Raw genomic sequence first — 113,622 nt, forward strand, 5'->3', positions numbered from 1 at the left:
TTATTTGCCTAAGAGACAGACAAAACATTCAACATTCAAACATAAAGTTAATATTATATTTTAAAAAGGAAAAAAGTGGTTACTCTGGGCACACTGCCTATGGTGTAGCCCTGCTCCACAAGGAGCGGTAAAAAAAAATAAAATAAAACAAATAAATAAAAAGGAAAAAAGTACTGGTAAAGTTATCAGGTACCAATTTTTAAAATGAATTGTTAATAGTTTTACTAGGTCTCTTCAAAGGAATCCAAAAGTCAAGAAGCAAAACAAAATTTGAAAATGATGGAGTCTTCCTAATACTAAGACCAAGATTCTTCCTTTCTTCAAATCCTCTAAACCCAAATTATGAGAAATAATGCACTCTGGTCACTGAGAACATTTCTACACAGTGACGTAATCAGAAATTATACTTCTTCCATTATTTAACTTATTCATTCTCATTCTCCGCATACCAGGAACACAGGAGTAAGCAAGAGGATATAATTTTCCCCTGTGACTGAAGCATTACTACATTTACAACATGAGAAAACTGGGCACTGTGGAAAGCCCTGATGGCAAAGGAAATAAGCCATCTGCATGGCCTTAAGAACAAACTGCCCATCTCTAGGGCAGATTTAGAAAAGGACTTATCCAGGAATCGATCTTCTCCAAGGCTGGACAGGGAGGGAGTGTGGAAACCACAGCCTTTCTGATAGGATAAAAAGTGTCACTTGGAGACACTCTGGTTTCCTGAGGAAAGGAAGACATTGAAATAGCCTGTTTTGTGCATTTTAAATCTTCCTTGTTTTCCACCATCAATAACTGTTCTGTCTCCTCTTTCAAAGATAAACTTGCCTGAAACTCATGTTTGGGCGTCATAAAGTGTTCTTTCTGAGTTATTCTCTGGTCCTCTGACCCCTTTGACTCTGTGCAAATGAGTTTGTTACTGGAATCCTCACTGGTTTCCCCTTCCTCTGTGGGAGGTAGATGTTGAGGATTTGTAGCTTGTTTATTCAGAGATTCTTCTTTCAGTAAATTCACATCCCCGTGAAAGTCTTGAGATGTAAAACTTGGAGCTTTATCTATCCTAAAATTTTTACCAAATAAGAAGCCTTTGACTTTCTCCTCTTTCCCTGCTGTCTCTGTCACTAATTTCTTTGGCTGTAGCACTGTCCTTATCAGGAGTCCCTGTGCATTCACCCTATATTCTCTTGCAGCTTTCTCCCTGCGCTGCTTCTGGAAGTCCTTGAGTTGAAGCAGTTCCTCTGGCAGCTCCATACATGTAGGCTAAGAAGAGAAAGCGAACACAAGTTTATTATAACTAAACTTCTGAATATGGTACTTAAAATCACTTTTTTTTTTTTTTTTTTTGAGACGGAGTCTCGCTCTGTCGCCCAGGCTGAAGTGCAGTGGCACGCTCTCGGCTCACTGCAAGCTCTGCCTCCTGGGTTCAGGCCATTCTCCTGCCTCAGCCTCCCAAGTAGCTGGGACTACAGGCACCTGCCACCACGCCCGGCTAATTTTTTTTCTATTGTTAGTAGAGACAGAGTTTCACTGCGTTAGGCAAGATGGTCTCGATCTCCTGACCTCGTGATCCACCTGCCTCGGCCTCCCAAAGTGCTGGGATTACAGTCGTGAGCCATCGTGCCCGGCCTGAAATCACTTCTGTTGTACCAAATGGTAATTGGTAAATGAGAGTCTATTCAAATGTGTTCATATAGCACCCTCTGGTGTCTTCAATTATAGTAGTATCATTTTTCTAGTAATTTCAATATTTTGAAAAGGCAGTGAATCCATAGGGCTGTGTGTCTGTGTGTGTATGCACGTATGTATAAAGATTATACAGGAAAAGTTAGTCTCCCTTCCAGCCTGGCCTCAGCTGCCTTAGCAGGTACATCTTCTTAGAGCAGTTTCTTGTGTTATCTCCCAAAGATAGTCTACTCATGTATGATCATATACATATTTTTTTCATTGGATTACATTTTTATTTTCCTCCAAATTTTTATTTTGTTATCTCTTTCAGGTTTTGGGAAGTTTTTTGTTTTGTTTTGTTTTTTTTTTTTAGACAGGGTCTTGCTCTGTTGCCTTGGCTGGAGTGCAATGGTGTGATCATGGCTCACTGTAACCTATAACACCTGGCCTTTAGTGATCCTCCTGCCTCAGCCTCCTGAGTACCTGGAAGCACAGGTGCATGCCACCACGCCTTGCTAATTTTTGTGGGGTTTTTTTTGAGACAGGGCCTTGCTCTGTCACCCAGGCTGAAGTACAGTGGTGTGATCATGGCTTACTGCAATCTCTACCTCCTGGGCTCAAGCAATCCTCCCACGTCAGCCTCCCCTACTCAGAGTAGCTGCAACTTCAGGTGTGTGCCACCACGCCTGGCTAATATTTAATTTTTTTGTAGAGACAGGGTTTCACTATGCTGGCCAGGCTGGTCTTGAACCCCTGGGCTCAAGTGATCCTCCCACCTCAGCCTCCCAAAGTGCTGGGATTATAGGCATGAGCCACCACACCCGGCATCCGATTATATTTTTTAGCTGCTTGTATGGATATCAAAAATCTAGTCATTTTTACATTTGTACACAGGCACTTTATAAATTGTCTTTTTGTTTGTGGTAGTCTTTTTCAGTTGTTTCTCTTCAGTTTTTAGTTGTATAACTGGCAAGTCATAATTCTGATTCCTTTTTTCAATTTCCATAGCTCATATTTTATTTTCTAATTTCACTGGCTAATAGCTTCAAAAATGCTAAAATAGTGGTGATAGTCACAATTTTTGTACTGTTCCTGATATTAGTGTTCTCAAACAAATATGCAGTCTTCTCTCTTGAGATACTTTCCATATCCATGGGTTCTGCATCCATGGATTCAACCAACTGTAGATTGCAATAGTCAGGAAAAAGTGGCTCACGCCTGTAATCCCAGCACTTTGGGAGGCTGAGGTGGGTGGATCACTTGAGGTCAGGATTTCCAGACCAGTCTGACCAACATGGCCAAACCCCATCTCTACTAAAAATATAAAAATTAGCTGAGCACGGTAGCACATGCTTTCAATCCCAGCTACTCAGGAGGCTGAGGGAGGAGAATCACTTGAACTCAGGAGGCGGAGGTTGCAATGAGCCAAGATTGCACCACTGCACTCCAGCCTGGGTGACGAGCAAGACTCTGTCTCAAAAAAAAAAAAAAAAAATCAGAAAAAAAAGAATGGTTGCATTTGAAATGATGATGCACAAACTTTTTTTTCCATGTCATTATTCCCTAAACAATGCAATATAACAACTATTTACATAGCATTTACGTTGTATTAGCTATTATAAGTAATCTAAGAATGATTTGAAGTATAGGAGAGGATATGATAGTGAAAAATGAAAAAATGCTGCTGCACATTTCCGTATAACCTATACATATCCTCCCCTATACTTTAAATCATCCTTACATTTCATATAAGGGACATACATTTCATCCATATATTTCTTTTTTTTTTCTTTTAGGAGATGGAGTTTTGCTCTTGTTGCCCAGGCTGGAGTACAATGGTGCACTCTCGGCTCACTGCAACCTCCACCTCCTGGGTTCAAGCGATTCTTTTTTTTTTTTGAGATGGAGTTTCGAGCCCAGGCTGGAGTGCAATGGCGTGATCTCAGCTCACCGCAACCTCTGCCTCCCAGGTTCAAGCGATTCTCCTGCCTCAGCCTCCCGAGTAGCTGGGATTACAGGCATGCGCCACCATGCCTGGCTAATTTTGTATTTTTAGTAGAGATGGGGTTTCTCTATGTTGGTCAGGCTGGCATCAAACTCCTAACCTCAGGTTATCCGCTTGCCTCGGCCTCCCAAAGTGCTGGGATTACAGGCGTGAGCCACCACACCCGGTCTGTTCAAGCAATTCTCCTGCCTCAGCCTCCCAAGTAGCTGGGATTACAGGCATGCACCATCACGCCCAGCTAATTTTTGTATTATTAGTAGAGACAGGGTTTCACCATGTTGGCCAGGCTGGTCTTGAACTCCTGACCTCAGGTGAACCACCCGCCTTGGCCTCCCAAAGTGCTGGGATTACAGGCGTGAGCCACCACACCCGGCTCATCCATACGTTTCATATAATCATCCATATATTTCACATAAGGGACTTGAGCATTATGGGTTTTGGTATCCATGGGGGGATGTTGGAACCAATCCCCCACAGATACTGAGAGATAACTGTATATGTTTTATTATGTTAGAAAAGTTACCATCTATTCCAACTTTGACCAATAATGCATGTAGAATATTATAATTTATTCAGCATTTATAAGATAATCATAAGACTTTCTTGGCTCTACTGAAATGTATGATTTTGTCACACTGAACCATGCTTGCAACTAGAATCCAATGACACATTAAAAATAATAACATATATAGGGTTCATATAAAAAATGCTAGTATTAGGCCGGGCGCAGTGGCTCACGCCTTGTAATCCTAGCACTCTGGGAGGCCGAGGCGGGTGGATCACCTGAGGTCAGGAGTTTGAAACCAGCCTGACCAACATGGAGTAACCCCGTCTCTACTAAAAATACAAAATTATCCAGGCGTGATGGCGCATGCCTGTAATCCCAGCTAATCAGGAGGCTGAGGCAGGAGAATCACTTGAACCCAGGAGGTGGAGGTTGTAGTGAGCCGGTATCACACCACTTCACTCCAGCCTGGGCAACAAGAGCGAAACCCCATCTCAAAAAAAAAAAAAAAAGCTAGTATTTTAAGATTTTATATCAATATTCATAAGTAAAATTGATTTATAACAGCAACTGGCAAACTTTTCCTGTAAAGAACAAAACAGCAAATATTTTAGGCTTTGTGAGCCATAGTCTCATATACTACTTCTACTACTTTTTTTTTTAACAAACCTTTAAAAATGTAAAAATCGTTCTTAGCTCATGAGCTGGAGAAAACAGTCTGCAGGTCAGATTTGGCCAGCGGGCTATAGTTTGCCAAATCCTGATCTATAGTCTCCCTCCCCTGTTTTTCCTCCCTCTCCCTCCTCTTCCCCCTCCCCTTGTCCCCTCCACTCTCCTCCCTTCCCCTCCCCTTCCCTCTCATTTCTTTTCTTTTCTTTTCTTTTCTTTTCTTTTCTTTTTCAGACAGAGTCTCTGCTGGTCACCCAGGCTGGAGTGCAGTGGCAGAATCTCGGCTCACTGCAACCCCTACCTCCTGGGTTCAAACAATTCTCCTGCCTCAGGCTCCCAAGTAGCTGGGACTACAGGTGCCTGCCACCATGCCCAGCTAATTTCTGTATTTTTTTGTAGAGACGGGGTTTCACCATGTTTGCCAGGCAGATCTCAAGCTCTTGACCTCAGGTGATCACCAGCCTCGGCCTCCCAAAGTGCTGGGATTACAGGTATGAGCCACCGTACCTGGCCCTGGCCCTTTTTTTTTGAGACAGTCATTGTTAATATTCATAGTATGCTTGAAAAATAATTGAAATTCTCAGTTTAATAGTTTAAGCTTTTCCTTTTTTTTCTTTTCTTTCTTTCTTTTTTTTTTTTTTTTTTTTTTTTGAGACAGAGTCTTGCTCTGTCACCCAGGCTGGAGTACAGTGGTGTCATCTCAGCTCACTGCAACCTCCACCTCCCGGGTTCAAGCTGTTCTCCTGCCTCAGCATCCTGAGTAGATGGGATTACATGCATGTGCCACCACGCCTGGCTCATTTTTTGTATTTTTAGTAGAGATGGGGTTTCATCATGTTGGCCAGGCTGGTCTCAAACTCCTGACCTCAGGTCTATAGTTTTTTATATCTCTCTGCTGCATAAGAATAAATATGGAGGCCAAGCATGGTGGCTTATGCCTGTAATCCCAGCACTTTGAGAGGCCAAGGCAGGCTCATCACCTAAGGTCAGGAATTCAAGACCAGCCTGGCCAACATGGTAAAATCCCATCTCTACTAAAAATACAAAAATTAACAGGGCATGGTGGCAGGTGCCTGTAATCCCAGCTACTCAGGAGGCTGAGGCAGGAGAATTCCTTGAACCCAGGAGGCGGAGGCTACAGTGAGCTGAGATCATACCACTGCACTCCAGCCTGAGTGACAGAGCGAGACTCCATCTCAAAAAATAAAAATAGGCTGGGCGTGGTGGTTCATGCCTGTAATCCCAGCACTTTGGGAGGCCAAGGTGGGCGGATCACAAGGTCAGGAGTTTGAGACCAGCCTGGCCAACATGGTGAAACCCCATTTCTACTAAAAATACAAAAAATTAGCCAGGCGTGGTGGCACATGCCTGTAATCCCAGTTACTCAGGAGGCTGAGGCAGGAGAATCGCTGGAACCCAGGAGGCGGAGTTTTCAGTGAGCTGAGATCATGTCATTGCACTCCAGCCTGGGCGACAGAGTGAGACTCTGTCTCAAAAAAAAAATAAAATAAAATAAAATAAAATAAAAATATGGAAATATTAAACTTACCCATTCTTAGACAGAAGTATTTCTTGGATACCTAACTTAACATTATGAAAAAGTGAGGGGACGGATCATGCCCAAGCTGTTGCCCCTTCAAGAGTATTTATCCCCAAGTTGACCCCATGAAAACTGTTGCAGCTATGAAGAAAGGGTATCACTGTGTCTGCCTTCCTTGAGAAGGCAGAAAGGAGGTCCTGAAGACAGAGAGCTGCACCTACCTCAGTGCCTCCAAGCCAGTCTGCAGACCCTTCGCGATACGTGTTTAGGTAACCATCCACCAGGGTGGTTAGGTCAGACATCATCTCATCTAGGAGTGCCAAGCGAAGGGGTAACAGGTAGGTAGCTTCCAGGGCCAAAATTTTCAGTAAAGAGGGTGAAACAGGTCGGATGAACCATACTTCTGGATTTTCCTGTAGACAATAAAACAATTTCCTCTGAACAGTAAGCAAGACTTTAAAGAAAATAACTGTTTTAGGCCGGGCACAGTGGCTCACGCCTGTAATCCCAGCACTTTGGGAGGCTGAGGCAGGCGGATCACAAGGTCAGGACATCGAGACCATCCTGGCCAACAAGGTGAAACCCCATCTCTACTAAAAATACAAAAATTAGCTGGGCATGGTGGCATGCGCCTGTAGTCCCAGCTACTCAGGAAGCTGAGGCAGGAGAATCGCTTGAACCCGGGAGGCGGAGCTTGCAGGGTTGCAGTAAGCTGAGATTGCGCCACTGCACTCCAGCCTGGTGACAGAGGGAGACTCCGTCTCAAAAAAAGAAAAAAAAAAAGAAAAGAAAAGAACTGTTTAAAGTGTTGCTTAATTTAAGACACTATCATTTTCTTCTATTATTACCTTCTACTTTCATACTATTGATAGCCTTTGAGCATACACACGCTTGCACACATACTCCTACATTAACAGTGTGTGTGTAACAGAGAAAGAGAGGGGTAGAGGTTGGTCAATCAAGACTTCTCAAAGCTAGAGGCAGCAAACTCGATTATGTGAACAGAATTGCAGCCAATACAATTATGACCTAAGTTTGCATGCAAGGATGTCAGAAGGTAAAGAAAATTTACTTTACTTTGGGAGAAATAACTAGGGTGATTTTGGTTCCATTGCCTTGATCAAAATTCTCACAAAAATTTCCCCCTTGTCCCAGCTAGAAAATTTATTTAAGAGTGCTTATTTGTTTATTTATTTATTTATTTATTTACTTTTTGAGACGGAGTCTCACTCTGTTGCCCAGGCTGGAGTGCAGTGGCACGATCTCAGCTCACCGCAATGTCTGCCGCCCCTGTCCCCAACTCCAAGTTCAAGCGATTCTCCTGCCTCAGCCTCCCGAGTAGCTGAGATTACAGACACCTGCCACCATGCCCAGCTAATTTTTGTATTTTTAGTAGAGGAGATTTCACCATGTTAGTCAGGCTGGTCTTGAACTCCTGACCTCAGGTGATCTGCCTGCCTCAGCCTCCCAAAGTGTTGGGATTATAGGCGTGAGCCACCGAGCCTGGTCTAAGACTGCTTTTTAATTAATAGCCAACAAATCTGGATCCTGGCTTTTATCCACTTGAGACCAGATATAAACCATTCCCATTTGGTACAGTTAAGATTTTGGCAATGTTCATATGATAACATGGCAGCTGTCATTTTTCTACATAACAGGCTGATAATACTGCTCAGAAAACACTTGAAAAAAAATAATGTCATACAGGACATCCTTTAACACTCACCTGAATTAGTTTTTGTCTCTTTTCTAGAAAGGAGAGATATTTAGGGGCTACTTGAAGGTGTTTGATTAAACTCTCCTGCAAAGTAGTGATGCAGTTTGGAAGATAGCCACCCGTTTCCATGGAAAACTGAAGTACATCTGCTACCTGTGGTATTTTAAAAAGACAAACAGACCAGTTGAATATATGCAGAGAGCTATCTCATGCCAGAAATATATTTAGAGAAATGTCTAAATAACATTTTCCCCAAGGACCCACACGATAGACCATGTCATCGGGAAATTTAAAGTTGTTCAGCCAACTTATTCTGAAAAATGAGAAAAAAAAAACGGAATAAAAGCTCAATTTTTTTTTTTTTTTTTTTTTGAGGTGGAGTCTCGCTCTGTCGCTCAGGCTGGAGTGCAGTGGCATGATCTCAGCTCACTGCAATCTCCACTTCCCAGGTTCAAGTAATTCTCCTGCCTCAGCCTCCCGAGTAGCTGGGACTACAGGTGCAGGCTACCACGCCTGGCTAATTTTCAACTTTTTTTTTCTTAAGAGACAGGGTCTTGCTATGTCGTCCAGGCTGGAGTGCAGTGGCTATTCACAGGCAGGATTCCACTACTGATGAGCACGGAGGTTCTGACCTGTTCCATGTCTGACCTGGACTCGTTCACCCTCACTTAGGCAACCTGGTGGTTCTCCCAGCTCCTGGGAGGCCACCACATTGATGCCAATCTCAGTACAGGCACCCAATCAGCACAGCGCCCTACAGTCCAAAACTCCTTAGCTCAAGCAATCCTCCCATTACAGCCTCACAGTAACCATGACTACAGGCACAACCCATCACACCCAGCAACCCAACTTTGCGTTTCCTTAACTACTTTCTTTTTTCTTTTCTTTTCCTGAGACAGTCTTCCTCTGTCGCCCAGAGCTGGAGTGCAATGGTGTGATCTTGGCTCATTGCAACCTCCACCTCCCGGATTCAAGCAATTATCCTGCCTCAGCCTCCCGAGTAGCTGTGATTACAGGTGTGTGCCACCATGCCTGGCTAATTTTCATATTTTTAGTGCAGACAGGGTTTCACCATGTTGGCCAGGATAGTCTTGATCTCTTGACCTTGTGATCCACCCGCCTTGGGCTCCCAAAGTGTTGGGATTACAGGCGTGAACCACTGCGCCAGGCTTTTTTTTTTTTTTTTTTTTTTTTGAGATAGGGTCTTGCTCTATCTCCCAGGTTGGAGTACAACGCCACAATCATGGCTCACTGCAGCCTCAATCTTCCAAGTTCAAGGGATCTTCCCGCCTCAGCCTCGAGTAGCTAGGACTACAGGCACATCCCACTATGCCTGGCTAGTATTCTTAAGATTTTTTTTTGAGACGGAGTCTCGCTCTGTCACCCAGGCTGGAGTGCAGTGGCGCGATCTCGGCTCACTGCAAGCTCCGCCTCCCGGGTTCACGCCATTCTCCTGCCTCAGCCTCCCGAGTAGCTGGGACTACAGGCGCCTGCCACCACCATGCCCGGCTAATTTTTTGTATTTTTAGTAGAGACAGGGTTTCACCGTGTTAGCCAGGATGGTCTCAATCTCCTGACCTCGTGATCCGCCCGCCTTGGCCTCCCAAAGTGTTGGGATTACAGGTGTGAGCCACCGTGTCGGGCCTGAAAAGTGATTTTTTTAACAGCAAGGCAGACGGAGATTTTACTACAGTCAGAGGAGAAGGTGATGTGATGATGGAAGCTAGGATTACAGTGATGCACTTTGAAAATGGAGGAAGGGGCTACAAGCCAAGGAATACAAGTGGCCTCTAGAAGCTGAAAAAGGCAAGGAAACTCTCTCTTCAGAAGAGCCTCTAGAAGAAATCAGCCCTGCAAGACACCTTGACTTTAGCCTAGTGAAAATGATTCAAGACTTCTGACCCTGAAACAATAAAATAATAAATTTGCATTGTTTTAGGCCACTAAATTTGTGGTGATTTGTTACAGCAGCAATAAGAAACTAATACACTGTTATAGAAAAAGAAATTGGTGAAAATTCTGCTTCTTGGACTATGTAACTCTAAAAAGAAAAACATGAACAGATATGCCAAGGTCTTCATTAGACAATACGTGTAAGAGCTAATCAAGAAGCCTAATGGCCTCAAGGAAACAAACAGCAATTATGTTAGATTTTGGAGTAAGCATAAAAGCAATCTCTACAAATGGCAGCAAATACATTATAAGTAGATACATAAACAGAAAAAGTGAACCAAATATAGTAACATAAAATTGAACTTTTAGAGATTGCTGCTCAAAAATAATTGGCCAACTTATTAGTTCAGTTTCTCTCCAAAGGCTCTAAGCTTGTGTAATCAAGATTTCCCTTTACTATCATAAACCTAAAAGACTAGAAGAACCTGAAGAAAACATAATGAAACTAGTGGTTTTACTGCTCTCACAGCCAAACCAGAAACCCAGATCAACTCTAAGAGCTAGTAGAGGTTCATGCCTTTACTTGGGTGGCTGAGGCAGGAGGATGGCTTGAGAGTAAGGGCTTGAGACTAGCCTGGGCAACACAGTAAGACTCCACTTCTAAATAATAATAACAACAACAATAATGCTAGTAGAATCTAGGGATTTCTTATTTCTCTAAGGTCCCCTAGAGGACAGACAAATTATATCACTTCAGGCTATTTGGGCCCACATAGATTTGGGGGGCATATGCAGGACGACCTGTACCCCTAAACTAGATGTCAGTTTGCCTTAATTGTTACATGTGTGGTAGAGGCAGATATGTGATTGTTCATCTCATGCTATGTCTCCCATGTCAGGCTTCTGAATGATCCCTGAATTGCTCAAGTTTCTGAATGCTATGGAGTCTGAATCTTGCTTCTTTGACAAATTCTGGAGCAAAATGAGGAAAACATCTTTATAAATAATTTTAAGCAACTTTACTGCAGTGCTTTTATAGAACACCAAATGTTCTCACATATTGTACAAACATTTTACATGAAAAGTGAGCAGAAATGGAGCACCAAAAAAAAAAAAAAAAAATTTAAAAAGACTTTTACTCATCAGATAACCAGATGAGCCCTTTTATCTACAGGAGCTGTATATAATGGTTTGAATCCAGTGCTTCCCTTCATGTACCTGTGTGTCAAAGACATTATTCAGCAAAATTCCATACTGATGAGAGAGGCAATCAGAAAGCCAACGACAATCATGGATAACCTAAGGAATCAGAAGGAAACAGTCATTAGAACCTGGCTGCTAATCTTAATAGCACAGGAATCAGTTTATATACTTACCTTCAAAATTCTCTTGTCTTCTAGTATCATCTGAAGTCCATTGTGGAAAGCTCGACTTCCCAGAAGGAAAATGTCAAATAAGTAAACTCGGCAATTTGTGGCCACCTACAATAGACCATCCAGACACACACACCATAGGATAAGAAAGAACTGAGGAAGGGAAATTTGAGGATGAAGAGTAAAAGACATGTGATAAAATATCTAACATCTTCACTTTATTTATTTATTTATTTAGAGACAAAGTTTCACTCTGTTGCCCAGGCTGGAGTGCAGTGGCACAATCACGGCTCACTGCAACCTCTGCCTCCTGAGTTCAAGCAATTCTCCTGCTTCGGCCTCCTGATAGCTGTGATTACAGGCATGTGGCACCACACCCAGCTAATTTTTTTTTTTTTTTTTTTTTGAGACAGAGTCTTGCTCTGTCACCTGGGCTGGAGTGCAGTGGCACGATCTTGGCTCACTGCAGCCTCTGCCTCCTGGGTTCAAGCAATTCTCCTGTCTCAGCCTCCCAAGTAGCTGGGATTACAGGTGCACGCCACCATGCCCAGCTAAGTTTTGTTATTTTTAGTAGAGAAGGGGTTTCACCATGTTGGCCAGGATGGTCTCAATCTCTTGACCTCATGATCCACCCGCCTTGGCCTCCCAAAGTGCTGGGATTACATGTGTGAGTGTCCATGTCCAGTGAGAAGGGGTTTCACCATATTGGCCAGGCTGGTCTCGAACTCCTGACCTCAGGTGATCTACACACCTCGGCCTCCCAAAGTGCTGGGATTACAGGCATGAGCCACTGCACCTGGCCAATTTTTTTTATTTTTTGTAGAGATGGGGTTTCACCATGTTGGCCAGGCTGGTCTCAAACTCCTGACCTCAAATGATCCACCCATATCAGCCTCCCAAAACTTTATTTTTTTTTTGAGACAGGGCCTTGCTCTGTCACCCGGGCTGGACAACGTGGCTTGATCTCGGCTCACTGCAAATTCAACCACCCAGGCTCTTGTGATTCTCCCACCTCAGCCTCCCAAGTACCTGGATTACAGGCACCCACCACCACACCCAGCTAATTTTTGTATTTTTTGTAGAGACTGGGCTTTGCCATGTTGCCCAGGCTGGTTTCAAACTCCTAGGCTAAAGCAATCTGCCTGCCTTGGCCTTCCAAAATGCTGGGATTACAGGCGTGAGCCACCAGGCCCCACCACATCTTCACTTTTAAATGATAGGTACTTGATTCTTAGAGAAAACAGGTATAATTTGTTCTTAAGTAAAAAAAGTAAGACACAATCACTGTGATTTCCTTTTTTCTTTTTTTTTTTTTTTTTGAGACGGAGTCTTGCTCTGTCGCCCAGGCTGGAGGGCAGTGGCACGATCTCGGCTCACTGCAACCTCTGCTTCCCGGGTTCTCGCCATTCTCCTGCCTCAGCCTCCTGAGTAGCCGGGACTATAGGCACCTGCCACCATGCCCTGCTAATTTTTTTTCTTTTTGTATTTTTAGTAGACATGAGGTTTCACTATGTTAGCCAGGATGGTCTCGATCTCCTGACCTCCACCCGTCTCGGCCTCCCAAAGTGCTGGGATTACAGGCATGAGCCACCACACCCGGCCAATGATAGGTGCTTGATTCTTGGAGAAAACAGGTAAAATTTGTTCTTAAGTAAAAAACGTAAGACACAATCATTGTGATTTTCAAAAAGAAAGAAAAGGACAAGCTGGTGAAAGAGACTTTCCCTTTTTTTTTTTTTTTTTTTTTTTTGAGACAGTTTCACTCCTGTTGCCCAGACTGGATCTTGGCTCACTGCAACCTCTGCCTCCCAGGTTCAAGTGATTCTCCTGCCTCCTGAGTAGCTGGGATTACAGGGACCCGCCACCACATCTGGCTAATTTTTTGTATATTTTAATAGAGACGGGGTTTCACTATGTTGGCCAGGCTGGTCTTGAACTCCTGACCTCAGGTGATCCACCCATGTTGGCCTCCCAAAGTGCTGGAGCCTGTAATCCCAGCTACTTGGGGGGCCGAGGCAGGAGAATCGCTTGAACCCTGGAGGCAGAGGTTGCAATGAGCCAAGATCGCGCCATCGCACTCCAACCTGGAGGACAAGAGTGAGACTTTGTCTCAAAAAAAATAAAAATAAATAAATAAATAAATTTCACCAGTCTCATCTATGGCATTCTAATTGTGAACTACATATTTGGTCTTCCTTCTGATTTCCTGAAATATAGCTCCTAAAACCCTTGGAATCTTGAAAGTGAGTGATAAGAGTGTTTTTTGTGTATTAATGGGATGACTGGTGCCTGGGGGCTCCTAGATGCTCCCAGGGTTTCAGGACAGGCACTAGTCACAGGAAAGACAAACGCATGATTAGAGGGCTGGGACTTTCATCCCCACTATCCAACCTCCAGGGAGGAGAAAGGGGCTGAAGGTTAAGTTGATCACGAATGGCCAATGACTTAATCATTTATGCCTACATAATGAAGCCTCCATTAAAAACCCCAAAGGGAGGCTGGGCAAGGTGGCTCACGCCTGTAATCGTAAGCACTTTGGGAGGCCAAGGTAGGAGGATCTCTTGAACCCAGGAGTTCAAGACCACCTGGAAAACTTATGGACACCCCATCTGTACAAAAAAAATAAAAATCAGCTGAGCATGGTGGTGCACCTGTGGTCCCAGCTACTCGGGAGGCTGAGGTGGGAGGATCACTTGAGCCTAGGAGCTCCAGGTTGCAGTGAGCCGTGTTTGCACCACTGCACTCTAGCCTAGGTGACAGAAATAGACTCTCTTTTTATTTTTTAATTAAAAAAAAAATTTTTTTTTTGAGACAGAGTTTCGTTCTTGTTGCCCAGGCTGGAGTGCAATGGTACAATCTCGGCTCACCGAAACCTCTGCCTCCCTGGTTCAAGTGGTTCTCCTGCCTCAGCCTCCCAAGTAGCTGGGATTACAGGTGCCTGCCACCACGCCCGGGTAGTTTGTTGCATTTTTAGTAGGGACTAGGTTTGGTGATCCACTCACCTAGGCCTCCCAAAGTACTGGGATTACAGGCGTGAGCCACCACACCTGGCCTTTTTTCTTTTTTGGAGATTGAGTCTTAATCTGTTGCCCAGGCTGGAGTGCAATGGCATGATCTCGGCTCACTGCAACCTCTGCCTCCTGGGAGCAATTCTCCTGCCTCAGCCTCTCAAGTAGCTGGGATTACAGGTGCGCGCCAACACACCCAGCTAATTTTGTATTTTTAGTAGAGACGGGATTTTACCATGTTGACCAGGCTGGTCATGAACTCCTGACCTCAGGTGATCCGCCTGCCTTGGCCTCCTTGGGATTACAGGCATGAGCCACCACACCTGGCCAAAAATTTTTTTTAATATGGAGATGGGGGTCTCCCTATGTTGCCAAGGCTGATCTTGAATTCTTCAACACAAGTGATCCACCCGTCTCAGCCTCCCAAAGTGCTGGGATTACAGGCATGCACCACCATGTTGGGCCCCTTTTTTTTCTTGTATTAATTTTTAAGAGTCTTTCAAAAAAAAAAAACACAAAAGGCCTAAATTCACAGCGCCTCTGGATAGCTGAGCAGGTTCCTGGAGGGGGTGGGTGGTGCACCCCTTGCCCCATACCTTGCCCTATATATCTCTTCCATCTAAGAGTTTATCTGTATCCTTTGTTTCATATACATATATATAATGTTTTATATATATTATATATTATATATATTGTGTTAGGTGTTACATATATATTATATATATCATATATATGATATGTACATTATATATCATATATATGTACATTATATATCATATATATGTACATTATATATCATATATGTACATTATATATCATATATGATATGTACATTATATATCGTGTATATGATATGTACATTATATATCATATATGATATGTACATTATATATCATATATGATATGTACATTATATATCATATATGATATGTACATTATATATCATATATGATATGTACATTATATATCATATATGATATGTACATTATATATCGTGTATATGATATGTACATTATATATCATATATGATATGTACATTATATATCATATATGATATGTACATTATATATCATATATGATATGTACATTATATATCATATATGATATGTACATTATATATCGTGTATATGATATGTACATTATATATCGTGTATATGATATGTACATTATATATCGTGTATATGATATGTACATTATATATCGTGTATATGATATGTACATTATATATCGTGTATATGATATGTACATTATATATCGTGTATATGATATGTACATTATATATCGTGTATATGATATGTACATTATATATCGTGTATATGATATGTACATTATATATCGTGTATATGATATGTACATTATATATCGTGTATATGATATGTACATTATATATCGTGTATATGATATGTACATTATATATCGTGTATATGATATGTACATTATATATCGTGTATATGATATGTACATTATATATCGTGTATATGATATGTACATTATATATCGTGTATATGATATGTACATTATATATCGTGTATATGATATGTACATTATATATCGTGTATATGATATGTACATTATATATACATTTTTTTTTTGAGACAGAGTCTGGCTCTGTCACCCAGGCTGGAGTACAGTGGCACCATATCAGCTCACTGCAACCTCTGCCTTCTGGCTTCAAGTGATTCTCCTGCCTCAGCCTCCCAAGTAGCTGGGACTACAGGCGTGCGACACTACACTTGGCTAATTTTTTTGTATTTTTTTTAGAGATAGGGTTTGTTTCACCATGTTGCCCAGGTTAGTCTCCAACTCCGGAGCTCAAGTGATCTGCCTGTCTCGGCCTCCCAAAGCGCTGGAAGTACATGTGTGAGCCACCACACCTGGACTTGTAATATTCTTTAAAATAATAAATGAGTAGGCCGAGTGCAGTGGCTCATGCCTGTAATCTTAGCACCTTGGGAGGCTGAGGTGGGTGGATCACCTGAGGTCAGCTGTTTGAGACCAGCCTGACCAATATGACAAAACCCTATCTCTACTAAAAATACAAAAATTAGTTGGGCGTGGTGGTGTGCACCTGTAGTCGCAGCTAGTCGGGAGGCTGAGACAGGAGAACTGCTTGAGCCTGGAAGGCAGAGGTTGCAGTGAGCTGAGATACTCGCCACTGCACTCCAGCCTGAGCAAGAAAGAGCAAGACTCTGTCTCAAAATAATGATAATAATAAATGAGTAAATGTAAGTAAAATGTTTCTCTGAGTTCTGTGAGCTGCTCTAGCAAATTAACTGAACCAGAAAAGGGAGGTCATGGGGACCCCAACTTATAGTTGGTTGGTCAGAAGCACAGGTCACAAGCTGTGCTTGTGAATGGCACCTGAAGTTGAGGGCAGTCTTGTGGGACTGAGCCCTCAATCTGTGGGGTCTGACACTATTTTCAGGTAAACAGTCTCAGAATTGAATTGGAGGACACTAAGCTGGTGTATACTGGAGAGTAGCAGCAGAATTGTTTTGCTTCATGTGTGAGGAAACAACCCCCACACATCTGGGGTGACAGAATGTTCTATTTTTTTTTTGAGACGGAGTCTTGCTCTGTCGCCAGGCTGAAGTGCAGTGGTGTGATCTCGGCTTGCTGCGACCTCCATCTCCCAGGTTCCACCAATTCTCCTGCCTTAGCCTCCCAAGTAGTTGGGGTTACAGGTACGTGCCACCACACCCGGCTAATTTTTGTATTTTTAGTAGAGACAGGGTTTCACCATGTTGGCCAGGCTGGTCTCAAGCTCCTAACCTCAGGTGATCTGCCCGCGTCAGACTCCCAAAGGGCTGGGATTACAGGCGTGAGCCACTGTGCCTGGCCAGAATGTTCTGTGTTGAGTAGAAAGTATAGGAAAAAAGAGCACTTTTAGTTTTTTTCCCTATAAGTCTAATACTCCAGGGAACACCATTTTAAGGTGAATGAACAGTATCTCATTATTAACAACTGGAAATGCTATTTCTCTGAGTTTCTTAATATGCATGATTGTTAGGTGTTACATAAAATTATTCATAAGAGAAGATCCCTACCCTCTAGCAATTTAAAACAGGCAACAAATACACTGGCACAAATGGTAAGATGTCAAATATTCAATGCTGCTTACAGATCAATTTTATATAATTTAAGAATTCTAGATTTTTTTTTTTTTTTTTGAGACAGAGTCTTGCTCTGTCACCCAGGCTGGAGTGCAGTGGTGCGATCTCAGCTCACTGCAACCTCCATCTCCTAGGTTCAAGCAATTCTCCTGTCTCAGCCTCCCGAGTAGCTGGGACTACAGGTGCCCACCACCATGCCTGGTTATTTTTCATATTTTTAGTAGAGACGGGGTTTCACCGTATTGGCCAGGCTGGTCTCAAATCCCTGACCTCGTGATCCGCCTGCCTCGGCCTTCCAAAGTGCTTGGATTACAGGCCTGAGTCACCGTGCCCAGCTAAGATTGCTTCTAATCACAAAAATCACAAAAGCAGCATAGCTGGATGATCTACTAAGAGAGTGAAGACAAAAAACATCCAAATGCCAGGCATGGTGTGGCTCATGTCTATATCTCAGGATATTGGGAGGCTGAGGTGGGAGGATCGCTTAAGGCCAGGAGTTCAAGACTAGCTCGGGCAACAAAGCAAGACCCCTGTCTGTACAGAAAACAAAAGAATTTTAAATTTAAAACAAAACATCCAAATGGGTCTAGAAAGCTAGGCATATGACAGTCTGATGCCACTTCTGTCATTTCAGGAGCTGAACTATGTTATAGCTACAATTGCCAGACCTACCTAGCACCCATTCTCAGAACTTTCATTATATATATATATATTTTTTTTTAATTTAATTTTATTTTTTGAGATGGAGTCTCACTCTGTCGCCCAGGCTGGATTGCAGTGGCGTGATCTTGGCTCACTGCAGCCTCTGCCTCCCGGGTTCAAGTAATTCTCGTGCCTCAGCCTCCTGAGTAGCTGGGATTAATAGGCACTTGCCACCAGGTCCAGCTAATTTTTTGTATTTTTAGTAGAAACAGGGTTTTGCCATGTTGCCCAGGCTGGCCTTGAACTCTTGAGCTCAGGTGATCTACCCGCCTCAGCCTCCCAAAGTGCTAGGATTACAGGTGTGAGCCACCGCACCCAGCATATATATATATTTGAGATGGTCTTGCTCTGTCACACAGGCTGAAATGCAGTGGCGCAGCCATAGCTTATTGCAGGCTAAAACTAACTCCTGGGGGCTCAAGAGATCCTCCCTCCTCAGCCTCCTGAGTACCTGGGATTATATTATATGCTCAGCTAATGTTTTTGTTTTTTGTAGAGACAGAGTTTCACTAAGTTGCTCAGGCTGGTCTCCAGCTCCTGGCTTCAAGCAATTCTCCCACTTCAGCCTCCCAAAGTATTGGAATTACAGACATTAGCCACCACACCACAAAAATTAGCCAGGCCCGGTGGTGTGTGCCTGTAGCCCCAGCTACTCAGGAGGCTGAGGTGCAAGAATCGCTGGAACTCAGGAGGCAGAGTTTGCAGTTAGCTGAGATTGTGCCACTGCACTCCAGCCTAGGTGACAGAGCAAGACTCTGTCTCAAAAAAAAAAAAAAAAAAAGCGAACCCCTGATGTTTTCCCCTGCTACTTTAATTATAAAAATTGAATAGACGCAGTATAAAAGTTTGGAAAATAATTATCTGCTGTACTATAAACTGTGGTGAAGATACCTGACCAGAGATAAAGATTAAATATTTAAATAATTTAAAGTTAAGAAATGCTGTGGGAAATACTGACAGAAAGAAAGCAGATTAGGCAAAACAAAACAATAAAAATAAAGGTTTAAGAATTAAAGGTGCCAGATACTAAGAAAAGTGAGGAGATGGAAACAGGGGGATGGGCTGAAGGTTTATATGAGGAGACGTAACCCCGCAAGTAATCCTCCCCCATTCCTCTCCCACTGAGGACAGATCATGTATTCTCTGGATAAATCTAACCAGAGAGGCTCTGGGGTTGACAATGTTTAGACAGAAGAGGGTGGAAGTTCAGTAGTGGCCTGAAAAATGAAAATCTGCACACTGAATTGTGGGCTTCTAGCCCTCTTCCCTTTGTTGAGACTCAGAAAATAATACCCCAAAGCAAAGAAAGACCTCTGAAATAGCCTCAGAAGTAAAAGTTTTTCTCTGACCTTCAGCCCTGCTGTCTCTTGGTCCCATTATTTCCTGAAGCTAGCCATAGAAACTAGAATCATTCTCCCCGAAGGTGATCACGGAAACCAGAACCCAGTTTCCCCAAAGCCAGCCATAAAACCTAAAAATAGGCCAGGTGTGGTGGCTCACACCTGTAATCCTAGCACTTTGAGAGACCGAGGTGGGTGGATCACTTGAGTTCAGGAGTTCGACACCAGCCTGCCCAACATGGTGAAACTCCGTCTCTACCAAAAATATAAACATTAGCCGGGCGTGGCGGCACACTCCTGTAATCCAAGCTACTTGGGAGCCTGAGACAGGAGAATCGCTTGAAACCAGGAGGTGGAGGCTGCAGTGAGCCAAGATCATGCCATTGCACTCCAGCCTGGGCAAAAGAGCAAGACTTCACCTCAGAAAAAAAAAAAAAACCCTAAAAATATTACTCTAGGCCAGGTGCGGTGGCTCACACCTGTAATCCCAGCACTTTGGGAGGCCAAGGAAGGAGGATCACTTGAGCTCAGGAGTTCGAGACCAGCCTGGGCAACACAGTGAAACCCCATCTCTACTAAAATACAAAAAAAATTAGCCAGGCATGGTGGCATGCACTTGTAGTCCCAGCTACTTGGGAGGCTGAGGCAGGAGAATTGCTTGAACCTGGGAGGCGGAGGTTGCAGTGAGCCGAGATCATGCTACTCATGCTACTGCACCCCAGCCTGGGCAACACAGCAAGACTCTGTCTCCAAAAAAAAAAAAAAAAAAAAAAAAAAATCAGCCAGGCACGGCGGCCCACGCCTGTAATCCCAGCACTTTGGGAGGTCAGGGCAGTTGGATCACCTGAGGTTGGGAGTTCAAGACAAGCCTGGCCAACATGGTGAAACCCTGTCTCTACTAACAATGCAAAAATTAGCCGGGCATGGTGGTGGGCACCTATAATCCCAGCTACTGGGGAGGCTGAGGCAGGAGAATCGCTGGAACCCAGGAGATGGAGGCTGCAGTGAGCCAAGATGGTGCCACTGCACTCCAGCCTTGGCGACAGAGCAAGATTCCATCTCAAAAACAAAAAACAAACAAAAATTAGCCAGGTGTGGTAGTATGCACCTATAGTCCCAAGTAGTCCAGCTACTTGGGAGGCTGGGGCAGGAGGATCTCTTGAGCCCGGGAGTTCAAGGCTGAAGTGAGCCATGATGGAGCCACTATACTCCAGCCTGGGCAACAGAGACTCCATCTCAAAAAATGTATGTACTTGTATATATACATACACATATATATATACACATATACACATACACACACATATATATAAAACTTTCCCTCTGCCTCTGTATGTAAAAAAGGGCCATAAAAATGATCTGACCCACCTTATTTGACAGTAGGTCATAGATCCCCATTCTAGAGAGGGTCCTGCTACATACCAGGAAAGAAGAAATACATGCTATGAGAGCCAAGACGAATCTAGACAGACAGGCCTTGCTGGGTTTCCCAGTCAGTCTGTTAATATTAGATCATATCATTTTGTTCAATCATATTTCTCCATAGCTGTCCATACTTTGTTGAACCTAAACATAAAAATGGACAATTACCCCTGTATCTTTGAGTCTTCGTTCTGAAGGTTCTCATGTACGCGTTAAATTTGTTGTGTCTTTTCTCCTGTTAATCTGCCTTTTTGTGAGTTAATTTTTCAGCAAACCTACAGAGGGCAAAGGGAAAATTTTCCCTTGGCCCCTACATCTTGCAGCTTCCAGGCTTGAGAAAATAGCCTGCATTGGAACAGGAGGGTAGAGGGCTCCAGGAGAGATGACTTCAAGACAAAAATGCAACATAGGTTAGCAGAATAGTGTTTTTGTTTGTTTGTTTTTTGAGACAGGGTCTCACTCTCACACGCATGAGAAACCATGCTTGGCCCTAGCCCACGAAATTTAAGCATGTGAAAAAACTGTATGGCATCCTTAAAGATATGGAACAGCTTAGTCATAGGTATAAAGAAAACAAAGTTGGTTGGGTGCAGTGGCTCATGCCTGTAATCCCAGCAATTTGGAAGGCTGAGCTGGGTAGATTGCTTGAGTCTGGGAGTTTGAGACCAGCCTGGGCAACATGGTGAAACCCTGTCTCCACAAAAAATACAAAAAGTTAGCTATCACGGTGGGATGTGCCTGTAGTCCCATTTGGGCAACAGAGTGAGACCCCGTCTCAAAAAAGTAAGGAAGGAGTGAAGGAGGGAAGAGAGGAAGGGAGGGAGGGAGGGAGGAATAAAATGAGGCAATTACTAACTCTATGTAAAACAAAAAGTTGTTCAAGAAGAGAAACGATTCTCCTTGACTCAGCAGAGAGTTATCATTACAGTCTTAATAACATATAGACTAAATTTGGTCTTTTTTTTTTTTTTTTTGAGATGGAGTCTCATTTGTGGCCCAAGCTGGAGTGCAGGGGCATGATCTTGGCTCACTGCAACCTCCACTTCTCAAGTTCAAGCAATTCTCCTGCCTCAGCCTCCCATAAATTCTGAATTCTGTCTTAGTAAAAAATTGTGACATAACTAAGTTGGAAAGACCTAGGGAAGAGTGGGTGCAATAAAGGAGCAAAATCTTTATTTATCACAATAAAATTGAATAGATTATTTGTAAAACTGATAAATCAAGAGAAAGCAATAAGCATGTTATTAGAAACAGGAAAATCTGGGCCAGGGGTGGTGGCTCACGCCTGTAATCCCAGCACTTTGGGAGGCCAAGGCAGGCAGATCACTTGAGGTTAGAAGTTCAAGACCAGCCTGGCCAACATGGTAAAATCCTGTCTCTACTAAAAATACAATAATTAGCCAGGCGTAGAGGTGAGTGCCTGTAATTCCAGCTACTTGGGAGGCTGAGGCAGGAGAATACCTTGAACCTGAGAGGCAGAGATGCAGTACAGTGAGCCAAGAGATTGCACCACTGCACTCCAGCCTGGGCAACAGAGAGATCCTGTCTCGAAAAAAAAAAAAAAAAAAAGAAACAGGAAAATAGCAGAAACTACATTTCAATGTGTTAAAAGTAGTTGACTCCCCTAATGTTTGTCAAAGTATTTTGTAAACTGTAAAGTACTGCACAAATATAACAATCCTGTTATTCAATTCTTTTTTTTTTTTTTTTGAGAAGGAGTCTCGCTTTGTTGCCCAGGTTGGAGTGCAGTGGCACAATCTCGGCTCACTGAAACCTCCTCCTCCCAGGTCCAAGTGATCCGCCTGCCTCAGCACCATTAGTAGCTAGGATTACAGGCATGCGCCACCATGCCTGGCTAATTTTTGTATTTTTAGTAGAGGCGGGGTTTCACCACGTTGGCCAGGCTAGTCTCAAACTCCTGACCTTGTGATCTGCCCACCTTAGCCTCCCAAAGTGCTGGGATTACAGGCATGAGCCACTGTGCCTGGCCTATTCAACTCTTTTTTTTTTTTTTTTTTTTTTAAAGTAGTGCCTCTGGGCCAGGTGTGGTGGCTCACACCCAGCACTTTGGGAGGCCGAGGCGGGCGGATCACGAGGTAAGGAGTTCGAGACCAGCCTGGCCAATGTGGTGAAACCCCATCTCTACTAAAAATACAAAAATTAGCCGAGCGTGGTGGCGGGAGCCTGTAGTCCCAGCTACTCGGGAGGCTGAGGCAGGAGAATCGCTTGAACCTAGGAGGCAGAGGTTGCAGTGAGCTGAGATTGTGCCATTGCACTCTAGCCTGGGCGACAGAGCGAAACTCCGTCTCAAAAAAAAGTAGTGCCTCTGGCAGGGTGTGGTGGCTCATGCCTGTAATCCCAGCACCATGGGAGGCCAAGGCGGGTGGATCACCTGAGGTCGGGAGTTCGAGACCAGCCTGACCAAAATGGAGAAACCCTGTCTCTACTAAAAATACATTAGCTGGGCGTGGTGGCACATGCCTGTAATCTCAGCTACTCGGGAGAGGCTGAGGCAGGAGAATTGCTTGAACCCGGGAGGCGGAGGTTGTGGTGAGCCGAGATAGTGACACTACACTCCAGCCTCCAGGCGACAAGAGCAAAATTCCATCTCAAAAAAAAATAAAAATAAAAAATAAACGTAGTACCTCTGAAGTGGAGTGGAGGTTTTTTTTTTTTTTCTCTTAAATTTGATTTTTTTCTTTTGCTTTTAATACAAGTGCACGTGATGCTTTTAGTTAAAAAATTAAACACACAAGCCCAAGGATCTGGTTGGGGAAAACCTGTCCATTAATTTGCTTCCAGTTGCAGAAAGGACAGCTGTAGTCCAGACACAGTGGCTCACACCTGTAATCCCAGCACTTTGGGAGGTTGAGGTGGGCAGATCACCTGAGGCCAGGAATTCGAGACAAGCCTGGCCAACATGGTGAAACCCCATCTCGACTAAAAAGACAAAAATTAGCCAGGCATGTTGGCTCATGCCTGTAATCCCAGCTACTCAGGAGGCTGAGGCATAAGAATTGCTTGAACCTGGGAGGCGGAGGTTGTAGTGAGCCAAGATTGTGTCACTGCACTCCAGCCCATGCAACAGAGCGAGACCCTGCCTCAAAAAAAAAAAAAAAAAAGAAAGAAAACAAAAAGAAAGGACAGCTGTAGCCAACTGCATGTTCCTCTGATACCCAGAAAACCAAAGGGGACAATTTAGGAAATAACCTAGAACTGCCCAGACCTGTGTTACCAGGAAGTCTACTCTCTTTTGTTTTGGTAGATGGAAGTTTAGGGTTGTTTTAAGTAATTTGTATTTGTGCTGCTAATTCAAACCTAGTCATCTAAAAGCTAAGCTTGGCTAGCTGCAGTGGCTCATGCCTGTAACCCCAGCACTTTGCGGTTAGGCTGACTCAGAAGGATTGCTTGAGACCAGGAGTTTGAGACCAGCCTGGACAATACAGGGAGACCTCATCTCTGAAAAAAAAAAAAAAAAAAAAAAAAGTAAAGAAAGAGGGACCCAAAAGCTATCCATCCTCTAGCTATTCTTCAGGGCTAACTACAAACTTTTAAAAAATATTGGCCAGGGGTGGTGGCTCACGTCTGTAATCCTAGTACTTTGGGAGGCCGAGGTGGGTGGATCACTTGAGATCAGGAGTTTGTGACCAGCCTGGCCAACATGGTGAAACCCCGTCTCTACTAAAAACACAAAATTAGCCAGGTGTGGTGGCACATGCCTATAGTCCCAGCTACCCAGGAGGCTGAGGCAGGAGAATCGCTTGAACCCAGGAGGCGGAGGTTGCAGCGAGCCGAGATGCACCACTGCACCCCAGCCTGGTGACAGAGCAAGACTTTGTCTCAAAATAATAATAATAATAGTAATAATAATAGAGACTCTCATCTAATATCTCCCAGGTACAGGGAAACTAAAATGATGTGGTGAGAAACCTGCTGTGGAAAGCTACCACCCCAGAATGAAAAGAGACGACACTCTTCATAGAACTAAGGTGATAGAACAGAACTGGGAAAGACCTCCAGCAGAGCCCGAGAGACAGCACTAATGGCTTTAACAGTGAACCTATTCTTGCTACTGAGCTTAAAAAAAAAACAAAGTGAATCTATAAGGAGAGAGAAGCTCTCTCCTTTTGAAAAGAATAAAGTGAGTACCAGGAGAAGGAAGAACAGTCCAACAAGTTATGCAACAATGACACTAGGGTGACAGAAAGAAGACAATTAATAAATCTACCAGTGAGCCAGGTGCAGTGGCCTATCCCTGTAATCCCAGTGACTAGGGGGGCTAAGGCAAGAGGATTACATGAGGCCAGGAGTTTGAGATCAGCCTGGGCAACACAGCAAGACCCCATCTCAAAAAAACAAAGCTGGACGTGGTGACACTCATCTGTAGTCCCAGCTACTCAGGAGGCTAAAGTGAGGATAGACAGCATGAGCCCAGGAGTTCAATGCTGCAGTGAGCTATGATCTACACTGTGGCCTCAGTGACAGAGTGAGATCCCATCTCTAAAATACAGTTTTCAAAAAGAAGGAAAGAAAAAATCTACCAGTGGCTCTATAATTACTTCAAAATAAAAAGTTTTCAAAAATCTTTCACCTGCAGCCAGCACAGTTTGCCATGGCGACATACATTCGCTCCTTCTGCTGCCACACTCAGGACATTCTGCTTCTTGATATGGAGTATCTGGTAAGAAAAAGAAGGAAAGGAAAAACTTTCAGGGAATAAATGTTGGCATGATAACATCATGATTGGCACAAGTACAATGGTCAGCAGTAAACAAAGTGCATCATCTTTGTTAAACTTACAAAATTTGATTAATCCAAAACAGTCTGTTTTACACATGCAAATAAATCAGCACTAAATACTTCTGATTCTTTTTTTTTGTTTTAGCAAAAGTGTTCCACAGCTGGAAAATAAATCACTCAGACCCCAAATGACAATAAGAGTTGAGAACTCAGACACCTTTTGTTACCACTGATGCTACAGAGAAATAATCATAATCTGTTTTTATATTTTAAATTGAGACAGAGTTTCACTCTTGTTGCTAGGCTGGAGTGCAATGGCACGATCTTGACTTGCAACCTCCACCTCTCAATGGATCAAGAGAATCAAGTAATGGCACGATCTTGACTTGCAACCTCCACCTTTCAATGGATCAAGAGAATCAAGTGATTCTCTTCCCTCAACCCCCCAAGTAGCTGGGATTACAGGCATGCACCACCACGCCCAGCTAATTTTGTATTTTTAGTAATGACAGGGTGTCACTATGTTGGTCAGGCTGGTCTCAAACTCCTGACCTCAAGTGATCTACCTGCCTTGGCCTCCCAAAGTGCTGGGATTACAGGTGTGAGCTACCAAGCCTGGCCCTGAATTATAATCTTTCAGACAAGATTCCTCATGCAAACTATGGCATGCCCTAACACAGGGCAATTTACCACAGCTGAAAGGAATATATGTGGTGGCTAAGTCTCAGAGTATCCACTGCTCAGAAAGACAGAAACAAGGACTCTTCAGGTCCCTTAAAGCCTCGGATTCACTGAATTACTCAAAACTGAAATAGTGGCCGGGCGCAGTGGCTCATGCCTATAATCCCAGCACTTTGGGAGGCTGAGGAAGGAGGATCGTTTGAGCCCAAGGGTTTCAGACCAGACTGGGCAAAACAGTGTCTGTACAAAAAATACAAAAAATTATCCAGGCATGGTGGTGCACACCTGCAGTGTAGCCCCAGCTACTCAGGAGGCTAAAGTGGGAGGATCACTTGAGCCTGGGAGGCTGAGGCTGCAGTGAGCCATGATGATGCACTTCAGCCTGTGTAAAAAAAAAACACAAAAAACTGAAATAGTGGTACCCCAGGTACACACTCTTGTCCTTTGATTATCTATAATCTTACCCTATTTCATTATACAATTCTATAATCCTTAATCCATAATTCATAAAAATATTTGCATGATAAAAGATTCTCCCCATTTTATAGGTAGTTAAATTATTCAATAACAGAAAGGCATAGTAATTTACACTAGCAACATATCTCCCTTTAGAGAGCATAAAGTGTTCTCAATTCTGAGTATCTCTCATCAATGATGAGAAAATGGCACTGAATTTCAGCTTCATTCCCAATCAGATGGCTGCAGAACCGGCAACAAAAGCTGCATTCTCTATTGATGAGAATTCCTAATTACCTCTTCAAACTTCCAGAGCAAAAGCTTCTTTTTTTGTTTTTTGTTTGTTTTGTTTTGTTTTTTTTTGAGACAGTCTCATGCTGTCCTCCAGGCTGGAGTGCAGATCATAGCTCACTGTGGCATGAACTCCTGGGCTCGAGCTATCCTCCCACTTTAGCTTCCTGCAGCTTCGACCTCCGAGGCTTAGCTGATCCTCTCATCTCAGCCTCCCGGGTAGCTGGAACTACAGACCTGTGCCACCATGCCCAGCTAATTTTTTGTATTTTTTGTAGGGGTGGGTTTGCCTTGTTGCCCAGGCTGGTCTGTAACTCCTGGGCTCAAGTGATCTGCCTGACTTGGCCTCCAAAAGTGCTGGTATTACAAGAGTGAGCCACCATGCCTGGCCACAAGTTCTTACCCTCATTTTTTTTTTATTGTTGTCACGGATACTTTAAAGAATCTGTTGATACATAAATAATTTTTACAACTCAATGATAAAAATAATTATTTCAACTCAATTAAAAAATAGGAAAAGGTTTGGGCAGGGTGGCTCATACCTGTATTCCTAGCAGTGAAGGAGGCTGAGGAGGACAGATTGCTTGAGCCCAGGAGTTCGAGACCAGCCAGGGCAACATAGTGAGAAATTGTCTCTACACAAAATACAAAAATTAAGGCTGGGCACAGTGGCTCACGCCTGTAATCCCAGTACTTTGGGAGGCCGTGGAAGACAGACTGCTTGAGTCCAGGAGTTCAAGACCAGCTTGGGGAACAGAACAAGACCTCATTTCTTAAAAAAAAAAAAAAAAAAAAAAAAAAAAAAAAAAGAGCTGGGCATGGTGGTACACGCCTATAGTCCAAGTTACTCAGGAGGCTGAGGTGGGAGGATTGCTAGAGATCCTAGGAGGTGGAGGTTGCAGTGAGCCAAGATCATGCCACTGCACTCCAGCCTGGGCTACTAAGCGAGACTCTGTCTCAAAAAATAAAAGGCAAAGGATCTAAATAGACATTTCTCCAAAGAAGTTATACAAACGGCTAGTAAGCTCATGGAAATGTTCAACATCATTAGCCATCACAGAAATGCAAATCAAAACCACAATAAGATACCACTTCATACCCACTAGGATGGCTATACTCAAAATTACAGATAAATGTTGGCAAGGATTTAAAGAAATTGGAACGGCTGGGCGCGGTGGCTCACACCTGTAGTCCCAGCACTTTGGGAGGCTGAGGTGGGCGGATCACGAGGTAAGGAGATCGAGAACACCCTGGCTAACACGGTGAAACCCCGTCTCTACTAAAAATGTAAAAAAAAAAAAATAAGCCGGGCGTGGTGGTGGGCACCTGTAGTCCCAGCTACTCAGGAGGCTGAGGCAGGAGAATGGTGTGAACCCAGGAGGCAGAGCTTGCAGTGAGCCGAGATGGCGCCACTGCACTCCAGCCTGGGCGACAGAGCTAGACTCCGTCTCAAAAAAAAAAGAAATTGGAACCCTCACAGACTGCTGGTAGAAATGTAAAATAGTGCAACAGCTTTGGAAAAAAGTCTGGCCATTCCTCAAAAAAGTTAAACCCAGAGTTACCATATGATCTAGCAATTTCACTCCTAGGTAACTATCTAAGAGAAATAAAATCATCCACACAAAAACTTGTCCATGAATGTTCATAGTAGCATTATTCACAATAACCACAAAGAAGAAACAACCCAAATGTCCACCAAATGGTGAATGGATAAATAAAATGTAGTATATCCATACAATAGAATATGATTTGGCGGCTGACTGTGGTGGCTTACACCTCTAATCCCAGCACTTTGGGAAGCTGAGGCAGGTGGATTGCTTGAGCCCAGTAGTTTGAGACCAGCTTAGGCAACATAATGAGACGTTGTCTCTACAAAAAATATAAAAGAATTAGCTAGGTGTTGTGGCACATGCCTGTAGTCCCAACTACTTGGGAGGCTAAGGTGGGAGGATTGCTTGAGCCCAGGAAGTCCAGGCTGCAGTGAACTCTGATTGTGCCACAGCACTCCAACCTGGGTGACAGAGCAAGACCCCGTCTCAAAAAAATTTTTTTTAATTTATAAGGAATATTATTTGGCAATAAAAATAAGTGAAATACTGATATAAGCTGTAATGTGGATGAACCTTGAAAACATTATGCTAAGTAAACAAAGCCTGTCAAAAAAACTACATATTTTATTATTTTATTTATTTACTTGTTTTTATTTTTATTTTTTTTGAGATAGAGTCTCACTCTGTCACCCAGGCTGGAGTGCAGTGGCACGATCTTGGCTCACTGCAACCTCTGCCTCCTGGGTTCAAGCAATTCTCCTGCCTCAGCCTCCTGAGTAGCTGGGATTACAGACACACACCACCACACCCAGCTAATTTTTGTATTTTTAGTAGAGACGGGGTTCACCATGTTGGTCGGGCTGGTCTCAAACTCCTGACCTTGTGATTCACCCATCTCGGCCTCCCAAAGTGCTGGGATTACAGGCATGAGCCACCACGTCCAGCCTGTTTTGTTTTGTTTTGTTTTGTTTTGTTTTTTGAGACAGAGTCTCACTCTTTCCCAGGCTGGAGTATAGTGGCATGATCTCGGCTCACTGTACCCTCCACCTCCTCCCACTCAGCCTCCCCAGTAGCTGGGATTACAAGTGCCCGCCACCACACCTGGCTAATTTTTGTATTTTTAGTAGAGATGGGGTTTTGCCATGTTGGTCAGGCTGTTTTAGTGGTTGCCAAGGGCTGAGGAGTGATTAGGAGTGATGGATAAGGGGTGTGGGGTTTCCTTCTGGTATACTGAAAATATTCTAAAATTTATTATGTTGCTTTACTTACAACTCTGTGAATATACTAAAAGAAAGTGAGCTGTATATTTTAACTAAATAAATTGTATGGCATGTGGATTATATCTCAATAATGCTATTTTTTAATAAAAATCTTCTGTTCAGTTCAGACTTAAAAAACAACCTGTTGTTGACCACCCTGGCTAACATGGTGAAACCCCGTCTCTACTAAAAATATAAAAAATTAGCCGGGTGCAGTGGCGGGCGCCTGTAGTCTCAGCTACTCGGGAGGCTGAGGCAGGAGAATGGCGTGAACCCGGGAGGTGGAGCTTGCAGTGAGCCGAGATAGTGCCACTGCACTCCAGCCTGGGCGAAAGAGCGAGACTCCATCTCAAAAAAAAAACAAAAAAACAAAAAAACAAAAAACCTGTTGATAGCTAACTGTCCTTTTAAAAATGCATCCATGGGCCAGGGACAGTGGCTTACACCTGTAATCCCAGCACTTTGGGAGGCTGAGATAGGCAGATCACCTGAGGTCAGGAGTTTGAGATCAGCCTGGCCAACATGGCAAAACCCCATCTCTACTACTAAAAATACAAAAATTAGCTGGCGTGGTGGTGCATGCCTGTAATACCAGCTACTCAGGAGGCTGAGCCAGAAGAATCGCTTGAACCTGGGAGGCGGAGGTTGAGGTGAGCCAAGATCGCCCCACCGAACTCCAGCCTGGGCCACAAGGAGAGACTCCATCTCAAAAAAAAAAAAAAAAAAAAAAATCCTGACTCTTCTCTGAAACTGCCAATGGCTTTAAGTCAAACTCAAAATCTTTACAATGTCTCGAAAGCCCTAAGTGAACTGCCTCCTGCCCGCTTCCATCTCCTACCATTCTTCTTCACTGTGGTCCTGTCACACTGACCTCCCTGCTGTTCCTCCACACAAGCCAGGAATATTTCATCCTCAGGGCCTTTGCACTTGCTAATTCCACTTTTAAGTTCTTCACTTTTTTTTTTTTTTTGAGATGGAGTCTCGCTCTGTCACCCAGGCTGGAGTGCAGTGGCATGATCTCGGCTCACTGCAAGCTCCGCCTCCCGAGTTCACGCCATTCTCCTGACCCAGCCTGGTGAGTAGCTGGGACTACAGGCGCCTGCCAGCATGCCCGGCTATTTTTTTGTATTTTTAGTAGAGACGGGTTTTCACCGTGTTAGCCAGGATGGTCTCAATCTCCTGACCTCGTGATCCACCCGCCTCAGCCTCCCAAAGTGCTGGGATTACAGGCGTGAGCCACTGCACCCAGCCTTTAAGTTCTGCACTTTGGTATCTACATGGCTCCCTTACTTACTCAGGTCTTTGTTCTAATGTCACCTCCCTAGAGATGTTTTCTCTGTCTATCCCACATAAAATAGGACCTCCTTGTCACTCTAGTCCCCATACCGTGCTTTATTTTTATTCCCAGCACTTACTGCCATCTAAAATAAAAGTACTTGTTTATTGTCTTGCATTAGAATATAAGCTCCTTGAGGGCGGGAACTTTGTCTTGATTATGGTTTTACCCAAGAGCTCAGAACAGTGCCTGGCATATAGGCATATAGCAGCCACCAAATATGTTGTTGAATTAATAGGAAAAAAAATCAAAAATCTTATAATAAAGAAATTTATAGCCGAGCGTGGTGGCTCACGCCTGTAATCCCAGCACTTTGGGAGGCTGAGGCGGGCGGATCACGAGGTCAGGAGATCGAGACCATCCTGGCTAACGCGGTGAAACACTGTCTTTACTAAAAATACAAAAAATTAGCCAGGCGTGGTGGCGGGCACCTGTAGTGCCAGCTACACGGGAGGCTGAGGCAGGAGAAGGGTATGAACCCGGGAGGCGGAGCTTGCAGTGAGCCAAGATTGCTCCACTGCACTCCAACCTGGGCAACAGAGCGAGACTCCGTCTCAAAAAAAAAAAAAGAAAGAAAGAAATTTATGACACACAGACATGATACCTACATACAGGCAATACTAGTAATGATTGAGGACAATACTTACCGCAGCACCAAACTTCTGCTGAAATTGATTAATGACTGTGTATGTCACCTCCTCTTCCTCTACAGGACAAGGATTGCATTAGATATATTTCTCTTCCTCAGCAACAGAATAGCTTTCCCAATAATTTTGGCCGCACTCATATATTCCTACTGTATTGCAACTCAAATACCCTAAAATTGCAAAACCACCCTCCCTACATACTACTTCTCTTCCTTTTTTTTCCTCCTTAGCATTTGGCACTATTACAGTATATATTTTACTTATTTATCTAATTTAGCATCTGTTTGCTGCTCAGTAAGGGGAGGGATACCATATTTCAGAATCCCCAATGAATGAGTGTACCCCGATAATTATGAGTACACACACAGTATGTACTCAGTTATTAAATAAACAAATGAATCACAATATTTTATCTTAATTCAGAACCCAGAAGCAATGGCTCAGCTTAGGATTCCGTAGAGAATCTTGATTCAGGGTTACATCAACTCTAAACAGTAAAGAGAGCCTAGTTGAATTTGACTGACTTGGTTCAAAAAAAAAAAAAAAGAGAGAGCCTAGAAAATTCAGAGCCTCGGCTGGGCACAGTGGCTCATGCCTTTAATCACAACACTTTAGGAGGCCAAGGCGGGTGGATCATCTGAGGTCGGGAGTTCGAGACCAGCCTGATCAACATGGAGAAACCCCGTCTCTACTAAAAATACAAAATTAGCTGGGCGTGGTGGCGCATGCCTGTAATCGCAGCTACTATGGAGGCAGAGGCAGGATAATTGCTTGAACCCAGGAGGCGGAGGTTGCAGTGAGCCGAGATCACGCCATTGCACTGCAGCCTGGGCAACAAGAGCGAAACTCCGTCTCAAAAAAAAAAAAGAAAAAAAAAAGAAAATTCAGAGCCCCTATATTCACCTGATGGGCTGTACTTGAGGTCATTCAGCAGAGAGGTAGTTGGTGCTTCAGGGGCAGGAGGAGCAGGCTCACATACATTTAGGTCTTCAACTTTCATTTTCTCCATCCAGGTTCTTTCTGCATGTAGACTATCCTTACAAGAAACAATATTTGGGTGAACTTGTTCTTTGTTGTTGACACCAAAAACAGATTTTGCCACACATTAACGTTAAGGACAGTGGTCCTTCATTAACTAGAGGACCCATTCATCCACTGCTTACATTGACTTGAGGGTGCTATCTAACAATGGAAGAAAACACCTATATATTTCTTCTCATTTCTATTTCCTTATGCCAAGGAATTAAGCAGCTGGTGAATTAGAGTTAAGGCTTTCTACCCTAATGTGCACATTTGGAAAATATCATAATTAAGAAAATTATTCCATCTTACCTAACAGAAGATGCTTTTGCTCTCACTGAGCCTTGTTCCACTTCATCTAGTAGTTCCACTGTAAAATAACCAAATGGCTTCCAACAGAGTTTCCAATCAGAAATCAATTAACTACTCCACTACCCACACACCCCTAGTTTAACCATGTACTGCAAACAATAATTGGAAATGACATGTTAGTCCACGGAGGCTTTTACTGGCCAGCAATAAATACAACAGAAGAGACCATCTAAAGTACCAAAGACTCTCAGTATTCTATGCCTACAAAGCTTCTTGGTTATTTAGAAGGATTAGGAACATTTCTATACATCCCCTTCACCCTTTTTGTTCTAGGGTAACTTTGTGGTCATTCAAGTTAGTTCTAGAGATTTCTTTCCCACCATCCCAATCCTAATGCACCTTCCTTCACATGGGTGCTGTTTGAGGGTTTTCCTTTTTTTTTTTTTTTTTTTTTTGAGATGAAGTCTCGCACTGTTGCCTAGGCTGGAGCGCAGGGGTGCGACCTCGGCTCACTGTAACCTCCGCCTCCCAGGTTCAGGTGATCCTCCTGCCTCAGCCTCCCAAGTCCCATGCCTGGGACTACAGGCATGCGCCACCACACACAGCTAACTTTTGTATTTTTAGTAGAGACTGGGTTTCACCATTGTGGCCAGGATGGTCTCAATCTCTTGACCTCTTGATCCGCTCGCCTCAGCCTCCCTAAGTGCTGGGATTACAGGCGTGAGCCACCACATCTGGCCTCGTTTAGGTACTTTTCAAGCAAAAAGCCTCTATGTTTCAAAAGTCTCTTTTCTCTGTACTATCTAGAAGTATTGAATCTGGAGCAGAGAAAAGGTAAAATTGACTGAAAAATGCTGATTAGCCATTATTGTCCTTCATCTTGACAATTCTTATCCAAGGTACTTTTGGGGACAACTCCTCCATGGTTGATTGGGCCACAGGACAAAGACAGAAATGACTATCCTTTGAGCTTAAAAATTATGAACAAAGCCTATAATCCCAGCACTCTGGGAAGCTGAGGCAGGCAGATCACCTGAGGTCAGGAGTTCGAGACCAGCCTGGCCAACACGGCGAAACCCTGTGTCTCTACTAAAAAAATATAACAATTGGGCTGGGTGCAGTGGCTCACGCCTGTAATCCCAGCACTTTGGGAGGGTGAGGGGGGCGAATCATTTGAGGTCAGGAGTTTGAGACCAACCTAGCCAACATGGTGAAACCCCGTTTCTACTAAAAATACAAAAAAATTAGCTGGGTGTGGTAGCACACACCTGTAATCCCAGCTCCTGGGGAGGATGAGGCAGGAGAATTGCTTGAAAGCCAGAGGCAAAGGTTGCAGTGAGACAAGATCGTACCACTGCACTCCAGCCTTAGCGACAAAGTAAGAATCCATCTCAAAAAAAAAAAAAAAAAAAGTATGAACGAAGGCCAAACCCTGGAGAAGAATTTAGGAGGCGATGAATTCCGTGCGTACAGATCACAAAGCTGGTCAGCCATCAGCCTCCTGAGTTGGGGAGATGATAGCAGTGATTCCTTCACTTCTCTCTACAAACCCATTCACAGCCTAGCTTTCTCCAATCCAGAGCTCTGTTTCACTTCAAAGGCTGATAGTGAAAACAAAATTAAGAACTCCAACTACCACCACTATCCCTGCCATTATAAAAGAATATTCAAGGGACAGAGTGTTCATGACAGCATACTCAATGAGAAAGAAATAGGTAGCTGTCCAGACTTGTACTCCCTGAAGTGGCTCTGGATTGGCAGTCATTAATTTGGTGAGATTTTCATTTCCTCCTAAACACTCGTTTTCTCGTAAACCAAAGCAATCTTTCAAGCAGTAGTAAACTCTCATTTACAGGAGTCCTTTCCTTTCTTCAGATCTGCCCCAGAGTGAGAGATGCACAGTCCTAAGAGGTCCCAGAGCTCTCATTCCTCCACCCCTTCTATCCAGCTCCTGATCTGTACTCCTCCTTAAAGGGCAGAAGCAGAAACTTCCTGAGTCCTTGAAAGCAAAAAATGTTATTGCTTTCTCTTATCCTACTTGACACGTATGAAGCACACTGATGAGCTTCTACAGCTACTCTTTCAGGCAAACAATTGTACTTACTCTTGCTAAATGGTTTGTGCTAGCAAAAATAAAGAATAAGGCTGCTTCCTGCCATTCCAAAATCTGAAAATCTCTGAAAACCAAAATTTTGTTGTAACTCTTGGTGGCAAAACTTGACCAGATATGCTATTTATAGTCCGATTTTATTCCACTTAGTATGACTGTCCACCCATTTCTCTGGAGAAATGTGTTGTATTATAGAGTACTGCCCAGACTTTCTGGAGGTGTTATGTAATATGAACACTATATACTCCGTTACCTTTTCCAAAATTCCAGAACAATTCTTGATTCTGAGACATTTGGCCCCAAGGTTTTGGATGAGGAATTGTGAATGGACTGTGAATTTTAAGTAGCTTGCTTAGTAAGACAATCCCTTCCTGTTCACATTCCTAACTGCCTGCTGGTCCGAGTCCGTAGTGATAAGCACCAGCACACCTGACATTATAAAACCAAAATGATTATAATTCTATAAGACTATTTTACTCATAGAGTACCCACAGAAGCAGTAAGAAGGATCAATTCTCAAATACCAACTTTAAGAATCCATAAGCGCAACATTAAGGCAAGACAATTTCAAATATTGGAATGAAATCTCAGTACTAGCATTTTCAAGGAACATGGGAGTCTCACCATTCACAATCTCATGCCCAAAAAACAACTTCACTCCTGGGACACTTCGACCTGTCTCCATATTCTTCACTGTTACAGAAAACAATTCATTCAGTTAATTAAAATATTTTCCTAAAACTCTAAGAAAATATGATGCCTCTCAAAATTTCCCAAGTCTGAGTTGTATTTAAAAAAAAAAAACTCCAAAAAAAATCTCCAAATCTTCCCCCAAGGAATGAAGAGTCAATAATAAATGATAAAGCTACGACCTCTAAACAAGTAGTATAAAAAAACAAGGGAAACCCCATTAAGGTCCAGGAGAAACTAAAAAGGATAGTACACTGAATTTAAAATTCTCCTGAGAATATTCTAAGGCCTTTGGGGTTAAGAACTATCTATTAATTATATTTCTATTTATTTTTACTCCACTTAACTCCAGAAAAAAAATTTAAGGGCAGCCTGCAACTTCTTTTTTTTTTTTTTTTTTTTTTGAGATGGAGTCTCGTTCTGTCACGCAGGCTGCAGTGCAGTAGCGCAATCTCGGCTCACTGCAACTTCCGCTTCCCAGGTTCAAGCGATTCTCCTGCCTCAGCCTCCCGAGTAGCTCGGACTACAGGCACGAGCCACCACGTTTTATATTTTAGTAGAGATGGGGTTTCACCGTGTTAGCCAGGATGGGCTCGATCTCCTGACCTCGTGATCCGCTTGCCTCGGCCTCCCAAAGTGCTGGGATTACAGGTGTGAGCCACCGCACCCGGCCAAGGCAGCCCACAACTTCTAGTGTCCACACCCTTCTTCATGTCATGCTACACACTCAAAAGTACTATCAAGGACAACAATCCAAATCCTGGCTCTCCTATGAGGAGATAAGGAAGTTAGGAGAAGGTTAGATGCCATGTCCACAATGTGCTGTCATTTTCCTAGATGGAAGTGTTCATAGCAGCTGTCTTTTTCCACACCTCTCAGCAATCCAAATAATTGAGTTCCACCCTCACTATTCCACTGAATATATTCCTACCAGGATCAAAGATCACCAACTACTTATTTGTCAAATCCAAAAAAATGTTTTGCAACCTTATCTTCCTTGACTTTCCTGCAACCTTTGACAATACTGTTCTCTCATTTCTTTTTAACTCCTGGCCTCAAGTGATCCTCCCACCTCAGCCTCCCAAAGTACTGGGATTACAGGTGTAAGCCACCGTGCCCAGCCTTCTCTTCTTTCTTCTTTAGTTACAGGACATCATGTTTAGTTCTTTTCCTACTAACTACCTAGAGCTACCATATTGAGTACCCACTCTGAGCCAGGCATCATGCTATTTCCCTATACTCAATTTTCCAGTAACATAATAAGTATTTCACTATCTCAATTATGGAGGACTCTGAGGTTCAGAAAGTTTGAATAACTAGATCAAGTTTCCACTGCTAGCAAAAAACAGTCAGGATTTAAATTCAGGCCTCAGTGATTTTAATATGCTTTTTTATTTTTTTAATTGAGATAGGGTCTTACTCTGTTGCACAGGCTAGAGTGCAGTGGCACAATCCTAGCTCACTGCAGCCTTGAACACCTGGGTTTAAGCAATCCTCCTGCCTTAGCCTTCCAAGTGGTTGGGACTGCAGGCTTGTGCCAGCATGCCTGGCTATTTTTCTTTTTTTTTGGTAGAGACTGGGTCTCACTATGTTGCCCAGGCTGGTCTCGAACTCCTGGGATCAAGCCATCCTTCTATCTCAGCCTCCCAAAAGTCGTGGGATTACAGGTGTGAGCAACCCTGCCTGGCAATACATTTCCTTATAACTGCTGTTACAGTGACTCCCTGATTTGCTCCTTCCAGTCTCCCTATCTGTCTCTACACTTCTGCTTGCCCCTTATACATTGATGGTCCCCAGAGTTTTGTCCCTCATCCTTTTTCCTTCTCTTTGAATGATCATACCCACTTCTTAGTTGTCCTGACATTCATTTTTTGTCCAGCATGGACTATTCTTCTCAGCTCCACTCATATTTTCAACTAAGCACAGACTTACCAAAGAATTTTCAGGCCAGGCGCGGTGGTTCACGCCTGTAATCCCAGCACTTGGGAGGCTGAGGCGGGTGGATCATGAGGTCAGGAGTTCAAGACCAGCCTGGCCAAGAGCATGAAACCCTGTCTCTACTAAAACATCAAAAATTAGCCAGGCGCGGTGGCAGGTGCCTGTAATCCCAACTACGTGGGAGGCTGAGGTAGGAGAATTGCTTGAACCCAGGCGTCAGAGGTTCCAGTGAGCCAAGATCACGCCACTACACTCCAGACTGGGCGACATTGTGAGACTCTGTCTCGAAAAAAAAAAACAAAAAAAGAATTTTCAAATGGGGCCAGGCATGGTGGCTCATGCCTGTAATCCCAGCATTTTGGGAGGCCGAGGCAGGCAGATCACCTGAGGTCAGGAGTTCAAGACCAGCCCGGCCAACATGGTGAAACCCCATCTCTACTAAAAAATACAAAAATTAGCTGGGTGCGGTGGCATGCACCTGTAATCCCAGCTGTTCAGAGGCCAAGGCCAGATAATCACTTCAACCTGGGAGGCGGAGGTTGCAGTGAGTCGAGATCCCTCCCAAAGTGCTGAGATTATAGGCATGAGCCACAGCGCCCAGCCCCTTTCCCATTGTTAACTCCTACTCAACCAGATGGAGTTCCATCACCAATTCCTCCTTTAGGAGATCACTCCACTTTCCTAATTCAAGCACTTCTAGGTACGAATTAGTTGAATCTTTTGTGTTTTTATAGCATCCTTTGCATCTTTCTATCAGAGAGGATCTCACACTCCATTATACCTGTCTACCTATTTGTCTATTTATTATAGTAAGTTTTTATTTTTTTATTTATTTATTTTTTTGCTGGATGCGCTGACTCACGCCTATAATCTCAGCACTTTGGGAGGCTGAGGCGGGAGGATCACAAGGTCAAGAGATTGAGACCATCCTGGCCAACATGGTGAAACCCTGTCTCTATTAAAAATACAAAAATTAGCTGGGCGTGGTGGCACACGCCTGTAGTCCCAGCTACTCAGGAGGCTGAGGCAGGAGAATTGCTTGAACTCGGGAGGCAGAGTTTCCAGTGAATCAAGATTGAGCCACTGCAGTCCAGCGTGGCGACAGACTGAGACTCTGTCTCAAAAAAAAAAAAAAAGAATTTTTTTTAGAGATGGGGTCTTGTGCTGTTGCCCAGGCTGGAGTGCAGGAGCATGATCATAGCTCACTGCAGCCTCGAACTCCTGGGCTTAAGTGATCCACCCACTACAGCCTCCGAATAGCTGAGACTACAGGTGTGAGCCACCACGACTGGCTAATTAAAAATAAAATTGTTTTTTAGGCTGGATGTGGTGGCTCATACTTCTAATTCCAGCACTTTGGAGGCTGAGTGGGAGAACTGTTTGAGCCCAGGAGTTCAAGACCAGCCTGAGCAACACAGGGAGACCCCATCTCTACAAAATATTTAAAAAATTAGCTGGTCTTGGTGGCACATGCCTGTAGTCCCAGCTATTTGGGAGGCTGAAGCAGGAAAATCACTTGTGCCCAGGAGGTCAAGGTTACAATGAGCCATGATAGTCCTACTGCACTCCAGGCTGAATGACAGAGCAAGACTCTGTGTCAAAAAAATTTTTTTTTCGGGGCTGGGTGTGGTGGCTCATGCCTATAATCCCAGCACTTTGTGGGGCTGAGGTGGGAGGATCACTTGAGCCCAGAAGCTGGAGACAAGCCCAGGCAACACAGTGAGACCCCATCTCAATTTTAAAAAAATAAGAAAAAACAGGCCTGGCACATTGGCTCATGTCTGTAATCCCAGCACTTTGGGAGGCCGAGGCAGGAGGATCACGAGGTCAGGAGTTCAAGACCACCCTGGCCAACATAGTGAAACCACGTCTCTACTAAAAATACAAAAAAAAAAAAAAAAAAAAATCAGCTGAGCGTGTTGGCGGGCGCCTGTAGTCCCAGCTACTTGGGAGTCTGAGACAGGAGAATGGCTTGAACCCAAGAGGCAAAGGTTCCAGTGAGCCAAGATTGCGCCACTGCACTCCAGCCTGGGCGACACAGCCAGACTCTGTTTCAAAAAAAAAGAAAAAATAAATTAATTAAAAATAATTTTTCTACAGATGTGGTTTTGCTATGCTGCCTCGGCTGGCCTTAAACTCCTGGCCTCAAGCAATTCTGCCTTACCCTCTCAGGTAGCTGGGACTATAGGCTAGACTAAGTTCTCACTGTAACCTCTGCCTCCCAGGTTCAAGCCATTCTCCTGCCTCAGTCTCCCAAGTAGCTGGGATTACAGGTGCCTGCCACCATGCCCGGCTAATTTTGTATTTTTAGTAGAGACAGGGTTTACCATGTTGCCCAGGCTGGTTTCAAAGTCCTGACCTCAGGTGATCCACCAGCCTCAGCCTCCTAAAGTGCTGGGATTACAGGCGTGAGCCACTGCGCCCAGCCCCTAGACTAAGTTTTTTGAGAACAGGGACCGCCTTATTTCTGTATGTGTCCGTGGTACCAAGTGTAGTTCCTGAGATATAAAACAATCAATACATGATTACTAAATGAATTAATGTTGCAGAAACCTGTTACAATCCCATCCTAGCCCATAGAAGTCTGTTTTAACTCAAAATTTGGCTTAATGACATTAATCTCTCAAATGCCATTTATACATGTTTCAATGATGAACTTGAAACTTATCATGCCAGGAAACTCTATATATTGAAGCTTCCAGATTGGCAGACATGGAGGTACTGGCAGGGTAGCACAACCAAAGATGACATGGAAATTCTGTTTCCCTTCACCCATAAAAAAAAAGAAACATTAAATCAGAAAAAAAATATTAACATGAAGCTATTTCATTGGATGCAGCTGCAAGTTGTAAGATTTAAGGTTGTCCTGGCTGGGCATGGTGGCTCACACCTATAAACCTAGCATTTTGGGAGGCCAAGTAGGATCACTTAAGCCCTGGAATTTAAGACCAGCCTGGGCAACACAGGGAGACCCCATTTCTACAAAAAATAAAGATTAAAAAAACTAGCCAGGTGAGGTGTTACACAAGTGTAGTCCCAGCTACTCAGGAGGCTGAGGTGGGAGGATCACTTGACCCTGGGAAGTTAAGGCTGCAGCGAGCCATGATCACACCATACCATTGCAATCCAGCCTGGATAACAGAGCATGACTTTGTCTTAAAAAAAAAAAAAAGGATAGCCCTATGTTTCTTTTGCATTTGCCTGTTCTTGAGCTTTATCCTTTATGATAACTGGAATTGAAGCTGAGAGTTGTAGAGGCTACCTGGTGACCATGAGGATAACAGATGATCACTGACATGGCAGAGCAGGAGCAAAAGGCATCTGGTTCCTGCTGGTGTCTTTCAGCCATTGCAGTGTTCTTCAGCTGCCTACCTCTTTACTTTTTGTAAGAAAAAACTTAACCCCTTACTGTATGAACTCAACTGCTGAAGCCAAAAACAATTCTAACTAATGTGGTGGTTATTTTTAATTTCAAAATGCATATGGAAAGAAATTAAAGGGCCAGCATAGTGGCTCAAGCCTGTAATCCCAGCACTTTGGGAGGCCAAGGTGGGCGGATCAACTGAAGTCAGGACTTTGAGACCGGCCTGGCTAACACAGTGAAACTCTGCCACTACTAAAAATACAAAAATTAGCCAGACTTGGTGATGGGTGCCCGTAACCCCAGCTACTTGGGAGGCTGAGGCAGGAGACTTGCTTGAACCTGGGAGGCAGAGGTTGCAGTGAGCCAAGATCACGCCACTGCACTCTAGCCTGGGCAACAAGAACGAGACTCGTTCTCAGAAAAAAAAAAAAAGGCCGGGAGCGGTGGCTCATTCCTATAATCCCAGCACTTTGGGGGACCCAGGCAGGTGGATCACCTGAGGTCAGGAGTTTGAGACCAGCCTGGCCAACAGGCTGTGTTTTTGTATTTTTTGTACTAAAAATACAAAAATTAGATAGGCATGGTGGTGTGTGCCCGTAATTCCAGCCACTCGGGAGGCTGAGGCAGGAGAATCACTTGAACTTGGGAGGCGGAGGTTGCGGTGCGCTATCACGCCACTGCACTCCAGCCTGGGGGATGGAGCAAGACAACATCTCAAAAACAAAACAAAACAAAACAAAACAAAACAAAACAAAACAAAACTTTTTATATTGAAAATTCCTGCTATCATGTCAAAAGCAGGGACAAACCAGGCCCAGCATGGTGGCTCACACCTGTAATCGCAGAACTTTGGGAGGCCGAGGCGGGCGGATCACGAGGTCAGGAGATCGAGACCATCCTGGCTAACACGGTGAAACCCCATCTCTACTAAAAATACAAAAAATTTGCTGGGCGTGGTGGCGGGTGTCTGTAGTCCCAGCTACTCGGGAGGCTGAGGCAGGAGAATGGTGTGAACCCGGGAGGCGGAGCTTGCAGTGAGCCATGATCACGCCACTGCACTCCAGCCTGGGCAACAGAGCGAGACTCCATCTCAAAAAAAAAAAGTAGGGACAAACCAGTATATTCAGTCACATTGTTCTGTTTGGGAAAACAATATTCTAACCTTCCTCCCACACTTTACCTAAAATAGGAATAATGCCACCCTCCCAATCACTAATGGAGCCCACTGAAAGTCAATCACTAATCTCTTAAAAGGCAGAACATTATAAGAAATAGAACAAGACCTTTCTTCAGGACAACAATCTTATTAGGGTCAACATGCTGAAGCACACCCTCGAAGACACCACAGACCAATGTGAGTTTCACCCTCTTCCACAAAATCTGGCTGAGGAAATGGTAGTCACTGCTGGGGTCCATGCTAATTGATTCCAAAAGCCGTCTTCAAATAATCTTCTTTAAGCATCCAAACACTTGAAAATTAATAAAGAGATCTATGAATTTTAAAAGATTTTTTGGGAGTAAAGTTATTTTCCCTTTCCCCATATCTGTAATGGACAAGAATAAAATCTGAATAATTCAGTTTTGTTCATCTTTTTGGAATGATGAGAAAAGGATCATTGCAAGCACCAACTCTCATACATAGGAAACTGAAAACTATAACAAATTGGGCAAGTTAGGCTTGGCTTCTTTGTTTATAAAATGGGCATGATATCATCTTTCCTTCCTTAGCTAAATGGAAGAAGCAGAACATTTAGAGGCTTTTTAATGGCACATTTATACATCATTATAACAAAAAAATGAAAAGAGCAAATGAAAAAAATTGACATACATAGAAATACTTGCCAATACATGTTGCAATAAATTGTTTAGGGCAGCATAACTACCTGAGCTGCTATTTTTTATAACTCTGGTTGAGAATTTAAGGGCATGGTAATTTTTACCAAAACTGAAGCTGATAATTTCAAGTAAAGCAACTAAATTTACCCTTTACTTAGGAAATAAGGAAATCAAGGCATGTAGGACAATAGTGGTACACTGGGAAAAGAACTTTTCTTTCAACTTGTGTTTAATGAATTGAATTTTAGAGACTGTTTCCCAACACTTGGGTCTATGCTATCCTATTAATTTTTATGTCTAGGTACTTGAAATGTTCCATTTCTTTGTATTTTTTTATTTTCTGTCCTATGACAGTTCTATGCTAAAGGTATTTTAAAATAAAAGCCAAATTGGCCGGGCGCAGTGGCTCATGCCTGTAATCCCACCACTTTGGGAGGCCGAGGCGGGCAGATAATCTGAGGTCGGGAGTTCGAGACCAGCCTGACCAACATGGAGAAACCCTGTCTTTACTAAAAATACAAAATTAGCTGGGTGTGGTGGCGCATGCCTGTAATCCCAGCTATTCAGGAAGGCTGAGGCAGGAGAATCACTTGAACCCGGGAGGCAGAGGTTGCAGTGAGCCGAGATTTAGAGATCGCGCCACTGTACTCCAGCCTGTGCAACAGAGCAACACTGTCTCCAAAAAAAAAAAAAAAGAATTACAACCATATAGAAATGTACAAAGTAAAGAAAAAATGTACTAAGAAATATTATTCATAGTGGGTACTCACCACTGGGTGCAGTGGCTTATGCCAGTAATCCTAGCACTTTAGGAGGCCAAGACAGGCAGACCACCTGAGGTCAGGAGTTTGAGACCAGCCTGACCAACATGGTGAAACCCCGTCTCTACTAAAAACACAAAAATTAGCCAGCTGTAGTGATGCACGCCTGTAATCCTAGCTACTCAGGAGGCTGAGGCAGGAGAATCGCTTGAACCCAGGAGGTGGAGGTTGCAGTGAGCCAAGATCGCGCCATTGCACTCCAGCCTGGGAGACAAGAGTGAAACTCTGTCTCAAAAAACAAAACAAAACAAAAGAAGGAGGTACTCTTACATTCTTTACCATAATACAGTAATTTTTTAAAAGTTATTTTAGAACTATTCTGTTATTTAGATGTCCTTGTATTTAGAAACTTAGATAAGTATTCTTCTATAGTTTTTTAAATTTAAAAGCTGTATACTTTTGCCACACTAGGAAAATTCAACCAGTGAATTTTGCAATTTAACCATAAAAACATTGATGAAATAACTAGAGCCTAAGTCAACTAGGAAGAAGGTGAGATGTTACATACACTTTTCAGTCAAATAACCTATATTTTTACATTTTAAGGTCTATCAAGTGCTTATACAAATATTACTTGATATAACAACCATAACCTAATTTACAAATGAAGAAACTGAAGTTTAGAAGGTTAAGACACCTGCCCAAAGTCACACAGCTAGAAGGTAATGCAATCTGAACTAAGACCAGGCCTCTAGGGTAGGATGTTTGTAGTTTAGTGCAAGACCAAGTCTTATGCATCCAAACAGAACATAAAACAAGTCATCAGAGAGTCTAAGAAAAACCATTCTTTAAGTTAATCCAACAGGCAAAAGGAGAATTTTTAAAGAAAAATACATAAAACTGGAAAAAGAAAACAGCCCTTAATAGAGGCAAACATTATTTTTATTTTATTTTTGAGATGGAGTCTCACTCTGTCGCCAGGCTGGAGTGCAGTAGTGCTATCTCGGCTCACTGCAACCTCTGCCTCCCGGGTTCAAGCAATTTATACTTTTAAAAGGTACCCAAGAAAGGAAAGTTTGTGAAACGCCTGGAAAATAAGAGAATTAGAGAAACATTAAAGAAAAACAAATTAAAGTCAGAAAAAAATACTAACATGAAGCAAAGAAAGCTTTGACTGGAGACAGCTGCAAACACTAAGATTCAAGATTAGGAAGGAAAAAAGTAAGGTCAGCATCAAGAGATGGGCTTCAAGGCTGACTGAGAAAAGGGACATTCATGGGGCTGACAAAATTTTCCTATCACAGCCATATTCCAACATACAAAGCAGCTCCAGTGATTTAGCTCTTAGACGGGCATATCCAAAATGTTACTGAGTATAAAGGACAACATCACTAGGTTAGACAAGTGCACGCCAATCATAAAAATAACTCTAAGGCCGGGCACGGTGACTCACGCCTGTAATCCCAACACTTTGGGAGGCCGAGGCGGGTGGATCACCTGAGTTCTGGAGTTTGAGACCCGCCTAGCCAATATGGTGAAACCCTGTCTCTACTAAAAATACAAAAATTAGCTGGGCGTGATGGCACGCGCCTGTAATCCCAGCTACTCAGGAGGCTGAGGCATGATAATCCCTTGAACCCGCCTGGAGGTTGCAGTCAGCCGAAAATGCACAGTGATCAGGCCACTGCACTCCAGCTCGGACTCTGTCGCAAAAAAACAAAACAAGCCAGGTGGGGTGGCTCACGCCTGTAATCACAGCACTTTGGGAGGCCGAAGCGGGCAGATCACCTGAGATACGGAGTTCGAGACCAGCCTGACCAACATGGAGAAGCCCTGTCTCTACTAAAAATACAAAATTAGCTGGACATGGTGGCGCATGCCTGTAACTCCAGCTACCAGGGAGTCTGAGGCAGGAGAATCTGAGGCGGGAGGCGGAAGTTTCGGTGAGCTGAGATGGCGCCTTTGCACTTCAGCCTGGGCAGAAGAGCAAAAACTCCGTCTCAAACAACAACAACAACAACAACAACAAACAAACAAACAAACAAAACTCTAGTTCTTCAAACTAGAACCTCAGCTTGCAGGGAACGTGTGGGGCCTCAGGCTAAGCTGTAAAGCCTTAGGTAACACTTAAAATTAGTAACTTAAGTTGACCTGGGAAAGCCTGCTACGACAAAAATATCCTGGTACTTAGGTACTAACAGCAGTCAGAATTCGGTTCTTCCTTATCTTATACGCGTTCTAACCAAACAGGTGTGAAGGGGTAAGGCAGGTGAAGCAGTAAGAACTGGTTCACCTGAGAGTAGGCACTAATTTAACGGGTGGCTTTTACCTTTTTTTTTTTTTTTTTTTTGAGACGGAGTCTTGCTCTGTCACCCAGGCTGGAGAGCAATGCCGCGATCTCGGCTCACTGCAACCTCCGCCTCCCGGGTTCAAGCGATTCTCCTGCCTCAGCCTCCCGAGTAGCTGGGATTACAGGCATGCGGGACCACACCTGGATAATTTTGTATTTTTAGTAGAGACGGGGTTTCTCCATATTGGTCAGGCTGGTCTCGAACTCACGACCTCAGGTGTTCTGCCCACCTCGGCCTCCCAAAGTGCTGGGATTACAGGCGTGAGCCACCGTGCCAGGCCTACCTTTTTAATCAAAACAAACAATACACCATGAGAATAAAATGCAAAATTTCTCATTTTTAAGACAAAATAAGGAACTTCAAATAAATGGCGGACCATAAGCTAGGAATTCACTGTCCTCCATCGTTAGGGCTTTTTCCTCCGAAGCAAGTTTGGGAAATCTGGATCCTAATTTCAGCCAAGTGGTGCGTTCCTCGAACTTCAGTCTAGAACTAAAAGAAGAGGGGCTGCAATGAAGGAAGAAGTCTCGGGACGCTCCACGCCACCCGGCGGCGGTTATCAAATCACAGGCTGAAAACCTGGAGAAAGGTCCGCGACGCCGGGGACACACGCCGCAGAGGCGACGCCCGCCCGGCCCAACGTCCAGTCTCGTCTGTTTCCCGAGGAGCCAACCAGCACGCGGCCCCGAAGCCGGCTCCCCAGCGCCCCCTGCGGCCGGGAGGAGGACGGCAGCCGGGAAAGATGAAGAGCGCGTGCAGTCCCCGAAGGGTACAGCCTAGGGTTCCCCCCCACGCGAAGTTTCTCTCCGCAATCCGTGCCACCTATCGAGTAGGATTCCTAGTGTTCGATTCCTGTGAGAAAAGGTAGACTACGCTGCCTGTCGCAGGTTAGTTTGTTGTAAAACTGTTGGTCAATGAAGTTGCCCTTTTAATTGCGTCGTTAGCGACCGAGTGGCATCGCCCCTTTAAGGCCGGTGGCAGCTGCGGTTCCGGGGGCGGGGTCCGTCTTCTGCAGGACTTGGGCTGGAGCTGGGCTGATTCATTCGGGGCTGGAACTCGAACGCTGACGTCGGCTCCTGAGCCGGGCGCTGCCTCGCTCCTGATTGGCGGGTCCTCGGGGCCGCCCTCCCCAGCGCACCACCCCTGGGTTCCCTCCCGGGTCCGCAGTGGAAACACTGCCCTCTCCCTTCTTGACCCCTAGCCCTTCCTTCCCTCCCTCATTCCCTCCTGTCGCCGTCTCTTCTGGCGCCGCTGCTCCCGGAGGAGCTCCCGGCACGGCGATGGGTTCTCGGGCCTCCGCGTTACTGCGGGACGAAGAGCTCGAGGAGATCAAGAAGGAGACCGGCTGTGAGTTCGGATTGGGGGTGGGAACGCCGGGCGCCTCAGGCTGGCCTCACAACCGAGGGCGGCTGTCGCTAAGGTCTGGAGCTCGGGTGCCTGTGAGGTTGGGGGGTCCTGGGCAGCCTCCAGGTTTGGGGACCGAGAGCTGGAAGACCTGTTCTTCCAGCTGCAGCTTCCTGGAGCGGGGCTCTAGCTACTGTGGGGCTGTCCTTCCCTTCAAAATCGGGAGTCTTGATCACTCGTAGAGCGTCGACGCCCCCCTTTTCTGCCCCCTGCCCATCAAAGTCCCCGAACTCATTTCCTTTCTGTTGCCTCGCACCACCCTTCCCTATGAAGATGCATCCTGAACAGTAGGTAAAGCCCGAGAAGCAAATTCAGGAACTCGAGATGGATTCTGTAGAAAATCCGTTTCTGGGTAAGGACCTAAAACCTCTGACAACTATGGGAAATTACAAATAAGTTCTTGTCACAAATTGGGAAAACCACCCAGAAAGCAAGACCGTGTAGTAAGGCTTTGGGAGACATGACCCGATGCCTGGAGACCTTTAAACAATCAGGGGTCTGGGATTGTGAGACTTCTTTCAATCTGAACTTTTAGAGAAAAAACACGGATACTGTGACCACCAGTTTTTTACTTACACGAGGATACTTGCTGTCCTAATCTCATATATGTATTGATTTCTACTATGCTGGTGTACTTTTTTATTCGCTATTGAAATTGGATGTGCTCCAAAAATCTCCGTGTGAATTTGTACTAGGAACTGATTTTTTTTTTTTTTTTTTGAAACGGAGTCTCCCTCTGTCAACCAGGCTGGAGTGCAGTGGCGTGATCTCGGCACACTGCAACTTCCGCCTCTCAGGTTCAAGCAATTCTCCTGCCTCAGCCTCCCAAGTAGCTGGGAGTACAGGTGCCTGCCACCACGCTTGGCTAATTTTTGTATTTTTGGTAGAGACGGGGTTTCACTATGTTGGCCCGGCTGGCCTCGAACTCCTGACCTCAAGTGATCCACCCACCTCGGCCTCCCAAAGTGCTGGGATTACAGGTGTGAGCCACCGTGCCCTGCAGAACTGATTTTTTTTTTTATAGTCCAGTCTCTTCCTCATTAGTCTGAACAAAGGAGCAAAAGGACTCGGGATTCTGAAGCTCTGTAAAATACCATCATAACTTTGAATAGTCCTTGATAATGCAATGTATGATACAATTGTATTGATGCATACAATATTTTATCTTTTCAGTAAACCTTTATGATTCTTGTTGAGTTAATGAAGGATGTAGCACCTGAGCTCTGTCTCTTCATCATACTTGTCTTTGATAATGACATGACCAGTAACTCACTCAGGGGCCCATACGCAGATAGTACTGAGGAGTGCTATGGGGAACTACAGAATTTTTCAGGCCTGTTTAAGTGCTGTTCTCTGCTTTGTGACAAGTTCAACTTTCTGGAGTTTTCAAGTTGGAAGGGATGTTATCTAGCCCCACCCCTTTCTGGACTGGTTTACTTCTTTCAGCCTCCCCTAAAATATGGCCCTTAAGCCTCTCTGTAAAGACATTTAATGATGGTAACCTCTCCACCTACCAAGGCAGTCGTTTTCACGATTTTGAATGACCCAAAGTAGTTAGCTCTTTATAATTTGCAGTACTTGTTTGGCCACTGACTTACTCTGACCCTCAGAGTGGAGACGCAAGCAGTTTGGATTCAGCAAGCATTTTATTACATTTTGTGGCCATAACTTCTGGCCACATTTGTAATTAGAACTACTTTAGGTCTAGGGTGACACCGAATTAAAGTATTTGTGTTAAAGAGTCACATGGAGAAATAAGCAGAATCAAAGAGAAATAAATACAGAGTCACATAATGAGAAAGTGTAAACCATAGTGAAGATGCAAAAAGCCATTTTTGCTTCAGAATGAAGGGAGCAGTAATCCCATTCTAGTTTATATACATTTGACCAAATGGAAATGGCCTGGATGGGATATTTTTACCCTGTGGCTTGTGGACAAACAACTAAGTGCTCATGGAAAAGCTGTTTTCCCCATTGCCAAAGAGTGAGTCACTTGTGAGGGAGATTCTCTCCACAACCAGTGCAAATGTATGTATTGAGCCAGAATGCTTGGTGAAACAAGTGCTTACTGAATTTTTACAGTGTCTGTTCAGTACTGTGCTAGGTACTCAGAGCAGATGGTGACAAAAAACGCCCACAACCTGGTTGGGGAGATAAGCCCAAGAGAGTTATGATTAGCATCATGACATAAGAAAGCTGAGAATTGTGTGTCATCCACCTTCAGAAATCAGGGAAGAGAGAGAGTCCTTGTGGGCTGTCCTCATGGAGGACAGGAATTGGGCCTTGATACATGGGTGGAGTAGATTTGGATAGATTAACCTAGGGCATTTTGGGTGACTTCCAGGAGAGATCCCCCCTAAGCCTGCTACAAAGTCATTCCTCTGCCCTGGGAACCATCAATTTATCCAAATAGTGTCCATCATCAGAGTTGTTTTTTCTTTTTCTTTTTCTTTATTTTAGAGACAGGGTCTTTGCTCTGTCTCCCAGGCTGGACTGCAGTGGCTTGAGCATAGCTCACTGCAAGCCTTGAACTCCTGGGCTTAAGCCATCCTCCCGCTTCAGCGTCCCAAGTAGCTAGGACTACAGGCGCATACCACCATGCTTAGCTGATTTTTATTTTTATCTTTTGTAGAGATGGAGTCTTGTTATTTTGTCGAGGCTGGTCATAAACTCCTGGCCTCAAGGCCACTTCAGCCTCCCAAAGCAAGGGGATTACAGGTGTGAGCCACTGCGCCAGGCCCAGAGTTGTTTTTTCAAGGAGTAATTTGGTATGATGCAAAAGATTTTGAAGAATAAAAACGGATATCTGGAGTGGGTAGAGAGGTGGAATTTGTCCCATTTTCATCTGCCTTTTCTTCTATGAAGAATTTGGAAAACTATCTATCAGAAGCACTTTAAGAACAATTATAAGACATTTTACTACTTCCTTTGCCAGTACAAAATGTAACATAATTGAGGAATACTAACTTTATATTCAGTGCAAAAGCTGTGCATTGGAATTTGATGATTATATTTAACCATATTTTTTGCAAATTTAAAAAGATTAGAATTTCTACATGACTAGATTAGCTGGTATTTGATATTTAATGAATAACAGTAAGTGTTTGGAAAAGTAATTCTGGATAAGAATTACCTGTGAGCCTCAGTTTCATCATCTGTAAAATTAGAATAATAATAGTGCCTACTTTATAGGATTCTTATGACAATTAAATGAGATGAATTATGCAAACTACTTAGAATAGTGTCTGGTATAATAAACTTCATGTGAGTGTTATTATTTTGAACCATAGTTAACAATCGTCTTATTGGGAAAATACCATTTGCATGTACTAGTTATAAAAACTATGTGTAGGGCTATATCATTGGGGAGGTGATAGCATTTTATACTTCTTTTTGTAGTGGACAGTTGATTAGGAATTAAGTACAGATGTTTTGCCAATTATAAGGAAATAAAATTTTTAAAGGAGTTTTTAACAGTTTATGAAACTGTTATGATGTTTTAACAGGAATTGTCTAAGAAATGCTTCCTATTGGCATATTTGCTAAATTATCTTTGTTCTACTACCTTCTTTCAGACTTCTGCATTTTCATAAAGCTTATTTGAAAAAAAGGTGTAATTGGGGATAAAGCCACAAATGTCTTAGGAGTTTCTGTAATCATCACCCTTAATTCACTTAATTGTAGCAATAAGCTGGCTGTGAATTACTTAAAACTTTATGAGGCCAGGCGCAGTGGCTCACACCTGTAGTTCCAGCACTCTGGGAGGCCAAGGTGGCAGATCGCTTGAGCCCAGGAGTTCAAGACCAGCCTGGGCAACATAGGGAAACCCCATCTCTACAAAAAAATAAATTAAAAAAAAAATAGCTGGACATGATGAAGCGTGCCTGCAGTCCCAGCTACTCAGGAGGCTGAGGTGGGAGGATTGCTTAGGCGGGAGGTCAAGGCTGCAGTGAGCCATGTTTGTGCCACTGCACTCTGGCCTGGGAGAAACAGACCCTGTCTCAAAAAAAAACAAAAACAAACAACAACAACAAAAACACCTTGATAAACAATTCATGCCATTCAAGTAGTAATGAATGCAGGTTATTTTTAGTCTCTACCTTTTGGTATATGTCATGTGGTACGGGAAGGGTGTTGAACAGGTTTAGGAAGTAAGTTGCACAGGTTGGTAAGGTTTTGTTTGTTTGAAAGAGTGTAGTAATGATAGAGTTCTAACAGAGTACAAGCCTGGCAAAGGCAATTGCTTGAGAACAATTTCATGGCTAGAATGTAAGTAGAAATTCAACTTCAGGTTTCTTGTGCCTCCAAATGTAGGACCCTTCACAGCCCTCACCAGCCTGAAGGTTCTGTCACTTCAGAAAACCGGGCTGTCTTCTGCCTCCTATTGAAATGGAAATGCACGGATAACTAACACCTTTAACTGGTTTTGGGTTAAGTGATTCGTAAAGCTCTGTACTTTTTGAGTTCTAGTGCAAAGTTTTATTCTCATTTGTTGCCATAAAGGAGTAAGAAGCAACTATTTGTCAATTAGAGAGGGCATTGTGGGAAAGAGACCCTAAGAACTTTTTTTTTTTTTTTGAGACAGGGTCTCACTCTGTTGCCCAGGCTGGAGTGCAGTGGTGCAATCATAGCTCATTGCAGCCTCAAACTCCTGGCCTCCAATGATCCTTCCACCCCAGCCTTTCAAAGTACTGGGATTATAGATGTGAGCCACTGTGCCTGGCAACTACCTGATTTTTAATTTTTATTTATTTATTTTTTCAGACAGGGTCTTGCTCTGTCATCCAGGCTGGAGTGCAATGGCATGATCACGGCTTACTGCAGCCTCAGGCTCCTGGGCTCAAGCAATCCTCCCAGCTCAGCCTCCTGAGTAGCTGGGACTACAGGCACATGCCACCACGCCTGGCTAATTTTTTAATTTTTTGTAGAGATAGGGTTTCACCATGTTGCCCAGGCTGGTCTTGAACTCCTAAGTTCAGGTGGTCTGCTCATCCCAGTCCCCCAAAGTGCTGCGATTACAGAGGTGAGCCACTGGCCAGGAACTTTTTTGCGGGGGCAAGGAGGGGATGGTGGTCCAGACCATAGAGTAGTTGGAGGTTTATTCATTCAGAAGATAATTGACCCCAGCAGCAGCTGCGAAGATATAAGCTTTATTTTTGTAAATTTCTGGATAAACCATTTGAAAGTTGCAGGTATTGGAACTCTTTACCCCTTCATACTTCTGCATGTATCCCTTAAGTATTGGGATGGTTTTTACGTAACAACAATACTATTATCACACCTAAGAAAGTTGATAATACTTCTTAATACTATCTTTTTTTTTTTTTTTTTGAGACAGGGTCTTGCTCTTGTTGCCCAGGCTGGAGTGCAGTGACTCGATCTCAGCTCACTGCAACCTCTGCCTCCTGGGTTCAAGCCATTCTCTTGCCTCAGCTTCCCAAGTAGCTGGGATTACAGGTGCCTGCCACCAGGCCCGGCTAATTTTTTGTATTTTTAGTAGAGACGGGGTTTCGCCACGTTGGCCTGGCTGGTCTCGAACTCCTGACCTCAGGTGATCCACCCACTTCAGCCTCCCAAAGTGCTGGGATTACAGGCGTGAGCCACCGCACCCGGCCCCTTTTTTTCTTTTTCTTTTTTTTTTTTTTAATTGAGATGGAGTTTCACTTTTGTCGCCCAGGCTGGAGTGCAGTGGTGCGATCTCAGCTCACTGCAACCTCCGCCTCCTGGCTTGAAGTGATTCTCCTGCCTCAGCCTCCCAAGTAGCTGGGATTACAGGCATGTGCCACCACGCCTGGCTAATTGTTTTTACTTTTAGTAGATACGAGGTTTCACCATGTTGGCCAGGCTGGTCTCGAACTCCTAACCTCAGATGATCTGCCCACCTCAGCCTCCCAAAGGGCTAGGATTATAGATGTGAGCCACCTTAATATTATCTATCATTCACTTCCTATTCAAATTTCTCCAATTATAAGAAGATAGATTTTGTTTGTTTTATATAATGTTTTAAAATCTCTCTTAATCCCTAAGAGACTAGTCCAGGGCTTGAAGTCTTCATGTCAGGGGGAATGTTAAGGTGTAGTCTGTTCCGGGAAGCGCAGGCTTCAACTTTCCTTTATCTAGACCTACCTTTAGCTGTACTTGTAATCTTTACATAGGTTATCAGTCTGTTCTTCTGCATTAAGATTTGGAATAAAGGCAAGGACAAAATAACTTTTTCTTTTCTTTTTTTTTGAGATGGAGTCTCGTTCTGTCACCAGGCTGGAGTGCAGTGGTGCAATCCCGCCTCCCGGGTTCAAGGGATTCTCCCGCCTCAGCCTCCCGAGTAGCTGGGACTATAGGCGCATGCCACCATGCCCGGCTAATTTTTGTATTTTTAGTAGAGATGGGGTTTCCCCATGTTGGCCAGGATGGTCTTGATCTCTTGACCTCGTAGTCCACCCACCTCCCAAAAGTGCTGGGATTACAGGCATGAGCCACCATGCCTGGCCCTCCAAAATAACTTTTTCTTACTCCCTTTTTGTTTTTATTCTTTCCTCTGCCACTTCTGCTTCGCACTTCTGTGAAATGCCTTCCTCCTCTTTGCACAATGCAGTGATGATAGAAAGATTTCAGCAAGGTTAACAGGGTCTTTTTTTGTTTTTTTGGTGTGTGTTTTTTTTTTTTTTTTTTTGAGACAGGGTCTCACTCTGTCACCCAGGTTGGAGTGGAGGGGTGTGATCATAGCTCACTACAACCTTGAACTCCTGGGCCGAAACAGTCCTTCTGCCTCTGCCTCCTAAGTAGCTCAGCATACAGGAATGCCCCACGATGCCCAGCTAATGATTGATTGATTGATTGTAGAGATGAAGTCTTGCTTTGTTGCCCAGGCTAGTTTTGAACTGGCCTTTCGTCAAGGGATCCTCCCACTTTAGCCTCCCAAAGTGCTAGGATTACAGGCATGAGCCACTGCCCTCAGCCAAACAGGGTCTTTTAAATAATCTTTTAACAATTTAAAATGATTATATACCCATACCAGTGGAGAAAAAATACAGCTTCATTCAAGACATGTTTATAGCAGGGCACGGTGGCTCATGCCTGTAATCCCAGCACTTTAGGGCGGCTGAGGCAGGTGGATCACGAGGTCGGGAGATCGAGATCATCCTGGCTAACACGGTGAAACCCGGTGTCTACTAAAAATACAAAAAAAAAAAAAATTAGCCGGGCATGGTGGCAGGTACCTGTAGTCGCAGCTACTCAGGAGGCTGAGGCAGGAGAATGGCCTGAACCTGGGAGGCAGAGTTTGCAGTGAGCCAGGATCGCGCCACTGCACTCCATCCTGGGTGACAAAGCGAGCCTCCATCTCAAAAAAAAAAGACACGTTTATATGCACGGCCTTCTCTGAGAGTAACTGTCAACTCCTGTTATTTCCTTTCGGTTACCAAGAATTATGCAGGTTTTGGGCACCTATCTGACTAGCTTAGAGCCTTCTGGGGAAAATACTTCACTGGAAACATGATCTGCCTTTATTCACACCAGTTCCAGTACCTTTCTACGCATGGATGGTGTAGCTCCTTTATAGGTAGATTGGGATTGTTCTGAGATTGCTTTATATTCTTTGTCACAGTGAATTTAGTACCTAAATTAAAGCCTTCTCTCCTTCTTTTTATTAACAAAATTACTTGTAACCATATCGTTATGGTTCTAAAATTTGTTCTAAAATTTTGGAGATAAGTTTAAATATGACCATATTGATTAATATTAAAAGTTGACATTTGGTTGTATGTTTCTCCACTGACTCCCATATAACCCAGTTCGTCCTGGAAGATAGTTTTTTTTTTTTTTTAATGTTTGGCTACTTATTTACATTATTTATTTTTAACATATTAGTACATTATTTTTTGTTACCGTTTGTTTTGTTTTGTTTTGAGGCGGAGTCTCACTCTGTCGCCCAGGCTGGAGTGCAGTGGTGAGATTTCAGCTCACTGCAACCTCCACCTCCCAGGATCAAGCGATTCTCCTGCCTCAGCCTCCCAAGCTGGGATTATACCACCACACCTGGCTAATTTTTGTATTTTTAGTAGAGACAGGGTTTTACCATGTTGGCCAGGCTGGTCTTGAACTCTTGGCCTCAGGTGATCTGCCCGCCCTCAGCCTCCCAAAGTGCTGGTATTGCAGGCTTGAGCCACCAGGCCTTGCCACATTTTGAATTTAAGCAGCCATAAACTGGTCTTAACATACTATAGGAGGTTTCAGTGCCCAGTTATTTTATTTGTTTTTTATTTATTTATTTTTTTGAGACAGTCTCCTCTCTGTCACCCAGGCTGGAGTGCAGTGGCGCAATCTCGGCTCACTGCAAGCTCCGCCTCCCAGGTTCAAACCATTCTCCTGCCTCAGCCTCCCGAGTAGCTGGGACTACAGGTGCCCACCACCACGCCCGTCTAATTTTTTGTATTTGTAGTAGAGACAGGGTTTCACCGTGTTAGCCAGGATGGTCTCAATCTCCTGACCTCGTGATCCGCCCGCCTCGGCCTCCCAAAGTGCTGGGATTACAGGCGTGAGCCACCACGCCCAGCCTCAGTGCCCAGTTATTTTAGATGATATAGATTAGAAAGATGTTTAATGGCCCATTTGTGGATTTTTTTGGTTTAAAATAATTTTATTTTTTATTTTTATTTTGTTCCCCAGCCTGGTCTTGAACTCCTGGCCTCAAATCATTGTCCTACTTCTGCCTCTGGAAGTGCTGGGATTATAGGCGCCAGCCATCATGCCTGGCTCTCATTTGTTCATTGAAGGGGTCGGATTAGATAACATTTCTACCAATTTTAAAATTATATAAATTGGATAAAGAAGGACTCCAAAGCAATATAGAAAAAGTATGAATTACTAAATGAAAAGCAAGCTATTACAACTTTGTAAAGTACACAAGTAACTGATATTAGATGATATATGAAGAGCTGGGCACGGTGGCTCATGCCTGTAATCCCAGCACTTTGGGAGGCCGAGGTGAGTGGATCACCTGAGGTTGGGAGTTCAAGACCAGCCTGACCAACATGGAGAAACCCCGTCTCTACTAAAAATACAAAATTAGCTGGGTATGGTGGCGCATGCCTATAATTCCAGCTACTTGGGAGGCTGAGGCTGGAGAATCACGTGAACCCAGAAGGCGGAGGTTGTGGTGAGCCAAGATTGTGCCATTGCTCTCCAGCCTGGGCAAGAAGAACGAAACTCTATCTCAAAAAAAAAAAAAAAAAAGATATATGAAGAAATGAAAATGGCAGTGTTGGGATTGTGAACAAATATTGTTTTTTTCAAAAAATCTTTTGGGAAACTTAGTAATTCTTTTTTTTTTTTTTGAAACGGAGTCTTGTTCTGTCGCCAGTCTGGAGTGCAGTGACGTGATCTCCGCTCACTGCAACCTTCGCCTCCCTGGTTCAAGTGATTCTCCTGCCTCAGCTTCCCAAGTAGCTGGGACTAGAGGCACATGCCACCACACCCAGCAGATTTTTGTATTTTTAGTAGAGACGAGGTTTCGCCATGTTGGCCAGGATTGTCTCGATCTCTTTTCCTCGGGATCCGCCCGCCTTGGCCTCCCAAAGTGCTGAGATTACAGGCGTGAGCCACTGCGCCCAGCCTGAAACTTAGTAATTCTTTAACTGACTTATTTTTGTTAAACTAAAGGGAACTTTAGTACAAGAGTAGCCTTTGAGGCCTGAGGCCAGAACTGGGATAGACTGGTCAAGTTCTTAAAGAAAACGGTTGTAACTGGCAAAGTCAGGAGGGAAATGGAGAGTAATTAGTGCAGCAGTAATACTTGTGCCTTCAGGCTCAGGATGTAAGCATGATGCTGATAATAGCTAACCTGGAGTGCTTGCCATGTGCCAGGCACTTTGCCAAGCATTTTCCTTTCATTGACTGGTGAGTTCGCTCTACAATCCCATTCACTTACCTCTCTCTGGTAAGCCGTGGTGCTAGGAATGGAATCAGAATCTGTCTGCCTAACCCTCACAAGTGTGTACACTTTACAGTGAGCCATTTATACCTGTCTGGCTGGCAAAACAGTCCACAACTGTCTCCTTAGTGGCTGGATCCCTGCTGGCTCTGCCCCGATGGAAATGCTTTTGCCTTCTCTGCTCAGTGATCACTTTAGAGCACTAGGACAGAACAGAGCCCAGCTTCGAGGGTGAAACCTGATGCTGAAGAATTCACAGCCACACATAGTGTGTCCTCTTATCCCAGCTCTGGGCCACTCACTACCTGCTTGTCCCTGTTTACTTTGTCCCATTGTTCCCAACTCTACAAGTACATTTTTGTTTCATGAGCTGAGGGAGGAGGACACCTTATCGGAATGACTTTGGCCACCCCTTTAAACCTCTGAAGGTACAGCCTCGGACAAAGTCCACACTTGTCACACCCTTTTTGGCTGTTGTCTTTTCTCCTCTGTTTGTTTCCCCTCTCTTACTTCCAATCTATCAGGAGACTAAACTATTTCCCAGAAAGGCCTTTTTGAGTTTTTAGTATTATTATGTACCTGCCATTATTGCCTCATTTTAATTGTCAACTTGTATCTTGAGTTTATGGACTAAATCCAAAATGAGGAGCAAAATAGCTTTCTGGTAGATGTCATCTGATGATAGCATGACCATTTTACGAATTTGCCTAATTTGCTTCCTTGGAGCCAGTTCCCTTCCTGGGAACTCAGTGAAGCTCATGCCATCACAGAAAAGAGGTTGATCTTTATGTTTTCCAAGGGAAAAGATAAAGCCTTTAATGCTTGGTGTAGGAGTAAACCAGAGTTTTAAAATAGAATCTGTTTGATGTACCCCAATCAAACATTGTACACCCAACACCTACCTAGCCGTACACATCACCTACCTAGCCATACACCTACCTAGCAGTACAGCCTGAAACAGCAAACTGATCATGGATATTTTTTCAATCAAAACATGCATTTTTAGCTGGGGACTGTGGCTCATGCCTGTAATCCCAGCTACTTGGGAGACTGTGGCACGAGAATCGCTTGAACCCAGGAGGTGGAGGTTACAGTGAGCTGAGATTGTACCACTGCGCTCCAGCCTGGGCGACAAAGTTGAGACTCTGTCCCCAAAAAATAAAATAAAATAAAATTTAAAAAATAAGCAAAATAGGCCGGGCATGGTGGCTCATGCCTGTAATCCCAGCACTTTGGGAGGCTGAGGCAGGTGGATCACCTGAGGTCAGGAGTTCAAGACCACCCTGGTCAACATGGCAAAACCCTGTCTCTACTAAAAATACAAAATTAGCTGGGCATGGTGGTGGGCACCTGTAATCCCAGCTACTTGGGAGGCTGAGGCAGGAGAATCGCTTGAAACCGAGAGGCGGAGGTTGCAGTGAGCCAAGATTGTGCCATTGCACTCCAGCCCGGGCAACGAGAGTGAAACCCCATCTCAGAAAAAAAGAAAAAAGTAAAAAAATAAATACAGTAAAAACATACATTTTCTTAGCCTCTAAGTCAGGGCATTGAAACTTGAAAGTTTCACAGCTTCCTTTTAAACTAAATTTGGGCTGGGCATGGTGGCTCACACCTATAATCCCAGCAGTTTGGGAGGCTGAGGCGAGTGGATCACCTGAGGTCAGGAGTTCAAGATCAGCCTAGCCAACATGGCGAAACCCCGTCTCTACTAAAAATACAAAAAATTAGCTGGGTATGGTGGTGGAAGCCTGTAATCCCAGCTACTCGGGAGGCTGAGGCAGGAGAGTTGCTTGAACCCGGGAGGCAGAGGTGGCAGTGAGCTGAGATCGTGCCACTGCACTCCAGCCTGGGTGACAAGAGGAAAACTTTGTCTCAGTAAAATAGGATGGGATAGGATAGGACAGGACAGGACAGGACAAAATTTGCCTTTGTTTTGTTAAATCTTAACCATCTAATATTCATCACAGTCTTAACTAGACTTCATTCCTGGGATTGAATTTTGATTGCCCTTGATTTAGTTTATTCTCTAACTCCTTTCATTCTTTAGCTTTTAAACTTTCTGCTTTAACATTCTAGAGATAATTCCTACTGAATTTTGAAGCATTTGACAGCGAGGGGTGGGTTCAGTGTGAATGAGGGCTACTTCCCCCAAGCTGGGACTAATTTTGTGCTCTTTAGTTTCCCACAGTCAAATCACTCGCCTCTACAGCCGGTTCACCAGCCTGGACAAAGGAGAGAATGGGACTCTCAGGTAGGCAGTGTTTTTCTTTATTTTCCTCACAGAAACCAGAAACCCTCTGGCAGTGTCTGAATAGCTGCCTTTATCTCTAGGGTAGACATGATAGACATCCAGCATGCAGATAGCAAGGACCATTTCTCTACTGGTCTTTGAGCATCATTGATCCACAAGAGAATTAAATCAGCAGAACAGGCTGGGCGCGGTGGCTCACGCCTTAATCCCAGCACTTTGGGAGGTCAAGGCGGGCGGATCATGAGGCCAGGAGGTCGAGACCAACCTGACCAACATGGTGAAACCCTGTCTCTACTAAAAATACAAAAATTAGCTTGATGTGGTGGTGGGTGCCTGTAATCCCAGCTACTCAGGAGGCTGAGGTAGGAGAATTGCTTGAACCCGGGAGGCAGAGGTCGCAGTGAGCGAAGATCACGCCACTGCACTCCAGCCTCGGCAACAGAGCAAGACTCCATCTAAAAAAAAAAAAAAAAAAACAGCGGAACTATGACAATTAAATGCATTACCAGATTGTTGCTTTATTCCAACTCCCCTTAATTTAGGTGGCCATTGTTCTGATTCTAGGAATGTATTTTTAAGATTTCAGCTCTCTCTGCTTACATTTTCCCATAATCCTTTCCCAAACATTGGCTTTTAGGAAGTTGACCCATAGCAATCCCAGGTGGTCTAGGTTGTGTTGTCTTCTCTTATTTACCAACCCATAACCCTGAGGTACATCACTTTACGTACATTAATGTTGGACAAAATGTTCAGTATGTTAGTCTAGAGCAGTGGTTCTCATCTGAGGGCCATTTTGCCACCTGGGGCAAAATGTCTGGAAACATTTTTAATTGCCATGACTGGAGAATGCTACTAGTGCCTAGTGGGTTGTGGCCAGAGATGCTGCTAAACATCCTACAGTGCACAGGACAGCCCCCATGACAAATAATTATTCTGGTCTAGATGTCGGTAGTGCCAAAATTGAGAAACTCTAGTCTGGGTAAGTATATGATATCAGAGTGATGTAATGCTATATTGTTTTATGTTTGTAGTTGTCTTACCATAATCAAATGAAATATTCTTTACCATTATCTCCCACACTGACTCTCAGTAGCAACCTTTCTTATGCTGTGGTTCTTCATCTTTGATTGGCATGTAATGAAGCTGTTGCCCTTCCTTTTGGCTGGCATGAAGCAGCTTAGGACTTCTTTAGAAAGTTTCTAGCACAGGTGTTGGATGTAGCATAAAGGGGGAAGGAATACAGTTGCTAAGTCTTTGGACATAATCATCACCCCAAATGGAAACCCCATACTCATTAAGCATGGGGTTAAGCATACCTATTAAGCATACGTATTTCCCCCTTCTCTCATCCCCTGGCAACCATAAGTCTACCATCTTTTTCTCTCTGGACAATTCATATAAATGGTATTATATGGCCTTCTCATAACTGACTTCTTCTGGCTGGACACGGTGGCTCATGCCTGTAATTCTAGCACTTTGGGAGGCCAAGGCGGGCGGATCACCTGAGGTCAGGAGTTCGAGACCAGGCTGGCCAACATGGGGAAACCCCGTCTCTATTAAAAATACAAAAATTAGCCTGGCGTGGTGGTGGGCGCCTGTAATCCAAGCTACTCAGCAGGCTGAGGCAGGAGAATTGCTTGAACTTGGGAGGTGGAGGTTGCAGTGAGCCCAGATTGTGCTGCTGTATTCCAGCCTGGGTGACAGAGAGAGACTTTGTCTCAAACAAACAAACAAACTGACTTCTTCTACTTAACATGATGTTTTTAAGGTTCATCCATGATGTAGCATATACCAGTACTTCATTCCTTTTTATGGCTGAATAAATAGTCCGTCATATGGATATGCCACATTTGTGTATCCATTCAGCAGTTAGTAAACATTTGAGTTTACACCTTTTGAGTATTGCAAATAGTGTTGCTTTAAACATTTTTGGGTGCACATATGTTTTAATTTCTCTTGGACGTATACCTAGGAATGGAATTGTGGGTCATATGAGTTGTCTTTTCACTCTCTTTGTAGTGTTCTTTAAAGCACAAAAGTTTTTAATTTTGATGAAGTCCAGTTTCTTTAATATTTCTTTCAGTGCTTGTGCTTTTGGTATCATATATAAGAAACCATTGCCAAATCCAGTGTCCCAAAGACTTATCCTATATCTTCTTGTAAGGGCTTTATGGTTTTAGTTCTTATATTAAGGTCTTTTGATTTATTTTGAGTTGGTTTTGTATATGGTGTCAGAGAAGAGTCCAACATCATTTTTTTTTGCATGTGGATATCCAGTTGTACCAGCATCGTTCGTTGAAGACACTATTAAAACTATGTGAATTTACACTTGAAAAATAACTAGACTAGAAATCCCTATTTGTAATTTTAGCTCCAATACTTAAAAATTCCTTTGAGTTTATACTTGCCTCGTAAATTCAGACTTAACCACCCCGTAAAGACTTAAAATTTATATTCTGAGTTCTTTTCTTCTTTGTAGAAAGTGGGTGGTTTCTAAATGTGTGTGTTTTTATCATGTTTGCTGTGTGCTGGAAAATAATCGAAGTTTCTTTTTAAATGAGCTGTTTCTTTTTTTTTTAAGATGGAGTTTCACTCTTGTTGGCCAGGCTGGAGTGCAATGGTGTGATCTCGGCTCACTGCAACCGCCGCCTCCCGGGTTCAAGTGATTCTCCTGCCTCAGCTTCCTGAGTAGCTAGGATTACAGGCGCATGACACCACGCCCTGCTAATTTCTGTATTTTTAGTAGAAACGGGGTTTCACCATCTTGGCCAGGCTGTTCTCAAACTCCTGACGTCGTGATCCACCCGCCTTGGCCTCCCAAAGTGCTGGGATTAAAGGTGCAAGCCACCGTGCCTGGCCAAAATGAGCTTTTTTTTTTTTTTTTTTTTTGGGAGAGAGTCTCACTCTGTAGCCCATGGTCTCGATCTCCTGACCTCCTGATGCACCTGCCTGGCTAACACAGTGAAACCCCGTCTCTATTAAAAATACAAAAAATTAGCCGGGTGTGGTGGCAGGCGCCTGTAGTCCCAGCTACTCGAGAGGCTGAGGTAGGAGAATCACTTGAACCTGGGAGGCGAGATCACGCTACTGCACTCCAGCCTGGGAGACACAGCTAGACTCCATCTCAAAAAATTAAAAAAAAGCCCGGGTGTGGTGGCTCATGCCTGTAATCCCAGCACTTTGGGAGGCTGAGACGGGCGGATCACAAGGTCAGGAGATCGAGACCATGGGCTACAGAGCGAGACTCCTTCTCAAAAAAAAAAAAAAAAAAAATGTTGAAAACTTTCCAGGCATCAGTGTAGCCTGCTCCTTAAAATCTAAGTAAGGGCCAAGCGCAGTGGCTTACACCTGGCTGTAATCCAGCACTTTGGGAGGCCAAGGCAGGTGGATCACTTGAGGCCAGGAGTTTGAGATCAGTCTGGCTGACATGGTGAAACACCATCTTTACGAAAAATACAAAAATTAGCTGGGTGTGGTGGCGCATGCCTGTAATTCCAGGTACTTGGGAGGTTGAGGCAGGAAAATTGCTTGAACCCGGGAGGCAGAGGTTGTAGTGAACCAAGATTGCAGCACTGCCCTGCACCCTGGGCAACACAGTGAGATCCTGTCTTTAAAAAAAAAAAAATTCTGACCGGTTGTGGTGGCTCACTCTTGTAATCCCAACACTTTGGGAGGCCGAGATGGGTGGATCAGCTGAAGTCAGGAGTTCGAGACCAGGCTGGCCAACATGGTGAAACCCCGTCTCTACTAAAACTGCAAAAATTAACCAGGTGTGGTGGCACACGCCTGTAATCCCAGCTACTTGGGAGGCTGAGGCAGGAGAATTGCTTGAACCCGGGAGGTGGAGGTTGCAGTGAGCCGAGATCGTGCCACTGCACTCCAGCCTGGGCAGCAGAGCAAGACTCCATCTTAAAATAAATAAATAAATAGGGCCGGGCACAGTGGTTCACGCCTGTAATCCCAGCACTTTGGGAGGCCGAGGCAGGCAGATCATGAGGTCAAGAGAAGACCAACCTGGCTAACACGGTGAAACCCCGTCTCTACTAAAAATACAAAAAATTAGCTGGGAGTGGTGGTGGGTGCCTGTAGTCCCAGCTACTCGGGAAGCTGAGGCAGGAGAATGGTGTGAACCCGGGAGGCGGAGCTTGCAGTGAGCCGAGATCACACCACCGCACTCCAGCCTGGGTGACAGAGCAAGACTCCGTCTCAAATAAATAAATAAATAAATAAATAAATAAATAAATAAATAAGTATCTAAGTAAGATTTGCTCAATCTGTAAGTTACCATTTCACAGCCTGTGGAAAACCAGCGGACTAGCTCACTCATTTGGTAGGTATTTACTGAGTATCTATGATGTGCCAGACACTGTTCTCCATGCTGGCAATATTTTTTTTTTTGTAAGAGACAGGGTCGCACTCTATCTCCTAGGCTGGAGTGTAATGGCACCATCACAGCTCACTGCAACCTCAACCTCCTGGGCTCAGACAGTTCTCCCACCTCAGCTGCCCAAGTAGCTAGGACTACAGGCATGCATCACTATGCCTGGCTAATTTTTTTTTCTTTTTACTTTCAGCAAAAAAGCAAAAAAGCACACATTATGTGGTACAATGGAATAGTTTCTTCTAGGTATTCAAGGTAGCTTGGTGCTTCTCCTATTATTTTTATTTTATTTTCATTTTTTGTGGAGACACGGTCTCACCTTGTTGCCCATGCTGGTCTCAAACTCCTGGGCTCCATCAGTCCTCCCGCCATGGCCTCCCAAAGTACTGGGATTACAGGCATAAGCCACTGTACCTGGCCTGAAAGCTCTAGGTCTTAAACCTGTTCTTTGATCTCTATCATGGTGTGGATTGAAATATAAGAAAGGTTGGGTGAGGAGACTCATGCCTGTAATCCCAGCACTTTGGGAGGCTGAGGTGAGAGGATTCCTTGAGGCCAGGAGTCCCAAGACCAGCCTGAGCAACATAGTGAAACCCCGTCTCTACAAAAAATAAAAATAAATGAGAGAAGCACCAAGCTACCTTGAATACCTAGAAGAAATTAGCCAGTTGTACCACATAATGTGCCACATAGTAAACAAGTAATACATTTTATGTAAATCGTTTTGTCAGACCCACCCACTACTGGGATTTCACTCTGGCTGTGCCTCCTGACAATTATCTTCTTAGCCTGTGGCCATCCGATTAAATTGTCTTCCCCTTCTCTCAACCCTCTCCTCTTCTACCCCCTCTAGCCTTAGAAATGAGTTGGCCTAACTGGGAACTCTTCTCTAGTAGAGTGATCCAGTTCTTTCCAGCCTTTGTTGCCAAACTCAGCTTAAGGCCTGTCTTGATGTTTCCAGGACCCATCAGAGTGCTCATCCGAATACAAGTGGCTTCCAATCTTTTGTTACCTGGAACAGCTTCCACCTTCTTTTTTTGTTTTTTTTTGAGACAGGGTCTGACTCTATTGCCCAGGCTGGATTGCAGTGGCACCATCACGGCCCACTGTAGCCTCCCACCTCAGCCTCCTGAGTAGCTGGGACTACAGGCACATGTCACTCTGCCTGGCTAACTTTTGTATTTTTTGTAGAGAGGAGGTCTCGCCATGTTCCCCATGACTGGTCTCGAACTCCTGAACTCAAACCATCCGCCTGCCTCAGTCTCCCAAAGTGCTGGGACTACAGATGTGTGCCACCATGCCCGGCCTTCACCTTCTTTTTTTTTGAGATGGGGTCTCACTCTGTCATCCAGGCTGGAGTGCAGTGGCGCGATCTCGGCTCACTGCAACCTCCGCCTCCCGGGTTCATGCCATTCTCATGCCTCAGCCAACCGAGTAGCTGGGACTACAGGTGCCCGCCACCACACCCAGCTAATTTTTTGTATTTTTAGTAGAGACGGGGTTTCACTGTGTTAGCCAGGATGGTCTCGATCTCCTGACCTTGTGATCCACCTGCCTTGGCCTCCCAAAGTGCTGAGATTACAGGCGTGAGCCACTGCGCCCGGCCTCGCCTTCACCTCAAGAAGGCAGTTGTAGTTATTAGGAGAAAGATTTTCCCTTCAACAATTTTTTTTTTTTTTTTTTTACTTTCCTCTTCCAAGGTGCTCCATGTCTGGGCCTGAAGCCAAATTCTACAGAGTGAGAGGCTATAGTGTACAGTCTGGGGCATTCTGCATTCCTTTGTACTGATCAGCTCCAGTGGAACATAAGGCAGAATCTGTGGAAGGCTTTGGTTAGAATGGAGCTTCTTCAGAGTGCTTTCAGAGACTCACTCCGAAGTATGCTTTATAGAACAGTCATTCCTTGGTCTATCAATAGGTGTTATGTTAAAAGAAAAAAAAAGCAAAAAGTTACTGACTAAAATTTGTGAAAACCTTGGTCAACAAGGTTAAATAGGCTTCCTAATTACTAGATTTCACCACATCTTTAATTTACTTGGGTGAATTGGGAACATTCAAGGGAGAAGTGTTTGCCAAATTGATTTGCAATTTCCCTGTCTGCCTTTTTACATGGAGCATCTCTTCAGATTGATATTTCATGGAATATAAATATACACTGTAACCTTATAAACCTTACTTTCTTCAGATGCCATTATTTTGGGTAAGATATTTCTACCATTGCCATAGAAATTGTTTTTTCTAAAAAGGCAGCTTAGGCCGGGCGCAGTGGCTCATGCCTGTAATCCCAGCACTTTGGGAGGCCGAGGCAGGAGAATCGCTTGAACCCGGGAGGCAGAGGTTGCAGTGAGCCAAGATCGTGCCATTGCACTCCAGCCTGGGCAGTAAGAGTGAAACTCCATCTCAAAAATAAATAAATAATAAATAAATAAATAAATAAATAAATAATAAAGAGGAGGAGAAGAAATAATTTTTAAAATAGGAACAAAATCCAGGTGAGGTTTCTTACCAAAAAAAAAAAAAAGGAACAGAAGCAAACTTCCCAGCTAAAGGGCCCATTTTTAGTCTAAGAAGGTTCACCTAATGCTGAACAATGAATAATAAAGAATACTTCACAATAAGATATATATAGATGAAATTTCAGAATATCAAGAGGAGATATTTAAGACTTTCTTTCTTTCTTTTTTTTTTTTTTTGAGACGGAGTCTCCCTCTGTCACCAGGCTGGAGTGCAGAGGCGCAATCTCGACTCACTGCAACCAAGTTCACCGCTTCCGGGTTCAAGTGATTCTCCTGCCTCAGCCTCCAGAGTAGCTGGAATTATAGGCGTGCACTACCACGCCCAGTGAATTTTTTTATTTTTAGTAGAGACGGGTTTCACCATGTTGGCCAGGATGGTCTCGATCTCTTGACCTTGTGACCCACCCACCTCAGCCTCCCAAAGTGCTAGGATTACAGGTGTGAGCCACTGTGCCTGGCCCAGAGGATGTTTTTAAAGCAAACTTTACTGAAGTATAACATACAGAAAAGTGCACAAATCAAAAGCATTGGGCATGATAAATTTTCACCAAGGGAAGACTATCCAGCCTCCAGATGAAGAAACTGATTATTACCAATACCCAGAAGCTTCCCTTACGCTCTTTTTGTCTTTACCTGCTCCCCTCCCCAAAGGGTAATCATTATCCTGCCTGGTAACTCCATAGATTACATCAGAACAAAGAATATTTAAAGAAGAGAAACCATCTTTGTGTTCAGATACTGACCAGGCTCTTACCTTAACCTGACCTGCAAAAGGCCACTTTAGGACCCCTGGGGTCCCCAACCTCTGGGTTGCAGACCAGTACCAGTCTGTGGCCAGTTAGGAACCCGGCTACACAGCAGGAGGTGAACAGAATGCAAGTGAGCATTATAACCTGAGCACCGCCTCCCGTCAGATCAGTGGCGGCACTAGATTCTCATAGGAACAGAAACCCTATTGTGAACTGCCCATGTGAGGGATTTAGACTGAGTGCTCCTTATGAGAATCTAATGCCTGCTGATCTGAGGTTGAACAGTGTCATCCTGAAACTATCCCGCCTACCACCAGGAGAAAAATTATTTTCCATAAAACTGGTCCCTGGTCCCAAAAAGGCTGGGGATCACTGCCAGCTGCCTTTTTTTTTTTTTTTAATTAGAGACAGGGTTTCCCTATGTTGCCCAGGCTGGTCTCGGACTCCTGGGTTGGGATTACAGGCACGTGCCACTATGCCCGGCTTATTTTGTATTTTTAATAGAGACAGGGTTTCTCCATATTGGTAAGGCTGATCTCAAACTCCTGACCTCAGGCGATCCGCCCACCTTGGCCTCCCAAAGTGCTGGGATTACAGGCGTGAACCACCACGCCTGGCCATCTTATCCATTTAATTTAAAAATACTGATTAAGTGCTTTAGCTAATGGAAATTTTTGTCATTTCAGTGTTAATAAATATGTTGTACCATATGCTTAACCTCTCATACTACTTAAAATGGAAAGCTGTATTTTCTTTTCTTTTCTTTTTTTTTTTTTGAGACAGAGTCTCGCTCTGTTGCCCAGGCTGGAGTGGTGCAATCTTGGCTGACTGCAACCTCTGCCTCCCGGGTTCAAGCAGTTCTCTGCCTCAGCCTCCCAAGTAGCTGGGATTACAGGCACCCGCCACCACGCCTGTCTGATTTTTGTATTTTTAGTAGAGACAGGGTTTTACCATCTTGGCCAGGCTGGCGTTGAACTCCTGACCTCATGATCCACCCACCTCGGCCTCCCAAAGTGCTGGAATTACAGGAGTGAGCCACCACGCCCGGCCTGGAAAGCTGTGTTTTCTAATTGAATGTGTGTTCCAGTGGGTATGTCCTATTAACAGATTTTAATCTCCTTATTATGTACAAGTCAACTAAAGCAACAACCTGTGGGTGCTTGAGATAGAAGTTACCTGTGAGGCTGAATCTCTCTCTAAGAGAAGGGACTTGCACAGTGAAGGTGAGCAGTATAGAGGGATGGCATGTCTGGTTACTAACAGTCTAAAAACCGTGGTTTTTCTAAGCATCCCTGTGCCCTTGAATGTTTGGAAAACCACTCCCCATTGGAAATTTCTTGGCCACAAAGAATGCCATCGTACATGGCTCTGTTCTCAGAATTGACTACTTCTTTTTCTCAAAAAATCTTCAAGGAAGGTTTTCCTAGGTATACCATGAGGCAGAACATAATGTTGGTATGCTTTTCAGTGAATCCGCACAAATCTGTATTTCACATGGATTTTTGTTTGTTTTTTTTTTTTTTTGAGATGGAGTCTCACTCTGTCACCAGGCTGGAGTGCAGTGGCGCAATCTTGGCTCACTGCAACCTCCACCTCCCAGGTTCAAGCGATTCTCCTTTCTCAGCCTCCAGAGTAGCTGGGACTACAGGCTCGCGCCACCATGCCCAGCTAATTTTTGTATTTTTAGTAGAGACAGGGTTTCACCATGATGGCCAGGATGGTCTTGATCTCTTGACCTTGTGATCCACCTGCCTCAGCCTCCCAAAGTGCTGGGATTACAGGCGTGAGCCACTGTGCCCGGCCTTTGGATGGATCTTACGCTTGTGGTGTTTAGGCCACTTTGGAGTATTTATTTTTTTCTGTTAGGTTTATGTTGATGGGTAAATTTGAGAATCCAAGTTTTAGAGAAACTGCCCAGATCTACATTCTACTATAAAGCAACCAGTAATAATAACTTGTTCGTATATTGTTTATTTAACAGTTGACAAATTATTTATTTATTTATTTATTTATTTATTTTGAGACGGAGTCTTGCTCTGTCATCCAGGCTGGAGTACAGTGGCGTGATCTCGGCTCACTGCAAGCTCCGCCTCCCAGGTTCACGCCATTCTCCTGCCTCAGTCTCCCGAGTAGCTGGGACTACAGGTGCCCGTCACCACGCCTAGCTAATTTTTTGTTTTTTTAGTAGAGATGGGGTTTCACCGTGTTAGCCAGGTTGGTCTTCATCTCTTGACCTCGTGATCCTCCCGCCTCGGCCTCCCAAAGTGCTGGGATTACAGGCGTGAGCCACTGCGCCCGGCTGACAAATTATTTTTTATACTCTTTCTGTTTGTTTTGTTTTTTCTGTTTTGAAACAGGGTCTCACTCTGTCACCCAGGCTAGAGGGCAGTGATGTTACCATGGCTCCTTGCAGCCTTGACCTTCTAGGCTCAAACAATCCTCCCGCTTCAGCTTCCCAAGTAGCTGGGACTACAGGCACGTGCCACCATGCCCAGCTAATTTTTTTTTTTTTTTAAACTTTTTAGAGATGTGGTCTTACTCTGTTGCCCAGGCTGGTCTCGAACTCCTAGCCTCAAGCAGTTCTTCCACCTTGGCCTCCAAAAGTGCTGGGATTATAGGCTGAGCCGCCATACCCAGCCCTCTTTCTTTTTAACTTTAATACTTTTAGCAATACTCTCCTTGATCTGGGTGACTGGAACTACATTATATATACAATCTAAATTCTAAGAGTAGAGTTAGATAGTATCAAAGGACAGGTCCATTGGAAGGCCAAGTGTACACCTCCTTATTGAGACTGAAGTTCAGGCTAGGTTGTGCATCACCACTTGATACTAGACTTGGTATTTAAACTGCCTTTTCTCAGCTAAAGTTTCTTAAGCTTGTTAGACATTAAACTGAGGTATGTAGCCATGCAATTCAAATCAGCCTTAGTCTTAATTTAAAAGTGAGTAGTTATTGTTTCTTGACCTCTGTCAGACAAGAGGAGCTACATTTTGATGATAGTGTAGACTTTGTATTACAGAACAAATTATGTAATAAAAGCTTAGTACATGTTTGTTGAATTAAATAATCAGGACCTCGGTAATTTTCTCTTTCATCATCTTAAGCAATCCAGTTATCTTATGAATGACTTCTTCTGGTTCATTCGTTGATATAAAATTATTACACTAAATGGTCAAGAAGGACTAGAATCCAGGATGATTGTTCCAGAGCTTTGTGTTCAGTCCAGTAGGTCAGTTTCTACCTGTGTCACCAAATGTGGTGAAGAGCTTGCTGAGTTAATTAAGCACCACGTAAACGTTAAACCACAAGAGGAAAGGAGCGTGAAGTCTCCTGGGTACAGTAGGAGTATTTTATTATCTTCCGTCTTTGCTAGCATATATTACAAGGAGGGTGGAGGTATACATTTTATCTGTCTGTAAGTAAACTTCTTGAAGGCAGGAGTAAAATCTAGTTTATAATCTTTTTTTTAACTTTTTATCTGGAAATAATTTTAAACTTGAAGTTACAAGAACAATACAAGATAACTTTTATTCTGATACCCAGATTCACCAATTGTTAACATTTTGTCACATACTTCACTGTTTATTTCCTATAGAAAGGACATTCTCAGATCAAAATCAAGAAAGTTACATTTTGAAACAGTACCATTATGTAATATTCCATATTGTATATGGTCCATGCTTCATTTTCACATATTATCCAATAATGTCCTTATAGCAGTTTTTTTCCTAGTCCGGGATCATGTGTTGGGTTTTGTTGTATGTCTCTTTAGCCCCCCCTTGATCTGGAACAATCCTCTGCTTTTCTTTGTCCGCCATGACATTGATATTTGTGAAGACTACAGCACAGATAAGTTGTAGACAGCTTTGTATTCTTGGCCCAGGAACCAACCAAAGAAAGGTTTTAAAAAATACTTATTGAAAAATTGGGGGACTGGGTGTGGTGGCTCACGCCTGTAATCCCAGGACTTTGGGAGGCCGAGGTGGGTGGATCACCTGAGGTCAGGAGTTCAAGACCAGCCTGGCCAACGTGGTGAAACCCCACCTCTACTAAAAATACAAAAATTGGCCAGGCATGGTAGCACCTGCTTGTAATGCTAGCTACTTGGGAGACTGAAGCAGTAGAATTGCTTGAACCCAGGAGGAGGAGGTTGCAGTGAACCCAGAGATCAAGCCACTACACTCCAGCCTGGGAGCGAAACTCCATCTCAAAAAAATAAAAAAAAAAGAATTTGGGGGAGAGTAACTTTCATTCAAAAGGTTCAATATTAGGGCTGGGCACCGTGGCTCATTCCTGTAATCCCACCCAGCACTTTGGGAGGCCGAGGCCGGCAGATCACCTGAGGTCAGGAGTTCAAGACCAGCCTGGCCAACATGGTGAAACTCCGTCTCTACTAAATGTACAAAAAACTAGCCAGGCGTGGTGGAGGGTGCCTGTAATCCCAGCTACTTGGGAGACTGAGGCAGGAGAATCGCTTGAACCTGGGAAGTGGAGGTGGCAGTGAGCCAAGACCATGCCATTGCATTCCAGCCTGGGTGACTGAGCAAGACTCTGTCTCAAGAAAAAGTTCAATATAGGAAAGAAATATGGTTTTTAGAAAAAGAACACATACTTTGACTTACAGACTTAGATTTAAATCACAGTTCTGCTACTTAGGAGTAGTGTGGCTTTGGGCAAGTTACTTTATCTTCCTGACTCTCAATTTCCTCAGCTCTAAAAGGGTATACATAAAACATTGGCGTGAAGAAATGAGAATAATGTATGTAAACAGAGCAGCACATGATATATATGCGATGAATGGTAACTGACAATATTCGCTTTGGTATAACCTCGCCTAAGTCATGTGAGGATGACTGCTCTTGTCATGTTTGAGGGTTAAATACTTCTGTAGCCCTAGTCCACAGAACATGGAAATGGAGAAAAAGCCAGAGTCAGAACAAGGAAATCAATTGGTTGTCACATTCTTTCCTTGCATGTAAATAGCACCTAAGATTTCCTTGCATTTTGTAAGTGCCTAAAAATCTTAACAAGGATATGGAGACCCCTCTAAGTGTTTGTCCCCATATTCAAGTTCTGCAGTATTTGATACTTTCCATTTGCTGTTCACTTTCCAAACTTAATAACTAGGTACGCAATGCTAATGTTCAAGAAATCATTTACTAAGGGACAGCTTAGTATTTGTCCATCAGTTGGCTTATTGACGTAACCTGTGTGCTAAATTCACTGGAATGTGGCATAATCAAATCTGGCTCCTTCCACTTCTGAGTTGGTGCAGGAAACACTTGGCAGCTATTAAAGTGCTATTCTTTGCAGTTATTTGGTATAATTTGCCACAGAAGTAAATTCCAGGAGGTAATATTCTTGCTAGGTTACACCCTGTTACCTCCTGACTTAAGGAGTTCATGCTAAGGGCAATGATCTCTATCTAACTCAAGGTGATTCTCTTGGCAGCCGGGAAGATTTCCAGAGGATTCCAGAACTTGCCATCAACCCATTGGGGGACCGGATCATCAATGCCTTCTTTCCAGAGGGGTGAGTCAGTACAGTTGTTGGACTTCCTTCCTGAGGCTATCACAACCTAAATTATTTGCTAATCTGGAATAATGATATTGGTTGTGCCATCTCAGACTGTGATACCCCCTGATTATATTGAGCAATTCTAATTTTGTCATTTCTAGAATATCTCTTCTGTTCTACCCTCCTGTGTGTTTTAAACTTCAAATAGATATATGAGCCTATCTTCAAAATTCTTATGCTTATCATTGATGTAAAACTAGACTTTTAAAAAATGTTTATTTGGAAATAATTTCAAATTTACAAAAAAGTTGCAAAAGTTAAAAGTAATTCGGAGAATACTTGTATATTTATTGCCCTGATGCATCTACTATTATATTGTTAACATTTTGCCTCATTTGTGTGCTCTCTCTCTTAGTAGTAGCCAATAAAAATATAATGCAAGCCACATACGTAATTTTACATTTTCTAGTAACCACATTTAAAAAGTAAAAATAAGTTAACTTTGGTAATATATATTTTATTTAATATATTTAAAATATTATTTCAATATATAATTAATATTAAAAATAACTGAGATCCTTTTTTTGTTTGTTTGTTTTGAGACAGAGTCTTGCTTGGTCGCCCAGGCTGGAGTACAGTGGTGCCATCTCGGCTCACTGCAACTTCTGCCTCCCGGGTTCAAGCGATTCTCCTGCCTCAGCCTCCGAGATAGTTGGGATTACAGCCACATGCCACCATACCCGGCTAATTTTTGTATTTTTAGTAGAGACAGGGTTTCACCATGTTGGCCAGGCTGGTCTTGAGCTCCTGACCTCAGGTGATCCGCCTGCCTCAGCCTCCCAAAGTGCTGGGATTACTGGCGTGAGCCACCATGCCCAGCCTACATTTTTTCTTAATAAGTCTTTGAAATCCAGTGTGTAATTTACACTTAAATGCATATCAAGTCAGACTGACCATGTTTTCAGTGCACATAACCAGATGTGACAAGTGACTGCAGTATTGAACAGCGCAGCTTGTACACCCGTGCTTACTCTACATACCCTCTCTTGCAGACACTTTTTCCCTCTCTTTCCCCTCTCTCTACCTACACATACTCTATGTGTGTGTGTATATACATACACACATACATGCCTACATGTACGTACATACATACATACACATATATACATGTATGTATATACACATACTTATGTAATTTTTTTGTGTATGTGTATTCACATAATTGTATTTCTGAACTATTTCAGGGTAAGTTGCATAGTAATGACCCTTTACCTCTGAATGCACCAGTGTGTGTTTGCTAAGAATAGGGACATTCTTTTACATATCCATAGTAATCTACTTCAGTAAACTTAACATTGATACAATCCTCTTATCTAATCTATTACTCTGTTTTATTAACATATTATCCAGTTTATTCTAATTTATATTCATATTCCAATTTTGTCATCCAATAATCTGTTTTATAGCACTTCCCCGCCTCCAGTACAGGATCTAGTCTGGGTCAGTTGTCATGTCTCTTTAGCCTCCTTTAATCAGGAACATTTCCCCAGTCTTTATTTTACTTTTGTGATATTGAATAAACATAGTTCTTACCACATACGCTTTGTCAAGTAGATTGTTCTTAATGTGGGTTTTTCTAACATGAAACTAGTCTTTTGATATGCTTTACTACCTAATACACTGCCTTCACAGTAGTGAGTAAATATTCACTGATTTGATTAGGTACCTTTTCAACAATAAAACTTACATATAAGCTTGTTTTAAGTAATTTCCTAAACAATCTATTCCTGGTTTATATGGATAGTCTATGACCCACAGGACTTCAAAATATTATATGGGTGCCAGTTTTTAATAATGAGACTGTCAATGAGGACACTGTCAGATAAAATGCCTGGAGAGGAAATTTTAGAACTCTAAATTGAGAGCAAAGGAATTTGCTAGTTGAGAGGGTTGGGCATTCAGGAAATGTGAGTGAAAGTCAGAAGGGGAATTAGGTCGGGCAGTTAGTTCATGTAAAGACGGGAATCAAATCACGTTGACTATGAGGAATCTTATGCCCTCTTTCATTTTTTCCTTTCTCTCTCCTTGAACTGCCCTGTTTGTTTCAGGAGTGGTTTTTAAGCTGAATTCTTCCTTTTTTCTAATTCCTCTTTTACCCCTGCAAAGCATTGAACCCTATCCAGAGATAACTTTCACAGCTATGCTTTGTATCCAAACCTTTTGCAATGAAAAGTAAACCCAGGAGAGTCACTTTGCCAACTTTTTTTCAGAATTCCTTAGTCACCATTGATTACTTGAAGATGCAGCTTGTGGGAAGCTGTTTTGTAAGACTAAACTACATTTGCTGTGACTACAATATCACCTGTCATTCTGTCCACCAATCTACTGCTAAGGAAATGGGACAGAGTGCATATGAGGAAGTGGAGGGCTCTACTGGGCTGCACTGCTTAGCTCTTAGCAAGCTGCGACTCTGCTTCTTGCTCTAATCAGATATATTTGGCTTCTGGGTTTTTCTTTCTTCCCTAGGCATATGCACATTGGAGCTTTTTTTTTTTTTTTTAAAGAATGAGATTTGAAAGTGGACCATGGTTATTCAATTCCCTTTTACCCAGAAACTTTATGCTAGCAATAATCATTAATGTGTTTTTTCTAGCATATGATTTAAACTTTACTCCACATTACTTGATTCCTCAGATCTGACATTTTTGACCAGATACTAGTCCATTAGCAGTATAGATACATCGAAGAACTAAAAGGTCATTCTTTTGTTTTGTTTTTTGTTTTTTTGAGACGGAGTCTCCCTCTGTCGCCCAGGCTGGCATGCAGTGGTGTGATCTTGGCTCACCGCAACCTCTGCCTCCTGAGTTCAAGTGATTCTCCTGCCTCAGCCTCCCCAAGTAGCTGGGACTGCAGGCTCACACCACCACGCCTGGCTAAGGTTTCACCACGTTGGCCAGGTTGGTTTTGAACTCTTGACCTCAGGTGATCCGCCCACCCCGGCCTCCCAGAGTGCTGGGATTATGGGCGTGAGCCACTGCGCCCAGCCAAGGTCATTCTTTTGAGTACAGATGGCTCACAGGCTAGCCTTTGAACTCTGCCTTTAGAAGGGCTATGAACTGCATGTCTGTAGAGCACAGAAGAGACCCTACATACCTCAGCTATTCGGTGGGGCACAGAAAGACTGGGGTTTTTTTTTTTTTTTTTTAGGTAACCACAGGAACCAGGCCATCTGCCTTAGATAAATAAATTATATTATGTCACATGGGGCATTATTTTTTAATATTAAAGAACATTCTTCATTCAAGTTTTGAGAATTATTTCTTACAGGGTTATTGATTAGCCTGTGGCACAATGAAAAGATTTTCTCCAAGCTTAAGTACCAAAAAGGCTTTATACACAAGAGGTCTTTCAAAACTTTTTTTTTTTTTTTTGAGATGGAGTCTCCCTCTGTCACCCAGGCTGGAGTGCAGTGGTGCAGTCTCGACTCATTGCACCCTCCATCTTTGGGGTTCAAGTGATTCTCCTGCCTCAGGCTCTCAAGTAGCTGGGATTACAGGCATGCACCACCAGGCCCAGTTAATTTTTGTATTTTTAGTAGAGACGGGGTTTCACCATGTTGGCCAGGCTGGTCTTGAACTCCTGACCTCAAGTGATCCACCCACCTTGGCCTCTTGAAGTGCTGGGATTATAGACGTGAGCCACTGTGCCTGGCCTAAAAGATTATTTAGAGAAAAATTATCCAATTATGAGGGAATAATAAAATCATGATGTGTCCACAGAATTATGCATATGTTTTAAATGTTTCAAAGTATTTATATTGATTGGAGAAATGCTTCAAAGTTAAAAAAAGGCAGGATACTAATACAGTTATCTGAAAAGCATAGAAAAGTTACTAGAAGAAAATGCATTCATATGTATATATATGAGGGAGTCTTGCACCATCACCTGGGCTGGAGTGCAGTGGCGCAGTCTCGGCTCACGCAACCTCTGCCTCCTGTGTGTTCAAGTGATTCTCCCACCTCAGCCTCCCAAATAGCTGGCAGTATAAGCGTGAGCCACCATGCCTGGCTGATTGATTGATTGATTAATTGATTGATTCCTTCCTTCCTTCCTTTCCTCCCTCCCTTCCTTCCTTTTCCTTTCCTTTTCCTTTCCTTTCCCTTTCCTTTCCTTTTCTTTTTTTTTGACATAGTCTTGCTATGTCACCCAGGCTGGAGTGCAGTGGTGCAATCTAGGCTCACTGCAGCCTCCGCCTCCCAGTTTCAAGCGATTCTCCTGCCTCACCCTCCCAAGTAGCTGGGATTACAGGTGCCCACTACCACGTCCAGCCAATTTTTTTGTATTTTTAGTAGAGACAGGATTTTACCATGTTGGTCAGGCTGGTCTCAACTCCTGGCCTCAAGTGATCTGCCTGCCTCAGCCTCCCAAAGTATTAGGATGATGGGCATGGACCACCGTGCCCAGCCAGAAAATATATTTATATTAACTATGGTTGTAATTGGTAGAACTCAGATCAGTATTTTTCTATCTACTTTTCTTTTTTCCACATTTTCAAATATATGTTTGCTTTTATAATTAAATAAACTTGGCTGGGCATGGTGGCTCATGCCTGTAATCCCAGCACTTTGGGAGGCCGAGGTGGGCAGATCATGAGGTCAGGAGATTGAGACGATCCTAGCTAACACGGTGAAACCCTGTCTGTACTAAAAATACAAAAAATTAGGCTGGGTGCAGCAGCTCACACCTGTAATCCCACCACTTCGGGAGGCCGAGGCGGGCGGATCACCTGAGGTCGGGAGTTCGAGACTAGCCTGACCAACATGGAGAAACCCCGTCTCTACTAAAAATATAAAATTAGCTGAGCGTGGCGGCGCATGCCTGTAATCCCAGCTACTCCAGAGGCTGGGGCAGGAGAATCGCTTGAACCAGGGAGGCGGAGGTTGCAGTGAGCTGAGATCGCGCCATTGCATTCCAGCCTGGGCAACAAGAGCAAAACTCCATCTCAAAAAAAAAAAAAAAATACAAAAAATTAGCCGGGCATGGTGGCGGGCGTCTGTAGTTCCAGCTACTCAGGAGGCTAAGGCAGGAGAATTGCTTGAACCTGGGAGGCGGAGGTTGCAGTGAGCCGAGGTAGTGCCACTGCATTCCAGCCTGGGTGACAGAGCAAGACTCTGTCTCAAAATAAATAAATAAATAAAAAAGAAAAATTAAAAATTAAATAAACTTTATTTTAAAAGCAGCCTTTCCATAATGTGCCTTAATTTTAAAATATCCCTTGGTATACATTACTGCAGGGGAGATGGGGGAGATGTGGGAGGTGGCCGAGGAGTCATTGGGCTGCCTGTGGCTCGCTGCAGAGTTCAAAGCAATGAGTTCAAGTTCTGGCTGTCTTGTATAGTGCTGGCACTACTCTACATTCATTTTTTGGAAAAGAGATGCAAGTAAATTCAATAGATAACTCTATCCCTGGTAAGTCCTGTTACCTAAATCTGGTTAAATCATTTATAAAGTGGGAGTAATAGCACCTGCCTTACAAGGTTGGGGTGAGGCTTAAATGATATGATACTGTGAGTCCCAAAGTACCATGCGTATGGAAAGAAACCTCATTAAATGAACTTTCAGGCTACTGTAGCTAAAGCTGTTGCCAGTATATTTAATTCATAAGAAATAATCACCGTGATTGACATGGTGTTGTGTTTGTTATATTTCACAATCAGAGAGGACCAGGTAAACTTCCGTGGATTCATGCGAACTTTGGCTCATTTCCGCCCCATTGAGGATAATGAAAAGAGCAAAGATGTGAATGGACCCGAACCACTCAACAGCCGAAGCAACAAACTGCACTGTAAGGAGCTAAAGTCTTCTGGCTTAAAATACTTGCTTTTCATTTCTTAAAAGTCATGTATTTACTCACTCATTATTTGAACAAGCATTTACAAGAGCATACTGGTTAAGACCTCAGACTCTGGAGCTAAACTGGCCAAGATTAAATACTAGTCTACCCTTTTTTGGCCGTGTGACTTTGGGCAAGGTACTTAACCTCTTTGGGCTTCAGTTTTCTCTTCTGTAAAATAGGATACTAAGGGGTTCCACATTGGATTGTTGTGAGGATTAAATGAGTTAATAAATGTCAAGTGCTTCACATAGTGCCTGGCATATGCTAGGTACTTAATAAGTGTTACCTAGTATCATTATAATTCATTGAGCACCTACCGTGTGCCAGGCACTGTGTTAAGTGCTAGCATGGCAATAGTGAACAAGACCCAGGCCCCACCTTTAAGGAATAATGGCAATCCTCAGCTCATCTTAGAATTTGATAGACACTGGATGTGACTTAAGTAATGGGGGACAGCTGGATACAGTGCAAGATTTAATTTTTATACCCATGTCTCATGCCTCTTTTCCTTTAATACTTGTTTGCCTTCCCTTCTGCCCTTATCGGTTCATGTACAATATTGCCCAATCCCTTACAACACTTCTCCAGGAAATTGAAATTAAATTTATCTTTTTATTCAGTACAAGTTGAAATTACAATTGTATTAAAACTGACTGAAGGCTGGGCGCAGTGGCTTATGCCTGTAATCCCAGCACTTTGGGAGGCCAAGGTAGGTAGATCACTTGAGCCCAGGAGTTTGAGACCAGCCTGGGCAACATGGTGAAACATTGTCTCTAATAAAAATATAAAAATTAGCCAGGTGTGGTGGCAGGCACCTGTGGTCCCAGGTACTTGGGAGGCTGAGGTGGGAGAATTGCTTGAGCCTGAGAGGTTGAGGCTGCAGTGAACCATGATGGCACCACTGCACTTCAGCCCAGGTGACAGAAACTCTGTCTCAACAAAGAAAAGAAAACAACAAAATCTTCCAAATAGCTCTAGTGGATTTAGGCGTTACATGGTGTCTTAGGATGCCTTTAGCTGACTCAGCTGGCTTAAACAATAAGGAACTATATTAGCTCACTTTACAAGTCAGATTAGGCCGGCAGGAGGGTTGATTCTGTTTCAAGAACTAGGGATTTTTCTCTTTACTCTGCCATCCTCATAGTCTGTTTTATCCTAAAGTATTATGGTCACATGACAGCTCTCAGTTGTTAACAGGGCTTTTTTTTTTCTTGTTCACATCTGGCAGTAGAGGAAGAGAGATATATATAGAGAGAGATCGAGACTGAAATTGAGCAACACTCCTCCCAAGCATGGAATGTAAGTCCTTCCCCTCACTTTGATAAGTCAGTTCAGGTCAGGAGAGTGCGAGTGCTGAGGAGATTAGGCTAATGAGATTCCCCTCCTGATGCTGTGGTTGGGGTTCTGCTAAGGAAAAAGGTTGGAATGCCACAGAAATGGCAGACTTCAGGATGAGATAGAATGATAACAAAGTGCTATGCAGGTTATGCTTGGTTTTATTTTGTTTTTGCTTAATTTTTTGAGATAGGGTCTCACTCTGTCACCCAGGCTGAGTGCAGTGGCGTGATCACAGCTCACTATGGCCTTGACTTTCCTGGCTCAAGTGATCTTTTTGCCTCAGCCTCTCAAGTTGCTGGGACCACAGGCGTGTGCACTACACCCAGCTAATTTTTTATTTTCTAATTTTTTGTAGGGACAGGGTCTCACTATGTTGCCCAGACTGGTCTCGAAATCTTGGACGCAAGCAATCATCCCACCTTGGCCTCCCAAAGTGCTGGGATTACAGGCATGAGCCTCCATACCCAGCCTGTTTTTTTCATTACATACTTTAGTCTTGGCTGTTGGATTAACTTTTATAGGAAGCTAAAAATTAATTAGAATTCTGTTGCAGTCTATGTATAGGGATCACATTCATGTAATTAGACCAGTAAAACCGAAGCTATTCTAATGCCAAAGAAAAGACTAGAAGAGTCCGAGAAGTCCTCAATTTCTGTCTAAATGTGTTGCTTCTCTTTGAAGTTCCCACAGGGCTATATAAGCTGTAGCATGGTGCCTCTTACTGTAGACTGAGAGCAATTGAATGTCATATACCTAGCAATACATTTGCCACTGAGACACATTTACCTTAGAGAAAGGGGATGTGGGCCAGGTGCGGTGGCTCACGCCTGTAATCCCAGCACTTTGGGAGGCTGAGGCAGGCGGATCACCTGAGGTCAGGAGTTCGAGACAAGTCTGGCCAACATAGTGAAACCCCATTTCTACAAAAATACAAAAAAAATTAGCCAGGCATAATGGCGGGTGCCTTTAATCCCAGCTACTCAGGAGGCTAAGGTGGGAGAATTGCTTGAACCTGGGAGGTGGAGGCTACAGTGAGCTGAGATCATGCCATTGCACTCTAGCCTGGGTGATAGAGCGAGACTCTGTCTCAAAAAAAAAAAAAAAAAAAGGAGATGTGTTACTTAGAAATCTGGGTTTACAGGCCAGGCATGATGGCTCATGCCTATAATCCCAGCACTTTGGGAGGCCAAGGTGGGTGGATCACTTGAGATCAGGGGTTCAAGACCAGCCTGGCCAACATGGTGAAACCCCGTCTGTACTAAAAATACAAAAAATTAGCTGGGCGTGGTGGCGGGCGCCTGTAATCTCAGTTACTCGGGAGGCTGAGATAGGAGAATACTTTGAACCTGGGGGGCAGAGGTTGCAGTTAGCCAAGATTGCACCATTACTCTCCAGCCTGGGCAACAGAGCAAAACTCCATCTCAAAAAAAAAAAAGAAATGTGGGTTTACAGAGGAGTGGAACCAAATTTTATTATAGGTTATCCTTTGCATAGAATACTGTCTTCAGGAACTCTGAGAATACACTTTGTTCTATTTCTTTTCTAAGCCACGGTGAGAGAATTTTAATCACGATCAGCAAGGCTGAACTATGCCCATGTAGGCACAGGCCCAAGCACACATAGTGCCACTCTGCTCTTCTGTTTGTCTCCTGGAAGTGGTACCTTATTGCTTTCCTCTTTGGATTGGTGAGGTTATAATAATGCTTTCTGTAGGCCAGACGCAGTGGCTCATGCCTGTAATCCCAGCACTTTGGGAGGCCGAGGCGGGTGGATCACCTGAGGTCAGGAGTTCGAGACCAGCCTGACCAACATGGTGAAACCATGTCTCTTCTAAAAATACAAAATTAGCCAGGCATGGTGGTGCATGCCTGTAATTCCAGCTACTCAGGAGGCTGAGGCAGGAGAATTGCTTGAACCTGGGAGGCTGATATTACAGTGAGCCGAGATCACACTATTGCACTCCAGACTGGGCAATAAGAGTGAAACTCCATCTCAAAGAAGAAGAATAATAATAGTAATAATAGTGCTTTGTGTAAAAGGTACAACCCTATCTACAGGTGGATAGTGTTTAAAAAAAAAAAAGTGAAAGGTATAATTCATCTTAGAATGCCCAGGGCATGGTAAGTAAGAGAGAATTCTAGAGGTCTACAGGTTTTCCTTCCCACATTCTAATTGTCTTCTTAAATGGTTTAAGTTTTTATAACACATAATAATGTGGAAAGTAAAGAGTCTACGTTAGAATATTTTTCTTGGGTGTTGAGGAGTATAGGCAGAGTAGAGCTTGGGAGAGTAGCCAGGAAGAAATAGCGCATTATTCAAAGAATCCAAAAGGTAGAAGCAATCCTAGTGTCCATCGACAGATCAATGGATAAATAAGATGTTGTGTACACATACAATGAAATATTAGTCTGTATTAAAAAAGAAAATTCTGAGGCCGGGAGCGGTGGCTCACACCTGTAATCTCAGCATTTTGGGAGGCCGAGGTGGGTGAATCATGAGATCAGAAGTTCGAGACCAGCCTGGCCAATGTGGTGAAATCCCATCTCTACTAAAAATACAAAAATTAGCCTGGCATGGTGGTGGATACCTGTAATCCCAGCTAGTCGGGAGGCTGAGGCAGGAGAATTGCTTGAACCCGGGAAGCGGAGGTTGCAGTGAGCTGAGATTGCGCCACTGCACTCTAGCTTGGGCAACAGAGCAAGACTCCATCTCAAAAAAAAAAAGGAAATTCTGGCAAATGGTACAACATGGATGAATCTTGAAGACATTATGCTGAGTGAAATAAAGTGGATATAAAGGACAAATATTGTATGATTCCTCTTATGTGAGGTTTCCAGAGTGGTCAAATTTGTAGAGACGGAAGGTAGAACGGTGGTTGTCCAGGGCTGGGGGATGGTGGTGGTGATGGTAATGGAGTTATTGTTAAAAGGGTACATTTTCCGCCAGTGAAGATGCAGAAGTTACGGGGAGATGGATGGTGGTGATGCTTGCACAACAGTGTGAAAGTACTTAATGCCACAGAACTGTACCTGTAGAAAAGGTTTAAATGATAAATTTTATGTCTATTTTACCACAATAAAAAAAAAGAAGCAGCCGGGCATGGTGGCTCATTCCTGTAATCCCAACACTTTGGGAGGCCAAAGTAGGCAGATTGCTTGAGGTCAGGAGTTTGAGACCAGCTTGGCTAACACGGTGAAACCCTGTCTCTACTAAAAATACAAAAATTAGCTGGGCGTGGTGGCACATACCTGTAGTCCCAGCTACTCAGGAGGCTGAGACAGGAAAATTGCTTGAACGCGGGAGGCAGAGGTTTCAGTGATCTGAGATCGCGCCACTGCACTCCAGCCTGGGTGACAGAGCAAGACTCTGTCTCCCAAAAAGAAAAAAAAAAAAAAGAAGAAGCAATAGCATTGATTGAAGTAAAGGTAAAGGTTTGTAGCCTGGGCAACAGAACCTGGGCAACAGTATCTACAAAAAAAAAAAAAAAAATTGAGCTGGGCATGGTGGCACATGCCTGTATTCCTAGCTGCTCAGGAGGCTGAGGCAGGAGGATCACTTGAGCCCAGAAGTTTGGGTCTGCAGTGAGCCATGATTGCACCACTGCACTCCAGTGACAGAGTGAGGCCCTATCTCTTTAAAAAAAAAAAAAAAAAAAAAAAAACATAAAAAAGGAAGGTAAAGGTTTGACTGAGATCATTCCTTTGGTTTTTCATTAAACAAATGTTTGAGCACCTACTACATGCCAGGTACTATTTTAGGCCCAGGATACAGTGATGAATAAATCAGGTAAGGCCCTTGCTTTCTTAGAACTTATGATCTAATAAGAGAGACAGACTATACAGAAGACGGGTGAATAAACAAGATTTATTGTGGTGACAAGGTCTGTGAAGGAAGTGAATACATGAGATGAGAAAGGCATAGGGAGATGTCACTATAGAAAGAGTGGTCAGTGAAAACCTCTCTGAGGAGTTGAAATTTGAGCTGAAGGCCCAGGCACAGTGGCTTACACCTATAATCCCAGCACTTTGGGAGGCCGAGGCAGGAGGATTGCTTGAGCCCAGGTGTTCAAGACCAGCTGTCTGGGCGCAGTGGCTCATGCCTGTAATCCCAGGGCTTTGGCAGGCTGAGGCAGGTAGATCACAAGGTCAAGAGATCGAGACCATCCTGGCCAACATGGTGAAACCCCATCTCTACTAAAAATACAAAAATTAGCTGGGCGTGGTGGCACATGCCTATAATCCCGGCTACTCGGGAGGCTGAGGCAGGAGAATTGCTTGAACCCGGGAGGCGGAGGTTACAGTGAACCGAGATCATGCCACTGCACTCCAGCCTGGGTGACAGAGCAAGACTCCATCTCAAAAAAAAAAAAAAATCTAGGCCAGGCGCGGTGGCTCATGCCTGTAATCCCAGCACTTTGGGAGGCCGAGGCGGTTAGATCATGAGGTTAGGAGATCGAGACCATCCTGGCTAACACAGTGAAACCCTGTCTGTACTAAAAACACACACACAAAAAATTAGCCAGGCGTGGTGGTGGGCGCCTGTAGTCCCAGCTACTTGGGAGGCTGAGGCAGGAGAATGGCGTGAACCCAGGAGGCGGAGCTTGCCATGAGCTGAGATCCCACCACTGCACTCCAGCCTGGGCAACAGAGCAAGACTCTGTCTCAACAACAACAAAAAAAAACAATTTATCTAGACAAAGACCTTGCACCTTTCACCAGCCTGGGCAACACAGTGAGACCCTAGCTCTACAAAAATGTTTAAAAATTAGCCAGGTGTGGTGTCTGTGGTCCCAACTACTCTGGAGGCTGAGGTGAGAGGATCCTTTGAGCCTGGGAGGTTGAGGCTGTAGTGAGTCATGATTGTGCTACTGCACTCCAGCCTGGGAGACAGAGCAGGACCCTGTCTGAAAAAAATAAATAAATAAAATAAAATAAACCAACCAAATTAAACAGAGCAGAAAAAAAATACATATATATGAAGTCTCTCCTAGCTACTTCCTTTCTCTGGAATTCTGATATATACCTTACAAGGAGTAAATTAGATTTTAAAATTACTTTTATGTCATCTTAGTGGACTCACCATTTTATTTTGGAGGGGAGTGATATTTAAACCTGTAGATATTAATCCATGTTCCTATGCCTTTGTGCCTAATAATCGCTCTGCCTGGAATGACCACCCCTTGTCTCATTTCTGTTTGTCTTTCAAGGCCTTGTTCAAATGTTACCTCTCCTTGATATTTCCCCAGCTGCACCAGAAAGCCATGTCTGCCATACACTTTGTTCCCCCAGGATTTTGGATATGTTGTAGTGCTTAGGATGTATTCGAGAGTCGTGTATCTTGCCCTCCTCTACTAGATAGTGAGTTCCTGAGGACAGAGTCTAAATCCATGGATCTTAATAGCTCTAGAGCAGTGGATTTGGGCCTTTTAGTATTTGCAGCACTCTATTTAAGACCCTTAATCTTAGTGGCATTCTTGAAGTGATTCAAAACCTAAAAACCACGCTAAATTCAGTTGTGGGACAAGACATTCACATCCTCAGGCTGGCGATTTGTCACGGCACCTATAAAATCACCCAGTGTTTTCACCGTATTCTGTTGGTAGCCCTTCAGCAACATGGCAGAAATCTAATGATTTTGCTTTCTGATTTCTATCTTATGGACCCAAGCAAAGTTCTCCTATCTCCTAGTTTCAGAAGGCTTAAAGAGAAAGAAACATGATAAGGCCAGGAGACCATCTAAGCCATCATATTTATTTGAAACTCAATTTCTTTACCTCCAGGACTCCCAAATGGTAGAGAATTACTTGAAATTTGAGACAATTTTGCCCAGGAGGCTCTATTCCCAAAGCTGTGGTCAGCTCTCATGGTGCCTGTGTGGTGCCTATTGTTGGTTTTCCCTGAGTGGTACCTGGTAGATTTAATGTTTGTGTGAGGTGACCTAATTTACAGAACCACGTAAGGGGTGTTTTGGGGGGGCCGTTTAACATTCTAGGTTAAGAAAAAGGACATTTGGCTTTCTTTGTATGAAGTTTTCTGATTTGTTAGAAGAGGGACCATACTTCATCTAATTTAAGAACTCATCAATTCTCAATTCTTAAGTGTTACAACTTTTTAAAAGCCCTACAAGTAATGGCAATTGTTCTTGGAAAATCGATTAATTGGCTGTCAGTTTTCTGTCTAGTGTCTTATATATTTAGTTCCTTGAGAAGGGGCAACACACTACAGAATTTTGACTAACTTTGTGTTTTTCCCTTACAGTTGCTTTTCGACTATATGATTTGGATAAAGATGAAAAGATCTCCCGTGATGAGCTGTTACAGGTATGTGGAGAGCTCCTCGAGAACTTGTGCTTGGACTCTGCCTGCTTATTAGTGTGGGCAGGAACTATTCTTTCCTTTAGTAAGCATTTATTTAATACCTGCTATGTGCAGAGTCCTGTCCTGGTTGTAAGGCAAAGGAGATGACCTGGGAAAACTTGAAATGGCTCATTGTGTTTTCATAGACAGATGTCTCCACTATTTAAAAGCTAACTAGGCTGGGCATGGTGGCTCACGCCTGTAATCCCAGCATTTTGGGATGCCAAGGCAGGCAGATCACCTGAGGTCAGGAGTTCAAGGGCAGCCTGGCCAACATGGTAAAAACCCATTTCTAGTAAAAATACAAAAATTAGCCATCGGCTGGGCGCTTTGGCTCACACCTGTAATCCCAGCACTTTGGGAGGCCGAGGCAGGTGGATCACGAGGTCAGGAGATCGAGACCATCCTGGCTAACATGGTGAAACCCTGTCTCTACTAAAAATACAAAAAATTAGCCGGGTGTGGTGGCGGGCACCTGTAGTCCCAGCTACTCCGGAGACTGAGGCAGGACAATGGCATGAACCCGGGAGGCGGAGCTTGCAGTGAGCAGAGCTCACTCCACTGCACTCCAGCCTGGGCGACAGAGCAAGATTCCGTCTCAAAAAAAAAAAAAAAAAAATTAGCCATCTGTGGTTGTGGGTGCCTGTAATCCCAGCTGCTCAGGAGGCTGAAGCAGTAGAATCTCTTGAACCCAGGAGGTGGAGGTTGCAGTGAGCCAAGATCGTGCCACTGCACTCCAGCCTGAGCGACAAGAGTGAAACTCCATCCCAAAAAAGAAAAAAATAAGTAAATAAATAAAAGCTAACTAAATGGCTTTTAGGTACTGTCTGAGATTTACATCAGATAATTCAGTTATTGCCAAATCAGATTATTGGCAGCCAGGTAATTCTGATGACACTTAGTTAAATGCTGTTATTTAGTCTGTCCTTAGGGTTGACTAAGAGTCAAGGAGCTGCTGCTGTGCTGGTGTACCCTGAGCTAACTGCCACTGTTCTTTGTTGCTCCTAGGGATAATTCCCTGTTTTCCTACTAGCAGTGACTGGCATCTCATCCTAGGATGAAATTAGTCAGGGCAGATTCAGGAGCAACCCACCGTATTCTTACATTTCTATGAGCAAAAACCAAAACAGTCTGCACGTCAGTGTTAGCGTCCCTTGCTTTTGAGTTGGGAATTTCTTCAGCGAGAAGCGTTTATTTTCTTGAAAGTTGCCACATATGGGCTTCTGTGTTCTGAAGAAAAAAAGACAGTAGCAGTCACTCTATAGTTGCATGTGTTTATGCTCTGGCCCAGATCTGACCTCAGGTTATCCACCCACCTCGGCCTCTCAAAGTGTTGGAATTACAGGCGTGAGCCACCACACCTAGCCCATGTTTTCTTAATATGATTCTTGTGAAAGTCCTGGTTGAACTTTTGGAGGTCATTATCTTGATTGTGAGGATGGTGCCATGGGTGGGTACGTATGTTAAACCTTATCCAATTGTACATTTTATTTATTTATTTATTTATTTTGTATTTTTAGTAGAGATGGGGTTTCATCATATTGTCCAGGCTGGTCCTGAACTCCTAACCTCAAGTGATCCACCCACCTCGGCCTCCCAAAGTGCTGGGAGTACAAGCATGAGCCATCATGCCCGGCCCCAACTGTCCATTTTAAATATGTACAGCTTATTGTATATTATTTATACTTCAATAAAGATAGTTACTCTTCTCCCCAACTCATTTTATGAGGCTAGCGTAACTTTTGCCTGAGAATTGTTTTTTTGTTTTGTTTTGTTTTGTTTTTTGAGACAGAGTCTCACTTTGTCGCCTGGGCTGGAGTGAATATCACCATCTCAGCTCACTGCACCCTCTACCACCCAGGTTCAAGCGATTCTCGTGCCTCAGCCTCCTGAGTAACTGGGATTGCAGACATGCACCACCACACCCAACTAATTTTTGTGTTTTTAGTAGAGATGGGGTTTCGCCATGTTGACCAGGCTGGTCTTGAACTCTTGGGCTCAAGCAGTTCGCCCACCTCAGCCTCCCAAAGTGCTGGGATTACAGGCGTGAGCCTGTACCCAGCCACACCTGTCAATCTTATAAAAGACAGTGTAAGAAAAGAAAATTAGGGGCCAGGCGCAGTGGCTCATGCCTGTAATCCCAGCACTTTTGGAGGCCGAGGCAGGTGGATCCCGAGGTCAGGAGATCGAGACCATCCTGGCTAACATGGTGAAACCCCGTCTCCCCTGTCTCTACTAAAAATACAAAAAATTAGCCGGGCGTGGTGGTGGACACCTGTAGTCCCAGTTACTCGGGAGGCTGAGGCAGGAGAATGGTGTGAACCTAGGAGGCGGAGCTTGCAGTGAGCCGAGATCACGCTACTGCACTCCAGCCTGGGCAACAGAGCGAGACTCCGTCTCAAAAAAAAAAGAAAAGAAAATTATAGCCCAATCTCTTTTACTCACATAGTTGTAAAAATCCTAAACAAAATATTAACACACTGAATCCAGCAATATAAAATATAATATATATATATTTAAAGCCAAAGATGTATTAAAGCCAAGGATGTATTATAGCCAAGGTGCAATTATACTAGAAATTCAAAGTTGGTTTAACATTAGAAAATCAACCAATATATTTCACCCACACCAACACTTTAAAGAAGAAAAACTGAGTGGTCTTTTCCATAGAAAAATGTAATTGATAAAATTCACCATCCATTCATTTTATTTTATTTACTTATTTATCTTTTTTTCTGGAGACGGTGTTTCACTCTGTCGCCCAGGCTGGAGAGCAGTGGCGCGATCTCAGCTCACTGTAACATCTGCCTCCCAAGTTCAAGCGATTCTCCTGACTCAGCCTCCAATGTAGCTGGGATTATAGGCATGCGCCACCACACACAGCTAATTTTGTATTTTTAGTAGAGACGGGGTTTCACCATGTTGGTCAGGGTGGTGTTGATCTCCTGACTTCAGGTGATCCACCTGCCTCGGCCTCCCAAAGTGTGTGAGCCAGCCTGCCTGGCCTCACCATCCATTCATGATTTAAAAAAAAAAAAAGAAGTCTTAGAAAATCAGAAGTAGAGGGAACCTTTCTTAAATCGATAAAGAATATATATATAAACCCTCACCAAACATTAAAAATAATAGTAGGCTGGGTGTGGTGTTTCACCCCTGTAATTCCAGCTACTCAGGAGGCTGAAGTAGGAGAATCGCTTGAAACCAGGAGGAGGAGGTTGCAGTGAGCTGAGATCATGCCACTGCTCTCCAGCCTGGGCGACAGAGCAAAACTCTGTCTTAATAATAATAATTCACTAATAAACTTCTTTTTTTTTATTTTTTTGAGACGGAGTCTCGCTCTGTCGCTCAGGCTGGAGTGCAATGGCGCGATCTCAACTCACTGCAACCTCCGCCTCCCGGGTTCAAGTGATTCTCCCGCCTCAGCCTCCCGAGTAGCTGGGACTATAGGCACCTGCCACCACGCCTGGCTAATTTTTGTATTTTTAGTAGAGACGGGGTTTCACCATATTGGCCAGGCTGGTCTTGAACTCCTGACCTTGTGATCAGCCCACCTTGGCCTCCCAAAGTGCTGGGATTACAGGCATGAGCCACCGCACCTGGCCTAATAACTTTTGACTGGAACAATAAGTGGCAACATGGACAGGTAGAGGGAGCACTGAGCTGGGAATGGAGGCCTGGGCAGATAGCTCATGCCACTGGTTCCTGGGACCTGAGTCAAGCCACCTCTGGGCTGTTTCATGTCCTTATTAACAGATCGGATGAGATAACCTTTTTTTTCTTTTTTGAGACAGTCTCGCTACATTTCCCAGGCTGGCTTGAACGCTTAGGCTCAAGGGATCCTCTGGCCTTAGCCTTCCAAGTAGGTGTGTCCAGTAGCTGGGACTACATGCATGTGTCACTGCACCTGGTGAAATGATGTGAAAGACACCACTACTTCTATCCCCACCCTCCGACTCACACTATAGATACCCGTACATAATCCAGTTTTCTAATTCTACAAATAAAACACCTCAGAAAAATTTGGTCTGGGATCTGAAGAAGCTGCTGTCTGAGGTTGGATTCATCTGCTTCGCAACACACGGGGAATGTGGCAAATGGGTTGTCTATTGATTATCTTTGCTAGCATTGTCTTTTTTTTTTTTTTTTTTGAGATGGAGTCTCGCTCTATTGCCCAGGCTAGAGTGCAGTGGCATGATCTCAGCTCACTGTGACCTCCACCTCCCGGGTTCAAGTGACTGTCCTCCCATAGCCTCCTGAGTAGCTGGGATTATAGGCGCGCACTACCACACCCGGCTAATTTTTGTATTCTTAGTAGAGATGGGTTTCACCATGTTGGTCAGGCTGGTCTCCAACTCCTGACCTCGTCATCCACCTGCCTCAGCCTCCCAAGTCCTGGGATTACAGGCATGAGCCACCACATCCGGTGCATTGTCTCTTTTTATTAATTCTTCTATTTGGGTACATTTGTACCTAAAATGTACAACTTCCAATTTTCTTTTTTTTTTTTTTCTTTTGAGAGGGAGTGTCTTTCTTGTCGCCCAGGCTGGAATGCAATGGAGTGATCTCGGCTCACTGCAGCCTCCACCTTCTGGGTTCAAGCGATTCTGCCTCAGCCTCCCAAGTAGCTGGGATTACAGGTGCCCGCCACCATGCCTAGCTAATTTTTGTATTTGTAGTAGAGATGGGGTTTCACCATGTTGGCTAGGCTGGTGTCAAACTCCTGATCTCAAATGATCTGCCTACCTTGGCCTCCCAAAGTTTTGGGATTACAGGTGTGAGCCACCACCCCTGGCCAAAACTTCTGATGTTCAAGAATTGGTTTATTTAAAAAATAATCAGTTTGGATACAAATCAGTATTTCAGCTTTTTTTCTTTTTAGAAAATCATGTAATTTACTATTGATGGATTGGTTGATTGACTGATAGGGTCTCCCTCTGCTGCCTGCTCTGGAGTGCAGCAGCTATTCACAGGCATGATCATAGCACACTGCAGCCTTGAACTCCTGGGCTCAGACCATCCTCCTGCCTCAGCCGCCTGAGTAGCTGGTACTATAGGCATGCACTAGCACACCTGGCTTGTAATTTCGCTCTTGTTGCCCAGCCTGGAGTGCAATGGTGCAATTTTGGCTCACCACAACCTCTGCCTCCCGGGTTGAAGCGATTCTCATGCCTCAGCCTCCCGAGTAGCTGGGATTACAGCTATGCACCACCACGCCCAGCTAATTTTGTATTTTTAGTAGAGATGGGGTTTCTCCACCATGCCCGGCCCATGAAATCGATTTTTAAAAAGTAAATTACAGGCCGGGCACAGTGGCTCACGCCTGTAATCCCAGCACTTTGGGAGGCCGAGGCAGGCGGATCACCTGAGGTCGGGAGTTCGAGACCAGCCTGACCAACATGGCAAAATCCTGTCTCTACTAAAAATATAAAAATTAGCCAGGCATGCTGTTGGGCACCTGTAATCCCAGCTACTCGAGAGGCTGGGGCAGGAGAATCGTCTGAACCTGGGAGGTGGAGGTTGCAGTAAGCCGAGATCGTGCCATTGCATTCCAGCCTGGGCAACAGAGTGAGACTCCATCTAAAAAAAAAAAAAAATCTATTTCATGAGATTGTAGAAGGGAGTAAAGGAGTGGAAGAAAGGAAGTCTATGAGCCACTGGGCTAGAGGCCCTTTCCTTTCTGTGGAAAAGCTCAGTTCTTACCATCTGAAGACAGAGGTGGCTGACTGCAATAATAATATAAGGAGTCAGAAAGGTACCCTGTCTCCCATTTCATATTGCCTAAGAACCAGCCTTTCCATATTGCCTGACAGTCAAATTGTTAAAGTTGCTTATTTTGTTTAAGGAAGCAATTTTCAAAGTATGTTCACACCCTAAAGATGTTAATAGAATTCCCAGGGGCCCAAGGATTGGTTAAGTTTAAGACAGATTTGGTGAAACATTGTTAAATTCTCTTACTCAATTCTCGCAGCCTTTTAATTGTGCTTGTTATTTTTCTCAGAAGGGGATTTAGCATTTAACTCTTCAAGGATTTTTATGTTTTCTTGGGCCATACTTTAGGAATAGTTGGCTTAATGCAGCACTTCAAAGAGGACTACATTTTGGGTGGGATTTCAGAAAGCCCCACCAAACTGATTTAAATCAATAAGGAACTAGTTAGGCTCACGCAACAAGAATGTTTGGCATAGATTGTCCAGGCTGGTACAGTACCTAACTGATGTCCAGGAACCAGGCTTATTCTGTGTTCTTGCCCTGGCATCCATAGCTCATATTACTCACCTCATAGCTCCAGGGTGGCTGCAGTGCCACCAGACAGAATGAGGTAAGAAGAATGAGGAAGGGCAAAATGCAAAGGACTCTCCCTTAGTCTTTGTCTTCTTATCCAGTCACCTAGATAAGTTCTGCTTACATCATTGCCTAGATGAGAAGATAAGGGTTTCAGCCTTTTAGCTGTTACTTAGTCACATGATGGTAAAGATGGGGATACACTCTGAGATATGCAATGTTAGGCAATTTTGTAGTTGTAGGAACATCATAGAATGTACCTACATGAACCTAGATGGTATAGCCTACTACACACCTAGGCTATGTGGTGTGGCCTATTGTTCCTAGACTACAAACCCGTGCAGCACGTTACTGTTCTGACTACTATATGCAGTTGTAACATAATGGTAAGTATTTGTGTATCTAAACATATCTGTGGCTGGGCATGGTGGCTCACGCCTATAATCTCGGCACTTTGGGAGGTGGCAGAGGGAGAATTGCTTGAGCCCAGGAGTTGAAGGCCTGCCTGGGCAACACAGTGAGACCTCATTCCTACAAAAAATTTTGAAAAATTAGCGAGGTGGCTGGGCGCGGTGGCTCACACTTGTAATCTCAGCACTTTGGGAGGCGGAGGCGGGCAGATCATGAGGTCAGGAGTTCTAGACCAGCCTGGCCAACATGGCGAAACCCCATCTCTACTAAAAATACAAAAATTAGCTGGGTGTGGTGGCACGTCCCTGTAATCGCAGCTACTTGGGAGGCTGAGGCAGGGGAATCGCTTGAATTGGGGAGGCAGAGGTTGCAGTGAGCCGAGATTGTGCCATTGCACTCCAGCCTGGGCAACAAGAGTGAAACTCCGCCTCAGGAAAAAAAAAAAAAGGCATGGTTGCACACACCTGTAGTGTAGTACCAGTTCCTTGGGGGAGGCTGAGGTGAGAGGATCACTTGAGCTTGGGAGGTGAGGCTGCAGTGAGCCACATTCGCAACCCAGCACTCCAGCTAGGGCAACAGAGCGGGACCCTGTCTCAAAATAAAAACCCAAAAACAAATACTTACATCTAAACATGGAAAAGGTACAGTAAAAATATGGTATTGTATTCTTTTTTAACAAATTTTTTGGCCGGGTGCAGTGGCTCATGCATGTAATCCCAGCACTTTGGGAGGCCGAGGTGAGCGGATCACGAGGTCAGGAGATTGAGACCATCCTGGCTAACATGCTGAAACCCCATTTCTACTAAAAATACAAAAAATTAGCCTAGCCGGGCACGGTGGCAGGCGCCTGTAATCCTAGCTACGCAGGAGGCTGAGGCAGGAGAATGGCGTGAACCCGGGAGGCAGAGCTTGCGGTGAGCTGAGATCGTGCCACTGCCCTCCAGGCTGGGCAACAGAGTGAGACTCCATCTCAAAAAAAAAAAAAAAAAAAGGAAAAAAAATTTAACTTTTAGGTTCAGGGCTACATATGCAGGTGAGTTATGTAGGTAAACTCTTGTCATGGGGGTTTGATGTACAGATTATTTCGCCACCCAGGTACTAAGCCTAGTACCCAGTAGTTATTTTTTCTGTTTCTCTCTCACCTCCTACTCCACCCTCTGGTAGGCCCCAGTGTCTGTGGTTCCCCTTTTTGTGTCCATGTGTTCTCATCAAAATACAGTATTATAATCTTATAGCACCACCATTATATATGCAGTCGGTCATTAACCAAAACATTATTATGCAGTGCATGACTGTATTTGAGGGCATCAAAGGAAAAGGAGGATGGTGATAGCTTTATTTTTAATCTTAGTAAAGAGTCCCTCTGATTCCCAAGGCCCTTGTAATTCCTGGCTCTTGATCTTCCAGGTGCTACGCATGATGGTCGGAGTAAATATCTCAGATGAGCAGCTGGGCAGCATCGCAGACAGGACCATTCAGGAGGCTGATCAGGATGGGGACAGTGCCATATCTTTCACAGAATTTGTTAAGGTTGGTCACTTACTTCTTGTTTGAAAAAGTTACGTTTTAGTGGCTGGGCGCGGTGGCTTACGCCTGTAATCCCAGCACTTTAGGAGGCCAAGGTGGGTGGATCACAAGGTCAGGAGTTCAAGACCAGCCTGGCTAACATGGTGAAACCTCATCTGTACTAAAAATACAAAAATTAGCCAGGCGTGGTGGCGCGTGCCTGTAATCCCAGCTACTTGGGAGGCTGAGGCAGGAGAATCGCTTGAACCCAGGAGGCCAAGGTTGCAGTGAGCCGAGACCACACCACTGCACTCCAGCCTGGCAACAGAGTGAGACTGCCTCCAAAAAAAAAAAAAAAAAAAAAGTTACGTTTTACTGCACAGGAGGAAGTGGGGAAAACATTACTCAGATAAGAGCTTGGGAGTGTTATAATCTTCATAACATTTGTAACTGTTACTGGTTTTCTCCCCCAGGTTTTGGAGAAGGTGGATGTAGAACAGAAAATGAGCATCCGATTTCTTCACTAAAGGAGACCAAACTGTTCCTTGCGGTCTAGTATTTAAGAACTGGAACTTGAAAGTCCTCCTTCCAACAATTCCACCTCCACCCCCTCATTCCCCTTCTCCCAAAGTACTACTGCTGTTGCATGACAACCCCAAATATGTTCTGTCAACACAAACCTGCCTTTGGTGTATAAACAGGGCATTACAGAATGGTACACCCTATATATTTCTGTTCAGTATCCATTCACTAGTTCTTCATTTATAAATATCATCTTCCCCATTCTGCTGCTGAATGCCACACATCCATCCAGTCTGAGAAAGTGAGAGAGGCAATCATGCCAAGAACAAGCCAGCAAAGCTCTTTCACCAGATGTAGACTGTAGCCCTGCTGCCTTCCCTCCAGCGAGTCTGCCAGCATGCTTCTTCATCCTTTTTATATGTTCTTTGCTTCCTACTTCCCTGTCTTCCAACATACTGTTCACTTACTCTGGCAGTCTTTCTGCTTTTCATTAAGCCTCAAAATCTCCTCTGTTCTACTTGGCACCACAAGCTATGTCCTATATATGTATTTCTGACTTGGCAGGATAGTTCAGGGGTCTGGCAGTTTTTATTTACCTTCATTATTAAATGGGCCTCTGGGATGTTGCCTCTCCAGGAGCTTTTTGGTAATCAATACTTCTCTCAGAAGTATGAGACCATCCTCTGCACTCTGCTCTGTCATCAAAGGCTGCTGGGTGGAGATACCCTTTTTGAAAGGTGGCCTTGGTGAGAGGTATGGAGTCAAGTCTTCTAGGTTGCTTGCCCACATCACTCTACCTCTGGCCTCTGATTCTCAACTTTGTACCTGTGTGGCTCCTCTTGTTAGTGCAATGTTGACTGTTGAAAAAGCAGCAGTATGCTTACAGGTTTGCTTAGTTTGGGGACACCATTACCACCAGAATGGCTGCTCTGACAATATGCCTAGGGACTTTCTCATGGCTTTTTTTTAACAAGGAGGCTGGGCACCCTATAAAGCCTCATGCATTCACACCTTTGCAGCATGGTTTATGCCTCAGTGTTATGTGCACTGGAATGTTTTCCACTTCACATTTCCAAGTAGAAATATTAGTGTTACGGAAGTGCCTAATATCCCAGTCCAAATTTTTTTTTTTTTTTTTTTGAGACAGAGTCTTGCTCTGTCACCCAGGCTGCAGTGCAGTGGTGCGATCACTCACTGCAACCTCAGCCTCCTGGGTTTAAGCGATTTTCCTGCCTCAGCCTCCCAAGTAGCTGGAATTACAGGTGTGCACCACCATGCCCGGCTAATTTTTTGTATTTTTAGTGGAGACAAGGTTTCACCATGTTGGCCAGGCTGGTCTCGAACTCCTGACCTCGTGATCCGCCCGCCTCAGCCTCCCAAAGTGCTGGGATTACAGGTGTGAGCCACCACGCCTGGCCCCAGTCCAAAATATTTAAAGATTGTTTCCTTAGTGTCTTGAAGTTTTGCACAAAATTCTTTTTTTTAAGATGGAGGCTCACTCTGTCACCCAGGCTGGAGTGCAGTGGCGTGATCTTGGCTCATTGCAACCTCTGCCTCCTGGGTTCAAGCAATTCTCCCACCTCAGCCTCCCAAGTAGCTGGGATTACAGACGTGTGCCACCATACCTGGGTAATTTTTGCATTTTTAGTAGAGAGGGAGTTTTACCATGTTGGCCAGGTTGGTCTTGAACTGCTGACCTCAGGTGATCCTCCTGCCTCGGCCTCCCAAAATGCTGGGATTACAGGCATGAGCCACCGTGCTCAGCCGCAAAATTCTTTATGAATTTTACACTTGGCAAATGTTAATGATGGAAGCCATAGTCTGCTCCTAATACATGTCCAAAGCATTGACTGTTGTGTCATTAGCTGCCTGGTTACATTAGCTCCCTAGCTCCTTGTTTAGACCACTGCTAATCCCTTAAAAACAAGAGGTCTGGCACTAGTAGCACAACCTAAGGTGGCATTACAGGTCTTTGAGCGAGCCACAGCAACTTTTCTGCCAAGTCAGCTTAGTTTAGACTTAAGTGAATCAGGCTATTGCTATCCTAATGTATGTCTCTATGAGTGTATTTAGCCACACATCTGCCCTTGGCTGACTTTCTGACTCATTGCTTGCTTTGGAAAACTATTGAAGATTGCTAAAAAATACCACTGCAAAGTGATGGAAAAGGGTGGAGAACAGGGGAGTAGCCAGGCTGGATGGCTCAAATATAAATGAATGAGGAATTCTTTATGAAATATCAGTCAGATTTTATGATTAAGTGATGTAATATAGGAATTATGTAAAAGGGAAGAATGTCTGATACTGATCTATTAGAGAGGTACTTTAGAGGCTTCTTGATTGGCATAAAGTTCCTAAGGTTATAGCTTTTCCCCCCTTTTGGCTGTATAGCAAAGTGTTTTAATCCACGGTTGTGCCTTATTGTTCCATTAAAATTGTATCTTCGATCCATCAATAAATACTTGTGGTTGAAACAAAATAACTTTTGTCCATTTTACAAGAATTTTATGTAACTTAGTCCCTTCAAGTTTGAAATCACAGTGTCTCCGTTACTCAAGTTTATGTCTGTACTGTCAGCTGTAGTCTACTCTGCTGCTGCCTGGATATACGAAGTGGAAACATTCATTGAGGGGCCAGCACTTTCGGCTTCGACATGGTTTTGTCAGCCGTGGCCACTTCCCATTCATTCCAGCTAAGACGCAATTTCTATTCTTGACTCCCTGACTTCTTAAATGTAGAAAAAGCCTAAAAATCCAGTATATGTCCATTCCTTAAGTTGCCCACCTCCTCATTCATGTGCAGCCTCAGCGGTGACATACTCTGGTTTTACATGGCTTTTTCTTTTCGTTTCTTTTTTGAGATGGAGTCTCACTCTTGCCCAGGCTGGAGTGTAATGGCACAGTCTTGGCTCACTGCAACCTCCGCCTCCCAGGTTCAAGCAATTCTCCTGCCTCAGCCTCCTGAGTAGCTGGGATTACAGGCACATGCCACCACACCTGGCTAATTTTTGTATTTTTGGTAGAGATTGGGGTTTCACCATGTTGGCCAGGCTGGTCTTGAACTCCTGACCTCAGCTGATCCACCCGCCTCAGCCTCCCAAAGTGCTGGGATTACAGCCGTGTGCCACCGCGCCAGGCCAGGAATCTGCATTTCTAAGAATCCACCCAGATGACAGCCCTCTTGGTGTTTGGCAAGCACAGTGGACCTACACTGCCTACGCTGGGCCCCGCTTGTCATAACCCCGAAGAGGAGCCACCCCACGTATACCCTCCCTGCTGTCACGCGTCCGTGTGAAGAGACCACCAAATAGGCTTTGTGTGAGCAACAAGCCTGTTTATTTCACCTGGGTGCAGGTGGGATGAGTCGGAAAAGAGAGTCAGCAAAGGGTGGTGGATTATCATTAGTTCTTACAGGTTTTGGGATAGGTGGTGGAGTTAGGAGCAATGTTTTGTGGGCAGGGGGTGGATCTCACAAAGTACATTCTCAAGGGTGGGGAGAATTACAAAGAACCTTCTTAAGGGTGGGGAGATTACAAAGTACATTGATCAGTTAGGGTGGGGCAGAAACAAATCACAATGGTGGAATGTCATCAGTTAAGGCTATTTTCACTTCTTTGTGGATCTTCAGTTGCTTCAGGCCATCTGGATGTATACGTGCAGGTCACAGGGGATATGATGGCTTAACTTGGGCTCAGAGGCCTGACACCTGCCCCTCTGGGAAATGATGCAGAAGAAAGGATGCCCTAAAGTTGGGTGTAGCAAACAACAAAACTGCCAGTTACAGCAGGTTTCCTCTATGCAGGAGGGCCTTCAGAAAAGTGACGAATCCTTCTCTCCTGTACTGACCAAAGCTGTAAACAGCAGGGCAACGTTTGGGCCCCTTAAGAGTCAAAGACAGAGAAAAACTGGAACCATCAAAGTTTTTCCCTAGGTGTTGTGCTACCCCTGGATTAAAAGCCTGGGCACGGTGGCTCATGCCTGTAATCCCAGCACTTCGGGAGACCGAGGCGGGTGGATCACCTGAGGTCAGGAGTTCGAGACCAGTCTGGCCAACGTAGTGAAATCTCGTCTCTACTAAAAATACAAAAATTAGCTGGGTGTGTTGGCATGCGCCTGTAGTCCCTGCTACTTGAGGGGCTGAGGCAGGAGAATCGTTTAAACTCGGGAGGCGGAGGTTGCAGTGAGTCAAGATCGCGCCACTGCACTCCAGCCTGGGCGACAGTGAGAGAGACTGTCTCAAAAAACAAAACAAAACAAAAACCCTCGGGCCTGAGAATGAAATTATTAGTACCACAGTTTAACCTAACAGTGGCTTAAAATAGTCACGCGGCCTAGCCACACTATCTTACCACGTGGTACAGCTTCTACGGCGGAAATTTTACATTCTTAATAACTGAATTACAAAAGCATTTCTCCGCGTTACCTCAATTCTGGGACCCAATCCGGATCGAAAGAGTGGGGCGAGTGTTATTGATTGACGTGCATTCCAACCAACCTACGACGCAAGGAGAGCGCGCGCGAGCAAAACGATGCCCAATGAACACTCAGCCTCAGCGGCGGGGGCGGGGCTTGTGGGAACGGCCCACCGCAGGGTTGGCCACCTTGAGAAGCTGCGAAGATGGCGGAGTAAGGCGTGCCGGTGTAAACTGGCCTCTGGGCCGGGGGCGAGCAGCCCCCGGGAGGCCGAGTGCATCTCTTGGACCGTGCGAGGTGAGCCGAGAAGGCCAGTGACGGTGGGACGAGCAGGCGCCGAGGAGGTGGCGTGGCCCAGCCGGGCCGGGTACGGAAGCGCGCAGGAACCTGCGAGTTGCGGGCAGCCGGCCTCGGCCTCGGCTGGGCGGGGGTTCCAACCTCGGCGGCTCCAGGGCGGCCGTCACCCGCCTTCTGGGTGTGTTGCACGGCCCACCCCTCAGCCCGTCTCGGTCCTTCCCAGTGCCGTGCCTTTAGCCACCTTTGTGCTTTCTGCTTGCACCCACACGGGGCTGTATCTGGCAGCCGCTGCTTCTGCCATCGATTTATTTTTCGAAGAATATCTTTGTTTTATTGATTTGCTTATACCCCTCGCCTTAGGACTTCGTTCCCCCTCTTTGCCCGTCAGCGGTATCAGTTGAGGCCTGTTGTGGCTCTGAGTATTTTGTGTCTCCAGCCCGTTGACCTTGAGACTTGTAACAGGTTCCCCTTGGGAATTGCATTCGAGTGTGTTTATCGCGGACATCCTGGTGCAACTTTTACTAAAGCCGTCCGCTCCCGCTCCCACCTCCCAAACTTTTATGATCTGAGTAAGCGGTTCTGGCACTGATGTCCTGATAACGTTCTAATGGCGCATTAATTTTGGCTGATGCCAGGGTCTTGATAGAATTCACCGTTTTTGGTTTCCGACCCAGTAGTACAGGAGTTCAGTGTACAATATTGTTTTTATAGAGACAGAATGATAGGGAAATGTTATTAGAACGTAGTTTGTGTAAAGTGGTGGGGTTGCACAGTGTCAGCACTGAGGCATTTGGTATTCTGTTCTCCTTTGACCGAACGGGTTGTCTCTTCTTGTAATTTGGATTGTTGTAACCCCTCACCCGGTCTCTCAGGTAAGATTCTAGGAAAGTTCCTGTTACTAGGTTTCTGAATTGGTGTGGCCTGTTTAAAACTGGCACATTAGTTAAGTTCAGTTCCAACGGACACACCATTAGACAAATGAATGTTTTTGGGTATGCTCTTTGTTGGCCCTGGATTTGCTAGAGCTGAAAAATAACACAGAAGGACTTTTATATGAGACCTTTTTTGTCGCTCTGTCAGTTTATTTTTTGTTTTTTTGTCTTTGTCTCATCCAGGAGAAGAAAAAAAGAGATCGGCCAGAGGAAAGGAACTAACCGAACATTCTTCCTCCCTACCTTATAGAGGGGAGTGGTCATCTACACTAAAGCAAAGTGTCACGCGCGTCCGTGCGAAGAGACCACCAAACAGGCTTTGTGTGAGTAATAAAGCTATTTATTTCACCTGGGTGCAGGCGGGCTGAGTCCAAAAAGGAGTCAGCAAAGGGAGTTAGGGGTGGGCAGTTTTATAGGATTTGGGTAGGTAGTGGAAAATTACAGTCAAAGGGGGTTGTGTTCTTGCGGGCAGGGTGGGGGTCACAAGGTGCTCAGTGGGGGTGCTTCTGAGCCAGGAGATGGAATTTCACAAGGTAATGCCATCAGTTAAGGCAGGAACCGGCCATTTTCACTTTTTTTGTGATTCTTCTGTTGCTTCAGACCATCTGGATATATACGTGCAGGCTTGGGCTCAAGAGGCCTGACACAAAGGTCTTAAGTAGGGGTCCATAAACTACTGGAAATTTTATGCACAATTATACATTTTTGTGGGAAGAAGAAGGTCCATAGTATCAGATTCCCAAAGAGGACAGTGTTTCATAAAAGCTTGAGAATCACTGCTCCAAGACTTGACATCTTTTTAAAATTAATGCCAGTGCAGGTAGAGAGTAACTGCTTTCTTACTGTTCCTTTTGAATAGTTTATGATATTGATTTTTCTTAACAATAGCTTGTCGGTTTGAGTAATATTGTATACTAAAATTACTAGCACCAGTGAGGGCCATATCCTTAATGTTCTTTTTCTTTTTAGGTTCCTTATCACAGGAAGAAAATTTTCCTTGACCTTTAGGTGCTTTTATATTCATCTCAAACACAAAATTCTGAACTCAGGACTTGGCAAGTAAGTAATTGTGGGCTAATCGTTCCAAATACTGTTTAAGCAGCTTGAAAACAGGTACATAGAAGTGGAACAATAAGCCGTTAGCTTCAGCAGAAGACGAACATGAAAAATGACTGTAAGCTATTGAAATTTAAGTTAAATCTTTTATTTTTCAACAAAAGAAATGTATTAAATAAAAAGGAGTAATCTTGATCATTTGCTCAAACTACCAATAATTTTTACTGTCTAAAGAAAACAGACACATATTTAATTAGATTGAAGGAAATCAAATGATTAAAAAATAGGCCTGGTCCGGTTGCTCACGCCTGTAATCCCAGCAGTTTGGGAGGCCGAGGTGGGCAGATCACTTGAGGTCAGGAGTTTGAGACCAGCCTGGGCAACATGGGGGAACCCTATCTCTACAAAAAATACAAAAATTAAGCAGGTGTAGTGGCACGCGCCTGTAATCCCAGCTACTTGGGAGACTGAGGCAGGAGAATTGCTTGAACTTGGGAGGCGGAGGCTGCAGCGAGCTAAGATTGCGCCACTGCGCTCCAGCCTGGGCGACAGAGACAGGCTCCATCTCACACAAAAATAACAATTAAAAAAAAAATGTTACTGGGTGGTTTTATTTAAATAAATTTTGTGTATATTTCAGGTATACAGCATGATGTTATGGGATACATATAGATAGTAAAAAGGTTTCTACAGTGCAGTAAATTAACATCCATTGTCTCACATAGCTGTTTTGTTTTTGTGGCAACAGCTAAAATCTCATTTAGCATGGATCCTGTTTACAGTACAATTTTATTACCTATAGTTGTCATGTTGTACATTAGATCGTTAGACTTGTTCAGCCTACGTACCTGTTCCTTTATATTCTCTGACCTATATCTCTTCCTTTACTAACTCCCCCATCACTGTTTTGTTCTCTAACTCTGTATATTTGATTTTTTTAAAAAATTTCACATGTAAATGAGATTGTGCAGTGTTTTTCTTTCAGTCCTCCTGACTCATCTATGCTGTGACAAATGGCAAAATGTTTTTTTTTTGTTTTTTTTTTTTTTTTTTGAGACAGTCTTGCTGTCTTAGCACTTGCTCTGTCACTGCACTCAGGCTGGAGTGCAGTGGTGCTATCTCAGCTCACTGCAACCTCTGCCTCCCTAATTCAAGCGATTCTTCTGCCTCTGCCTCCCAAGTAGCCAGGATTACAGGTTTGCGCCACCACGCCTGGTTAATTTTTATATTTTTTTAGTAGAGACAGGATTTCACCATTTTGGCCAGGCTGGTCTCAAACTCCTGACTTCATCCCAAAGTGCTGGGATTACAGGCATATGCCACTGCGCCTGGCCAAGATCTCATTCTTTTTTAGGGCTGAGTAACATATGCCATCATATATATGCACTGTAGTTTCTACAGTTTATCCATTCATCCATTGATGATGGACAGTTAGGTTGTTTCCATATCTTGGCTATTGTGAATAATGTTCCACTGAACATAGGAGTGCAGACATCTTTATGAAGTGATTTCATGTTTTTTGGTTATATGCCCAGAAGAGGGAGTGCTGGGTTATGTGGTGGTTCCATTTTTAATTTCTTTAGAAACTTCCCAGCTGGGCGCGGTGGCTCATGCCTGTAATCCTGGCTACTCAGGAGGCTGTGGCAGGAGAATCGCTTGAACCTGGGAGGCGGAGGTTGCCATGAGCCGAGATCGCGCCACTGCACTCCAGCCTGGGCTACAGAGTGAGATTCCGTCTGAAAAAAAAATTTCGATACTGTTTTTCCATAGTGGCTGTTCCGATCTGCACTCCCGCGAACAGTTAGTAATAATTCATTCTTCTCTTAAACCAGGCAAATTTTAGAATATATTTATTTAATTTTTTTTTCGAGACAGAGTTTTGCTCTTGTCGCCCAGGCTGAAGTGCAATGGCGCAATCTTGGCTCACTGCAACCTCCGCCTCCCGGGTTCAAGCGATTCTCCTGCCTCAGCCTCCTCAGTAGCTGACATTATAGGCACCTGCCACCACGCCCAGCTAATTTTTGTATTTTTAGTAGCGATGGGGTTTCACCATATTGGGCAGGCTCGTCTTGAACTCCTGACCTCGTGATCCGCCCACCTCAGCCTCCCAAAGTGCTGAGATTGGAGGTGTGAGCCACCGCGCCTGGCCAGTGTGTCCTTTCTTAATTGACAGTGACATTATATCTGCAAAATAGGCTTCATACCTACTGTGTTAGTTTTAGTTTCCTAGGCCTGCTGTAACAAAGCACCACAAATTGGGTAGCTTAGAATAACAGAAATTGTTTGATAGTTATAAATAAAGGTCAGATGTCTAAAACCAAAGTGTTGGCAGGGTCGTCCCTCTGAATGCACTGAAAAAAAAAATTTCCAGTCCTTCTAATTTCTTGTGGTTCCTTAACTTGTGGCAGCATAACTCCATTCTTCACATGAAGTTCTTCCTGTGTGTGTATCTGAGTCCTAATATAAGGAGACTAGTCATACTGGATTGGGGTCCATCCTGCTCTGTTAATGACCTCATCTTAGCTGCTGACATCTGTAATGACTCTATTACCAAATAAGGTCACAGTATGAGGTAGTAGGGGCCAGGACTTCTAACATACGAATATTGGGAGGACACAGTTCAACCCATTAACACCTACTTATACCTTGATTATTTATATGAAAACCATTCAGTGTACAACTGCTTCAAGGATTGAAACCTTGTATGTAGTCCCAGCTACTCTGGAAACTGAGGTAGTAGGATTGCTTGAGGCCTGAAGTTCAAGGCTGCAGTACGCTGATTGTGCCTGTGAATAGCCACTACACCCCAGCTTGGGCAGCATCAGAATTATAGAGACAGAAAGTAGAATGATGGTTGCCAGGGGTTGCAGGAAGGGCAGCGAGAGGGAATTACTGTGTAATGTGTACAGGGTTTCAGTTTGGGAAGAAGAAATGAGTCCTGGAGATGGATTACGGTGATGGTTGCACAGCAGTATGAATGTACTTAATACTACTGAATTGTATACTCGAAAGGGTTAATATGGTGAATTTTATGTGTATTTTTTCACAATAAAAACATTGAAAAATAAAACAATCTTTGTATGTATATGTATATATGTGTGTGTATATATGATATATATGATTGATATATATATATCAGTAGTAAGAAAGGGAATAAAAACTGATGAGGCAAAATGCCCTTTAGAGTGAAGAAGGCCTTACCACTTGGATTTACAACTTTAAGTCCAAGTAGACAATAATAGAAACTTGACATTGGTATAGCACAATATTTATAGTAATCTAAATATCCATCTGTAGGCTGGGTGTGTTAGCTCACACCTGTAATCCCAGCACTTTGGGAGGCCAAGGCAGGTGGGTTCTTTGAGGTCGGGAGTTAGAGATGAGCCTGGCCAACATGGTGAAACTGTGTCTCTACTAAAAATACAAAAATTAGTCGGGCATAGTGGTACGTGCCTGTAGTCTCAGCTACTCTGGAGGCTGAGGCAGGAGAATTGCTTGAACCTGGGAGGTAGAGGTTGCAGTGAGCTGAGATTGCACCACTGCCTGGGCGACAAAGCAACACTGTCTCAGGGAAAAAAAAAAATATATATATATATATATATATATTATATATGGTGTAGAGAACTGATGTAAATAAAGTACATCAAAGGTAGTACTTTACTTACAGACTGGTACTTTGTCCTGATGTGGAATGATCTCTAAGATACATTAACAGAAAAAGCAAGGTACAGAACAATATATAGTGTGCTTTCATTTGTGGGAAATGTCTCTAGAGATGTTTTGTAGCCATAGAATATTCCTAAAAGGATATGCAAGAAACACTGTTTACCCTATTTTACCTTATCTCGTGCATATATTTATTCAAATAAATAATTTAGAATTTTCAAAGGAAGCACTGAATAAATATTTGATAAATGACAACTTAAATTTTTGCTCAAGCAACAATTTTACATCGATATAGTATATCCCTATCTAGGGGGCAGAAATTGAGCACCTAGCCCAGCAAGTTTTTTTGTTGTTGTTTGTTTGTTTTGGTTTTTTGCCCTGGCTGGAGTGAAGTGGCACAATCTCAGCTCCCTGCAACTTCCACCCCCCAGGTTCAAGCTATTCTCCTGCCTCAGCCTCTCTTGTACCTGGGATTATAGGTGTCTGCCACCACACCCAGCTAATTTTTGTATTTTTATTAGAGATGGAGTTTTGCCATGTTGGCCAGGCTGGTCTCCAACTCCTGACCTCAGGTGATCCACCCCCCTCAGCCTCCCAAAGTGCTAGGATTACAGGCGTGGGCCACCGCGCCTGGTAAGTTGTTTTTTTTTTTTTTTAAATTATTTATTTTTTGAGACAGAGTCTCACTCTGTTGCTCAGGCTAGAGTACATTGGTGCTTGCTGCAACCTCCGCCTCCGGGGTTCAAGCGATTCTCCTGCGTCAGCCTCCTGAGTAGTTAGGATTACAGGCCTGCCACCACGCCCAGCTAGGAAGGTTTTTTTTTAATATGACACTTATAAACTTAATTTGATTGATAGTGATAATAGTATTCATTGTGTTTTGTGAAATATATTCTAAATTCCCTATTTACATAGCGAAGTAAAAAAGGGGCACTAACTCCCGGGATACATCATTCTCTCTGTCCTTAGAGGAAGCAAAGTATATTAGTTATTGCTGTATAACAAATAACCCAAAACTCAGTAGATTAAAACAACAACAAATATGTATTACGTCTCTCAAGAATTTGGTAATAGCTTAGCTCTGGGGAAGTTCTGGCTTAGGGTCTCTTAAAAGCTTGAAATCTGGCTAGGCACGGTGGCTCATGCCTGTAATCCCAGCACTTTGGGAGGCCAAGGCGGTCGGATCACGAGGTCAGGAGATCAAGACCATCCTGGCTAACACGGTGAAACCCTGTCTCTACTAAAAACACACACACAAATTAGTCGGGTGTGGTGTTGGGCGCCTGTAATCCCAGCTACTGGGGAGGCTGAGGCAGGAGAATGGCATGAACCTGGGAGGCGGAGCTTGCAGTGAGCAGAGATGGCACGCTACTGTACTCCAGCCTGGGCGACAGAGCAAGACTCCGTCTCAAAAAAAAAAAAAAAAAAGCTTGAAGTCTGATGGAGTTCTGTGGTGACACATTTACATGCCTGCACATTCATGCTGTTTAGGGGGAAGTTTCATTTCCTCCCAATGTAGGCCTCTTTCAGGGCTGTGTGAGTACTCTTATACGGTGGCTGGCTTCTCCCTAAACAAGCAATCTAAGAGAATAAGGCAAAAGCCATAGTCTACTCTATGACTTTGCCGCAGAAGTCACTCACTGTCACTTCCTCCTTGTTCTGTTGGTCAGTATTCTGACATCAAGTGGTACATGGCAATACATTTCTTTTTTTTTTTTTGACACGGAGTCTTGCTTTGTTCCCCAGGCTGGAGTGCAGTGGTGCAATCTCACTGCCAGCTCCGCCTCCTGGGTTCACATTCTCCTGCCTCACCCTCCCAGGTAGCTGGGACTACAGGCGTCTGCCACCACGCCCAGCTAATTTTTTGTATTTTTAGTAGAGACGGGGTTTCACGGTGTTAGCTGGGATGGTCTCGACCTCCTGACCTCGTGATCCGCCCGTCTTGGCCTCCCAAAGTGCTGGGATTACAGGCATGAGCCACTGAGCCTGGCCATGGCAATACATTTCTGACACCACCCAAGAATTAGCATAGACCTCACAGGTCAAAGGGCATGGTCCTCAACAAGACTGTCCTCACTTCAGATGCCAGCTGTACTTCGGAGGTAGCTCCAGCCACCTGCATTTTCGACCAAGTGGCTACAGATTTGGAGATTCCCATGACCCTCTTAGAACCAGCTTTTGATTTCGTTGGTTTTCTTATTGTTTTTAGTTCCTTTAAAGTTAGGTTGGTTGATTTGAGGTCTTTTTACTTTTTTTTTTGAGACGGAGTTTCACTCTGTTGCTCAGGCCAGAGTGCAGTGGCACAATCTCAGATCACTGCAACCTCTGCCTCCCGGGTTCAAGCAATTCTCCTGCCTCAGCCTCCCGAGTAGCTGGAATTACAGGTATGCGCCACCATGCCCAGATAATTTTTGTATTTTTAGTAGAGGTGGGTTTTCCCCATGTTGATCAGGTTGGTCTCAAACTCCTGACTTCAAGTGATCCAATTGCCTCGGCCTCCCAAAGTGCTGGGATTACAGGTGTGAGACACTGTGCCTGGCCAACTTTTTAGAAACAAGGTCTTGCTCTGTTACCCAGGCTGGAGTTCAGTGGCTTTTCTCAGGTGTGATCATGGCACACTGCAGCCTCGCACTCCTGGCCTCAAGTGATTCTCCCACCTTAGCCTCCTGAGTAGCTGGGACTACAGGCATGTTCCACCACTGCTGGCTGAGGTCTATTTTGATGTGAGCATTTACAGCTATAAATTTCCCTCTTAGCATTGCTTTCACCACATCCCATAAGTTTTTGTTAAGTTTTCATTTGTCTCAAGGTACTTTGTAATTTCCTTTTTGATTTATTTTTTGACTCACTAGTTTAGGAGTGTATTATTTAATTTCCACTGGCTTATTTACTCCAAATTCTAAGGATTTAGAGTATCCTTTCCAGGAACAAAGGGCAGTCAAAGTCTTTATTATACAACAGTCACATAGATTAACCCTGATTCATTGTTGGAGGATACTGTAAAAAGGCCTGAATACCAGGAGGCAGCAATCACTGGTGGCTATTTTGGAGGCTGGCTAGCACAGAAAATCATTGGCTCACAAGCTAGCTTACCTAAGGTGTCCACATAAATTTTTTTTTTTTTTCTTTTTTTGAGACAGAGTTTCGCTCTTGTTGCCCAGGCTGGAGTGCAATGGCACAATCTCAGCTCACTGCAACCTCCACCTCCCGGGTTCAAGCGATTCTCCTGCTTCAGCCTCCCGAGTAGCTGGGATTGCAGGCATGCACCACCACGCCCAGCTAATTTTGTATTTTTAGTAGAGATGGGGTTTCTCCATGTTGGTCAGGCTGGTCTCGAACTCCTGACCTCAGGTGATCCACCCGCCTCGGCCTCCTAAAGTGCTGGGATTACAGGCGTGAGCCACCATGCCCGGCCTGTTCTCCTTTTCGATCCTCCCAATAAGTCAGGTTTTTTAGTAGAAAGTTACTTTGTATAATCAGCACCAGTAAGCAAGTGAGTAACCTCAGCCACTTGAAAGTACCTAATGTGAGGCCAACTTCAGGGGAAATTTATTTGTAAGTTTTGTGTATCCGTTGTATAGTTGCAGTTGATAAATCCAGAAAACTAGATTTTCAGCAGCTGGTTGTGGTAGCTCACGCCTGTAACCCCACCACTTTGGGAGGCCGAGGCGGGTGAATCACGAGGTCAGGAGTTCGAGACCAGCCTGGTCAACATGGTGAAACCCTATCGCTACTAAAAATACAAAAAACAGGTCAGGAGTTTGAGACCAGCCTGGTCAACATCCTGAAACCCTATCTCTACTAAAAATACAAAAAAAATTAGCATAGTGGCGGGCACCTGTAATCCCAGCTACTCGGGAGGCTGAGGCAGGAGAATCGCTTGAACCTGGGAGGCAGAGGTTGCAGTGAGTCGAGATTGTGCCATTGTACTCCAGCCCAGGCGATAGAGTGAGACTCCATCTCAAAGAAAACTAGGTTTTCTAGATTGTGTCTAGTTATGTTTTTAGTTCATGTTGGCTAAGCATTTAAGAGCCCTACTATTCATGTATTCAACAGATTTTTTTTATTTTTAATTTTTTTTTTTTTTTTTAAGATAAAGTCTCGCTCTGTCACGCAGGTTGGAATGCAGTGGTGCGATCTCGCCTCACTGCAACGTCTGCCCCTCGGACTCAAGTTGTCCTCCTGCCTTAGCCTCCCAAGTAACTGGGACTACAGGCGTATGTCACCATGCCTGGCTAATTTTTGTATTTTTAGTAGAGATGGGGTTTTGCCATGTTGGCCAGACTGGTCTCGAACTCCTGACCTTGGGTGATCCACCCACCTTGGCCTCCTAAAGTGCTAGGATTACAGGGGTGAGCCACGGCACCCAAACTACTCAACAAATTTTCATCAAGTGCTTACCATGGGTCACATGCTATTCTGGGTGCTTGTAATTCATCAGTGAACAAAACAGGATCCTTCCAGTGGATCTTACATTTTAGACAAAACAGTAAGTGAGAAATGAAATAAGTACCTCTTGTAAGTTCCTAGATAGTGTCACGTGCTGTGGATAAAGGGAAAAGTGGAGCAGGATAAAGGGCAGTGTTGGGAGAGTATCTGTGTGTAGGATGAGGGGAAGATACAGGTTTATGTAGGGGCCCAAGGTAGGCCTCATTGAAGAAGTGATATTTAGAGACCTGCAAGGGGACTAGTTACGCAGATACCTGGGGGAAGAGTCTTCCCAGTGTGGGAACAGCCACTACAAAGGCTGTAAGGAGCATGCCTAACGTTTCAGAAAGAGCAGAGTCCATTGTGGTTAGAGCCCATGATCGAGCTATGGTCAGAAGAGATCAGGGTGCAGATCTTAGGAGGAACTGAAGGTCATAAATTTTGGCTTTTACACTAAGCTGCTATTTATTCAGCCATTCTGAGTTTTGTTGTTGTTTGTTTTGAGACAGGGTCTCACTGTCGCCCAGGCTGGAGTGCAGTGGCACAGTTTCAGCTCACTACAACTTCACCTCCTGGGCTCAAGCGATTCTCCCACTTCAGCCTCCTGGGTAGTCGGGACTACAGGCACATGCCACCGCACTTGCTATTTTTTTCAGTTTTTGTAGAGACAGAATCTCAGTATATTGCCAGGCTAGTCTCGAACTCGTGGGCTCAAGCAGTCTTTCCCCACCTCAGCCTCCCAAAGTGCTGGGATCATAGGTGTGAGCCACTGTGCCCAGACAGCCATCCTCAAATGGGTTAGTTACATCCTGCCGTTAATGATACATACACATAGATACCTGTGTGTAAGAGTGTATAAATTGAATAGTCATGTCTGAGATATGAAATTGGGCATTTTGAAGAGAATATAAGCTTATGATTTGCTAGTGTTATTGCCTAATATTAAGATATAGATTGTTTGGGGGACAAAGTTTATATATGTTCAAGGTGTGCTTCCTCCCCCATCCAGATGGCGTCTTGCTCTGTCACCCAGGGTGGAGTGCAGGTGGCCTGATCTCGGCTCACTGCAACCTCCAGCTCCCGGTTTCAAGCAATTCTCATGCCTCAGCCTCCCGAGTAGCTGGGATTACAGGCACCCGTCACCTCACCTGGCTAATTTTTGTATTTTTAGTAGAGACGGGGGTTTCACCATGTTGGCCAGGCTGGTCTCGAACTCCTGACCTCATGATCCTCCCAGCTTGGCCGCCCAAAGTGCTGGGATTACAGATGTGAGCCACCGCACCCGGCCAAGGTGTGCATTTTTTTTACATACACTTTTTTTTTTTTTTTTTTTTTGAGACAGTCTTGCTCTGTTGCTGGTCTGGAGGGCAATGGCGCTATCTTAGCTTACTGCAACCTCCACCTCCTGGGTTTCAAGTCAGCCTCTGTAATGAAGCAGCCCTGCTGCTCATAGGGTTCTAAAGGTGTACCTGTGGATCTTTACTTTTTCTTCTTCCATGCTGCTTTTGCAACAAGTGCAAATTCTGCACTATTTTTCCTCCTGATTTGATTCTGGATTAATATACGTTTGGCTTTCCTAGGCTTTGAATAAGAACCCTATCTTCAACCAGAAGAGGTTATTTAGGTTCAATTTACAGTTGAGGTATTTTTTAATGTATATGACAGACTGAAAATAGTGGGCTAGAAAGACTAGTTAGCGAATCGCTATTGGCCATTTTTGTAACCTAAAATCATTTAAGCCTTTGACGGGCATCTGTGATGTATTTATTATTGTAGAACATACATAACAAAACTCTTAAATATTTTACAGTGTACAATTTATTGGCATTAAGTATATTCCACATTGTTGTATACCCATTACCATTATCTCTAGAATTTTTTCATCATTTCAAACAAACTCAGTACTCATTAATCTCCCCATCTCTGCTCCCACAGCCCTGGTAACCTCTCTACTCTAAATCTCTATGAATTTGACTGTTGTATCTGATGTAAGTGGAATTATACAATATTTGCCCTTTTGTGTCTAACTTCTTTTTGCAAATTTAACAGTTTTTAGATTTAGCAGCAATGAACTTGATGTACTTCTTAAAAAAAATTTTCAGACAGTCTCACTCTTGTTACCCAGGCTGGTGAGCAGTGGCACAATCTTGGCTCACTGCAACCTCCGCCTCCAGGTTCAAGTGATTCTCCTGCCTCAGCCTCCTGAATAGCTGGGATTACAGGCACCCGCCACCACGCCCAGCTAATTTTTTTGTATTTTTAATAGAGATTTTGTATTTTTAACATGTTGGCCAGGTTGGTCTTGAACTCCTGACCTCAGGTGATCCGCCTAGGCCTCCCAAACTGCTGGGATTACAGGCGTGAGCCACTGTGCCTGGCCTTGATTTAGTATTTACATGTTTACATTTGGTGATAATGGAACAGTATATATTTTACTTACAGTTATATTTTATAAAATATCGTTTATTGCTGGTAGTTGAAGGTGATTCAGAGTAAGATATATATGGTTTTGAGTATTATATATTTAGATATCAAATTTGGAGTACAGTGCTACTTGTGTTTGTTTCTTTTTTCTTTTGATACGAGGTGCAAGCGAAGATGCAGTGCTACCTTATTTTTCATTTTTATTTTTTGGAGACAGAGTCTCACTCTGTTGCCCAAGCTGAGTGCAGTGGTGCAATCATGGCTCACTGCAACCTCAACCTCCAGGGCTCAAGCGATCCTCCTGCTTCAGCCTCCTCCAAAGTAGCTGGGACCACAAGAGGGCACCACCACGCCCTGCTAATTTTTATTTTTTGTAGAGTGAGGTCTTGATATGTTGCCCAGGCTGGTCTCCAATTCCTGGGCTCAAGGGATCCCCCTGCCTCAGCCTCCCTAAAGTGCTGGGATTACAGGTGTGAGCTGCTGCACCTGGCTCAGTGCTACTTTAAAACACAAATGTGGCCGGGCCCAGTGGCTCACGCCTGTAATCCCAATACTTTGGGAGGCTGAGGTGAGTGGATCACTTGAGGTCAGGAGTTTGAACCCAGCCTGGCCAACATGGTGAAACCCCGTTTCTACTAAAAATACAAAAATTAGCCGGGTGTTGTGGTACATGCCTGTAATGCCAGCTACTCGGGAGGCTAAGGCAGGAGAATCACTTGAACCCAGGGGGCAGAGGTTGCAATGAGCTGAGATCACAGCACTGCACTCCAGCCTGGGCAGCAGAGTAAGACTCTGTCTCAAAAAAAGAACAAAAACAAAACAAACAAACAAAAATGTTTTATATGCAAAAGTTTTTTGTATCATGCTTGTATAAATCCAGCTTTTTTTGTATCATGCTTGTATTTTTTTTTTTCTAGCTGTTACTGCTTTTCTGATAATAGTACTGAATTTGGTGTTATGGTTGGTCATTTTCTTTTAGATAATATGTAATCCAAAATATTCTTTTTGTTTGTTTGTTTGTTTGAGACGGAGTCACGTTCTGTTGCCTGGGC

At 44.0% G+C, this 113,622-nt stretch overlaps 2 protein-coding genes across 7 annotated transcripts; one reads left to right on the plus strand and one right to left on the minus strand.

Annotated features, from left to right (window-relative positions):
* Positions 1–463: 463 nt before the first annotated feature.
* On the minus strand, positions 464–47,021 carry EXD1 (exonuclease 3'-5' domain containing 1). 5 transcript variants are annotated; one of them, XM_019010496.3, is made up of 13 exons: positions 46,877–47,021; positions 46,674–46,789; positions 42,633–42,818; positions 35,982–36,050; positions 33,248–33,305; positions 32,819–32,946; positions 31,916–31,974; positions 25,547–25,633; positions 11,374–11,478; positions 11,216–11,296; positions 8,114–8,257; positions 6,609–6,800; positions 464–1,263 (listed from the first exon to the last, which is right to left on the minus strand). In XM_019010496.3, the coding sequence occupies exons 3-13, from the start codon at positions 42,763–42,765 to the stop codon at positions 601–603; spliced, it is 1,719 nt and encodes a 572-aa protein (XP_018866041.1). In that variant the 5' UTR covers positions 42,766–42,818; positions 46,674–46,789; positions 46,877–47,021; the 3' UTR covers positions 464–600. The 5 variants fall into 5 exon arrangements, with proteins under 5 accessions (XP_018866041.1, XP_063554554.1, XP_055219381.1 ...); XM_063698484.1 differs by having other exon boundaries at positions 46,674–47,021; XM_055363406.2 differs by lacking the exons at positions 35,982–36,050; positions 42,633–42,818.
* A 9-nt stretch (positions 47,022–47,030) lies between these two features.
* Positions 47,031–97,834, plus strand: CHP1 (calcineurin like EF-hand protein 1). Of its 2 annotated transcripts, XM_063698485.1 has the most exons (8): positions 47,394–47,644; positions 47,975–48,053; positions 59,808–59,880; positions 72,980–73,060; positions 78,763–78,890; positions 86,537–86,598; positions 94,735–94,857; positions 95,307–97,834. In XM_063698485.1, exons 2-8 carry the CDS (start codon positions 48,026–48,028, stop codon positions 95,358–95,360), a joined length of 549 nt encoding a protein of 182 aa, XP_063554555.1. In that variant the 5' UTR covers positions 47,394–47,644; positions 47,975–48,025; the 3' UTR covers positions 95,361–97,834. The 2 variants fall into 2 exon arrangements, with proteins under 2 accessions (XP_018866726.2, XP_063554555.1); XM_019011181.3 differs by lacking the exon at positions 47,975–48,053 and having other exon boundaries at positions 47,031–47,644.
* Positions 97,835–113,622: the final 15,788 nt, after the last annotated feature.

The sequence above is a fragment of the Gorilla gorilla genome, chromosome 16 (genome assembly GCF_029281585.2).
Source record: "Gorilla gorilla gorilla isolate KB3781 chromosome 16, NHGRI_mGorGor1-v2.1_pri, whole genome shotgun sequence".
Classification (NCBI taxonomy): domain Eukaryota; kingdom Metazoa; phylum Chordata; class Mammalia; order Primates; family Hominidae; genus Gorilla; species Gorilla gorilla.

What these genes read in the sequence shown, in the direction of transcription:
- EXD1 (XM_019010496.3), bottom strand. Translation starts at nt 42,765, where the DNA reads ATGGACCCCAGCAGTGACTACCATTTCCTCAGCCAGATTTTGTGGAAG. An exon ending in GATTGTTGTCCTGAAGAAAG is followed by an intron (nt 36,051 to 42,632) that starts GTCTTGTTCTAT and finishes TTTCTGTAACAG; the next exon opens with TGAAGAATATGGAGACAGGT. An exon ending in AGCAGAAGTTTGGTGCTGCG is followed by an intron (nt 25,634 to 31,915) that starts GTAAGTATTGTC and finishes TTTTCTTACCAG; the next exon opens with ATACTCCATATCAAGAAGCA.
- CHP1 (XM_019011181.3), top strand. Translation starts at nt 47,578, where the DNA reads ATGGGTTCTCGGGCCTCCGCGTTACTGCGGGACGAAGAGCTCGAGGAG. An exon ending in CCCGTGATGAGCTGTTACAG is followed by an intron (nt 86,599 to 94,734) that starts GTATGTGGAGAG and finishes TTGATCTTCCAG; the next exon opens with GTGCTACGCATGATGGTCGG. An exon ending in CTTTCACAGAATTTGTTAAG is followed by an intron (nt 94,858 to 95,306) that starts GTTGGTCACTTA and finishes TTTCTCCCCCAG; the next exon opens with GTTTTGGAGAAGGTGGATGT.